The sequence below is a fragment of the Eptesicus fuscus genome, chromosome 15, assembly GCF_027574615.1.
Source record: "Eptesicus fuscus isolate TK198812 chromosome 15, DD_ASM_mEF_20220401, whole genome shotgun sequence".
Lineage (NCBI taxonomy): Eukaryota > Metazoa > Chordata > Mammalia > Chiroptera > Vespertilionidae > Eptesicus > Eptesicus fuscus.
The window spans coordinates 7,337,260-7,457,351 of NC_072487.1; the positions used below are offsets into that span (position 1 = coordinate 7,337,260).

The window sequence follows — 120,092 nt, forward strand, 5'->3', positions numbered from 1 at the left end:
CACCTCTACTTAAAATATCTGGTAAAATGTAAATGCTGTGTATATAGTTGTTATACTGTATTGTTTAGGGAATAGTAACAAGGAAAAAAAGCATATACATGTTCAGTACAAACCCAACCATCCTAGGCCTATCTACCTAGTACAGGTCAGCAACAATGTAACGAACACAGAGGTTGGTTGAATTCCAGGATGTGGAACTACCAAGTACAGAGAGCCAACTGTATTAAAGAAACTATCCATTTTATAACCTTTTCTTTTTTAGGCAGCAGTTGGGTTTATGTGTTAATTAATTCATCTCTACACACATTACATACACTGAGTGGCCAGATTATTATGATCTCTGAACGCATATCCTATATATCCTATATAATAAAAGGCTAATATGCACATTGTGCCCTCAACCAGGAGTTCGACCAGCAGGCAGGCCAGCCAACTGCCCATGTCCCCTCACCCTGGCCAGGCTGGCCGGACCCCACCCATGCACGAATTCATGCACCGGGCCTCTAATATGTGTGTGTGTGTGTGTGTGTGTGTGTGTGTGTGTGTGTATGTGTGTATGTATATATATATATATATATATATATATATATATATATATATATACACACACTGAGTGGCCAGATTATTATGCGTTCAGAGATCATAATAATCTGGCCACTCAGTGTATTATAAATACTATTAAAGTTTTAGAAGCTTTAAAAAGGCAATTATAGTTAAAGAACAGTAACTACATGTACCCTATTTGCCAGTTGCAAACATATCATATGAGCTCAGGCTTCCCTGGCCTGGAATAATAGCCGTAATCATACTAATAAAAGCAGCTTCCCTGTTGTACTACTCGGGGCCAGATACTGTGCAGCCTACATCACGTGGATTCTGTCAATCATTTAACAATTCCATAGAATTTTTTTAAGAACTCAAAAAGTGAAGTGATCATTGAAAGTCCTTCAGAACTGGATTCAGATCGAATCTGTTCATTTCCAAAGACTTTTGCTTCTCAAATACAAAAGTATCAAATTGGCAGCTATCACTTTCTCCAAGTGGTGGGTGTGCACCCAGCGTGGCTCCTTGCAGGAGGCTTCACACCCTGGTACTGTCGGTGCTTGTGCGCACATCATGGCACCATTAAAGGGTTACAAAGAGTGCACCCACTCCAGCGACGAGCTCCCAGATTCCCAACTGGGCGTCAGTGAGAGTACCCACTCTTCTCCCAAGACCTGGACAGCATGGGACAAGGCGGTATCAAGATCAGACATAGAAGGAAGTGCCTCCCTCAGAGGAGGGCCTGCAATCCTCCCACGCGCCCATCTAGACCATTCCTCCTGCAGTGAGCCGTTCTCCTATCTGCCTTGCCCCCTCCCCTGAACCTGGTCCTTGCCACTGGCACTGACAAAGCAACACTGTGCTTTGAATTAGATCCTCCTAGTCAAGGAAGGGCTGATCCTCAGGCCTAGGTACTCCGGCGAGGCCCCGCTATCCATCTTCGGAGGAGTCTGGCGGCATTCATGCTCACGTGTTTTTCCAGGTCCCTCAGGGCGTAGTGGAAAGTCATCCGGCCCCCTTCACAGGCCCTCGCATGGGAGAATCATATGCAAGCAATTATTCTAAGGCTTAGCTCTCCCCTGATGCTGAATATCCAGAGTAGGACACAGGCCTGTAGGTCCCAAGGAGACTCGGGTGGCTTGTGTCTGCAGTGCTTTCCTCAGCGGCCTGGACACTGCCACCGACCGTCCCAATGCTGGCTCTGCTACGGGAACCTCGCCTTGAAGTCTCTCAAGAAGCTTCTCCCTCTGCTGTAGCCCATGGCCAACCCACAGAGGTGCCACTGACGTTCGGCCATCTCACTCCTTGTTGTGCAGACTGTCCTGTGCGTTGCAGAATATCTAGCAACGTCCCTGGGTTCTACCCACTACTTGCCAGTAACACCCTTGTCCCCAGTTGTGACAACCAATAGTTGTCTCTAGACATTGCTGAGTGTCTTCTGGGAAGTACAGTCCCCTGTGTGAGAGCCACTGGTCAAGGTGGGTGACGCTCATCCAGTGCCAGTGGCCTCACACTGCTTTCCCTGGGGCAGCAGGCACCCCCCACCCACAGGGTCTCGTGTGCTGGGAAAGACCTGTAACGCAGCTATCCCTGAGCATTCTCACTACTGGAGCTTGCTCTTCCCCACTGACGTTAAAAGTGCTTTAGTCAGAGTGCTCTTCCCAAGGAATGGCAAGAAATCCCTTTTTTGTGTGTTCCTGCAGGTGGCAGCTCTTCCACGCTCTCCCTCTCCACATCATCACTCAGTCCAACACAGGGTCAGAGAGAAGCCATGCGGGAGAAGATGGTTATGCTTAACAATCTTAACTAGCAATCTTGAGCAAGTACAGATAAGAGGGGGAAGAGGCATTAGATATTAATCCCCAGCCCTGAGCACCAGGGACTGTGCCTGGCACAGGAGCATCTGCCCCTGGTGTGTCCTCCACCCCTCGTTTGGCACATTGTAAACTGGGTGTTGGTCCTCCTCCTGGTCACTCAGTACCTGCCCCTTCTCAGCATCACACCAACTACCACAATCAAAATCAGCGCAGCCCTAAAACACACCTTCTGGTTTTAATTACTTAAATTCTGTGGGGCTAGGAAGCCAAGAAATGTCCAGTTAATGCCGGATGTTGGGCAACATTTAACACCGGTGGGTCTTGATCCGGCATCTAGAAGGGTTCTGGAATATGGAGAAGGCTGTGTGTAGATTAAGTAAGAGTCCAAAGACGAAAGATAATTTTGAAAGGCATTGGGGGTCACAGGAGCTTTAGCTAAAGGAGCTAAGTTCTCCTTGTCTCAGGACCCCTTGCTTTTTATTAACACAAATTGTCCTAAGGCAAGGTGGAGATACACTTCAAAGGGTAGGGTTTCCATACTGAAGCATTGTCAGAATGGGGAATAGCCTACAGCTGTTCAGGTATTTGGCCAACAGGAGGCAATAACATGTAGATTAAGATGCCCTGAGCTGTCTGGCAGCAAACAATCATCCTTTTCAGGTTTGGGGAAATGCCTTTAGCCATTCCAACAAGTGATAACATATGTGACTGAGCCCTTGTTGAGTCCCCAAGTTCCATCAACCTTTTGATGACACTCTTGAAATTATGACATGCTGGAATTGGCTTCCAGCATCCACTGTTGACCTTCGTCGAAAAGACCCATCCTAGTAGTAGTGGGGGCACCAATGATAAGAGTAGCACCTACTCATTACATTCCAGAAACTTCCTTACTCGGCCATTTTCAAAGAACCAAGTAGGAGCCAGAAAATCGCAAGTGGTGGTTTTCAAACTTCTCTCAGCGCACTAACTCTTTCTTCACATGTGTCAAGCTGAGGGTTCAGGTGGAGCCATGATGCTGATGCAGGCTGCGCCTGGAGACACTGGACACACATTGAAGTATGATCATAATAGCAATGACCTCAAAGCGTAGTACCCAGAAATCTCGTCTTAAAGGCTAAAGACAGTGAGGTGTTGAGGCCATGTCCCCACCTGCGTAGCACAAGTCAGACTTTGTGGCACAGAGAAGTGTCTGGCAGTAGAAGATGAGTGATGAGGTATTAGGGAGCAAGGGAAGAACATGAAGGGGAGCCATTAGGGAGCAGAGGAGGAGCATCATGGGAGGCATTAGGGAGCACGGGGGGGAGCATCAGGGGAGGCATTAGGGAGCACGGGGAGGAGCATCAGGGGAGGCATTAGGGAGCAGGAGGAGGAGCATCAGGGGAGGCATTAGGGAGCACGGGGGGGAGCATCAGGGGAGGCATTAGGGAGCACGGGGAGGAGCATCAGGGAGGCATTGGGGAGCACGGGGAGGAGCATCAGGGGAGGCATTAGGGAGCACGGGGAGGAGCATCAGGGAGGCATTGGGGAGCACGGGGAGGAGCATCAGGGGAGGCATTAGGGAGCACGGGGGGAGCATCAGGGGAGGCATTAGGGAACAGGAGGAGGAGCATCAGGGGAGGCATTAGGGAGCACGGGGAGGAGCATCAGGGGAGGCATTAGGGAGCACGAGGAGGAGCATCAGGAGAGGCATTAGGGAGCACGAGGAGAAGCATTAGGGGAGGCATTGGGGAGCACGGGGAGGAGCATCAGGGAGGCATTAGGGAGCACGAGGAGAAGCATCAGGGGAGGCATTAGGGAGCAGGAGGAGGAGCATCAGGGGAGGCATTAGGGAGCACGGGGAGGAGCATCAGGGGAGGCATTAGGGAAAACGGGGAGGAGCATCAGGGGAGGCATTGGGGAGCACGGGGAGGAGCATCAGGGGAGGCATTAGGGAGCACGGGGAGGAGCATCAGGGGAGGCATTGGGGAGCACAGGGAGGAGCATCAGGGGAGGCATGAGGGAAAACGGGGAGGAGCATCAGGGGAGGCATTGGGGAGCACGGGGAGGAGCATCAGGGGAGGCATTAGGGAGCACGGGGAGGAGCATCAGGGGAGGCATTGGGGAGCACAGGGAGGAGCATCAGGGGAGGCATTAGGGAGCACGGGGAGGAGCATCAGGGAGGCATTAGGGAGCACGGGGAGGAGCATCAGGGAGGCATTAGGGAGCACGGGGAGGAGCATCAGGGGAGGCATTGGGGAGCACGGGGAGGAGCATCAGGGGAGGCATTAGGGAGCACGGGGAGGAGCATCAGGGGAGGCATTAGGGAGCACGAGGAGAAGCATTAGGGGAGGCATTGGGGAGCACAGGGAGGAGCATCAGGGGAGGCATTGGGGAGCACAGGGAGGAGCATCAGGGGAGGCATGAGGGAAAACGGGGAGGAGCATCAGGGGAGGCATTAGGGAGCACGAGGAGAAGCATTAGGGGAGGCATTGGGGAGCACAGGGAGGAGCATCAGGGGAGGCATTGGGGAGCACGGGGAGGAGCATCAGGGGAGGCATTAGGGAGCACGGGGAGGAGCATCAGGGAGGCATTAGGGAGAACGGGGAGGAGCATCAGGGGAGGCATTAGGGAGCACGGGGGGAGCATCAGGGGAGGCATTGGGGAGCACGGGGAGGAGCATCAGGGGAGGCATGAGGGAAAATGGGGAGGAGCATCAGGGGAGGCATTAGGGAGCACGGGGAGGAGCATCAGGGAGGCATTAGGGAGCACGGGGAGGAGCATCAGGGGAGGCATTGGGGAGCACGGGGAGGAGCATCAGGGGAGGCATTAGGGAGCACGGGGAGGAGCATCAGGGAGGCATTAGGGAGCACAGGGAGGAGCATCAGGGGAGGCATTAGGGAGCACGGGGGGGAGCATCAGGGGAGGCATTAGGGAGCATGGGGAGGAGCATCAGGGGAGGCATTAGGGAGCACGGGGAGGAGCATCAGGGAGGCATTAGGGAGCAGGAGGAGGAGCATCAGGGGAGGCATTGGGGAGCACAGGGAGGAGCATCAGGGGAGGCATGAGGGAAAACGGGGAGGAGCATCAGGGAGGCATTAGGGAGCACGGGGAGGAGCATCAGGGGAGGCATTGGGGAGCACAGGGAGGAGCATCAGGGGAGGCATTGGGGAGCACGGGGAGGAGCATCAGGGGAGGCATTGGGGAGCACAGGGAGGAGCATCAGGGGAGGCATGAGGGAAAACGGGGAGGAGCATCAGGGGAGGCATTAGGGAGCACGGGGAGGAGCATCAGGGAGGCATTGGGGAGCACGGGGAGGAGCATCAGGGGAGGCATTAGGGAGCACGGGGGGGAGCATCAGGGGAGGCATTAGGGAACACGAGGAGAAGCATCAGGGGAGGCATTAGGGAGCACGAGGAGAAGCATCAGGGGAGGCATTAGGGAGCACGGGGGGGAGCATCAAGGGAGGCATTGGGGAGCACAGGGAGGAGCATCAGGGGAGACATTAGGGAGCATGAGGAGGAGCATCAGGGGAGGCATTAGGGAGCACGGGGAGGAGCATCAAGGGAGGCATTAGGGAGCACGAGGAGGAACATCAGGGGAGGCATTAGGGAGCACGGGGAGGAGCATCAGGGGAGGCATTAGGGAGCACGAGGAGGAGCATCAGGGGAGGCATTAGGGAGCACGGGGAGGAGCATCAGGGGAGGCATTAGGGAGCACGAGGAGGAACATCAGGGGAGGCATTAGGGAGCACGAGGAGGAGCATCAGGGGAGGCATTAGGGAGCACGAGGAGGAACATCAGGGGAGGCATTAGGGAGCACGAGGAGGAGCATCAGGGGAGGCATTAGGGAGCACGGGGAGGAGCATCAGGGGAGGCATTAGGGAGCACGAGGAGGAACATCAGGGGATGCATTAGGGAGCACGAGGAGGAACATCAGGGGAGGCATTAGGGAGCACGGGGAGGAGCATCAGGGGAGGCATTAGGGAGCACGGGGAGGAGCATCAGGGGAGGCATTAGGGAGCACGGGGAGGAGCATCAGGGGAGGCATTAGGGAGCATGAGGAGGAGCATCAGGAGAGGCATTAGGGAGCACGGGGAGGAGCATCAGGGGAGGCATTAGGGAGCACGAGGAGGAACATCAGGGGAGGCATTAGGGAGCACGAGGAGGAACATCAGGGGAGGCATTAGGGAGCACGGGGAGGAGCATCAGGGGAGGCATTAGGGAGCATGAGGAGGAGCATCAGGGGAGGCATTAGGGAGCACGGGGAGGAGCATCAGGGGAGGCATTAGGGAGCACGAGGAGGAACATCAGGGGATGCATTAGGGAGCACGAGGAGGAACATCAGGGGAGGCATTAGGGAGCACAGGGGGGAGCATCAGGGGAGGATTAGGGAGCACGGGGAGGAGCATCAGGGGAGGCATTAGGGAGCACGAGGAGGAGCATCAGGGGAGGCATTGGGGAGCACGGGGAGGAGCATCAGGGGAGGCATTAGGGAGCACGAGGAGGAACATCAGGGGAGGCATTAGGGAGCACGGGGAGGAGCATCAGGGGAGGCATTAGGGAGCATGAGGAGGAGCATCAGGGGAGGCATTAGGGAGCATGAGGAGGAGCATCAGGAGAGGCATTAGGGAGCACGGGGAGGAGCATCAGGGGAGGCATTAGGGAGCATGAGGAGGAACATCAGGGGAGGCATTAGGGAGCATGAGGAGGAACATCAGGGGAGGCATTAGGGAGCATGAGGAGGAACATCAGGGGAGGCATTAGGGAGCATGAGGAGGAACATCAGGGGAGGCATTAGGGAGCACGAGGAGGAACATCAGGGGAGGCATTAGGGAGCACGAGGAGGAACATCAGGGGAGGCATTAGGGAGCACGGGGAGGAGCATCAGGGGAGGCATTAGGGAGCATGAGGAGGAGCATCAGGAGAGGCATTAGGGAGCACGGGGAGGAGCATCAGGGGAGGCATTAGGGAGCATGAGGAGGAACATCAGGGGAGGCATTAGGGAGCACGAGGAGGAACATCAGGGGAGGCATTAGGGAGCACAGGGGGGAGCATCAAGGGAGGATTAAGGAGCACGGGGAGGAGCATCAGGGGAGGCATTAGGGAGCACGGGGAGGAGCATCAGGGGAGGCATTAGGGAGCATGGGGAGGAGCATCAGGGGAGGCATTAGGGAGCACGAGGAGGAACATCAGGGGAGGCATTAGGGAGCACGGGGGGGAGCATCAGGGGAGGCATTAGGGAGCACGGGGAGGAGCATCAGGGGAGGCATTAGGGAGCACGGGGAGGAGCATCAGGGGAGGCATTAGGGAGCACGGGGAGGAGCATCAGGGGAGGCATTAGGGAGCACGGGGAGGAGCATCAGGGGAGGCATTAGGGAGCACGAGGAGGAGCATCAGGGGAGGCATTAGGGAGCACGGGGGGGAGCATCAGGGGAGGCATTAGGGAGCACGGGGAGGAGCATCAGGGGAGGCATTAGGGAGCACGGGGAGGAGCATCAGGGGAGGCATTAGGGAGCACGGGGAGGAGCATCAGGGGAGGCATTAGGGAGCACGGGGAGGAGCATCAGGGGAGGCATTAGGGAGCACGGGGAGGAGCATCAGGGGAGGCATTAGGGAGCACGGGGAGGAGCATCAGGGGAGGCATTAGGGAGCACGGGGAGGAGCATCAGGGGAGGCATTAGGGAGCACGAGGAGGAGCATCAGGGGAGGCATTAGGGAGCACGGGGGGGAGCATCAGGGGAGGCATTAGGGAGCACGGGGGGGAGCATCAGGGGAGGCATGAGGGAGCACGGGGAGGAGCATCAGGGGAGGCATTAGGGAGCACGGGGAGGAGCATCAGGGGAGGCATTAGGGAGCACGGGGGGGAGCATCAGGGGAGGCATTAGGGAGCACGGGGAGGAGCATCAGGGGAGGCATTAGGGAGCACGGGGAGGAGCATCAGGGGAGGCATTAGGGAGCACGGGGAGGAGCATCAGGGGAGGCATTAGGGAGCACGGGGGGGAGCATCAGGGGAGGCATTAGGGAGCACGGGGAGGAGCATCAGGGGAGGCATTAGGGAGCACGGGGAGGAGCATCAGGGGAGGCATTAGGGAGCACGGGGAGGAGCATCAGGGGAGGCATTAGGGAGCACGGGGAGGAGCATCAGGGGAGGCATTAGGGAGCACGGGGAGGAGCATCAGGGGAGGCATTGGGGAGCAGGGGGAGGAGCATCAGGGGAGGCATTAGGGAGCACGAGGAGAAGCATTAGGGGAGGCATTGGGGAGCACGGGGAGGAGCATCAGGGGAGGCATTAGGGAGCACGGGGGGGAGCATCAGGGGAGGCATTAGGGAGCACGGGGAGGAGCATCAGGGGAGGCATTGGGGAGCATGGGGAGGAGCATCAGGGGAGGCATTAGGGAGCACGTGGAGAAGCATTAGGGGAGGCATTAGGGAGCACGGGGAGGAGCATCAGGGGAGGCATTAGGGAGCACGGGGGGGAGCATCAGGGAGGCATTAGGGAGCACGGGGAGGAGCATCAGGGGAGGCATTAGGGAGCACGAGGAGGAACATCAGGGGAGGCATTAGGGAGCACGGGGAGGAGCATCAGGGGAGGCATTAGGGAGCACGGGGAGGAGCATCAGGGGAGGCATTGGGGAGCACGAGGAGAAGCATTAGGGGAGGCATTAGGGAGCACGGGGAGGAGCATCAGGGGAGGCATTGGGGAGCATGGGGAGGAGCATCAGGGGAGGCATTAGGGAGCACGAGGAGGAACATCAGGGGAGGCATTAGGGAGCACGGGGAGGAGCATCAGGGGAGGCATTGGGGAGCACGGGGAGGAGCATCAGGGGAGGCATTGGGGAGCATGGGGAGGAGCATCAGGGGAGGCATTAGGGAGCACGAGGAGAAGCATTAGGGGAGGCATTAGGGAGCACGGGGAGGAGCATCAGGGGAGGCATTAGGGAGCACGGGGGGGAGCATCAGGGAGGCATTAGGGAGCACGGGGAGGAGCATCAGGGGAGGCATTAGGGAGCACAGGGAGGAGCATCAGGGGAGGCATTAGGGAGCACGGGGGGGAGCATCAGGGAGGCATTAGGGAGCACGGGGGGGAGCATCAGGGAGGCATTAGGGAGCACGAGGAGAAGCATTAGGGGAGGCAATAGGGAGCACGGAGAAGGCATCATGTTGGGCCGTCACAGCTCCTCTACTTTACCAGGCAGGACCTGTTAGGAGGCAGCTGCAAGGAGCAACCAAATCGTTTCCCTAGGCCGGGTCAGGCCTTCCTCCACCGCAGTTTGGGGAATACTTTGGGCAGGAGGTTAGCAGGGTCCTTGGCTTCCACCCACTTGATGCCAGTAGCACCTTCCCCCACGGTGCACAGGTTGTGACAACCAAAAATGTCTCCAGTCATAGCCATGTGTTCCCTCGGGGTAAAAGTGTGCCCCCACCCCACGTCCCCCTGGGTCCTCTGGTGTGTAGGAGCCGCTGGGCTAAGAACCAGGGAAGATAAAGAGTGTGTGAGCCCTTGTTCCTCGTCCTCCCAAAACAGGGAGCAGTGTGGAAGGTGTCCGAGGCTGTCTCCAGAGCCTCCTCTCTTCCCACAGCCCTCCTCTCCCGCCACCCTGCCCGGTCTGTGTTCAATCCCGCAGCGAGGCAAGTGGTCAGCAGGCCCAGTGGCCAACCCAGGGCTTGGCCCGGAGGCGAGGAAAAACCAACCCAAACCATCAGCTGCCCTCCCAAGGGCATCTCTTGTTATCTGGGAGAGGCGTGCGGGGCGCCTGCTGGGAGCTGCCTGTCTGCGGCTGGGGGTGCAGCTGAGGGCACAGAACCCAGGAGCCCTGCTCCCAGGAGCACCACCCAGCTCCTGGCCTCCAGTCACCTGCGAAGCTGCAGAAACCTCCAGTTTCTGGTGCCTCAGGTCGGGCGGGGCCCGAGTTGCGTGTGACAAGTGCCCTAGAAGCTGCACTGGGCCCCCCGGGTGTCCCAGCCTCGGGCCTGCTGGGCCCGGAGACAACGGGGGGGGGGGGGGGGCATCCTCAAACACGCGGGGAGCCGCCCAGCTCCCGCTGCCGCAGGCCCGGGCAGGGCTCCTCTCCTGCGCCCGCCGGGATGGGGTGCCCAGGAGGACGCGGCCAGCCTCCCGTCGCGGTGGGTGGCGCGGCCTCTGGGTTTGGGCCGGGGCGGGCCGGCCGCCAGCCTGCGCCTCCAGACCCGGTTATTGACTTAAACAACAAACATCCCGCCTTCCGCGGCGCAGTTCCTGAAAGGGACAGACGCTTCTCGCAGCGGCCCACCCACGGCGCGGCCTCCGGGACAGGCCGCCCAGGAATGTGGGTGCCGCCGGGGCCAGCCCCTCCCGGCCCGCCTTTCTCTCCCCGGCTTAAGTCTCCCTTTATTTGCCCGCAGTTTGATTCTTCTCGATGGTGATAAAGAAAAAGCAGCTAAAAAATGTTCAAAAGGAAGAAAATGGCAAGCTTTCCCCCTCAGAAGGGAAAAAGTGTTGAGTAAACAGAATGTCAACGAAAAGGCAAACAAGGCTGCGCCTGCCGGACCAGATGGGCTTCCCAAAACCCTTCTGGGCGCGGGGAGGGCGCGCGGGCTGTGCGGGCTGCCGGCCAGGGACTGAGATCCGGGTTCCAAGCCCTTGGTCAACCCGTGAAAATGTAGGCGATGTGGGAAACCTCAAACCTCCCTGGAACCAAGTGAAGTTTAGGAGCCCTGCATTAGCGCCTGTTCTTTCTAGCTGCCCTGCTCGCGGCTGCAGACGGTCACCAGGGTCTTGAATAGGAACTGCTGACCAGGTTGTTTTGTTTCTGCCTAGCTGAGCGGGGGCTGGGAGTTTGTTTTTGTTTTTCATTTTTCCGAGCTTTCTCAGACTTGGCTCCATGGCCATGTGCATAGTTGCATGTGTCAGCCTGGCCTTTCTGTGCAGCCACTCGCTGTGTCCCTCAGCCACTAAATCAACTGCTTTAAAATGATCTCTGACTGGCATCCAAATTCCTCTCCTCATTTCCCAGCTGCAGGTTGGTGAGTATTACACAGACTGGAAGGGAAAGCATTTGCCTTCAAATTCATTTTCCCATTCTCTAAGGATAAAGTCTATTTTTTTTTTAAGAAAGGCTTTTATTTTTAGAGCAGTTCAGATTCACAGGAAAATGGAGCCAAAGGGACAGAAACTTTGCTTATACTTCTTGTCCCCACACGGCACAGCTTCCTCTACTGTCAGCATCCCCCCAGAGTGGGACACCTGCTCCAGCGGATGCACCTACATTGACACGTCATCATCCAGAGTTGGCCCTAGGGTTTGCTCTTGGGGTAGCACATTCTGTGGGTTTGGACCAATGTGTAATGACATGTACCCATCATTATAGAATCAGAGCAGTTTCACTGCCCTGAAATTCTCTGTGCGCCACCGAGATGAATCCTATTTCTCAAAGAGAATCAAATTCAGTGTCTGAAGTAGCTCCTGATTGGATATTAAGTCCCACTTACCTGCTGGGAGAGACGTTTCTTCCTTGTCAAAGCTTTCACTTTGAAAGTTTGGAAAAAGGGCACTAGCTACCCCATTTGCTAGAATAAGTGCTGTTGTAATTTCCCAAAAGAGAAGCCTGAAACTCAGGCCACCAACATCACTTGGGTTGGGAATCACAGTCTGGCGGAAGCGCAGGCACTAAGGTCCAGCTGGTCTCCCACATCGACCCAATTCCAAGAAGGACGGCCTGGGGCCCCTGGGGCCCTGCCTGATGGTTGACATTTGAAATTCTACCATCAGAACTTTCTCCCATGCCCTGGATGTACCACAACTTCAGGGCCTTCTCTGGCAGCATATCTGAGATGGAACAGGAGACAACACCTGAGAGGGTAAAGGGATGGAGGGGCCAGTGACTAACGCAGCTGACAACTGAGCAGGCTGCAGGCCCAGTTCTCCTTTGGCACAGGTGAAAATAGGCCACAAAAGGTGAGACTGGCAACTCACCACGTGTTTCCCAGTGGGCAGGCACGGGGAGGCAGAAACTCTGGCAATATTTTGAATATGATTCCACTGCCATTTACCTTCACAGGAGACTAGTCAGAAGGCATTGTTTGTGGGGGATTTAGAAAACCAATATTTAGAAAGTTTCCTTCATCATGGTAGTATGTGTTTTCTTTTAATGAATGTTTATAAAGCAACCTTATTCCTTTATTGTTTCTTTTCTATAAAAGAAACCAGGTGTGTGAGCTAAATTTAGTTGAGTGCCTGAGGTTAGAGACATCTCATCAGATTAAACCTTCTTTATATAAAATAGAAAGGAAGAGAGGGGAGAGGGGAGGGAGGAAGGGAGGAGGGAGAGAGAAGAAGGGAGGGAGAAGGAGAATGAAAGAGGGAAGGAAGGAAACAAAACCCAAAACCTGCCATGCTTTGTTGACAGCACTGATAGAAGAGTTTTCAGCTATACCCTCAGTTCCTAGGTGGAGACAGTGCCACGGAGCATTATTTTCTAGTATCGAAACTCCATTGCAGGTTATAGTTAGAAGCTAAGGGGAAAATCTTCTTCAGGCTCTTAAACTTGTTCACAGCAAAATTACAAGATTACATCATGGCTAAACAATTCCAGCATTTCCTAATATGTGGCCTAGCTTCAGAGAACATGGTGACATTTCATCAAAACATGAATTCATCATTTCCTCAGTGTGGCCTCCTTTTCATGGGTTGGCAAACTTAAAGATTTTTTTCTAAGAAACAGTTTGTCAGGCACATTTTATGATCCTTACCACACAAGAACAAAGACACTGAAACCATGCCCAAGAGAGTTGTTCGCTTGTCCATGTCCCGTGCCTAAAACAGTCATTCTCCATCATAGGGTTTCTCTCGAGTCACCTGGAGGGCTTGCTAGGACACAGACCCTGGCCCCACTCCCAGGCCCAGGGTTTATCAAGTGGTGGGTTGACTTGAGAGTTAGTGTTTCTCACAAGTTTCTGGGTGATGCTGAAGCTTCCCACTTGATGACCACATTTGCCTTCCACTGGCCCGGGGTAAGACCTGCTCAATAAATGCGTGCTGGTTACTGGAAAAGTCCGAGTCTTGGACTATGCTTTTGTCAGTGAAGGGTGGAGAAGGCTGAGTACTTTGGGTCACATTGCAGGGTTTCTAGGACTCAGGAAGAATCTTAAAGTCATTGGTTCAACCACAGCCAAGGTCAAGTTTTCCTTAGGGCCAGGTATTATTAACAAAATCTACTACTCATGCCCTGTCCAGGTGGCTCAGTTGGTTGGAGCATCATCCCATACACCAAAAGGTTGAGGGTTTGATTCCCGGTCAGAGTGCCTATGGGAGGCAACCAATCAATGTTTCTCTCTCTCTTCTCCTTTCCTCTCTCTCTAAAAAGCAATAAAAACATTTCCTGGGATTAGGATTAAAAAACAACAAAAACTGCTCAATGTGTAAAAGAAGAACAATAATCCTATATAATAAAAGCCTAGATGGTGTCGCGCAACATCATCACAAGATGTCCACCACAAGATGGCCGACAGGGGAGGGTAACTGGCGGCGAACAGGCCAGCAGGGGAGGGCAGTTGGGGTGATCAGGCTGGCAGGGGAAGGCAGTTGGGGGCCATCAGGCTGGCAGGGGAGTGCAGTTGGGGGTGATTGAGCAGGCACGGGAGTGCAGTTGGGGGTGATTGGGCAGGCATGGGAGCAGTTAGGTGTCAATCAGGCCAGCAGGGAAGTGTTTAGGGGGGCAATCAGGCAGGCAGGCAGGCAGGCGAGTGGTTAGGAGCCAGCAGTCCCAGATTGTGAGAGGGATGTCCGACTGCCTGTGGGATCGGGCCTAAACCAGCAGTCAGACATCCCCCGAGGGGTCCCAGATTGGAGAGGGTGCAGGCCAGGTTGAGGGACACGCCCCCCCATGCACGAATTTTGTGCACCGGGCCTCTAGTCTATATATATAAAAGGCTAATATGCAAAGTGTCTCCTTAGGAGTTCAATGGGGAGACCAGGAGTTCAATCACTTGCTATGATGTGTGCTTACCACAAGGGGGTGGTACGAAACAAAGGAAGGCCCCAGCCGGCAGCCAGAAGGCCCTGATTGGTCCTAATAGCCAGCCAGGCCTAGGGACCCTACCTGTGCACGAATTTCATGCACCGGGCCTCTAGTATCCAATAACTTTCCAATTCATCCTGCTTTCACCTTCCCCTTCCCCAGAGCTAGTTGACACTAAGTATTTTTCCAGAATTGTTGTCTTATTGTTCAATTTCTACAGCCAAGAACTAGTTCCATCACAAGGCTTATGGGTCTTCATGGCCAACCTTGCATTTATTTCTGATTTTATGCACATTTCTTTGGCTCATCTATCCTAAGGATGGAGGGACTGAGGCAGTCAATTGGGATTTTGAAACTCATCATAGGAACTGGTCCTTCAAAAACCTGTGGTGGGATTATCTGCCTCTCCATGATCAATAGACCCCTATCAGTTGGCCTGCTATATAACACACAAATTTGGTTACCTGAGGAGCACAACTAAGCAGCTTCCTTTTCTGATGAAACACAGGGCACCTCCATTAAGGTCCATAGATGGTAGAGATCCAACCATGACATTCCTCTGGGTGATAAGATAGAAGGACAATGTCTCAACCTACCCAGGATAAAAGAGAGCTCATCTTTCAAGATAGATAATATTAAACCTATTGACCCCAATCACTGGGCCGGACCACTTCTGGTGAGGAAATAATGCTGAGCTATTGACTTTTCCAATCCCTGGAAGCAGCAAGGGGCACCAGGAAAAGGCTCAATAAAGGAGTGCTTTTTGGTTGATAGCTGTGTTTGAGTGTCCTCTGAGCTTAGATTGAATCTGATTGTGTCTTCTGAGGAGCTAATCTTTGACACTCCAAAAAGGCTAACAGCCTTTCATGATAAGGAAAGGAGAAGAAACACCAGTCAAAGAAATGATTGTGCCACCAGGCCAAGAAAAAATACTTGCAAGGTCTTTGGAGAATAAAAGGGGAGGAAGAAGGAGGGAAGTGAAGATCATATTAGATTAAGCCATATAAAATTACCATTTCTGTAGGTCAAAAGTGGTGCAATATTGACAATTTCATGTGGTTCAATCTAATAGATGAAGGACGCCCTCGCTTATTACTCATCTGGCATATAATACTTCCCTTTCCCCGGGGTCTGGCAGTTCTACCTCAACCACTTCCTCATAGCCCTGTGACCACCATTAACTCAGTGGAACAGAAACAGGAGGTGTAAAGGCCTGAGATCAACTAACTCACTTAGAGCGTAAGTAAGAAGCAGCATGGCTAACTCCCAGAGCCTTTTGCTTTCCCTTTTCCTTTGGCCTCTGAAAAATCAACTGCTGTAAACAGCATCCCCCTTTTGTTCACAGCAAAAGGAAAAAATTGGGGGGCATTGTCTGTGGAGATACACCAACTCAGGACCAATAATCAACTGAGCAGAAAAAAAAGTGTCCTTCGCTGGATTGTAGGAATCCCTTTTACATCCTGCGTGGTTCGGGGTTCCAGTTCAGAGTTCGAGTTCTGGAGAAGGCTGCACACAAATGAAATGAGACTTGAAGAAATTCAATTTGGCGATATGGGGGGCCAGGCGGTAGTCCAACTCTACTGGGAGAACTAACGACTGCTCTGGCTCTGCCATCCCTTTTATTGAGGCTTTGGGGGAAAACATCTTAGGCAAGATAAACAGAAATATACATGTAGCCCTTAGGCAGGAAATAACAGAAACTTACATGGGACAAACAAAGGTGGAGGCTGCTTCAGCTAACAATGTAAACAACTAAAGGGTGAGTGGTTAGAGCAATTAAGGTTGTTGACCAGCCTTCCTGGCTTCCTGTCAACATCTCTCTTTTAGTGAAACTGATTTGTTTCCGGCACTGGATTAAAACTTAAAGCTTTCATATCCTGTAAATGAACACATCACATCAGTGACGTTAATATTCTACACCTATAACAAAATATAATAGGGCAACAAGATAAAGAGCCATAAAACATGGGGTTGGAGTGTGGAGAGCATCATTCTCTATGGACAGCAAGAGAAGGGTCTTGCTCCGAAACCAACTCTGTGCCCTTGGGAATGCAATTCGCCTCTCTGAGCCTCAGTCAGAGGACAGTACTGGATTCAGATCATCCAAGGCTGTTCCTCCCCCTGGACTATGGCTTTCTGGGGTTATATACCACTAGAGGCCTGATGCACGAAGATTCGTGCAAGAATGGGCCTTCCTTCCCCTGGCTGCCGGCACCGCCTTCTCTCTGGCCAGAACCGCCTTTCCAACGGCCTGGAGCCGCCTTTCTGCCTTAGCTCTGGCCCAGAGCCGCCTTTTTGCCTTCCCACACTGCCCAGAGGCCCTGAGCGGCTGGGGTGGTGCCGCTCGGAGCCTATGTATGCAAATTAACCCGCCATCTTTGTTGGGTTAATTTGCATACTCACTCCTGATTTGGCTGGTGGGCGTCACAAAGGTACAGTCAATTTGCATCTTTCTCTTTATTAGTGTAGATAACTGTCCTGAAGGACAATGTTAAATAATGAGAGGGTGCATGAGGGGGTGGACAATAATGACATAAATGACCACAAGACTCTCTGTGTAACTTACACTGTTTCAAAATAATTTCAGCCTCAAAGAAGGACACCTCCTATCCTTCCAGCTCAAGGTGCAGGCTTATCTAAGAGGAGCAAAGGCCAAAGGCAATCATCCCCATGAGGCGACAAGTTTGCTCCACCACACACACCCAGCTGTCCGAATTAAGAAGGTCAGCCGACCTCAGTGAAGCAGAGGATACTGAGTGAAGAGCAGAGATCGGGCACTTCAGCTGGTGGAGTGAATGTATTTAAACATGAGAAGTTTTCTTTCAAACCTAGTAACTTAGGTCTTGGATCTCATGGAAATCACCTCTTACTGGCAATTGAAAGTAATCGCAGTACACCTCAAAGCTGTTGATCAGTTGACGTTAGAATGTGATCGTAACAACGTCAAAGACGCAGGCTCACTCCTGGCCTGGCCGCACACTGTTGACTGAACGGGGCAGGGCCTCGGCCTGTCTGTTTTGTTTCCCGCTGCACTGAGCAGGCCCTCAACAGAGAAGTGTTGAATGAATGCATTACCTGCTTTACAATCGTACACAATGCACAGGGACCTGCAAGGTTTTAGAAGTAAGATAACTGGAGTGGCTAGCAGAGTTGAGATCTTTCTGAACTATGAGGAAAATAATTCAACTTACATTTAAATGACACTTACAGATGGTTTCTAGTCCATTTCAGACAAATTTTTGTCATTTAAAAAACTGTGCAAAGTTTAAAATACACTTATAAGTCTGTTTGAAAAGAATGAGCAGCCACACTTTTCATTTTTTACCATCTCGTTCCAAAGTATGCATATAACTGAAGTCAGTGGTTAATGTGAGAAGATAATCTTTGGATCTGTATTTAATATCACTTTACCATTTAGTTTAAATCTATTTTTAACAGAAAGTACTGATAAGTTGGGGTTTTTCTAATTCTAAGCTCTTTAGCAGAAAACAGAAACCAGCTGAGAGCAGAAGGCTCTAATTGTCCTGCTTAGAAAAAAATTCCATTAAACACACACACACACACACACACACACACACAAAAAAAAAAAAAAAAAAAAAAAACAGAGGGTAGGTGTGTAACCAACTCAGTGACAGAAAAGGGACGCTTGTAATTCCTGGAATTTAGAGATAACTAGTCAATTTTTTTCTGAAATTAGCAGGAAGCCGTCAGGGAAAGATTATCCACGGACATTTGAAGATTTCAAGGGAACTTGAAGAGATGAAGAGCTACAAGCTCTATGGATCTATAGTATTGAAAGTGTGAAAAAGAACTAAAGAGTCTTTATTTAAAACAGCCTAGAAAAAATGAGGAGGAAAGGTAATCACTGTCAAATTTTAATTTGGGATTTGTGCCAAAGTGCTTGTATCTTGCTCTACAAGACATACTTTAAAATTAAAAGCACTTTAACATTCTTATAAATGCCAGTATTAGAAAACATCATGATTTGGGTTTCAATAAGTGTTCTTTTTATTTGGAGTAAAAAAGTGTAACTAAATAGGAAAATGCTCTATGTTTTATCACCTAGTCAATCCCGACTATGGGATGCCCCTCTTTGGACCACAGTACTTCTCACAGAAACCCCCCACTCACATGCATCAACACACACACACACACACACACACACACACACACACACAAGAAAATCAAGACTCCCCTTAGCATGTCTCGTAAGAGGAGGAATGATGAGAAATGTCCCCAGAGCTGTCAGCATGGCTTTGACATTTCCCATCTAACCTCTTAGTCTTCCTGGCCAAGTAGACGAGTCACAGTTCTCAAGGGAAGAATAAAATGTGGTTCACGTAAACATCTCCGAGTTCCCAGCCTTAAATTTTACCGAATATTTGTTGGGTGTTTACTATATACAGGGGCATGCTGACCATTTCCAGGGAAGCCAAGATGGCCAAGACAGAGATCTCGATCTTGAGGGAAGACACAGCTACCAGAGGAGAAAAGAAGCGTGTGCACAACTATGCACACAGAAGCGCTTTCTTTAAGGGGAGCCATATACTCAGAACCGTCTTCTTCGTCTTCAGAAGATGGCTGCTGGGATGAAACGTGCAGAAGCTGTCATGGCAGCCGCATCTTGACAGGTCGGATGGCATCTAGGGAAGGGAACACAGAGACAGAGCAGTGTTTATTGGTTAAAACTGGAAATCGCAAACTGGCAGCCCATGGCCAAAGCCAGCCAACAGATGTGTTTTGTTTGGCCAGAGTAATGTTTAAAAATTTTTTTGCACTAGTTGCCAGCATTTTAAAATTGAGATTTCACATAAAATTCTGGATTTTGCGGCTGCTCTTGAAGAACTTAGAAGATGTTAACACTGGGTCCGCATCCCACATAATAACAAGAGTCAGCTGGAGCTCGGAGCGGCCGCTCCCTCAGGCAGGCACCCAGGACGGAGCGCTCAGCGTGGCCTCTGTCCCCTGGGGGAGGCTGCCTGGGAACCCCTGGTTTAAAGGATGAGGGTAGGTCAGCGCAGTGGTATGCTGGTCAATGTTTAACAGTAGACTCTCTGAACAAAAGGAAAAAAGCCCTAGTTGTAGTATTTGCCAATTTCTGGGTACACATGCTCTCACCATGGCCAGTTTGAAGCTACCAAAGTTATGCCTCTGGAACTGGCATGGGAAAGGGATGTGCACAGCGGGCTGTCACTCACTCCGCTCTTACGCTGCTGGGTCAGGAGGCCTGTGTTCAAAGGCAGGGGCTCCTGAGGAAGCTTCTACGTCCCCAGCACCCATGTCTTCCTGGGTTACCTGCCCGTCCCACAGTTCTATCATGTGGTTTAATTGATTTCCCCAGAATCACCCCATGGGTATTACACACGGCTCCCTAGCCCTTGCTGAGAGCCACTGGTAGGCCTACAGTTCTGCATGTCTTGTGGGTCGTCGGGGCTGTGTGGTTTGCTGTAGTTGGGGGGCAGGGCTGGAAATGACACAGGTACAGATACTGGTAGCTGAAGGCTGGCGAGAATGCACTAAATGTTTCCAGGGAAATGGGTATACGGGGAGAGTACTTAGTACACAGGATACTAGCAAATTCAGACAGGGGCGTCCAGCCTGCAGAAATGACTGTTGAATGCTTCTTGATGGCAGGGACTGCACATTTTTCACCTTTGACCTTCCAAGCGAGCCTGGGGTTGCCAAATGGTCCAGACAGGCATACTTTTCACCCTTGCTGGAGGCCATGAGTCACCCCAGGGAAGAAGGAAGGGAGAGAGGGAAGGGAGAGGGGGAGGGAGTGAAGGGAAGGGAGAGAGGGAGCGAAGCCACCAGAAACTGCCTACAAACAGAGACCTACTCCTTTCAAGTTCTAATTACTGAAAACTTCTATTTCATTTCAGGAATTCGTGACGATGTTCTAAAAATAAATAAACGAAACAAAAGAAAGCCAACCCATTTTACTAGATTGCAAATCACTTGTACAATTACATTTCTGATGCCGATTTCAGACAATATTCTCAAGTCAAGTGTCAGACTTTAGAAAAAGCTCCAATCACAGGCCTAACAAACATTTCGCTCCAAATAAAGGTCTTGACTAAAAATTTTAAAAATCACTTTTCTCCCAGCCTTTCTAATGGACAGAGAAAGGGGAGGACAGGAGGAGGAAACGGTGCTGCAACCAAATGGAAAGAAAGAGGAAGAGGACAGAGGGCACCCACTCCCTCCCCTCCCTGAAGGGCCCTGAAGGCGACGGAATGCCCCTTGGTACAGCTCTTGTTCAGTAACTTTATGACTTCACTAGCATTCCCATTGCAGGAAAAATCCTGCAATAGGGTTTCCTGCTGCACTCTACCCCGCCCCGCCTCCGCTCCTCCCTTGTCTCCCCCCTCTCCTTCCTTCTCCCCCGGCCCCGCCTCCGCTCCTCCCTTGTCCCCCCCCCTCCTTCCTTCTCCCCCAGCCCCGCCTCCGCTCCTCCCTTCTCCTCCCCCTGGCTTGCTTGCTTCTCCAAAGCTTTGCTCCCTTCAGCATCTCTTGGCTTCTTAATACGCTGTCTTGATATGCAAATTAGCCACCATCTTTGTTGGTGTAATTTGCATACTCGTCCTGATTGGTTGGTGGGCGTGGCTTGGTTGGTGGGCGTGGCTTGGGCATAGCGAAGGTGCGGTCAATTTGCATATTTGTCTATTAAAGGTAGGATGGCGTTTTAATAAGAATTCTAACAAGGAAAGTTTCCGCAAGGGCCCTAATGAAGTGGGCGAGTGTTCACTGCTTCTCCCCCAGGGTCAGCTCTGTTCTAAGAAGCTGTGTCATCATCTTCCATGTTCAGAAGGAAGAGGAGCAGGGGGAGAAGCAGGGCGGGGGGTGTTGTTAGTTGAGTTAGTTTACTCAAGGAGATTTTAAAGAGCGGGGAAGGGAGAGATTGGAATTGCATTTGAAGCTCTGAATCTTCTGTAGCCTTGGTCTTCCCAAGGCTCACAGGCAATTCCAAGCACCTCACAGTATGTGGCAGACTTGTTAGCTTTTCCATATCTCTTGTTGAGCTAATTTTTTTTCCCTCATCTAAGTTCTTGTCGGGAAATGATTTGAAAAACAAGTGGTGTTGTCCTCAGAATTTAAGGAATCCAGTCCTTTATATCCGGAAAGTGAAGTCACTTCAATGGCACCAAACAAAAAATTGGGCTCAAGGCAGCCTTGCGCACTCAGGTGACCACCTTAGAAACGGCCCGCCCCTCCGCCTTGCTGCTTCCCTGAAATTCTGGATGGGGGAGTCTAGCCGCACTCACCTCCCTTGAAAATCTGCAAGAAACAAATGGCCCGTCCCGAAGATTTCCCAGGGCCCAGAGCCTCGAAGGAAGGGGGATTTCAGTCCAATGCAAGAGAGGTCTTTAGGGTCAGAAACTCCATTCATCACCCGTAAGTCACACTGCGGAAGGCACGAGCCCAGAGCTGGGAATCACAGGTACAATGGGAATCACAGATGTAATTTTAAATTTTCCGATAGCCACGTTAAAAAAAGAGAAACAGGTGAAATTCATTTTAATAATATATTTTATTAAACCAAACATCTCCAAAATATTATTCCAACCTGTGATTGATGCAAAAGAACTATTAATAATGTGCTGTCCATTTCTTTCCCCATGCTAAACCTTTGGAAGCCAGCACGTGCTTGCATTAACCGCTCATGCCAATTGCACAGCCACGTCTCTCGGGCTGAGGAGCCACCTGTGGCCAGTGGCCCCGGGCTTTGGACCACAGTGGCCTCCGGAATGACTGTGGGTAAGTCAGCCCCCACCCTGACCAACTGCGTAGTTTGAAGCCAAAAATGCTTGTTTCCCCTTTACCCTCTGCATTCATCTGCCCTGGTGTTCTTCACAGCACCCCCCGGTCAGCGAGCACCCCCCGGTCAGCGAGCACCCCGGGCACGAAGGGCGCAGTGACGCCTGCTAACGTGCCGACGGGCCAGGCCCGGCTGAGGAAGGAGGCGCGGGAAGTGAAGGCCTTGCCAGCGGTTCCCTAGCTGAGAAGGGGGGCGGCTGCATGAAGCACTAAGAAATGGTCGCAAAGGAAGGACAGGGAAGAAGGCCGGTGCGGTAAGTGGGTTGAGACACCTGCCAGGAGATCGTGAATGTCACACAGACGCGTGGTCCCTCGGCTGGAAGAGAGGGAAGGGGAAGTGTAGCCTCACACAGCCTGTCGTCCCAACCACCCATCTGTTCTCTTCTCCCAACAAAGTCCCACAGCTCGGACCCGTCCCCCGCCCTGTGAGGCCCTGTGCTCAGCAGCCCACTCACCTATTCAGACAACCCGGAAGGTGTGTTCTGCGCCCAGCACAGAGGAATGCCTGTGAGGCGCCAGCCTGCCCCCCGAGGCTCCGCATCTAGCCGGGTGGGTAATGAAGACGCATCATCTGCCTCAGCCCTTCCTGTCAGTAAACAGACAGAAGTCAGCGAGATCAGGAAGGGCTCCTGGAGGAGAGGGCTGAGGCTGGGAGGAGAGGGCTGAGGCTGAGCGGAGAGCAGGCAGGGGTCAGCCCCGGAGGCCGCTCCCGCTGAGGCTTGTGGGTGGGGAAGGAGGAAGCAGGCGGCACCCAGGTTCCCACGGGCGCTGGGGGTGCAGGCCTGCATGCAGGGCTGTGACCAGCACGAGGCCTCCCCTCCCAGTAGAAAAATGGCCAGAGCTGCTCCTGACCTCTGACCTCACTCCCTCAGGAGGAGCGCCCGCTGTCCCAGCAGTCCCAGAAAATACCCAGACGGCCCTTTTGCTTCAGTCAGCGTGTTCCGCCCCAGGAGGTGGGGTGACAGCAGCTCACCTGGGATGTCCTGGCGACCCAGACGCAGTTGTCACACAGGGGGCGGAGAGGGTGGGTACACCGAGCGGGAAGGCAGCGCCAGGTGTCCACCACACCGAGCCCAGGGAGCACCCCGCGCCCAAGTTTAAGGAGAAGGTCTGTGGGCTTTTGGTTGGTTTCCAAACACTGTGCGCAGAAGGATATGGCCTGGCAGGTCATTGGGTAACAATTTATGGGCACTGCTTCACTTTCACCCTCCAGTTCCTTCTTTTTCTAATTATTCACAGCATAATAAACCACATTAAACTTAAATGTCGCAAAATAAAAGCACTATTGACATTTTTCGCCAGCTAACTCTTGGTCATGGGGGTTGTCCCGCGAAGTGTTTAGTAACATCCCTGGTCCGATGCAAGTTGTGGCAATCAAAAATGTCTCCAGACATCCCCCCATTTTGTCTCCTGGGGGACAAAATCCCTTCCTGGTAGGACCCCCTGCTCTGCAGGGCGCCTCTCCCGGCCAGGCCAGCAGCATTAAGTTCAAGGACCTAAATACCGCCTGGGACGGGGGCGGGTGGAGGTGGAAGAGGTCCGTCATAGAGGGGATAAATGGTAATGGAAAAAATCATTAATTAATTTTAAAAACACTGCATGGGTGTCAAGGGCATGAGCTGGGGGAGTTAGCAGCTGTGTGACCTGGGACAGGTCGGTCTACCCCCGCTCATCTGTGCCTCACCCTCTGGCTGTAAAGATCACGCAAGATCATGTACATGCAGCCCTCACCCCAAGGCAGATATCAACACTAAGTTCCTGGCCCCGGAAAAACAGCATTTTTCAGACTGTATGTTTCAGGGGAATGTGCTCTGCGGGGTGGGGGTGGGGGAGTATTTGCTTGTTTGTTTTTCTTTTTTTTTTTTAACCGGAGCCCTGCTTTGAAGGAGCGACAAAGAAAACCTCTCTGCAGGCTGTTTTGAGGGGAGACCTCCGTGAGCTTTCCCCCTTCACAGGCAGCCTCCCTGCCCCTTAGGAAGGCGTGGCCAGTGGGGACAGAAGTCAGACCGGAGCTGGTTGGCTGCAGGCTGGGGAGGCTGCTGGGCTGCGGACCAGGGTGGCCGCCTGGGGGCAGCTGCCCAGGCCTGGCTCTCGCTGGGTGGTCCCGGCTGCGGCTGCCTGGGGCCCCGGGCCTATAGTCCTCATGCAAGAGAAGGGCTGTCAAGATGGCAAATTCGCCGTAAATAACTAACCTTTCTTCCATATAAGGCAGATGTTTGCCTCAAAATGTCAACCTTGGCTTTTCTCCCCCTTTTTAAAATTAGACTCTGTCAGCCTCCACAGCCCTCAGCGGGGACGGGTGAACATACCCAGGGGCACCCGTCAGGGGCTTCGGGGAGCCAACGTGACATGGAAACCGGGAAACCGGATGTGGCGACCGCACTCTAATTTTATGGCCCCGGCTTTATTGCCAGCACAGAAGCAATAAAAAGAAATAATAAACGAAACAGCATGTGGAGCTCAGGAGGCAGCAGCCCGGCCTGCACGGGGGCCGAGGCTTCTGCGCAGCAGCCCCTCTGTCCAGGGCGGGGACGGGTGACCGGCCCGCTGGCACGCTCCCAGGTGACTTCACGGAAAGATCCCTCAATGTCCTGTCCCTGGCGACACTGGGCACACAAGTCAGCGGCATCCGGGTGGAGCCTGAGCAGTGGGAGGGCACGGGGAGGCAGGATGGGTTCTCACATCATGACCCAGTGAACCAAAATGTCAAAGCAGATGAAACTGAAAGCCAATCGCTTGGGCATGTGTTAGTGCACACGACAACTGTTCTCAGCAAATCGATTGTCCGAAACTTGGTGGCTGTTGTATTTTAATGGAAGAATTTGTTTCACAAATTCTTTACAGCGAAGAGAAAAGATCCATTAATGTCCTTATACAAAATCCTTTGAGGAGAGCATTTTGTAAATTAGATTCCCATCTCTGCATTTCCATAGAATTATATAGATCACAAAAAGATTAATCACAATTTAAGGTCTTGGCACCTAAGAATAATTAACAATCGGCAGATATTTCTGTGTTTTTTTCAGGGTCCAGAATTATGCCTTTATTATTACTAAGATGTTCTGCCTACATTAAAACCATGTGCATCCACATGTTGCTTATATCAATGTCTAATGCCATAGGGCGTGTCAGGTATGGACACAAGAAATGGGAAACCCTTGGTATGGCTTCCAGTTTTTCTAATTCCATAAAATCCTCATAGCACGACACTTGCTAGCTATTAAAGAAATAAATATGCCAACTGGGAACCAGTGAACAACAGAACATTGAGATAAAACTAATAGAAATGCATGCACATGTGTATATATATGAATATTCTTGAGAAGCTAATTTATGGACATAACTGAAATATGTTCCCCAAGTCTTTAACAGCAAGTAAGAGAAGATAAGAGAGCTTAAAGTTACAAAGACCAAAGTGGAGTCAATGAATGCTGGGGAGCGGAAACCTCCATTCCGGCTATGAGTCTCTACCTCATTGCAGTCAGAGATGCGATGGAGTGACCTGCAGGGACTATCCAGTGGCCAGGGGCCCTCCGGTCACCTCTGACTTTTCATTGGCCCTCCTGCCTTTGTGCTGAGCCTCCCACCTTGGGAAATGAGGCCAACTTAAGGACCAGTGATAAAGCATAAATGAAATACAGGAAACCCAACTCTTACTGCCACTAGGAACAGTCACGTGGAATCCTCATAAGAAATCTGTCCTGGAGCAAGACAGCTGCATGCCCACGATCATTTTGCCAAAGAGGTGTTCTCTTGCTTGGGGATTTTCTTAGGCACTCACTCATAAACTCACTCGGTGACCTTCAGAAAAGAGGCCAGTCGGGGCTCACCCTGCCAACCCAGGAGCCTGAGACCAACATGGCTTCTTCTTTTCACAAACTAGTGAAAGCAGGAGAACTGTGAGTTTTGATTTCTCTTATTTGGAAGCACCGCCCATATTTTTGTCTCAGAATGGACTCACCTCTCAAACCAGGATGACAGGAAGCCAGAACCAGTCCTGGTCTTGCAGCCGTTCGAGCTCGTGGCCCCCTGTGTCTGATTTGTGGCCTAGGGCATCAGCCTCCAGAGGCAGCTGAGGGTCCTTTGCACGCTGAGTTGTGTTTTCATGGAAAGTCCCTGAGAAGTGATCCTAAGAAACGTGTGCACGAGGGCCCGCCTGACCAGCCGCAGCCACGGGCACGCCACTGCTCTCCTGTGGGGCGCTGGTCACAGCCCTCATGTCAGCCACAGTTAAAGAACCCCACCTTCTTCAGACAGAGTGCCTGGTACCCCAAACTCTGAGTACCAGAGTCTATAGTAAGAAGCCCTAGGGACCCTGTGCAACCGCCCTTTCTATTCCTCACAGCATCCTCGTCTGCCGCGACCTGTGAGGAAACACAGATCACTGAAGTCTCATCTCGTCTCAACTTGCTGTTCCTTCCCTACACCTCAGTGTTCCTTTAGGACAGTGTGGGTCCAAAGTTGGTCCTACCTGGGCCTACCTAAAAGTCAGCCCTCACTCCGTCTTGAATTTACCTGTAAGTTGAGAGCTTCAGAGATCTGTTCTGAAGGAGAGCAGGGTGCAAGTACCTGGTGGCACGACCATTTTAGGTCTCATTGAAGCCAATCCTGCCTCCAGCACAGGGTGCTAGCAGGTAGCCAGTGGGGGAGTCCATTCCTTGGGGTGGCCTCTAACAGGATTCCATTCTCCAGGCTTCCTCGGGATGGGGTGGAGAAGAGAGGTAGGGTTCGGAGCAAGAGGACCTTGTTCCAGTTACTATTTCTCCTTCACATACTACCCCCTAAGTTTAAACTTAGTGGCTTAAAACAACCATTTTTGGTATCTCATCAATTTTATGGGTCAGGCTTCATTGCCAGGAGTTTGGGCAGTGCTCGGCAGAGCGATTCCTCAGTGTGGTGAGGCAGACCCGGAGGCCACTCCCTGGTGTTCAGTGGGAAGGCAGCTTCACTGTCAGGTCCCCACCTTGGCAAGGATGGCTGGAGGCGGAGCCCACCTGGGACCGTGGCCGTGTGGCCTCTGGGGCTGCCTGACTCCGGAGGGCTGGACTCCCCGCACGGCAGCTCAGGCCTCCAAGGGCACCTGTTCTGCCGCCTGGCTTTTTCTGACCCAGCCTCAGAGCCTCATAGCATCGCCCCACCACACTCTCGTGGCCAAAACAGTCACCAACATGCCCATTTGCAAGGGACGGGGACATGGATCCCACCTGCCACGTGAAGTATGTCACAAAAAACTGCAGGGAGCCTCCTCTGTATTCCCAAGAACTGCTCCCTAAGAATCTTGGCTTCTCTGGTCTTCTCAGTGATTGAAGAGTTCAGGGCCACCTACCCTCTATCCCACCTTAAAGGGCCCCTCATGGAAATGCACCCACCCCTCACCCAGCCACTACCTGTAACGGCGGGTACTAGTATGTGCCACCAGTTATTTGTACCACGTTCTTCTTCAGAAGGGAATTTGGCAAAACGTATTTCAATTCTTCTGGACACACGTTCATGAAACGAGTCTTCTCTATTCCCCAGGTTGAAACCTCAGTGCCTCCCCATCACACACAGACTACAATCCAAAGTCCTCACTGCAAACTCTAAGAGGCCCAGCTGGCCTCACCTGCTACCTCTCGGAGCCTTCACTTCCTGTTACTCTTCTCCACCTGTCCTCTCCAGACACGCCGGCCTTTCTTTTCTCCATCTCACCAGGCTCCTTCTCCCTTCAGAGCCTCATCACTTCCTTTGCTCACAAGAATGTCTGCCCCCTTCTTCACATGACCAGCTCCTCTGAGTCTTTCAGGTCCATTCCATGTGCCATGAGCTCCCACCACCTATTTTACTCCTTATCACATCACTCTATTCTGTTGGCTTCACACAGACATCTAGAATGGTCTCAATAATTAATGTCAATCTACATGACAGCGATTGGCCTGTATTCTTTGCATCCAGTCAGTTCCTGACACATGGGCAGCACTCAACTAATACATGTTGTGTGAATGAATAAAATAAATGAACGCTGTTTCCTCGACTGACTTCTCAACCCCAAGTTCCTCTGGGCTCAGTGTGAGATTCCACAGAACTGGATCAGAGCCCTCCATCCCCAAAACCACTTGGAGGAAGTTATAGTCAACTCATCTCACCCTTCTCAGTGTGCCTGGACTCAGATATCCGGGGCACTTGGCAATGACTTTCCAGCCAAACACCACAGAAAAAGTGGAGACCCCCAAACCCTGCTGCCAGCAAAGGTTCCATCCTCATCAAACTAACAAGGCACCCAGCCCTCTCACCAGGGTGGGTCAGAGAAGGCCAAGTGGGGAGCCAGGACTTTCAACACATTGCAAACACAAGGCTCTCCCAGCCCTCCACACCCCCTACAGTGTCAGTGGAGACCCCGTGGGGAGCCTGGACTTCCCCCCTGACGTGCAGTAACAAGACAGCTCCCGTCCTCACTGGGGTAGTGTCAGGAGGCGGTGGAGAGTCCAGGCTCTCACCACCACTCAGCAGTAACAAGGCCACGTCCTCCCAGGATCAGTGGAGGTTATGTGGGGAGCAGGTAACAAGGCAACCCTTCCTTTCCCAGCTCGGATGGTATCAGTGAAAGCCTAGTGGGTAGCGCACATTTTGAAAATTGAATATTGTTTCTTCTGCAAGAGACCCCACAGCGCCTGCTTTTGAGCACAGGCACTAGCATGGGAGACTGCAGGTGATACCCTTACAGGACTATTTTCTCACAATGAGCCTGCTCCAGTGTCTCACAAGACCTCATTCATGTGACTGGGAAAATAATTCTAATTGTAACCTTGATTTTAGGACCTGTGCACTTTGGTGAGGTGACTGTAGGATCTCAGTTTTCTTTCTCCAGCTGAGTCCTCTGTTTCACCAAATCCAACATTTACCAAACCTGAAATCAATGCCTATGGATGCCCAGAGCATATGATGAAAACCACTGGGGAGTTCTAGATGGGGATTGTCAAATTTGATTTATGGTTTTTAAACTTCTCTCCTTTAGAGCACTGTGGATAATGGATTTGGGGAAAGAGAGAGATAAGAGCGAGCAGTAATCGGGTAATGGAGAGGTTGGTTTAAACAAGGGTGACAGAATCAGTGGGAAGGGATCAGATCTGAGCACATTTTTGTAGTAGAGGCAGAAGGATTTACCGTTGGATTGGATTTAGGCTGTGAGAGAAAGTGAGGAACCAATGTGGTGGGGTGGGTGTGCAAACCACTAACTGAGCTTGGAAAGGAGTGGGACTGGAGGTGAGGAAGGAGCTGTGTTGTAGACACATGAAGGCTGAGATGCTTACTAAACATGTATACGTCACAGAGAACATAAACACCGTCAATCGGAAGCTCCCTCGTCTTCCCACCATCTAAGCGAGAATCCAGAAGCATCTGTCACACCTTCTCGTGGCCACTTCCTATTGCCATGGAGAAAGTTCCAGGGGTCAGACAATCCCTCCATTTCCATTCTTCCCCTTATCTCCTTGCACCTACTCAAGGACTTGCCTTCTGAAAACATTCTACTCTTTCACTCTTTGGAGTAGCCTCTCAAGACTGTGCTCTAACCCCCATGTCCTTCTTAGTCCATTTTGTGGCTTCCTCTTCTGGGTCTCTAAACCTTGGAGGGCTTGAGGGCTAGTCCTCAGATCTCTTCTCTTCTCCATTCACACCCCAGCCTGGTGATATAATCCAGCTTCATACATTTAAATGCCATTTATATCCTGGTGACTCTCAAATTTTTATCTCTATCCCCAACCTTTCCCCTGAACTCCAGACTCATATCATAGATCCAGCTTCCTGTTTGACATCTGTCTCTTGGATGACTTGGGAAAGAAGGGCGTGAAGGAGATTTGAGGCGGGAGTAAATGTATGGACTAGCAGGACGGTTGGGCTTCGTGTCCATTTGATGTTTAACATGGAGTCAGTCACCGCTACTTTGCGATTTTCTCTAACTGCTCAGGGATGGGAACCCAGATTGTGTTCAACCAGGCTTGAGTTTTCAAGTCGAATATTATTGTTATATCACTGCATAAAAAATATTCCAAAGCCTAGCGGCTGAGAAAAACAATTTTATTTTGTTTCACGGGTTGGGAATTCAGGCGGGCTTCAGCTAGATGATTCTTCTGCTCCTCATGGCATGACAGAGGGCACTCAGGGGCACTCAGCTGGCAATCAGGCTGGTCTGGAGCATCAAGGCTGCTTCGCTTGCTCGTCTGGCACCTGATGGAGGAGGTGGAAGGCTGGGTTCACTGAGACTGCTGATCCAAGAGCTCACCCATGGTCTTTCCTCCATCACCACAAGGAGAAGCATGGGCTTAGCAGGGCAATGCACGCCTTACTTGGTTGGCTGGCTTTCCCAGAGTGAGGAACCCAAAAGAATGAGGTGGGGGGGAGCTGCATGGCCATTTCCAGGCCAGCTTTGCAACTCATTCAGTGCTACTTCCACTGCATCCTTTTACTTACAATCAAGACAAGAGCCAGTTCAGATTCAAGGATAGGAAGTTAGATCGCAGCTCTCAATGGGCAGTGACAAAATCACATTGCAGATGAGCATGGGGAAGGGCCACATAGATTGAAAATGCCATCTCTCTCACAGAGCATTCCTGGGGGAGAGCAAGGGGATGGTCATTCCTATGCCAGGAAATCTAAGTGGGTAATGAGGTGGGGCCTGCGAGCAGACTTACTGATAGAAAGTATAGGCGTGATGGAGTGACGCCTTAGTGGATGGAGGTGTTGCAACAGCTAGAAGACCAGAACAGTAGGGAGGACTTGCCAGGGAATGGGATATTTGCAAATGAGATTCGGATAAAACAAGTTCTGCGAATGACAAAATTCAGTTTAAGACCTTGGGAGTAGCTGGTCAAAATGGAGGGAAAGAAAGGGTCATTAGTGGTGAACCGTCAAAGACAAGGAAGCAAGGCATCGGATGTGTCATCCACATGGATATTGAAGTCCCTCAGGACGGGCCTTCTGTGGGGCAGAGGGGGCAATTACAAGCCCAAGTCCATACCCAGGAGGAACCAAGAGGCCAGGACTGGGAATCCCACCGTCACTGTAAGAACCAGAAAGGGGCATAGCTGCCGGCTGGGTCTTCAGAGGAGCGGGGATCTCAGCAGGAAGAGGGATAGAGACGTGGAGAAGCAGAAACAGGGAATGAGGAAGCCACGGAGCCCCACCCCCTGCCCTGAGGGTCCCGAGTGTAAGAAAAACCTGCCTTCAGAACAGCAAGTGGGCCTCTGCACTGATGAAGGCTGGACAGCACACGATGCCCAGAGGAGACTCAGGGGTGGGGGATCAGCCCCCAGAGCATTAGGGGGAAAGGGAGGGGGAGGGGGAGAGGGAAAGGGGAAGCGGGAAGACAAGGCCGGAAGCCAAGGAAGGTGAGGGTGACTGCAAGCAGGACCACGTGGCTCATCATGAGTCTGGGAGGGAGGTGAGAAAATCAAACCTGGGCCCTGGTGAGCTTTCCGCTGAGGAACCCTGCCTTTTCCCAGGCCACATGGAAGTGGTGCGGAGGGTGCATAGGGAAGGCCAGGCCGTGGGGGTCCTTGGTGGTGGGGGTGGGAATGGGCTCTGGGAGGGGGCGGCAAGCACGGGGTGGGGTGGGAGGGGGAGGTTGGTGAGCAGCTTCCATTCAGCTCCGGCAGATTTGCTCTGAAAATATCCAAAAGCAAACATGTCCTATGTCAGCAAGGATCGATTTTTTTCCTAAGTTGCCCCTTTCTTTCCTGCATGAGAGATTCATGTTCCTTCAATGCATGTACGGGCGGCCATATTGCTTATGGGATAATAAGCCTGACATCATTTTGCTCAGGAAACACCAACCCCTTCCTGTCCTGGTTAGATCCAAAGTATCTTCATATTAGCTGTCTGTTCATTCACTCACTCACTCACTCACTCACCCACTCACCCACTCACTCACTCACTCACTCACCCACTCACCCACTCACTCACCCATTCACCCACTCACTCACTCACTCACTCACTCACTCACTCACCCACTCACCCACTCACTCACCCACTCACTCACTCACTCACCCACTCACCCACTCACTCACTCACCCACTCACTCACTCACCCACTCACCCACTCACTCACCCACTCACCCACTCACTCACTCACTCACCCACTCACTCACTCACTCACCCACTCACCCACCCACTCACTCACCCACTCACTCACTCACCCACTCACCCACTCACTCACTCACCCACTCACCCACTCACTCACCCACTCACCCACTCACTCACCCACTCACCCACTCACTCACTCACTCACTCACCCACTCACTCACTCACTCACCCACTTACTCACCCACTCACCCACTCACTCACCCACTCACCCACCCACTCACTCACTCACTCACCCACTCACTCACTCACCCACTCACCCACTCACTCATTCACTCACCCACCCACTCACCCACCCACTCACCCACTCACTCACTCACCCACTCACCCACTCACTCACTCACCCACTCACTCACTCACTCACTCACTCACTCACTCACTCACTCACTCACTCACCCACTCACCCACTCACTCACCCACCCACTCACCCACTCACTCACTCACTCACCCATTCACCCACTCACCTACTCACTCACTCACCCACTCACCCACTCACCCACTCACTCACTCATTCATTCATTCATTCAACAAATGCTTCCAGGCCCTGGCCCGTGCACTGGGGATAGTGCAGTGAACAAGAAAGGAAGAAATTTAAAAAAACACAGACTAGAATCTCTGCCCTGGTGGCATTTACATTCTGATGGAGGAAGGTAGAAAGCACTACAAAGTAAAATAATGAAATAAGATAGCAAGGAAACTAGCACATTAGCAGGTGACCAGTGCTAAGGAGAAAAGCAATGCTGTGGGGTGAGAAATATTGGTGTGGGGCAGGATGGTTGGGGAGCCTTCAGGGAGGAGGGCCGTGGCGCACAGCCGGAGGGCATGTCCATCTGGGAGCCCTCGGGTTCACTCCTGCTGCCACCGAGAGGCGGCGGGCCTGCCCGTGCCCCGGGCCAGGGCCTCTGAGCCAGGGCCTGGCTGCAGCACAAGCGCAGTGCCGTCTTCTGTGTGACAGGTTCAGCACCCCAGACTTCTCTCCCTGCCCAGGGCCCTGCTCTCCCACCTGCCCGCTTGCTGCCGCCTGGCGCCTTCCCACCGGCCCACATTGCTTGTGACCCCTGGGCTCGCGAAGGCCGCGCTGGTGCCTGATGTCTGAGCACAGCGTCCTCCTCGGCTTCAAGGTGCAGCGATCCAGCCACTGCCTCTGGCTGTTGGCCCTTCCCAGGGACAGACGCTGCTTCTGTAACTGACCTCCATCTTCTCAGGTTTATTCCCTGTCTCTCACCGCCCCTCCCTTCTGCTCCCATGACTGCCTGCTTCTCCCTTCTCCCTGCTCTCTGTCTGTCAGACAACTGCTCTGTGTCGGACTAAAGGGGACAAGACGGTGACAAATAGCATTTCGTCTAATGGCTGGCTCCCTTTCAGACACGCTGGCGAGTTCACGCCCACCTTCTCTCACCGCAGTGGGAAGCTGGAAGGATGAGCAACGCTTCCCTACGGACCAGAAATAGCACAGCTCCGAGCAGAACCCTCCATACCATTATATTTTACCAAAAAGATAGCCCTTCCATTGCCAAAAAGAGCATCTTGCGTCAATCACTGACAAGGAGGGGCCGCCTCACGGAAAGCCTGGCTCATTCTTCAGGGAGAAGAAACGTTGCCAGAGAGAAATGAGAACATGGCCGAGGGAGCAGGACCAGCTCTTAGGGGGCCAAGCTAAAGTGGAGGGTGTGTGCGAGAGAGGGGAGGGGAGGGGAGAAGCTATGGGAAGACGAGAGGCACTGAATAAACATGAGAAAATGGCGGTTCATATCTAAGGAAGCTGAAAGAAAGTTGGGGAATGAATGCATCATGGTTCTTTTTCTTTAGCAACTGCAATAGGAACCACACTGAGCAAATACGAATCAGACCGGCCGCTACTAAGAGTGTAGCTCACAGGAGTGTCCTGGCTGGGCTCAGTACGCAGCAGGGAATTTCCGTCCCAAAGGGAAATGTGTGAGTACGCAAAGGAAGGTGCAGAGCAGTGGCTGTAGCATGCTACCAGTTACCTTCTTTAGCGTGTATACAGACACACAGTCACGCACACGCACACGGTGTGGGGGTCATCTCCGGTACAAGAGAAAAGCAACTGATGGTGAGCAATGTATACCACTGTTCATTGTATAACCTTTAAATATTGTATATGCTTTTTAAATATTGTACATTTTGCCTATTAAAATAGAGATAGAGGGGGAAATAGATAAAATTTTAAGCCCCTTTAAAAATTCATGTATATTTCTTTTATATATATATATGTGTGTGTGTGTGTGTGTGTGTGTGTGTGTGTGTATTTTTTTCTTTTCTTAATTGAGTTCAGAGAGGAAGGGAGAGGGAGAGAGAGATAGAAACATCAATGATGAGAGAGAATCATTGATTGGCTGCCTCCTGCACCCCCCCTACTGGGGATCGAGCCCGCAACCCAGGCATGTGCCCTGGACCGGAATCGAACCTGGGATCCTTCAATCCGCAGACCGACACTCTATCCACTGAGCCAAACCAGCTAAGGCCATGTATATTTTCTACGCTTCATACAAGGATAAACTTTTGGGGGGTCTACAAAGTAAGTCTCATTCAAACTCCCGTGTCCCCGTATTACCTCCAAATCTCAGCAGAATGAGCCAGAAGATGAGGAATATGATACCACAAATGGATCGCTCCCAGCTTCCTTCCCTTTGATCTACTTGGGGGCACATCGTGGCTTGTAGATGTATTACCAAAAGTAAGACGGACTGCTCAAATGGGAATTTACTCAGGGTTTGAGCATGTCCTATGGGATAGTAAATCAGTCACTGTCTACACAAAGTATATGCAGAACAGACACTGTGCTTGTTTTTTGTTTTAAATATCTAATGATGGTTTCCCGTCTCAAGCATCACGAACGCTCCGACTCCCCACACCCTGCGCTGGGAACCTTGTTTAAGTGGATTGGACCCAGTGGCAGCCAGTGACTCGTGTTTCTCCCAATCCGTCCGTGCATCTCTAGTCTTGCTAGAGGCCTCAGGGCTATTTCTCAAAATGAGCATTTTCTGTTCGTTTCCCACTAAGCATGGCTGTGCATGTCCACAGTGAGTGAAGAATTGTAAAGTGGGGAAACCTCCCAAGTGGATGGATTCGAGCTGAGGGGGGCAGGGGATGAAATAAGGCCTTTGCCTCTGCACTGGCCTGAAGGAGCTCGCGACTCGTCCAGATGGCGGACAGGCCAGGGACACCCAGGACAGGCGCTGCGCTGAGTTGAGAAGACGAGCCACTGAAGGAGGAAACCCATGAAGCAAAGTGCAGTGTCGATGAGCAACGTGAAAACAGACGTCAAGTACGCAGCGGGCCGCCCCAGCACACACCGTGCTCTCTGGGTGAGCCGTGATTCACCTGGCTTTCCGGGAGGCTCTTACCTGGCTGGGGTGTTGGATAGAACTTGGCGCTTTCTGCCCTTGACTTCTTTTCTTCAAGCACATGTGTAAGACCCCAGAGTGACTACCCTGAGCATTGGTGATTTACCCCAAATCCAGGCAAGGAAGGCTGTCAGCCACCCCGAAACGTCTAACCCGGAAGTGCCAGCCCCGGCGGGAAAGTCAGCGAAGGGGGTGGAGAAAGAAAAGCAACGGGTAGCGTTCTCCCCGCCTCAGGTTCGGGCTCTCAGATGGCAGCGTCAGCAATCACCAGTGGACCCCCTCGCACACCTACGTGCTCCTGGCCCCCGTGTTACTCTGCTGAGGTTGGGCCACCTCCCCAGTTCTAAACTCTAACCGGGCGTATTGCATCGCCTTTCTGTCTGGCCCACTGACTGGGGCATGTCTGCATCCTAATGTGCCCCGCTAAGGCCTTCTAGGCAGCGTCAGCCGGCCCACCCCAGCGTTCAGCCTGTACATCCTGCAAAGCCTTGCCTGGCACTGAGCCTCCCATCGCTCCTCCCAGAGTCAGCTCTACCTCTCTCTCAGGCTACGAGCTTCGGAGCTGAGACCTAAAGGACCAAAAAGTGGATGACAGTCGGGTGGAGAGGCAACAACTGCAATTCGGACAGTGGGGACCGTGTGCCAAGTCCCTGAGGCGAAACAGACTTGGAGCAACATCAAAGGCCCACAGGGAGCTGTGGGATGGGAGTAGAGAAAGGGCGCAGCAGCTCAACGGGGGGCGGGGGTGAGGCCAGGCCCCCTCGAGCAAGCCGCAGAAAGCAGGGTGCTCTTTAGTCACTGAAGGCTCCTAGCCTAGAGCTCAAGTGGCCTAGTTCCTGTTGAAAGATCCCAGTGGCTGCTGCATGGAGAACAAATGAGGGCAACTTGGAGATGGGACAAGAGCGGACGTGATGATGCTATTGCAACGGGTGAAGCGGTGCAGGCCTGCAGAGGACTGGTCACCGTGAGGGCAAAGGGAAGCCAACAGACCAGACTCAAAATGTAGGCGTGAGACAGATCGGGAAGTGTTTGCTGGTGGAGCAGATGTGTGAAGGGCAGGGTGGGTGGAGGAGAGAGATGGGAGAAACCAAGTTGGATGTCCAGCTTTCTGCCTGGAGCGAAGCGGGGAGGTGTCAGCCTTTACTGAAATTGTGGGAACTGGAAGAGAAACAAGCTTCAGATCACAAATCACGAGTTTGGTTTCGGACATGGAACATTTGAGATGCTGGCGAGACATCCCAATGGAGACATGCAGAAGGCAGTGGCTGCCCAGAGCTGGAGCTTTGGGGAAAGGTGTCTGACGTTTTTGGTGTGTGGATGATCTTTGAGGCCATGACCATGAGCCGAGGCTTGGGGTGGCTCGGACGCTCAGACCTTCACTAGGTGCGCAGCCCGCAACTGAGCAGACTGCCTGACGGCCCTTGTGCCCACGTCTCCAGGTGCCACCCAGGCGCACAGAGACCCCCTCCCTCATCACGGAGACGTTGTACAGCTGTCTTCGCCAGCATGCTCTAGCTCTGTGAGGGGATGTGAGAGAAGATGGAGTTTGAAATCCCAAGTACAAGGAAAGCCTGGATATAATGGGAAGGGTCTGAGCTTACAAACCCAAAATGGTTCCCAGTTGCTGGCGCTATGTCTGGGCCCCTCTGCCCACACAGGGGGAGCCACTCCGGTGGCCAATCAGCCGAGGGCCGCCCAGCTCCAGCCTGCGGGAAATCCGATTACCTGCCTAACAGCCTCTGATAGCAACACCCGGACTCCTGCCCCTCCTCCCCCAAATCTCCCCACGCCCCCCAGTCCTCAGAAGAGACCCCGCACTACAAACGAGAGCTGAAGCTAGAGAGGGCCCCTGGCTAAAAGGATGTGCTGAAAGCCCGCAGAGAGAGATTGATGTGCAGAGCTGGGCTGCCCCGGGCATGTGCGCGCCATCTGTCAGGCGGAGGGAGCCCTGCCAGCCCTACATGGCTATTCAGTGTTAGAGAATATTCCTGAGTTTGACTGACACCCTGGGCAGCCTCGGCCAAGACGGTTGGGCTCTGGGGTCCAGATGGGCTGGAGGAAGATGCCTCCGGAGGGCTGGGCCACCCAGGGTACGCAGGCGGGCCTCCCAGGCCGGGGAGGAGACTGTGGCGCGGCCAGGCTGGGCAGGCCGAGGCCTGAGCTGGGGCTTTTATGTGCAGCTCATCTTCAAAGACAGGGTGGGACTGGAAGGAAATACTCCTCACTCTGTGCTCCTCGGGGGAGCAGCAGTGCCAGGCTTGCGGGGCGCCTCTCACCACGGAACAATTATCTTCAGGCCTCTCCTGGGAACTGGCACAGAGCTGAGTGTTGTCCGTTAACTTCAGGCCAGAGACCAAGCATGGACAGAGGCCCCTTTTCAGTGTTAGCCCTGCTGGCTCCGTGGAATGCCTCCCCACAGTGCCCCTCCTCGGGGAGGACTTGGTATTCCCTCCCCAGGGAGTGTGGGAGTGGCCCGGTGATCCCCGCTCGTCAGGGAAATGCAGGCAGAGCATCCAGAGGCAGCACATGGGTGGCCATATCGCTTCCCCTCCGTCACCCCAGCCAGGCCGGGCAGAGGGGCTCCTGCCTCCCGGGCCCGGGGTGCAGCTGGCCTGAGCAGAGCCGTGCCGGCCGTAACGATGCTCTGACGTGAGGGAGGAATGAGCCCTGGGATCTGGGGTTCGATTGTTTCTGCAGCAAATCCTGGCATATTCTGGTGGATGCGCCTTCTAACTCACTGCACCATTGTGCCCCTCACACAAGGTGTCAGAAGTTTCCAGAAGTTGGAAACGTGTCTTTGCAGGGGAAACGGGAGGAGGCGCTTTAATGAAAGCCCATCACGACGGAGAACAGCCTGGAACCACAGAAGCCTTGCTTAAGAGGCACCGTGTTGGTGACAGCATCAGTACAAGCTGGAGGCCCAGACCGAAAGGGCCCCACCCCACCCCACTGGGGCCCTGGGTAAGGGTCTCAGAGCCGGCAATACGGGCAAGGGCAGGGGGTCGGGCAGAACGCGCTTTGGTTAAAGGCAGGTCCCTCTGCTGTCCACACGGCGGGCTCTGGTCAGCGGCCACGTCTCTAACACTTGATCGTGGTGCCTGGTCTAATCTCTCCGGAGGTGAACTGGCACAAATCAGACTCTGACAGGAGTGCCTAGTTTGGTTAGAGACAAAAGTTCTGTCCTTTGAATCAGTTCCAAGCTCATCAGTGAGTCCTTCAGGGGCGAGAATTCCCTGCACCCTCGGAGCCTGGCGAGGACAGGAGGCGGTTCCGTGCGGCCCCGGCGGCTTCCTCTGAGCCTCCCGAGACACGAGGCGGCTTTCGGAACAAACGTCATGTTCCCGGCCAGCGGTCAGTGACCAAGAGTGCGCTCACCCCATCAAAAGAGGCTCCAAACCCTGCGAACGATTTCGTGTTCAGCTAACAACTCAGGACTCCTCGCAGGCGGAAGTCAGGTGAATGGGGGGGGGGAGGGGGGGACACGTGCCCTTTACCCGAACACACATGGGAGCACGCCGGCGTCAGGACAGGGCCTCCCCGTGTGGGGCACACGCCAGCCCGGGCAGCAGGGCCAGAGACAGGCGGCCACGGGAGCAGCCAGTGGCTCTGGGATGAGGAGAGGTTTGCCGGCCACAAAAGAGCCGTCTGGCAGCACCGTGTTCCTATGTTTCCCGCCTCCTCTTCGTCCTCCCATTTCAGCATCGGAGGCCACTTCGTGCTCCGGCCCCATCGCTGCCTTAGGCCCACACCCCACGCGCCCACACACCCTCCCGCCTCCTCCACGTGGAGCCGCCCATCTTGTTATCATTCCCATGAATAAGCTTCAATTTCATAGCAAAAAAAAAAAGGCAGTGGTGTCAGAATCAGATGCTGTCTTTGAAACGCGTCAATAGCGATCTGAAAGGGAGGCTGTTGCAAGAAGTGAGCACTGGGCCACCCTTTGAAGTACCTTAAGCTGAAGCACAAGTAAAGGAAGGATGGAATAGCCAGGCACTTCTGCACACTCGGGCAGGCGGGGAGCAGCGGCAGGCAGGTGCGGGCGGCTGCCGCCTCCACAGGGCTGCGTGTCTGCATCAGAGGCCGCAGCTGGGCCGCCTTTGCTCTCACTGAAGGGGTGGGCGCTCAGCCCCTCCCTCCCTCCCTCCCTCCCTCCCTCCCTCCGCACCGAGGGCAGTGAGGGCCCTGAGGCTTCCGGGCTCCAGTCATTTCCTCCTCCATCCCCGCCCTCCCTCGGGGACTTCCGATGCTTTGCTCAGGGGCAGAGCCATGAGTGGGGCCAGCAGAAGGTGCCCCTGTGATGGAACCTGGTTTGGGGAGTCGCTTGGATTAAGTACACCCTGTGGCTGTGTCTTGAGGCAACGCTGGGGCACCTTCCCTTAAAGCAGTGGTTCTCATCCTTCCTAATGCCGCGGCCCTTTCATACAGTTCCTCATGTTGTGGTGACCCCCACCCATAAAATTATTTTCGTTGCTACTTCATAACTGTAATTTTGCTACTGTTAATGAATCGTAATGTAAATATCTGTGTTTTCCGATGGTCTTAGGCGACCCTGCTAGAGGTCGAGACCCACAAGTTGAGAACTGCTGCTATTAAAGGGTCGCGGCATTAGGAAGGATGAGAACCACTGCCTAAAGCCATCTAGGCCTGCGAGTCTTGACATTCAATCAGGGGGAAGGGTCGTTCCCTCGGGGCTTCTGGTTTAGATTACGCACTTAGTCCCTGGCATAGGAAAACTGGCAATGGGTCAAAGGTCAAATCAAAGACCACTTCCCCTTCCAAGCACACCGCCAAGGCCCATGTGATGTGTTTGTCTTCTGATGCTCTGAGAGCAAAGAAGTTTAAAAAGAAAGCTGGGACTCCCCCACTCCACAGGAAGCCTGCACTGTCAGCTCCTTGTCCGACCCCTCTTTTCTCGGCTGGGCCTGCCTTCCTCTGGCCCAGAGCCAATCTGGCTCCAGGTCCCACAGAGGGGCCTCCGGCCTCCTTAGGGGGAGGATGGTAGAAGCTGGGGTCCGTGGGCAGCTTCCTGCAAACCCATAATCAACCGCTGGCTTTTGGGTCCGCCGTCCAGGGGACCTGGGACCTTTGAGAGCTGACAGGGTCTGAGCGATAAGCAAGCTCTCTCTCACCTGCCTCCCCTCTGGATAGATAAACCGCGCCTGCTCTGCCCATGGCACTCTCCTGCGGCCTCTGTCTGTCCTGGGCGTCCCCAAACCTCTCTCCCACTGAAATGCTGGCACTGTGGGCTGTACCCTGCCATTTCCCTCATTGTCATCTGGGTGAGTTTCTTTGGAGGGACAGGAGATGAACACTGTGACACGCCCACCGTGTCTAATAAGAAGTCTTTGTCTTTGAGTCACACTCAGGTTCTCTATCCAGCTTGTAGCCATCAGCTGGCCCCACTTAGGTGCCCACTCGTCTCCCACGACTTTATTCATACAGGCCGTTAACTGAGCAAATGCCACACCCATTCCTGACTTCATTCTTTTGTTCAGATTGCTTTCTTCCCTTCGTATCACCTCCATATTTATTTTGAATTCATTCGAGCTCACATATCACTGCATCCATGAAGCATCCAGTGACTGGTTGGCCCGTAATAGCCTTTGGTTCTCACGTTCTGTTAACATCTACAGCTTGTTCCAGGTACTCCCACCCTGTGTACTTAACTATTCGCGCATTCGTTCCTTCTCTCATCCTTTGGGCCTTTCGGGTGGTTTATCAGGGAGCACAGAGCACAACGCACTAACTGACACGTTACAAGAGCGTGGGAGAGACGGGGACCAGCCAGTGCGGAGACGGAATGGACAAAGCATGTCCGCACTCTCGAGGGCGTCTCCATAAAGTGGGCTTTTCGGAGTCCGTGTGAGCAGGGGAACTTGATTGCTTATTCAAATCTGAGCCCGGGACGTGGCCGACTTCACCGCACAGCGCTCTCCACTGTGTCACCCCAGCGACCCGAAGGGGGCTCCCGGCCACCGAGAAAGGGCCAGCGGCTGCCACAGCTCCAGGCAGGGGAGACCGTGTCTCCACACAGAACCTGGCACCTGTCCCCAGCAGGCCCCTGGGAGGCGGGCGAGCCGGGACAGCAAACAACTCCGAGACATGTGGATTCCTGCAATAGAGAGGAATTGACAGGAGTGCTCCAGCCATGAAGTCAGAAGAGAAACAGTCCAGAGATGGAAGACGCTGACGATGCCTTGCCATACTAGCAGTCAGCAGATATGCGTCACTGCAGATTGCCCAGGACCAAACCAGAGAGGGTCAGACCTGCAATACCACCATTTGTCCACCATCCAGAACTGAAATATCATTGCTGTTATGAACACATTAACAACTGTTGGACATAGAAACCGGGACTCAAAAGAACTGTTGGCCCAGAAAGAAACTCACTACAGACTGATTCATTTACCTCTCAGCATAACCATTATTGCTTGTCTCATTTTCAGTTCCTATAAGTGTATTCCTAGTATCACATGAGCTCACTCATCTAGGGGAAAAGATGAACAACATAGACTGAAGAACAAGAACAGCATCCATCAGACTGTCAGACCTCAGAGGGAAAGTAGGGGAGGGTGGGGACAAGGGAGATAGATCAACCAAAGGACTTGTGTGCTTGCATATGAGCCTAACCAATGATCACGGACAACAGGGGGAGGGGGGCTTGTGTGTGTGGGGGATTGGGAAGGGAACGGGGGGAGGGGGTTGAGGACAAATATGTGATACCTTAATCAATAAAGTAATTAAAAAAAAAAAAACAAATACTATGGAAATGTAAAGGAGCGATGTATTATCTTCTCCCCGTCTATGAATTTTCCTGACGCCTAGACCCGCTGTGAGAGGCCGCGTGTTAAGCCTCACGTGGCCGGAAGGTGCCACACGCACCCACACCACAAGCCTCACGGTGAGTTGGTTCCCTGTGTCCAGAGCTCCCAGCCCTCTCCCGCTCTCCCACTCGCTCTAGACACCCCTCCTCACCCCCACCCCCCGTTTAGAACCGAGAACCCGCACAGCAGCTGCTGGGCCAGCAGAAACGCAGCCCTGGAGCTGGTGCAGGGACACTGCCTCCTCGCCTTCCCCACGCTCCGTCCGCCCTGCCGATTTCAACTGACGGAGCATGTCCAAGTCCCAAATTCTGTTCCGCCTCCAACAGTCTGAGAGTCTGTCTAACCAGGGGCTGCGGGGAGAAGCCGGTGGGCTGGAATCCTGAGTCCGCCACCGTCTGGAGCAGACACACACACCCCTCCACACACACCTGTGTGCATGCACACACACACACACAGACAGACACACACACCCCTCCACACATACCCCTCCACACACCCCTCCACACACACCCCTCCACACACCCCTCCACACACACCCCTCCACACACCCCTCCACACATACCTGTGTGCATGCACACACACACACACAGACAGACACACACACCCCTCCACACATACCCCTCCACACACCCCTCCACACACACCCCTCCACACACCCCTCCACACACACCCCTCCACACACCCCTCCACACATACCTGTGTGCATGCACACACACACACACAGACAGACACACACACCCCTCCACACATACCCCTCCACACACCCCCCTCCACACACCCCTCCACACACACCCCTCCACACACACCCCTCCACACACCCCTCCACACACACCCCTCCACACACACCCCTCCACACACCCCTCCACACACACCCCTCCACACACCCCTCCACACACCCCTCCACACACACCCCTCCACACACACCCCTCCACACAACCCTCCACACACACCCCTCCACACACACCCCTCCACACAACCCTCCACACACACCCCTCCACACACACCCCTCCACACACACCCCTCCACACACACCCCTCCACACACACACCCCTCCACACACACCCCTCCACACACACCCCTCCACACACCCCTCCACACACACCCCTCCACACACACCCCTCCACACACACACCCCTCCACACACACCCCTCCACACACCCCTCCACACACACCCCTCCACACATACCCCTCCACACACACACCCCTCCACACACCCCTCCACACACACTCCTTCACACACACCCCTCCACACAACCCTCCACACACACACCCCTCCACACACACCCCTCCACACACCCACCCCTCCACACACACCCCTCCACACACCCCTCCACACACACCCCTCCACACACACACCCTCCACACACACACCCCTCCACACACCCCTCCACACACACTCCTTCACACACACCCCTCCACACAACCCTCCACACACCCCTCCACACACACCCCTCCACACACACCCCTCCACACAACCCTCCACACACACACCCCTCCACACACACCCCTCCACACAACCCTCCACACACACACCCCTCCACACACACCCCTCCACACACCCGTCCACACACATGTCCACACACCCCTCCACACACACACCCCTCCACACACACCCCTCCACACACACCCCTCCACACACCCCTCCACACACACCCCTCCACACACACCCCTCCACACACACCCCACCACACACCCCTCCACACACACCCCTCCACACACACCCCTCCACACACCCCTCCACACACACACCCCTCCACACACACCCCTCCACACACACCCCTCCACACAACCTTCCACACACCCCTCCACACACCCCTCCACACACACCCCTCCACACACACCCCTCCACACAACCCTCCACACACACCCCTCCACACACACCCCTCCACACACACCCCTCCACACAACCCTCCACACACACCCCTCCACACAACCCTCCACACACCCCTCCACACACACCCCTCCACACACACCCCTCCACACACCCCACCACACACACACCCCTCCACACACACCCCTCCACACAACCCTCCACACACACACCCCTCCACACACACCCCTCCACACACCCGTCCACACACATGTCCACACACCCCTCCACACACACACCCCTCCACACACACCCCTCCACACACACCCCTCCACACACCCCTCCACACACACCCCTCCACACACACCCCTCCACACACACCCCTCCACACACCCCTCCACACACCCCTCCACACACACCCCTCCACACACACCCCTCCACACACCCCTCCACACACACCCCTCCACACACACCCTTTCACACACACCCCTCCACACACACCCCTCCACACACCCCTCCACACACACCCCTCCACACACACCCCTCCACACATACCCCTCCACACACACCCCTCCACACACACCCCTCCACACACACCAGTGTGCATGCACACACACACACACACACACACCCCTCCACACACACCACTCCACACACACCCCTCCACACACACCCCTCCACACACCCCTCCACACACCCCTCCACACACACCCCTCCACACACACCCCTCCACACACACCTGTGTGCATGCACACACACACACACACACACCCCTCCACACACACCCCTCCACACACCCCTCCACAAACACCCCTCCACACACACTCCTTCACACACACCCCTCCACACACACACCCTCCACACACCCCTCCACACACACCCCTCCACACACACCCCTCCACACACCCCTCCACACACACCCCTCCACACACACTCCTTCACACACACCCTCCACACACACCCCTCCACACACACCCCTCCACACACACCTGTGTGCACACACACACCCTCCACACACACCCCTCCACACACACCCCTCCACACACACTCCTTCACACACACCCCTCCACACACACCCCCTCCACACACCCCTCCACACACACCCCCTCCACACACACCCCTGCACACACACCCCTCCACACACACTCCTTCACACACACCCCTCCACACACACCCCCTCCACACACCCCTCCACACACACCCCTCCACACACACTCCTTCATACACACCCGTCCACACACACCCCTCCACACACCCCTCCACACACACCCCTCCACACATACCCCTCCATACACACCTGTGTGCATGCACACACACACACACACACACACACACCCTCCACACACACCCCTCCACACACACCCCTCCACACACACCTGTGCGCACACACACACACACACCCTCCACACACACCCCTCCACACACACCCCTCCACACACACTCCTTCACACACACCCCTCCACACACATCCCTCCACACACACCTGTGTGCACACACACACACACCCTCCACACACACCCCTCCACACACACCCCTCCACACACACTCCTTCACACACACCACTCCACACACACCCCCTACACACACCCCTCCACACACACCCCTCCACACACACACCCCTCCACACACACCCCTCCACACACACCCCTCCACACACACACCCTCCACACACACCCCTCCACACACACACCCCTCCACACACACCCCTCCACACACCCCTCCACACACACCCCTCCACACACACACCCTCCACACACACACCCCTCCACACACCCCTCCACACACACTCCTTCACACACACCCCTCCACACAACCCTCCACACACCCCTCCACACACACCCCTCCACACACACCCCTCCACACAACCCTCCACACACACACCCCTCCACACACACCCCTCCACACAACCCTCCACACACACACCCCTCCACACACACCCCTCCACACACCCGTCCACACACATGTCCACACACCCCTCCACACACACACCCCTCCACACACACCCCTCCACACACACCCCTCCACACACCCCTCCACACACACCCCTCCACACACACCCCTCCACACACACCCTTCCACACACACCCCTCCACACACCCCTCCACACACACCCCTCCACACACACCCCTCCACACACACCCCTCCACACACCCCTCCACACACACACCCCTCCACACACACCCCTCCACACACACCCCTCCACACAACCTTCCACACACCCCTCCACACACCCCTCCACACACACCCCTCCACACACACCCCTCCACACAACCCTCCACACACACCCCTCCACACACACCCCTCCACACACACCCCTCCACACAACCCTCCACACACACCCCTCCACACAACCCTCCACACACCCCTCCACACACACCCCTCCACACACACCCCTCCACACACCCCTCCACACACACACCCCTCCACACACACCCCTCCACACAACCCTCCACACACACACCCCTCCACACACACCCCTCCACACACCCGTCCACACACATGTCCACACACCCCTCCACACACACACCCCTCCACACACACCCCTCCACACACACCCCTCCACACACCCCTCCACACACACCCCTCCACACACACCCCTCCACACACACCCCTCCACACACCCCTCCACACACCCCTCCACACACACCCCTCCACACACACCCCTCCACACACCCTCCACACACACCCCTCCACACACACTCCTTCACACACACTCCTCCACACACACCCCCTCCACACACCCCTCCACACACACCCCTCCACACACACCCCTCCACACACACCCCTCCACACACACCCCACCACACACACCCCCTCCACACACACCTGTGTGCATGCACACACACACACACACACACCCCTCCACACACACCACTCCACACACACCCCTCCACACACACCCCTCCACACACCCCTCCACACACCCCTCCACACACACCCCTCCACACACACCCCTCCACACACACCTGTGTGCATGCACACACACACACACACACACCCCTCCACACACACCCCTCCACACACCCCTCCACAAACACCCCTCCACACACACTCCTTCACACACACCCCTCCACACACACACCCTCCACACACCCCTCCACACACACCCCTCCACACACACCCCTCCACACACCCCTCCACACACACCCCTCCACACACACTCCTTCACACACACCCTCCACACACACCCCTCCACACACACCCCTCCACACACACCTGTGTGCACACACACACCCTCCACACACACCCCTCCACACACACCCCTCCACACACACTCCTTCACACACACCCCTCCACACACACCCCCTCCACACACCCCTCCACACACACCCCCTCCACACACACCCCTGCACACACACCCCTCCACACACACTCCTTCACACACACCCCTCCACACACACCCCCTCCACACACCCCTCCACACACACCCCTCCACACACACTCCTTCATACACACCCGTCCACACACACCCCTCCACACACCCCTCCACACACACCCCTCCACACATACCCCTCCATACACACCTGTGTGCATGCACACACACACACACACACACACACACCCTCCACACACACCCCTCCACACACACCCCTCCAGACACACCTGTGTGCACACACACACACACCCTCCACACACACCCCTCCACACACACCCCTCCACACACACACCCTCCACACACACCCCTCCACACACACCCCTCCAGACACACCTGTGTGCACACACACACACACCCACCACACACACCCCTCCACACACACCCCTCCACACACACTCCTTCACACACACCACTCCACACACACCCCCTACACACACCCCTCCACACACACCCCTCCACACACACACCCCTCCACACACACCCCTCCACACACACCCCTCCACACACACACCCTCCACACACACCCCTCCACACACACCCCTCCACACACACTCCTTCACACACACCCCTCCACACACACTCCTTCATACACACCCCTCCACACACACCCCTCCACACATACCCCTCCACACACCCCTCCACACACACCCCTCCACACACACCCCCTCCACACACACACACACACACACACACACACACACACACACACAAACGATAAAGGCCCCGTGTGGTGTCCGGTGGCTCTAGGCATGGCCGTGAGGGGCACAAAGCAGTAATAATGAACTGAAACCCTCCTTCCTGGGGAGGGGGTGGGCACGTTCTTTAACCTGGTTTACAGCTGGAGGGAGGAAATGCCCACCTTTGTTAAAAACCTTGGAGTTAATGTCCCTTGTCGGAAAGAATGTTGTCTCTCTGAGCTTGGTCTCACATCCCCAGAGGAGAAGCCCTCTGCTCCCAAGCAAGCCCCCGGAAGCACCGTAGGATGCAGGCTGAGGAGAAGAAAGCCAGTTTCCCCACAGCCAGCCCCACACCAGCCGCCCAGAGCTGAGTCCTCAGCCCCCCCCCCCCCCCCCCCCCCCCCCCCCCCCCCCCCGCCTCTCCCCAGCCACCCGGAAGGTGTGACCCTCCGAGCCGCCCGCAGGGCTGAGGGGCAGGCCCAGAGGGAAAGGGGCGGAGCCGCTAAGACTTCTGTGCTTGGCTGGCTCGCATTCACCCCACTTCACCGACAGCCAAAACCCTGATCACTTTTTCTCTTCTTTTTTTAACACCTTTTAAACGCATCAAAGAATTGATCGTTATCACACCAAATCTAAATGAAACCACAAACCGAAGAGATGGCTGCGAAGCTGTGATCTGAAGCTCTTTCCCTGGGGTTTTGCTGAACTTGGCACCTTTGAGCTCCGATGTTTGAAGCCTGTGGAGCTGGGGGAGGGGGGGGACAGATGGCACCCAGGACCACCCACGGTGGGACGTCAAACATAAAAGTGTGACCTGGAGGCTGCCCCACCCGCCCCGGAGCTGACAGAAACCTGTCTGGGTGCTGAGCAGCAGGAGGGAGAAGCTTCCTGTAAAATGCACCGACAAGCTCACGTGCACGGGTGTTGGCCGTCAAAGGTACAAAACCTCAAGCTGTGAATGTATTCAGAGGGGCCCAGGCGGACAGTGGCCTGGGTGCGGAGGGGAGGAAGGTGCTCTGAGAATCCCTGCGAACATGCAGCAAGTGACGGGAGCACCGAGCTGGCGCACCGGGGGCGGGGGCGGGGGGGGGGGGAGCAGGAGGCGCAGGAGCCAGCGCAGGTGCCGCCTCGTTCAAGCTCGCGGCCTGTACAGAAGGGCCCAGGTCCCCTCTGACCACACCAGGCCCTAGGACAGGGACTGGCCCCCAACACGCAGCCGCACACTGGCCGGCCAGCAGCCTAATCCCCTGACGCTGGAGGTGGCTGGGAAATTCAAGATGTGCTTGGGGGGGGGGGGGGAAAGGGGGGCCCTCGCCGGTCCCTTTCCTGGATCTCTGGGCGTTTTCCTCCCTCGGGGGCGTTTTCACCTGAACCTGGAGAGAGCTCCTGCGCCCCTATCTGTGCAGCTGTCAGGGCGCCCTCTGCTGCCCCTGAATAATCCCCACTTCCCTCATCAAGGAGCCCACCGGGACCTGCTCTGAGTGCCCCAAGTCCTGGGGCCTCCCCAATTCATGATTCCCTCAAAATTAATCGGGCCCGAGTTCATTCCATGGAAACCAATGGCTTTCCTGCCCCCTGACCAGCGTGTCTCACGGTGGTCCCAAGTCCGTTTATCGGCACCAAGGTCTCCACTCTTTCCCGAACATTTTCCTCTTGAGCGACAGCGCCCAGCACCCCATGAGGTCCTGCTCAGAGTCCCTCTATTTGCCCGGCGGCTACCCATTTCACTGGCATCGCGTCAACCACCCACAGCACCACTCCCGGGCCTGCAGAACCACGCGGCGGTCTCTCTCCTCCAGCCTGCCCGACAGCCCGGCGCCCGCCCACCTCCTGCCCTGGGCTCACTGTGCGCTCCGCAGGCCCCAGCTTCAGGGACCCTGTCCCCACTGACTCCACCCAGCCTGGCTTCCTGGCCTGACCCTGTAACACGGCCCCACCGGATGATCTGAGCTCTGACCTCTGACCTCTGACCTGAATGCCAAGCAGCAGCAGGTGTGCATAATCGGAGCAGGAGCATTCCGGGCAGAAGGGGCAGCAGGTACACAGGTCCCGAGGTGGGGCCAGCTGAGCAGGGCCCAGGGACCCAAAGGAGCCCGTGCCCTGGGTGGGCGGGCCTGAGGGAATGTGGCAGGAGGAGGGGATGCAATGCTAAATGAACATCCGTGTGTGACAACACAGCTCAGATGCCAGCACTGGCAGCTGTTCAGGAAAGCCATTCCCCTTCCTTCTCTGGCCAGGAAGGTCCGAACGCTCCCAAAGCCCTGGCACTGAAAGCGGTCACGCGGGGCCAGTGACAAGGGCCGAGCGCGGCGCCGCCCGATCCGTGGATAGCTGTGAGGGTTTCAAGCAAGGGAATGGCTGGTCTGCATCATATTTTTTAAAAAAACATTTTGGCTACTCTGCGGCGAATTCATTGTCAGAGAGTGAGAAGCACAGGAGGCTACTGCCTTAGGAAGGTGCGAGGACGGGGGCCGGGGCCCGGGCAGCAGAACTCAAATGAGTGGACAGAGGCGTACGCTGGACGTAGAGCTCCCTGGACTTGCTGATGAACAGTGTACATCTGTGCCCCCCACACCCTCCCCCTCCACCCCGCCCCCGCCTCTCAGACGTTACTCTGCCAAGTTACGCTCCCTGCAGCAGGCGGGAAGCCTGGGGAGCCCCCACCCCCCAGCCACCCTCACCAATAGCCCCAAGCCAGTGACATTCAAGCCTGATGTGTCAGCCCCCAGCTGCCCTGCACACGGGCGGGCTGATCTGAGACGTGAGTGTCCCTCCATTTGCCTGGGCTGTGCTCCATCTCCCACCGCACTAGCTCCCCTGTTACTGGCCGCCTTGCCCTCTGGCCTCTCCGGTCCCTCCAGGAGGACGGGCAGGAAGTCCCAAGCTCCCTGGTGCACTCGTGGACACAAGGCTGGCCAAGGCATTCTGTGGTCCTCAAGTGATGAGGGCCCTGGTTTCCTGAGCGGCTGCCTCACTCTCCTCTCCTCCACCTGGAGGGAGGCCCCTGGGTGCTGAGTCTCAGGAGCTAAAAGGCTCACCTACTTAAAGCATCTCCCTTCTCCCTGTGCCAGACCTAAGATTCAGGCAGTGCCCACAATGCCACCAGAGGAATGGGAGGAGGGTAAGAGGGGCCAGTGAGCACATCAGCGCTGGACACACCATTCCTGGCACGAGGGATCAGCGGCAAGAGAACAGAGCCTCCGGTGAAAGCAAGAAGAGCAAATACTGGCTGTGAAAATAGTGTGTGGGGGAGGGGGGCTATGAGTGGTCTTTTTCCTTCTCCTTGACTCTACTTGTGAAATTATCTGAAACTATAGGCCTGGTGCACGAATTCGTGCACCAGTGGGGTCCCTCAGCCTGGCCCGTGGGATCAGGCCAAAACCAGCTCTCCGACATCTGAGGGGTCCCAGATTGCGAGAGGGTGCAGGCCAGGCCAAGGGACCCCACCGGTGCACAATTGGGGCCAGGGAGGGATGCAGGAGGGCTCCAGGGCGTGTCCAGCGCATCTCATTCAGTCTCTATCAGCTGGACCCCAGCAGTAAGCTAACCTACGGGTTGGAGCATCTGCCCCCTGGTGGCCAGTGTACGTCATAGCTACTGGTTGACCGGTCAACTGTCTGCCCCCTGGTGGTCAGTGCATGTCATAGTGAGCAGTTGAGCAGCCTTAGCATATCATTAGCATATTATGCTTTGATTGGTTGAAAGGCCAACCAGACGACTGGACACTTAGCATATTAGGCTTTTATTATATAAGATGGACAAGGTGTATGAGAAATAGGATATTCACAAGATACTTATTGATCATGAAGGGGAAACTGTAACTTGGCCTTGGAGAGCCCTGGCAGACACCACTTAATCCAGCAGAAAAAGTAACTTCAGTAACATAAGGACATTAAGTGTCTCCTGACGGGCCGTCCCGTACGATTCTGCCCAGACTGATCGAGAGAGAAGACCAGACAAGCCGAAATTCAGGGAATTCCTGCAAAATAACTGGTCTAGAAGCTTTAAAAATGTCCAGATAATAAAAGACAAGGCCAGCGGGGGAGCTATTTCGGATTAGAGCCTGGAGACCCAACAAGAACGCCAGTGCGATCCAGAAAAGGCCATCAGTGGGCACGATGGAGACAGGAATGCAGGCTGTGGGCGAAGGTGTCCGCGTTCACTTCCTGGCCGGGTCCTCCGCCTGTGCTCCTGGCTTTAGAAAATGCAGGCTGATGCGCTGAGAGCTAAAGGGGCGTCGTGTCTGCAGCTCACCCTCAAATGCAGTTCTTCGGGGCCTCTGGGGAAAGGTAGGTGGGAACTCTTTGTATAACTTTCCCACATTTTTATAAGCCAAATATTATTACAAAAGAGTACATTAAAAAAATTAAATGTGTATTAACTTAATTAAAAAAATGCTTTTCAGGAAGAAAATGTGTCCATATTCATAGCCCGTGCTACAAACTCAGGGGATAGATTTTTGCTGTCAGCAAAGTTCCCAGCAGCCGGGAGGAACAAGGAACAAAGCCCTGCCCTGCCCTCCAGCTGTCAGAGAGCCAGACGCACACAGAGCCGGGCCTCAGAGGGGCTTTGCTGAAAGATAAGTGCTGATAAGGCCTGCAGGTCGCCCTCGGCAGCAGGCCCCCCAGCTAGCGGAGAGGAAGCCAGAGCTCTGTCCGACATAAGCCAGAGCGGAGCCCTGGCTTTTAACTTGAAAGCAGCAGCTGGCGCTCCCCCCAGGGTCTGAGCAGCCCTGGGAGGGGTGCCTGCCAGAGTGGGCGCACTGCTGGGCCCCGCCTCGGGGAGGCCAGAAAGGTCAGGCCAACGTCTCCTGCAGATTTACAGGGATGGCATTCTGTTTGGATCTGTTCAGGAAACCAGAACTGGTGTGTGTGTGTGTGTGTGTGTGTGTGTGTGTGTGTGTGTGGGGGGGAGGCGTACTAGACTTATCAGGGGGATCGCCTCAAACGTTACATAAATGTCTAACCACTGTACACCTAAAACTAATATAATATTGACTGTCAATTGCAATTAAAACTTTTTTAAATTAAATAAAGACAACATCACTCATTAAAAAGATAAGCTACAAAGCCAACCAGTGACCTAAACCGGTGTCTCTCTCATCAAGCCCCGTGCAGAGCAGACCCTGGGAAGAGATGCCCTTTGCAATGTCCGCCTGGGTGGAGGCCGCAGCCTGCTGAGTGGCCTCTGACCTCTCACACTGTTCTCGGAGGGCAAAAGACCAATTTCCTGGGCACCAAACTCTCCCTGGCCACCAGGAAAGCTTTTCCCGGCCCCTAACCACACCGGCCCAAGGACGTATTACTCTGAAGCACTGTCCAGTCGAGGTCTGTGCCTGGTCCCCAATTAAGTGGCTGGAGCTGGGGGTCTGGGAGGGACCCTGGACAGACTGGCCCCCGCTGAACCAGCCAGCGCAGAGGCCGTGCTTACAAAAGCTGCAGACGCTGCTCTCCCCCACGGTAATTAGGGGCCCTCTTTGTCCAGCCCCCTGTTTGGTTGTTTTCACTTCTGGAAGACTTACGGATGAATCAAACCCATTCTAATGCCTCACAATCCACACTGAGAAGGGGCAACTGGGGGAACCCCAGGCCGAGGCTGGAGCCCTAACGCGGAGGCACACTGCCCTCCTGCGGCGGCTCGGGGCGCGACAGGCGGCCGGGCTCCCGCGGGCGGCCCGCACTCACCACCTGGGCTGCCTGGCGTGGAAGTTAAACTGCAAGGCGGCTCCTCCGCTTTACAACTCACGAGTGGGCGTGGGCATGCGGCCCATCGGAGGCTGGGAAGGACACCATCCAAAGGCGGGATGGAACCGCAGACTTCAGGCCTGGCTCTGGAACTCCGGCAGGGGGCTGGGAATCTGCGTCCTCTGCCGAGGGAGGGAGGAATTGAAAGCTGTGCTGTTCCTCACAGGGTGTTATGAGGATTACACGAAGTAATGTGCGTGATACAGGCCTGGCCACTCCCTGCACACATGCGCACCCGGCAGGATAGTAACCGCACGGTTTCCACGGGGGTCAGACGGAACACCGCCCCTTCTGCGCCCTCCACGCAGCCCAGTGCGGCTCGCCCGGGTCCTTGGCTGCAAGGAACGGAACGGGACCTCATCCACCTCCACGAGGCTCAGACCTGGGCCCGCCGTGTGTGCGCTGGGCCTCCGAAATGCGGCCTGGCGAAGGCCCAGGACAGCCATCTCCAGCGGCGCCGCGGGCCTGGCCTGCGCGGGGGTCGGGCCACGGGTCCCGCGCCACGTGGTGGCTCCTGGGAGCGGCCTGCCTCCGCCTCGCTGCGCTCCTGCCTTCTGCCTGGAGAGGCCGTGCGCCCCCCCTCCCCACGCCCCCCAGAGGATCCAGTCCGTTCACACTCACCCGTTCACCGACACTGCCAGCCCCGCCCCTGCAGGAGAATCATGAGCTCAGGGCATCTTTCAGAGCCGGCCTCGGGGGCACCGAATGGACCCTCCCAGGTCCCAGGACACAGTGTGATTTTGCATTGAAATGCTTGTGCCTTTCACCGGGCCATGAGCCACACAGTGGGGTGACTCGGGCTAAAGACCAAGGTGGGAGGTGGGGAGAGTGAAGGCCGCACCCCATTCCTAGATGCTGAAGATGTACGTTTTTATTTTCCTTGAGTTCCAGGAGCTATAAAGGCGCCCTGACGCAGAGAGCAGAGCTTCGTGCCTGAAAGGTGGGGCTCAGAGCCTCGGGGGACAGACGGCTGGACAGCGTAGCCTAGACCTGGCGGGCGGGCCGTCTGCAGCGCCCCCTGGCGGAGCAGCGCCTCTGAGCACCTGGGCGGGGTGCTCGCACCCTGCAGGCAGGTGAGGACAGCCGGCGCTTCTCAGCCTCCCTGAACCGGACCGGAACCCTCGGCCTCTTGCACTTCGCATGTCCTCACCCAAAGAAGATTCCGATCCTCCAAGAACTGCTTTTCCTAAATCCCATTCTCTCCATTACTTTTTTGCTCACAGCAAAATCTGAGCAAGGTCTTCTGTGCCCGAACAGGGGCCGACCTGGGGTTCCAGCTCCATGGAAAAGAAACGCAGAGCTGAGCCCAAAGCCGTGAACTTGAGAGTGAGTTCTCCTTAAATCTGGCGCCTCACCTGACGCGCCTTGGTCCCAGCCCTGTGTCCAGCCTCCTCCGGGGGCAGGAATGTCCAGTGGACTTGCTGGCACGGGCCCCTCTTCTCTGCCGGCCTCTCACAGCTGTGACTCTGCACCTTGTTTCCATAGTGACCTGTCTGTCTGTCTCCCCGGCTGGACCATCCGCTGCAGGCCAGCTTCACCGGATCTCCGGCGCCTTGCCACGGCCAGGTATGCATGAGACACACAGTAAGTACTTGTCCGTTCATTTGAGGGGGGTGGGGGGCAGCAAGATGACAAAACCTCTGGAGTAGACCCAGGGTCACCAGGTGGGGGTCCCAGGAGGGCAGAGGATTCTCAAGCTCCCAACAAGAAGTTACCCAGTGTCCCAGCCCAGAGAGAGACCTGGCAGTCCCTCGGACGCAGTCCTCCACCCAGCACGTCGCTGTCCCGCGTGCATGCAGGTACACGAGTCCTGTGCAGGTAACGCTAGTCAAGTTGAGGGGCGTGGTGCCCCCCCTTAAGGAAAGAAGCCAGTGCCTAAGTGTGGAACTGCAGAGCAGGGGCCGGGGGGAGGGCCTCTCCGAGCCCGTCCGAGCCGCCACCTGCCGGTACTTCACACGAGCCCCGAGCGCCCTGCTCTTACCTCACTCTGCAGACAGGAAACTGCGTGTAAGCGCTTAAATAACACTTTAAGCTTACACGTACCTAACTCTAAACCCTATACTCTTTTTCCCAGCATCAGGTAAAAGCGGTGCCACGGAGAAGTACATTCTGAGAGACAAGAGAGAGAGAGGATTTGAGGTAGGCCTTGATGTTAGGATCTCAACGGGCAGAGATGCTACGGCTGTAGGAGGAGACAACGGCAGGATCTCGGAGCAGCGCACAGCTCAGCTGTCTGTGATGTTCCATCAGGCCTCAGCCAGGTGCACTGCATTCCACACACCCCCACCCCACCTGCCCCTGCCCAGCTGCCCGGTCTGGGGTGGCCCCAGAACAGCCTCAGGCTGGTACAGGGCCAGCTGCCCCTCAGTCACCGGGGAGTCCATTAGCAGCCCAGATCCCACAGTGTAGGCCTCTCACACTCTGGGTGGGACTATAGAATGGTATAACTGCTTTGGAAAACAGTTTGTCAGTTCCTTAAAAATATATAAACATATACCTATCACATGACCCAGCCACTCTACTGCGAGGTATTTACCCAAGAGAAATGAAAATGTCTGTCCATACAGAGATGTGGACATGGATGTTCTTAACAGCCTCATTTGTCATAGCCCCGAACTGAAACACCCAAACATCCATCACCAGGTGGCTGGATAAATAAATGGCTGTACAACCAATTCACAGAATACGGCTCGGCAGGGAAAAGGAATGATCTACACACAACAACATGGATACGTTTCAGAATAATTAGGCTGAGTGGAAGCCGTCAGACCAAACAGGAGTACATCCTACTGAACGATCCCACTTGGCTGCCTGAGTGAAATGTATATAAATTTCTCAAAAATGAAAATTAATCTATAATGACCGAAGTCAGACCAGTGGTTTCCTGGGGTTGGGATGGGGCACAAGGAAGTTTGGGGGCCTCATTTGCTAGAGCCCCCTTAGAATACTCCAGACTGGGTTGCCTAAACAGTAGTTTGACAGGTAGCAATCAACGTTGTGGTGATCGTGATCGTGATCGTGATTGATTGTGGTGATAGTTTCAAAACTTGTCAGATTATGCACTTATACTATGAACAAGTTTATTGTATGTGAATGTCACCTCAAAAAAAGCTGCTTAAAGCAACAGTAACAACAAACATCAGATCCCCGGGCTGCACCCCTCCGAGATAGGCTAATTCAGGCCGTCAGCAATAGAGCCTGCAAATCTCTCCTTCCAACCTGTCCGACCGACTCTAGTGCACAGTCAGGTTTGGAAACCAGTGGTTTAGGCCAGTGGTCGGCAAACTCATCAGTCAACAGAGCCAAGTATCAACAGGACAACGATTGAAATTTCTTTTGAGAGCCAAATTTTTTAAACTTAAACTTCTTCCAATGCCACTTCTTCAAAATAGACTCGCCCAGGCCGTGGTATTTTGTGGAAGAGCCACACTCAAGGGGCCAAAGAGCCGCATGTGGCTCGCGAGCCGCGGTTTGCCGACCACGGGTTTAGGAGGACAAAGAGGAGGGAGCAGCAGCCGAAGCCACACCCAGCGCCGTCCTCCACAGCCAGGCATTCTTGGAAACGTTTGTGGACAGTCAACGGCCTGGCGCCCGGACAAGCCGGGGAGACACCACTGCAGAGCAGTTTGGGAAAGCGAACCTTTCAGAAACACCATCTCCCCACATCCTGAGCCGCCCCGGAACGTGCCATCTGAGTAAAATGGTGCATCTGGCCCCCACTTCCATCCAGATGGCCGTCCCTAGCCCTCTCTTAAACAGAAGTTCTCAGCCTAAAGCTCTTTCTCCCCCGTAGGAATCAGGTCATGCCTGGGCCAGTGACTGACACTCCTGCCTCTACCCACTGCACAGTGATTCATGACCGCAAGTCTTGGGGGGGGGGGGGGAGAAACATCCTCATCTTCTTCAAGTTGCCACCCCACCCCATCGGCTTAGTCTTGCTGAGCATGCACCCATTGGCCACCAGGGGGAGGAGTAGCTGGATCTTAACTTCCTAATATGCACTGTGTTATTTTTCTGGGGGTGGTGGGTAAAGCAGTGTCATATTCAACACCGCGTTGTAGTGGTTCTGGTCTTGGTTCTAACACTTAGGATAGAACATAGGCAGTCTGCTTACCGCCCCCGAGCTTCCGTTTTCTTCTCTGTAAATTTAATATAATGAGATCTTTGGGCCTGGCTGCCCTAAAGTGCTGATGCTGTTGGTGTAGCAGCTCCCTCTCCCTCAGCTACTCCTCAGTTACCTTTACACTGTTGACATCTTCTAATGGCATCCCTTGATATGCATTAGTTTTGTTTTGTTTTGTTACTGTGGGACTAGGCCAGAGTTTAGGTTCAGGTCATGCAAATCAGGCCCATTCTAAACACCTCCTACTTGCCAGCCACTGGGCTTAGAATAAATTCCACACGTCCCATATCGTGGGCTAAGGAACAGGCTTTACTAGGTGACGTAACCTGCTCAGCTGCTGTAACAAAACACCACAGATGGGCGGCTCAAACAACAGAAATACATTTCTCATAGTTGAAGAGGCCACAAGTCCAAGGTCAAGGTGTCAGCGGGTTTTGTTTCTTCTGAGGCCTCTCTCCCTGGCTCGCCGACGGCCTCCTTCTCCTCTGTGGTCTCTCCTCTGTGTGAGCACCCTGCTGTCTGCGTGCCCAGGTTTCCTCTTCTTAGAAGCACAGCAGTCAGATCGGATTAGGGTTTACCCTAATGGCCTCATTTTAACTTACTCACCTCTTTAAAGGTCTTATCTCCAAACACAGTCACATTCTGATGTCCTGGGCGTTCGGACTTCCACATATGAAATGTGGGGGAACGGAAATTATCCCATAGCCCTGGCAAAACTGAGTGGGAAAAATCAGCATTATTCTCAACGATGGCTCCAAGGCCAGGGCTCTGCTGGAGACGTGCCATGCATTTGCATCGCCGAGGAAGGTCTCCGAGCCCCACTGTCCCCTGCTATAAGGCAAGCCCCAGAGGAGCCAGGTCAGCAAAGAACTGTGCAACCCTCTTGGACAGGGGTCTGGGTTTGGGTGCCAGCAGTTTAGGAGTTATCGGAGAGCCAACTGCCCAACCTAGGGACCTGGGAGCCACCGTGCTTCCCACCCGTGGAGGGCAAGAGGCCAGAGAACCCATGGGAGACGGAGCCATGCAGTGCCTCATGCCGGGAGCGGTGAGGTCCCTGAGAGCTCACTGTCCAAGCAAAGCAGAGCGGAGTCCCAGGGTCATTTCGAACAATTCTGCAACTGGTGCCAGGCGGGAGAGGAGGACCCTGGAGATCTTACACTTCCTTTTATTCCCGGAATCCTACAGTCTGTGTGGGAAGGATTCACTGCTTAGCATTGCAAACACCCTCATTCTTCTTATAGAACAACATCCTCTAGACCTGACTGAATTAAATGAATCAGAATGAAAAGAATAGTGTCCATTAAATGTTTAGGTCACCATCCAACAGCAAGGAGGAATCAGGCAAATGAAAGAGAAAAATATCGATGGGTTCATAGGTATGTATTAAGCTGACTATATCAGATAAGAATCATCTCAAAAAATTATATACATACATATATATATATATATGCTGGTCCAGGTAGTTTTAGAGACAAGTTCTCTAAGACCTTCGAGGAATTAGAAAATGTCTTTGTTCTGTAACTGTTCTGTGGGATGTGGACAAACGGAAAAGGTCCTGAGGCCACTGCTGTGGGGAGGATGAAGGAGCAGACGTGTTGTGCAGGCGCCCGTGGGGTGGAGGGAAACTGGGGTGAGGTGTTGTGAAGTCACATGAAAAAGGTGTTCCAGGAAGAGTCCATAGGTGACCATCAGGTTAAGGACCAAAAAGTGGCCACTGGGTTGGCAACATAAGGGCCCTTGCTGACCGTGGCACCCAGTCTCAGTGGACATGTGGGAACAGGTGGAAGGGAGCGTGGAATGGGTTGCAAAGAGCGTGGGGAGTGAGGAGGTGGAGACAGTGACAAAAGAAAACTCTTTTAAGAAGCGGCAGGAAAGGGAACAGAGAGGACACAGAAGTTGGAGGATGACTAAGAGACAAGGAAGGAATGTTTCTTCAACGGCACATGGAGAGCGTGTTTGTGTGCTGATGAGAATGACCGAGGCGTGAGAGAGAAACAGGTGGTGAGGAGAGGAGAGGAGAGGGGAGAGGAGGGGAGGGGGAGGGAGGGGAGAGGAGAGGCCCACATAAGAAGATGTCTATGCGGGGAGGACGTCCAAGCCGCACGGAGAGGCTTCCGTTGGCGGCCCCGCTGAGGTCCCGGCCGGGAGATCACAGCCGTGGCCAGAGGTGAACTAGAGAGACCGCCAGATGATGCCGGTCCTCAGCCATTGTCACCTCCATCCATCAAGCCTTCCCAGCTGAGGCTGCCTGCGTCTTTAAGCAGACAGAAGTCTTTCCCAACATACCCTGTTCAAATTCATCAGATAGCTGCGTTAAGCTGCTAAATGTGGGAGTACTCATCACCCAGAAATAGTAACCAGAGCAAACTGGCGTTCTTTGTTCTCTCCGCAAAACAACCTGCGTGGGAGCCCGTCAGTGCTTCCCGAATGTCGAATGTCGACTAAAGTCTAGTCCTCCTCCCTGCTGCCGCCTTTCCCTCTCCCACCCGCCGAGCTCTGTGCTCACGAGGCACTGTGTTCTTCCCAAATCTGTCAGTTGCGTTTGTTATTATACTTACACAATTGAACTAAAAATCATATAAACCAATGAAGTCTTGGTATGAAAAGAAAATTATTATTATTATTATTATTATTATTATAAAAACTAAGGTGAATGCTTTGGAAAGAGTCAATACGGGCAATCTGATAAAAATGGTGATAGTAGAATTAGGTGTGGACAAGGTAACTGTAAGAAATTGTTGGGGGGATTTTGAACACCCCCCAAAAAATCTGCGTTCAGATTGCTTTTTAATGTCTTTAAGTTCTCATTCCTTTTTAAAGAAATAAAAACTATTTATTGTCACCGATGGTGTGATTTATGTCCAAAAGACAAGCTGCAGCTCCGATCAGTGGAGCCATACTTAAAAGAAAGCACTTGGCCCCACATCAAAAGACTGGCAAAGAGCTATACTTTTATATGTTTTAAGTTAAAATAAAATGTTTAATACACCTACCCTTTGACCCGGTAAATTCACTCCTGGGTATAAACCTAAGAGAAATGAAAACACATGTCCACAGAAATCCTTAGCAAAGATGTTCAAGCAGCATTTGTCATGCTAGCCCAAACTGGAAAACCAAACATCTGTCAAGAGGAGAATGAACAAACAAATTGTGATATATCCCTACATGAAATAATACTCAACAGCAAAAAGTAATGAATGCAACAACCTGGGCGAATCTCGCAGACACGATCCTGCGTGAGAGAAGCCAGACATGAAAGAATCCACACTGTGTGATTTCATTTATATAAAATTCTATCACAGGCAAAACTAGTCTCTAGTGACAGAACTCAGGAAATGTTCAATATCTCCACACACTGTCTCCACTGGTCAAAATTGTACAGTTAAGATTAGTGTATTTTAATTCATGTAAGTTTTACCTAAAGAAAATAGAATTTAAAAACTTGAGTGAGGGATGGGGAAAAGATGAAGTTAGAGATAAAGCGAGAATGGCCGATGTTGATCATTGTTGAATAGTATGGAAAGGGTACCTTATACTATTCTGATTGCTTGTGTATGTTTGGAATTTTCTATAGTAATTCTTAAGTTAAAATGTTTAAGGTATGTGTTTTCCTCTATTACTCCCAGATTTAACCAACCTTTTGTTGTTGTTGAACCAAACCAACCTTTTGATCAGCTGCCCAACTCCCTGCCCTCCTCAGGGGCCTCTGCCCCCCAGGCTCCCGCGCGCTCTCCCCAAAGGAGGGCTGAGTCCTAGCTCTAGCAGGAGGTCTCACAGGGGAGCTTTGAACACCACAGCCAAGACATGGGGCGGGGGGAGGAGGGGGGGCGGTGGGGGGGCCTACTGCTCCCTGCCGCAGTCTCGCGCTTTAAAAAGTGCAAGCCTTGATTCATGCCTTGCAACCTCATTAGAATTTGAAGTGAAAGGTGATGCGATATAACTAAACCAAAAGAAGGTGAATTTTTGTTATCAGGCAGAGCTCACTTATGACAGCTTAGTGTCCCTGAACTCCCATGTCTTTATCTGTGAACGGAGGAGGGGAGCGTGCACAGGCTGCGGTTGTCTCCCCGTGTCTGTGGCCCTGTCCCCCGCAGTCACAGAGGTCCTGACACTGTCCCGGCATGCCAGCCCGCCTTGCAGCTCCTGGGGCTGAGCCACTGAGTTCTGCCTGTGAGACTTAAAGAATGTGCCACGTGACAGCCCCCCGGGAATCTTCCTTAAAATGAACCGGGCACGCACAGTCTGCTCCTTTGGAGACCCTAGGAAGAGAGGCCAAGTGGGCAGGAACCCGGGCGCGTTAAAACGTCATTCACAGAGCTGCCCTTCCTGCCCTGGACCGCCCACCTACAGACTTTTATGCACAAGAGAATGAATGCCTTCCTTTTTAAAGCCACTGTGGAAGTCTCTGTTACACAATTGTGAGCTCCCACTTAAAGCTATCAGTACAATACGCCCTTCATGTGTGCTGTGCTGAGGGAAAATGCACATCTACAGCACACAGTAGGTCTCAAAAGCAGTAGTAACTATGTTATCATTACATCCTTAGTAATAGTAAGTGTCCTGTTGGTGTTCCGTAACCCACCCCAGGTCTAGCAATAAGGAGCACATAGTAGGCCTCAACAAGCACTAGCGAGAATGAATTGACTGTATCGCACTTTTGTTTCCATTAATGGCAGACATGCTGATCCCAAGGGGGATAATTAAAAAGTATAGTGGCTAATCATCTGAACAGGCGGGATTTAACATAATTCTAAAACCAAGAATTGATGGGTGAAAACAGTGGTACATTGAGACAAACACCCTCATGAAACAAAGATCAAAGATTCGCGGCATCAGCACTAGTGACATTGGGGGCCGGGTGAGTCCATCGAGGGTGGAGAAAGGGGCTGTGCCGTGCAGTGTGGGGTGGTCAGAGCATCCCTGGCTTCCACCTACAAGAGACGCCAGCTGCACCCTTCTTTCCCGGGGTGCAGTAACCACACATGTCCTCAGGCATTACACCAGGTCCCCCCCAAGAGACAAAACCATGCCCTCAGGTGAGAACAACTGCTGAAGATGGACGTACACATTTATACGACTTTTCCAGAAACAACTTGGTAATAAGTATTAAGAACTCTAAAACATGTTTAGATATTTTCATCCAGAAATCCTACTTCAAGCAAAAATCAGAAATGGAAAGATGCACACACGTCAATAAAAAAAATGACGACCTCCCTTAAAAATGGGCCCACAATCTGAGTACTCGTTTCTCCAAAGAAGACAGAAATGGCCAATAAGCACCTGCAAAGATGCTCCACATCACGTGCCACCAGGGAAATGGAAGGCGAAACCACAATGAGATGTCACTTCACACCCACTGGGATGGCTGTGGTCAAAAAGACAGCAAGCGCTGGCGAGAACGTGGAGAGACTGGAGCCTCAGACACTGCCGCCATAGCCACTGTGGAGAACAGCTGGGCAGTCCCTCCAAAGTTTAGACATGCAGTTACCATACAACCAAACAATTCCACTCCTGGTATATATACCCAAGAGAAGTGAAAACGCATATGCACACAAAACTTATACATGAATGTTCATAGCAGCATTATTCATAATAGCCCCAAAAGTGGAAACAACCTACATGTCCATCAACTAATGAACTGATAATATGGCCTAGCCATACAATAGAATATTATTCAGCAATAAAAAAGAAGGAAGTACTTATACATGCTACAAAATGGATGGACCTTGAAAACATTATGCTAAGTGAAAGAAGCCAATAATAAAAATCCACATGTTATACAATTCCAGTTATATTGAAAGTCCAGAATAGTCAAATCCATAGAGACATAAAGTACATAGTGGTTGCCTGGCACTCACGAGGGGGAATATAGAAGGGGGATGAACTGCAAGATATGAGGTTTCTATGTGGGGGGTTGAAATATTCTAAAATTGGTTGTGTCAATGTTTGCACAACTCTGTGAATATAATAAAAATAATCAAAGTGTACAGTTTAAGTGGGTGTATTGTATACTAAATGAATTAATAAAACCATTATAAAAATACTCAAAACAACAACAAAATGATGCACATGCAAGACTGTAAATTGTTATATCCTACCTAATAAAAGAGTAATATGCAAATTGACCCTAAATCCGCTACACCCACAAGCCACGCCACCAGCCATGCCCACCAGCCAATCAAGAGCAAATATGCAAATAAACCCAACCAAGATGGCTACAGCCACAGAGAGCAGGAGGTAGGCTTGGGTTTCCCTGGTAACAAAGGAAGCCAAGCTTTCCACCTGCCGTTGCTGGCCTAAGCCTCCACTCAAGGCTACAAAGTTTCAATTATAGAAGGTAAACAAATCCAAACAGAAATGGCGGCAGCCACTGAGCTGGAAAGAGCAGGAGGCTTGGGTTTCCCTCAGCAATGGAGGAAGCAAAGCTTCTGCAGCCCTGGCTGGCCTAGGCCTCAGCTCCAGGCTACAAAGTTTCAATTATAGATATACACAAACCCCAAAAGAAATGGCTGCCGGCCACTGAGCGAGCAGGAGGCTTGGCTCTGCTCCAGGCTACAAAGTTTCAATTGTAGAAGGTAAATAAATTCCAGATACCAGGGCCTCTGCTTGGGTTGCCAGGGGGCGTGGCCAGCCTGCAAACCACCACAGGCCCTTCACCCAGGCCGCCCCACACCCCAAGGGAACCCCCACCCTGATCCAGGATACCCTTCAGGGCAAACCAGCTGGCCCCCACCCATGCACCAGGCCTCTATCCTATCTAATAAAAGAGTAATATGCAGATTGACCATCACTCCAACACACAATATGGCTGCCCCCATGTGGTCAAAGATCCTGCCCCCATGTGTATACAAGATGGCCACCACAAGATGGCCAGCAGGGGAGGGCAGTGTGGGCGATCAGGCCAGCAGGGGAGGGCAGTTGGGAGGGACCAGGCCTGCAAGGGAGGGCAGTTGGGGGCAATCAAGCCTGCAGGGGAGGGCAGTTAGGGGTGACCAGGCCAGCAGAGGAAAGAAGTTGGGGGTGACCGGGCCTGCAGGGGAGAGCAGTTGGGGGGGACCAGGCCTACAGGGGAGGGTAGTTAGGGGTGACCAGGCCTAAAGGGGAGGGCAGTTAGGGGCAAAAACACTGGCAGGGGAGCAGTTAGGCATCAATCAGGCTGGCAGGGGAGTGTTAGGGGGTGATCAGGCTGGCAGGCAGAAGCAGTTAGGGGCAATCAGGAAGGCAGGCAGGCGAGCAATTGGGAGCCAGCAGTCCTGGATTGTAAGAGGGATGTCCGACTGCCTGTTTAGGCCCGATCCCATCAGGCAGTCGGACATCCCTCGAGGGGTCCCAGATTGGAGAGGGTGCAGGCTGGCCTGAGGGATACCCCCCACCCCTCCCCCCGCCCCCCGTGCACGAATTTCATGCACCGGGCCTCTAGTCTTATATAATAAAAGCCTAATATGCTAAGTGTTCGGTCGACCAGTCGGCCATTCAACCAATCAAAGCATAACATGCTAATGATATGCTAAGGCTACTCAAATGCTCACTGTGGCAGGCACTGACCACCAGGGGGCAGACAGTCAACCAGTCAACCAGTTGCTATGATGTGCACTGACCACCAGGGGGCAGTCAACCAGTCGCTATGACATGAACTGACCACCAGGGGGCAGATGCTCCGACCAGTAGGTTAGCTTGCTTCTGGGGTCTGGCCCGATTGGGACTGAGCAAGATGGACCAGACACACCCTGGAGCCCTCCCACAGTCCCTCCCTGGTTGGCCAACCTCCCGCGTCTCTCCCTGGCCCTGATCATGCACCACTGGGGTCCCTTGGCCTGGCCTGCACCCTCTCACAATCCGGGACCTCTCAGGGGATGTCAGAGAGCCCGATCCCGCAGGCCAGGTCGAGGGACCCCACTGGTGCACAAATTCGTGCACTGGGCCTCTAGTGTTATTTATAAAATTTTTTAAATCTGAAAGTACCTAAGTGCCAGGCAAAAGGGATGGTAAAATAAATTATGTTCCATCATATGAATAAGTATTAAGTAACTACTATAATAATCTTTTGAATACTTATTAACACAAGGTTATCTCCTGCTGTAATAATAAGGGAAAAGACAAAATGTAAAATCTGCATTTAGACACACATACACATTCATTTACACATAGAAAAATTTACAAAAGAATATCTACAATCAATGAAGAATGGTTAATATTGGGTGATGGGATAAATGGTGACTTGTATTTTCTTCTCTTTTTTCTATAGTTATTGTATTTCCTACTGCATATCCTATATAATAAAAGGCTAATATGCAAATTGTCCCCACGGGCGGGAGTTCGACTGACAGGGAGTTAGATGTGCACTGACCACCAGAGGGCAGCATAGAACATGGCTGGCATCGGCACAGTGCTGGCAGGGGGTGGCAGTTGATGTGCTGCCGGCCCCAATGGGCCCCCATGAGAGCCGGACTGCAGCGGGATGGTGGAGCAGGAGAGCAGGTGGCACCAGACCAATGCAGGTGCGAGCAAGGGCCCCAATTGCCCTGCTGGTCACCTCACAGATTGGCCCTGATGACCGGCCAGGCCTAGGGACCCTACCCATGTACAAATTTCATGCACTGGGCCTCTAGTATGTTTATAACCAATAAAAATATTTCTTAAATATTGAGAAAGAAAGTTTATTTCCAAAACTTACTTGAAATGTATAGTCTAAAAGAGCTGAATAGAAAATTATAGACTATGTAGTCAAAGTTTTTAATTTTACTGAAGTAACTAGAGTCCAAAATGGCTAAGTGCGCTGGCCCCTGTCAGCCATCTGTGAAACTCTCCTCCTTGTCTTTCTTTTTTGATGACCCATCTACACACACTCAAAGGTAGCTCAAAAAAAAAAAAGATTGAGGTATGCTAAGACAGAAAAAGACAATACCATATGATCTCACCTATATGTGGAATCTAAAAACAACAATACAGAGCAGATTGGTTGTTATCAGAAGTTTGGGGGTGAGGGGTGCTGAGAGAAATGGGTGAATGGGGTCAAAAGGTACAAACATCCAGTATAAAATAAGTCCTGGGGATATAATGTACAGCATGATGACTATAGTTACCAATACTTTATTGTATATTTGAAAGTTGCTGAGAGTAGATTTTAAAAGTTTTCATCACAAGAACAAAAAATTATAACCATGTGTGGTGATGGATGTTATCTAGACTTGTGGTGATTATCTTGCAATATACACTTACATCAAATAATTATGTTATACACCTGAAAGTAATATAATGTTATATGTCAGTTATATCTCAATTTTTTAAAAAAGAACTACTTTTTTTGGGGGGGTGGGGGGCACGAAGGGGGATTTCTTTCCACAAGTTGGATTCTGTTCTAAAATTCCTGCAAGATTAGATAGAAAGATTTAACAGTCTCTCGCCCAGACCATTAGAGGGCACTAGCAAGTCAAGACAGGCTGAGCACTACCCACAGTGGATAAACTACAGTGAGAGTAACCATCTTTTTTTGGCATCAGAAGCAGACAAAGATGATTAAAATCATGCTGACCCTTGGATGACTGTCTTCAGCTTTTCCTGGCAAGCGATGGCTAAAGGAGTCTTTTTGAAGTGGGGCATTCTGGTTCCCATCCCACAAGAACAAGGAATGAATGACACGCCAGGAAACAGCCCCAGCAACAGCTCCCAGCTGTTTCCAGGCAGCAGCCCATAATCACCTTATTTCCCTGCTCCAAGTGTGGCAGAGGGATCCTCTGGCCTCTAGCAGGCGGGGAGGCAGCACAGATGGAAGGCTGGGAGGACACAGAGGGAATGCTTCTATCACAACCACCAGCTGCCAATGTTGTTCCTTGGGGTCCCACACCCTCCAGACAAAAAAGGAGAGAATCAAGCCAGAGCCCAGTGCTCCTCAGCGGAAACAAAAGTGCAGTGAAAGTTGGCAATCCTCCCTGTTCTGAAATGATTCCCAGACAATTGTAAATTGGGAAAGTGGTCAGTGTTGAGTGGAGACACGTGGGCCTGGCTGCAAAGCCCAATTCCTCAGCTCTCTTCACAATATGTGAACGTAAAAAACACAGGGTTAGGGGGAATAGGGTTCACCCATTTCCATTAAGTGCAATTAAAGAACCTTACCCGGAAAGGCAGGGCGCTACTGTAGCGCTTTAGTCTACATATGCTGGGAGGGGACCCATGTTCAAATCCCAGCTCTGCCACTCACTGATTAGCTGAACCTGTGCAAGTTACTCAGTTTTTTTCTGTGCCTCAGTTTCCTCATCTGTAAAGTGAAGACAACAGTAATAATAGTTCCTCCTTCCTACATTGCAATGAGAATTACATGGTCCCTGACACATTATTAGTGCTCAACAAATGTTAGCTATTAGCTAGTGCTAGTGGTGATGGGTATAAAAGTCTTAAAATACAGAGCTTTTCTACCATTGTTTCATAAGCCAGCCCAACATCTTGGGGCCTTTATTTTGAGGAAATTCTCTCTTAATATAAAGACCCTCAAAAAGCTTGTAGACAATCTATCATTCAAAACCCAGGAAAACCCCTATATCACACAACTAAAAGTTATTTCTAAAATCTGCCCCAGGCTGTATACACTAAAATATGTTTCTTTTCTCACTTAAGTTGCTGGTTGTGGAAGTTCTTCCCCAAGGGCAAATTCACCAGGGTTTGATGTGAAGGTTTATAAGTACAATGTCTACACTTTAAGTTGTTCTACCAATAGTTGAAATGCCAACTCCCCATAATTGATATGTGCTGGGATAAACACCTATATTAAGATTAATTAGTGTGGCTCATTGTATTTTCCAAAGATGGTCACAGAAGGCAAAGGAGGGTCAGAGTACTCTTGCTATTTAAGTAATTTTAATTCAAAATCATAAATATGCCAACGTGACATATTTGGGGGCGGCCTTCCCTGAGTCCCATCTTTAGTCTTACAAAATAAGCTAAACTAAGTTTTGCTTGTATGAATAAACTGGCTTTATCTGCTCAGGGAATTTTCAAGGCCTGTTACCATTTGTCCTTGATTTTAACATGAGCTAATTGGCACACAAATTGTATTCTAGGTACTGTATCTGTGGCATGGACCTCCAGCTTCAGGGGATGATGGGTGATGGTCTGTTCCTTGACCCTCTGCAGTCAATGCAGAACCTGGTGAAGAAAATGATGCTGGATGGCCCATCAGGCCCCCCAGACTATCTGATGTTGGCGTTCCTCTTGAGGTAGTTGGTGTAATGAGTCAGGAGTAGCTTCTTGACCAAGCTGCTGTAGATGGCCCATGATGGGATCAGGCTCAGAAAGCTCGCCTTAAATAGACAAAAACATGAGTGTCTGGGTGAAAAGAAGAGCAAGGAAGTTACAACTAAAACATCTCAGTTTATATTTATCATTTCAAAAAAATATTTCTTCTGACTACTGAAGTTAAGTCCCAAAATCTCCTAGTACAGTCATGTGTCACTTAACAAGAAGGATTCATTCTAAGAAGTGCATCATTCGATGATTTCGTCATTGTGCAAACATCATAAAGCATACTTACACAAACCTAGATGGTACCTCCTCCTACACTGTAGCCTAGGCTGTGTGGTATAGACTACTGCTCGTAGGCAACAACCTGTACAGCACATTACTGTACTGAATGCTGTAGGTAGTTATAACACAATGATAAGTATTTGTGTATCTAAACATAGAAAAAGTATATTTAAAAATTTTAAATATGGTTACAATATGGTAGAAAAGATAAAAAATGTACATCTGTATATAGGACACTTACCATGAGTGGCACTCACAAAACTAGAGTTGCTCTGGGTGAGTCAGTGAGTGAGTAGTGAGTGAATTAGAAGGCCCAGTACATTACTGTTTGCTATGGAAACTTTTAATCACTATATAGTTAAGATACACTACATTTATTTTTAAGAATTTAATTCTTCAATAAGGAATTAAGCTTAGCTTGCTATAACTTTTCTTTTTTTTAAATAAATCTTTATTGTTCAGATTATTACAGTTGTTTCTTCTTTTTTCCCCCCATAGCTCCTTTCCACCTGGTTCCCACCCCTCCCTCTGCCCTTACCTCCCCCCCCTCTGTCCTCATCCATAGGTGTATGATTTTTGTCCAGTCTCTTCCAGTACCCCCCACACAGACACCCCTTTCCCCCTGAGAATTATCATCCCCTCCCATTCTATGCCCCTGATTCTACTATATTCACCAGTTTATTCTGCTCCTCAGATTTTTAATTCACTTGAGTTTTAGATTCATTTATTGATAGATATGTATTTGTTGTTCATAATTTTTATCTTTACTTTTTTCTTCTTTTTCCTCTTTTTAGAGAATACCTTTCAGCATTTCATATAATACTGGTTTGGTGGTGATGAACTCCTTTAGCTTTTTCTTATCTTTGAAGCTCTTTATCTGCCCTTCAATTCTGAATGATAACTTTGCTGGGTAGAGTAATCTTGGTTGTAGGTTCTTGCTATTCATCACTTTGAATATTTCTTTTTTTTTTTTTTTCAGCCATTTCATACAGAAGGAGGACACAAACAAATCCTCCCCCTTCAGATCATGGCAATGCTAATCTATCCCATAAGCATAGCCACTAGAATCTATTAGGAGAAAACGTGGCAGTCAAATGGGAAATGAATATTTCTTGCCACTCCCGTCTGGCCTGCATAGTTTCTGTTGAAAAATCAGCTGACAGTCATATGGGTGCTCCCTTGTAGGTAACAAACTGTTTTTCTCTTGCTGCTCGTAAGATTCTCTCTTTGTCTTTTGCCCTTGGCATTTTAATTATGATGTGTCTTGGTGTGGTCCTCTTTGGATTCCTTTTGTTTGGGGTTCTGTGCGCTTCCTGGACTTGTAAGTCTATTTCTTTCACCAGGTGGGGGAAGTTTTCTGTCATTGTTTCTTCAAACAGGTTTTCAGTGTCTTGCTCTCTCTCTTCTTCTGGCACCCCCATAATTCTGATGTTGGCACGCTTGAAGTTGTCCCAGAGGCTTCTTACACTATCTTCAACTTTCTGGATTCTCTTCTCTTCTTGCTTCTCCAGAGGAGTGTCCTTTGCCTCTTTGTATTCCAAATCTTTGACTTGATTCTTGCATTCCTCTAGTCTGCTGTTGGGTCTCTGTATAATATTTTTTATTTCAGTCAGTATATGTTTAATTTCTAGTTGGTCCTTTTTCATATCCTCGAGGGTCTCGCTCATATCCTCGAAGGTCTCGTTAAATTTATCAGCCTTTTCTAGGTAATTCTTGAAAAACCTTATAACCGTGGTTTTGAACTCTATGTCCATTTGTTTGTTCTCCTCCATTTCTTTCATTTGTGATCTGTTTCCTTGTCTCCTCATTTTTGCTGCTTCCCTGAGTTGGTAGGGTAGCTTTGTGTGCTAGGTGTCCTATATGTTTCAATGGGTCAGCCTCCCAGTTACCTGAGATGGATACTCTTGGTGCACCCCTTTGTGGACTGTGTGTACAGCCCTGTTGTAGTTAAGTCTTGATTGTTGTTGGTGTCACTGGGAGGAATTGACCTCCAGGCCAATCGGCCGTGAGGACCCGCCGTGTCTATAACAGAAGAATTGCTGTGCTGGAGACACGTTTAAGGGGCAGGACTTGTTCCAGTAGGGCTTTGGTGCTCACTGAGTCTGCCTCTTGAATGTGTCCCTTATGAGAGTAGTTGAAATCTGGTGTCGTCTCACACAGACCACTAGATACACTAGTTTCTGGATCTCCAATGGGGTGCAGGTCAGCTACTGTCTGAGGCCACCCAGCAGGAGCTACAGTAAGAACTACAGTTTTCTCCTCTTTGCTTGGGATTTGGCGGTTTTGGAGCAGTCTGACTGGAGCTGCAGTTTATTTGGTTAAGCTGCCACAGTGCAGGCCATTTATATGCAAAAGCCTCTGTGTGGAGCCTGGGTGGGTTTGTAGAATGTGCAGGGCGGGGTCTCAGGGCATCACTAGGCTAGGGCGTGGCAAACAGCGATGGCTGCCAGCCAGCCTTCTCTGCCTTTCCGCGTTTCCAAGTCCCCGCGTCCCGCGCTCCAGAGCAGTAAACACTGATTGCTGGGTGCACCTCTGCAAAAATGTCACCCTCACTTTCCGACCCGATGGCCTACAGTCCAGCTTCTCCCCGTAGGCGTCTGGGTCCCCCGTGTGTCCCCAGAAACTGGATTTCAGAGTGATAGGGAGCTTGTTTCCCTTCGGGTTGAAAAAAAGCCGTGCGCCCAGTCGCCCGCCACCAGCCCGATTCGCATGCCTCCGTACCTCAGCTTTTCAGCATTTGTGCTCCTTTCTCTTTCCTTCTAGTTGTAAAACTTCCACTCAGCCAGCTTTCCCATGGTTCTGGGTGATAGACGTTTTGTCTTTTAGTTGTAGTTTTGAAATTGTTGTGCGAGGCGGCAGTTCAGTTGTTTACCTTTGCCGCCATCTTGGTTTCTCCCCTAACTTTTCTACTTTATAAACTTTTTAGTATTTTTAACTTTCATTTCTTTTGTAATAACACTTAGCTTCAAACACAAACACGTTTTATAACTGTACAAAATTATTTTTTCTTTATATCCTTATTCTATAAATTTTTTCTTACTTTTAAATTTTAATTTTTTTTTACTTTTTAAACTTTTTTGTTAAAAACTAAGATAACATGGAATACTACGCTCCTGTAAAAAAGGAAGAACTCTTACTATTCATAACAGCATGGATGGACCTGGAGAGCATTATGCTAAGCAAAATTAGCCAGTTGGAGAAAGATAAATATCACGAGATCTCACTCATTTGTGAAATATAATGAACAACATAAACTGATGAACAAAACTAGATCCAGAGACAGAGAAGCATCGATCAGACCGTCAAACCTCAGAGAGAAGGGGGTGGGGGAAGAGAGGGGGGAAGAGATCAACCAAAGGACTTGTATGCATGCATATAAGCATAATCAATGGACACAGATAGGAGGATGAGGGCATGTGCTGTGGGTGGGAGCAGCCAGGCAGAGGTCAATGGGGGGAAAAGGAGGCATATGTAATACTTTCAACAATAAACAATGTAAATAAATAAAAAAAAAACAAACAGAAAAACTAAGATACAAACACACACTAGCCTGGGCGCACACAGGGTCAGGACCGTCACTCTCCCTGTCTTCCACCCCCACATCCTGCCCCACTAGCAGGTCTTCAGGGGCAATGACATGCTCTCTTGAGGAGGGTCACTCTTTTTGGAAATATGTCCATGGCAGCTTTTTAACATTTTTTTTTTTCATCATAGATTTGCTTGTGAGCAGATAATGCAACATGAACATTCTTCTCTGTAAGTGAAAACGTTTTGGTGTTTTTAAATTAATGAACAACTTTTAAAGGAGCTTGTTGAGCTCTGCAAACCTTCGGCTAGACCCTTCACCGTGAATTTTCTTAGAGGTTCTTTTTCTTCTCCTGCGTTTTCCTTTCCCCCGGCTTCTTCTTCAGCCCCGCATTCCTGTTCCCACTCCAACAACTCCTCCTAGTCACTCCCTCAGAACGCCCCCTCGGAGCGGAGCTCATGGCTGTCACCCTCCTTCACGCCCAGGTGAAGGCTGTTTGCCATCTCAACCACAGCCTGTGGATTCCTGCACCCTCCTCACCCTTGGCAAATCCTTTGAATCGTGGACAAACTGCTTGAGTGTCTCCCTGCAGGTGCCGTTCATACCCTCCTTGGTGGCATCACCCAAGCCCAAGAAAGGCTCTAGAAGCAGCTGAAGGTATAATTTTTCCAAAATTGCATCAGTGCCTTCGGCAGCTGCAGCCATGGCCTGGGCAAAGCTCGTCCTCAGGTAGTAAGCTTTAAAAGCTGCTGTAACTCCCTGATCCACTGGCATGTTTGGAGGGAGAAACATGCTTCGATTTTGGGATGAAGATCGCCAATACAAGGAAGATTGTAAATAATAAGCTACGTCTTGAAAGGCACTATTCTCCAAACGGTGCTGCTCGATTTGCTGGCGTCGCCACTGAGGAGGGCGTCCTGGAAGAGGAGCGTGAGCACTGAGGACTTCGCGTTGCTCCTGCACCGTGGCCGCGAGTGCTGATGGACAGGGTAGGGGGCCCTGCGCTTCTCCCTGTGCCAGATCACACAGCGTTTCCACTGGACGCCTGAAACATCGCCCCAAGCAAGAGTGCGATTCTGTCCTTAAACGCCTTAAAACCTGGCCTTGACTTGGCCCCCTTATGGATGAAAGTCCTTTCAGGTGTCCATTCCAACAGGGACGTCCCCTCCACACTGAACATTTTCTCTGGCAAGTAATTTTCCTCCACAACCAGCTTCTCGGGAGTTTCCAAAACTTCTTCAGCTGCCTTCACATCAGCACTTGCAGACTCGCCACTCACTTTCCCCTTACGCGATGGATAACTATTCTTGAATTGCTTAGAGTGCCCGGAGCTCGCAATAATTTCAACATCACAGTCAGGCACAGCCTTTTCTCTCAGCATCACAGACTTTTTGCTTTGGACGTGATCCCCTTGGTTCTGAGAGGACACGCTTCTGTGGCTGGTCTTCAATGCGGGGCATTGGTATAGTCCCTTCGCAGCTCCCCTCACGTTCTTCCTGTTATTGATGGCCGTAGCTATGGTGGAATGGGACATGCCTGACTGGTGAGCAATAACCATCACTGGTTTTCCAAATCCGTAGTCCTCAGTCCCTGTTCATTTCATCTCCAGGTCAATCACTCAACGTGGCCTCTTCCTGGCAACATTAACAGTGGGTCTGTGTGCGCAGGGGCACAGTGAACAAACGACACAGGGCTAAATCCAGCACAAGGGAAAACGATGCACTCAGGGACATGGCCAACACGAGAAGTGTGAGGCTGCTGCCATGGTAACATGGCATACTGTTTTACAGCAGACTTTTCATAAGTAGAAAGAGTACACATTTTTAAAAATTATAAAAAGTATAGTAAATATATAAACCGGTAACATAGTCACTTATTTTCATATCAAGTAATACACACTATAGATAATTGTATGTGCTATACCTTTTATTATTATTATTACTTTAAAATTTTTAATATTGACATTATTGCAGGTGTCCCCCTCCTCCCGCCATTGCCCACCTCCACCCACCCCACTCCGCCTCCTTAGGCCTTCACCAAACTATTGCCGTGCCCATGGGGTATGCATACAGGTTCTTCAGCTCATCCCTTCACCTTCTTTATCCAGTCACCCCGCCCCTCAGGCGCAGGCCATGTGTCCATGCTTCCGGTTCCATTTTGTTTGTCGGTTTATTTTGTTCATTAGATTCCACATATTAGTGAGATTATATGATATTTGTCTTTCTCTGACTGGCTTATTTCCCTTAGCATAATACTCTCCAGGTCCTTCCATGCTGTCTCAAAGGGTAAAAGTTCCTTCTTTTTTACAGCCACATAGTATTCCAAGTGTAAATGTCCCACAGCTTTTTTATCCACTCATCTGCTGATGGGCACTTGGGTTGTTTCCAGATCTTGGCTATTGTAAATAACGCTGCTATGAACATAGGGGTGCATACATTCTGAATGGTGTTTCGGGACTCCTAGGATATATTCTCAGAAGTGGGATCACTGCAAATATAAAACTGGCAGCATAGGTTTGTTTACACCAGCATCACCGCAGACGCGTAAGAAACACGTTGCTGCAACGCTATGATGACTACGCATCAGTAGGCAATAGGAATTTTGATCTTTGCTCCATTGTAACCTATGGGACCACCATCAGACATGTGGTCTATCGCTGACAAGAGCATAGTTGTATGGTGCATGACTGAAGTTGCCAAAATTTAAAGCTTTTGTGACACTTTCTCTGCAAACAAGGTTTTCTCAGAAACCAAAACAGTCACTTACAGGACCAGCCCTGAGGAAATTCCAAATAAAGAGAACGGAGTCCACGGTAAAGCAGCACCCGCCCTTCTTCCTCTCGGCGAGCACTTTCTCTTCCTGCGGCTCCCTCTCCCCGCGTCTTCGTGTTCTTCCCACCCAGGTTCTCTCACAACGAGATGCAGGAGACATCCGATGTGGCTAAAACTCCTGGTGATGCTGGAACAGCACTACACTGACACTGTGCTGTGTTTTCACTGTTAGCACGCAACATTCCCATCGACCTTTGTTTCATGTTTGTATTTGTTTCTTTTTTAAAAACATGTTTTTATTGATATTTTTAGAGAGAGAGGAAGTGAAAGTGAAAGAGAGAGAGAGAGACATCGATGTAAGAGAGAACATCAATCGGTTGCCTCCTGCATGCCCCCTACCAAGGATCAAGCCCACAACCCGGGCATGTGTCCTGACCGGGAATGGAACCAGCAACCTCTGTGCATGGGACAACGCTCAACCAACTGAGCCACACGGGCCAGGCCTGTATTTATTCCTAAAAGTGGCCGGGGAACGGCAAGAACTCGTGGTGCCACGCGCTCGTGAGCCTTATTTGCATGTGACGGGGTCCATGCGTGCCGGGACCAGCTTCACCGCTCACAGAGCCGGCTGTGCACACGCCCCGCTCACGTGCAGTGACAGCACACTGGAGGATTTAAATCACGGAAATCAGCAAATGCTACAAACCAGGTGCTTGTTTCACTTTCCTCCTGGAGAGCCAGAGTTAAACATTTACTAACACAGGGTCAGAGGCCACAGCAGCCCCACCCAGACCTCTCTGGGTCTCGGCCGGCTCTTCCAGGAGCTCTGGAGCCTCCTTCCTTCCTGAGGGAGAAGTGAGGCAGCCAGGGGTGAGGCTGCCCGGCTTGGGGGGTGCGGGGGCTGAGCACGGGCCTCCAATGCTGAAGAAGAGCTGGCTCAGCCCACAAGGGCCTCCTGCACCCCTGTGCTCACTCGCTTCGAGAAGGAGAAGTTATCAATTACCAGGATTTCATGGGAGAGGCAGCCGCAGGTTTCATCTCCAAATGTGACGTAATTGAGTGACTCTTTAACAAACTCATCGGCAGTCTTGGTTATCAGGCTGGTGTTGAGATTCTTTGTCATTGGGGTTGAAACAGCATAGGGGGTCAGCACCTACAATGGGAAAGAAAGCTGTAACACAGCAGCGATCTGCCCATCCCTGAGAAGCGAACCCCATCTCCCCATCCCTTCCTTTCCCAACTCCGGCCGTCCTGTCAGAAGTTCCAGGGTCCGAAACAGGAAGGGGGTGCTGCACAGGCACAGAAGCGGCACAGAGCTGGCGATCAGCCCCTGGTTTCCCTTTGCACTAACGCCAGGGGAGGCTCAGCCACACACCACAGTGCCCAAGTGCACACGGCTGAGGCATGAGCCAGCTCTCCGAGCATGGTTCCCAGGCTTTGAAATAAAAGTGCAGGACACTCAGTTCAACCAAATCCAGGAAAACAGCAGCAACAACAAAATTCAGTAGAACTGGGGGAGACAAAATGGCGGCTGAATAAGCGGATGTGTCCTACACCTTCTCATGGAGCAGATAGAAGAAACTAAATCGAATAACATCCACCCGGAAGTGGTGAATTGAGCACAGCTGGTGAGACAATCCGTGGCTGGAAAGGACAGAGGACACCTGGAGAACGTTTTTCTCTCTCCTTTCTTTTTACTCCTTATTAAAAATTGATCTTCTTTATCTGCTTTATTGACATGTTACTATTATACTAGTCTCTGCTGGCTTACTCATATATCTAATTTCCTCTCCCCAAGTTCATGCACCCTTCTCTTTTCTCTTTCTTCACTAGCCAATTTTTTTATGCTTTTGTTTTTTCCTTGCTTGCTCTCTTCTTCTCCTAATTGCTTAATTAGTTTCATTCATCAAACTCAAGCTATTTGCTCTATTCTCCTTTTCCAAAAATAGATGAATATATAGATAGATTAAAGAAAAGGAAGAATTTTTTTTTATTATTTTGTTTTTTACTTTTCTTCTTATCCACTCATTCTCTTTCTACCTCCTCCATATTGAACTGCGGCCATTCCCCCATTCATTCAATTCCTTTACCTTACCTTCTGGATATAAGCTCTGCCTCTTCAGATTCAGTTCCCCTGTTTTTTTCTGGGTGTTTGTGGTTTGCATTTTTTGGTTTATTTGTTTGTTTTGTGGAGTTTTCTCCCCATATTTGTATATTTTTCCCCTTCTTTTTTCTTCTTTTTATTTTCTCTCTTACCTTTTTTCCTCTTCTCAGTATCATTTTTGCACTCTTTTCTCTCCCCTAATTCTCTTTTCTCTGGTGGTCACCCTTACTGAGGTTATCGGTGTAGTGAATACATTCGTGTTTTGTTCCCTCTGTGTCGTGTCTTGTTGAGTTGTATTTTGTGCCTTTCAGTCAACATGGTAGAGAGTGACCCACATAACCAGACAACCTGAGAGGAGCAAAAATGGGGAGACAAAGAAACAGACCCCATACAAAGAAAAGGAAGACTCACCAGAAAAGGAAGTAAACGAAATGGAGGCAAGCAATTTGCCAGAGAAAGAATTCAGAGCAATGGTCATAAGGACGCTGAAAAAGATGGAAGACAAATTCAACAACATGTGTAAGAACCAAGAGGAAATGAAGAAAAACCAAGAAGAAATGAATAATGACATAGCTGTGATAAAGAACACAATAGAAAGCATCAACAGTAGACTAGAAGAAACTGAGGACTGCATCAGCAAGCTAGAAGACAAGGTAGGAAAAATCACCCAAGAAGAGCAGCAACTGGAAAAAAAAAAAAAACTTAAAAAGCAGGAGGAGAGCCTAAGAGAGCTTTGGGACAACATGAAACAAAACAACATATGCATAACAGGGGTACCAGAAGAAGATGAAGAGAAGCAAGGAATAGAAAACCTGTTTGAAGAAATAATGACAGAAAACTTCCCAAACTCACACAAGTCCAAGAAGCACACAGAGTCCCAAACAAGAGGAACCCAAAAAGACGGACACCAAGACACATCATAATTAAATTGGCAAACACCAACGACAAAGTAAGAATGTTAAAGGCTGCCAGAGAGAGACAGAAAGTTACCTATAAGGGATCTCCCATTAGACTATCAACTGATTTCTCAACAGAAACACATCAGGTCAGAAGGGAATGGAATAAAATATACAAAGTGATGCAAAGCAAGGGACTGAATCCAAGAATACTTTACCAAGCAAGGCTATCATTCAAAATTGTAGGTGAAATAGGAGCTTCACAGACAAAAACTGGCTGTAAAAAAAGAAGAAATAGAAAGGGAAGAAGGAACACAGGTATAAAGAATAAAAATGGCGACAAACAAGTACCTATCAATAATAACCTTAAACATAAATAGATTAAATGCTCCAAACTAAAGACATAGTGTAGCTGAGTGGATAAGAAAACATGACCCATATGTCTACTGTTTACAAGGGACCCACCTCAGAACAAAGGACTAACATAGACTGAGTAAAGAGATGGAAAAAAAAATTTTAGGCGAATGGAAATGAAAAAACAGCTGGGGTAGCAATACTTATATCTGACAAAATAGACCTCAAAGAGGAGGCCATAACAAGAGATAAGGAAGGCCACTTCATAATACTAAAGGGAGCAATTCAACAAGAGGATATAACTCCGGTAAACAAATAGCACCTAATACAGGAGCACCCAAATACATAAAAAAACTTCTGGAAGATATCAAGGGAGAGATCAACAGCAGTACAGTCATAATAGGGGACTTTAATATCCCATTGATGCCACTGGATAAATCCTCCAAATAAAAAATCAGCAAAGAAACATTAATCCTAAATGACTCACTAGATCAGATGGAATTAATTGACATCTTCAGAACATTTCACCCCAAAGCTACAGAATATACATTCTTCTCAAGTACACATGGGTCATTTTCAAAGATAGACCACATATTGGGACACAGGCAAAGTCTCTTCAAATTCAAGAAGACAGAAATCATATCAAGCATCTGTCAGATCACAATGGCATAAAATTAGAAATAAACTACAATTAAAAAATGAAAAAAAGCGAATACTTGGAGGCTAAATAGCATGCTATTAACCAATGATTGGGTTACCAAAGATACCAAATAAGAAATAAAAAGCATCCTTGTAACAAACGACAATGATAATACAACAACCTACAATCTATGGGACAGAGTGAAAGCAGTCCTGAGAGGGAAGTTCATAGCTCTACAGGCCTACCTCAAAAAACGAGAAAAAATGGTAATAAATTATCTGACCTTACAACTTAAAGAATTAGAAAGAGAGCAACAAGAAAAGTCCAGAGTAAGCAGAAGGAAGGAAATAATAAAAATCAGAGCGGAAATAAACGACATAGAGACACACAAAAAAATACAAAAGATCAATAAAACCAAGAGCTGGTTCTTTGAAAGGATAAACAAGATTGATGAACTTCTAGCCAGGCTCACCAAGAAACAAAGAGAGAGGACCCAAATAAACAAAATCAGAAATGAAAGAGGTGAAGTAACAACAGGCCCCACAGAAATACAAAGGATTGTAAAAAAATACTACAAACAACTCTACTCCAACAAACTGGACAATCTAGACAAAATGGACACATTCTTAGAAAAGTACTAGCTTCCAAAACTCAATCAGGAAGAATCAAAAAACCTGAATAGGCTGATAACTATCGATGAAATTGAAACAGTAATCAAAAATCTTCCAGCAAATAAAACCCTGGTCCGAATGGCTTCAGAAGGGAGTTCTAGCAAACATTCAGAGAAGAACTAAAACCTATCCTCCTCAGACTATTCCAAAAAATTCAAGAGGAAGGCACACTTCCAAGCTCTTTCTATGAAACCAGCATTACCCTAATTTCAAAACCAGATAAAGACACCACAAAGAAAGAGAACTACAGGCCAATATCCCTCATGAACATAGATGCTAAAATCCTCAACAAAATTCTAGCAAATCAGGTCCAGCATTACATTAGAAAGGTCATACACCATGACCAAGTGGGATTTATTCTGGGGATACCAGGAGGGTACAATATCTGCAAATCAATAAATGTGATACATCACATAAACAAATTGAGAGACAAAAATCACAATCATATCAATCAATGCAAAAAAAGCATTTGACAAAATTCAACACCTTTACTTGATTAAAAAAAAAAAACTCTCAGCAAAGTGGGAATAGAGAGATCATACCTCAACATAATAAAAGCCTTATATGACAAACCTACAGCCAACATCATACTCAATGGGCAAAAACTGAAACCATTTCCCCTAAGAACATGAACAACACATGGTTGCCCACTTTCACCACTCCTGTTCAATATAGTACTGGAACTGCTAGCCATAGCAATCAGACAAAAAGAGAAAAGAAAAGGCATCCAAATTGGAAAAGAAGATGTAAAACTGTCATTATTCGCAGATGACGTGATATTGTACATAGAAAACCCAAAGACTCCATCAAAAAACTATTAGACTTAATAAATGAATTCGGCAATGTAGCAAGCTACAATATTAACACCCAGAAATCTATGGCTTTTTTATACACCAATGATGAACTCACAGAAAGAGAAACTAAAAAAACAAACAAAAAAAAAAAAAAACAATCCCATTTACCATTGCAACAAAAAAATTAAGATACCTAGGAATAAATTTAAATAAGGAGGTAAAAGACCTGTACTCGGAAAACTACAGGACATTGAAAAAAGAGATAGAGGAAGACATAAACAAATAGAAGAACATACTGTGTTCATGGATTGATAGACTCAACATCATTAAAATGTCCATACTACCCAAAGCAATTTATAGATTCAATGCACTCCCCATTAAAATACCATCGGCATATTTCACAGACCTAGAACAAACTTTCCAAAAATTCATCTGGAATAAAAAAAGACCTCGAATAGCCACAGCAATTCTGAGAAAGAAGAACAAATTTGGAGGGATCACAATACCAGATATCAAACTATATTACAAAGCCACTGTTCTCAAAACTGCCTGGTACTGACACAAGAACAGACATATAGATCAGTGGAACAGAACAGAGAAACCAGAAATTGACCCAAGCCACTATGCTCAATTAATATTTGACAAAGAAGGCAAGAGCATACAATGGAGTCAAGACAGTCTCTTCAATAAATGGTGTTGGGAAATTTGGTCATAAATGGTGTTGGGAAATTTGGTCAGATACATGCAAAAAAATGAAACTAGATCACCAACTTACACCACTCACAAAAATAAACTGAAAATTGTTAAAGGACTTAAGTGTAAAATGGGAAACCATAAAAATCTTAGAAGCCTCCATAGTCAGCAAAATATCAGACATATGTCGTAGCTATATCTTTATCGATACAGATCCTAGTTTCCATTTTCAAGGGAAACTAAGGAGAAAATAAACAAAAGGGACTACATCAAAATAAAAAGCTTCTGCACAACAAAAGAAACCATCAACAAAACAACAAGAAAGACCACTGCATGGGAGAACATATTTGCCAATGTTATCTCAGATAAGGGTTTAATCTCCAACATTTACAGGGAATTCATACAACTTAACAAAAGGAAGATAAACAATCCAATCAAAAAATGGGCAAAGGACCTAAATAGACACTTTTTGAAAGAGGACATACAGAAGGCCGAGAGACATATGAAAACATGTTCAAAGTCACTAATCATCTGAGAGATGCAAATCAAAACAACAGTGCGGTACCATCTCACACCTGTCAGAATGGCTATCATCAATAAATCAACAAACCACAAGTGCTGAAGAGGATGCAGAGAAAAAGGAACCCTCGTACACTGCTGGTGGGAATGCAGACTGGTACAGTCACTGTGAAAAACAGTATGAAGTTTCCTCAAAAAACTAAAAATGGAACTCCCATTCGACCCAGTAATCCCACTTCTAGGAATATATCCCAAGAAACCAGAAACACCAATCAGAAAGGACATATGCACCCCTATGTTCATAGCAGCACAATTTACAATAGCTAAGATTTGGAAACAGCCTAAGTGCCCATCAGCAGATGAGTGGATTAAAAAATGGTGGTGCATCTACACAATGGAATACTATGCCGCTATAAAAAAGAAGGAAATTTTACCATTTGCAACAGCATAGATGGACCTGGAGGGCATTATGCTAAGCAAAATTAGCCAGTCAGAGAAAGATAAGTATCACATGATCTCACTCATATGTGGGATATAATGAACAACATAAACTGATGAACAAAAATAGATCCAGAGACTAAAACACTGATCAGACAGTCCAACCTCAGAAAGAAGGCAGGGGAGGGGGGGTGGTTAGAGATCAACCAGAGAACTTGTTTGCGTGCATATTAGCATAACCAATGAACACGGACACTGGAGCGGTGGGGGGTTTTCCTAGGGAGCAGGAGTGGCGGTGGGGGGGGGGGTCAATCAGGGGGGAAAAGGAGACATATGTAATACTTTAAAAATTCAGTATAACTATGTCCCAAGTACTCCTGGGATTTACTTACATTTAAATTTTTATTTATTTACCTGAAATTCAGATTTTATTGGGTGCTCTGTATTTTATCTGGCAACCCTCTCTCAGACGTGTGTTTCTAACGCACAGCCAACGATGGGGCAACTAAAGCCTCTGGGCTGCACGCTCACGACCCCCTCTTTCCACCACGGCCCCCACACCTGGCAGGAGGCTTACTAGTACTTTCTCCCAGACACAGAGATCTTGGCATCTTTAGAGAAAAAAGGTCTGTGCTTGTTTTCTTGGTTTACTTTTCTTCACATCGCGTTTGCCGTTTCCATCATGTCACCTCTTCTTCACTTCGCCCTTGACCTGACACTGTTCATAAGTGAATCGAGTTGTGAATCAGTCAACACAATTGAACGGGCCCTCATGGAAATGAACACTATCGTAGTTAATTGGCAAAACACTTTCTTCCAACGTGTTACTCTTGGAGAGATGCAGGAGCATGCATTCCCAACCCATTTCCAGATGGGGAAATAGTAAGTGTTTTCATTCCTACCGTGGGATTTGGTTCACAAAACACCTCATTGTGGAGCACAGGGGCTTCATAAACAGTGGTGGGATTTGCATACTTGTTCGTCCCTTAGATCTCTAAAAGAACCTAGAGAAGTGAGCAGGCATGGCAAACCCCTTTTTACAGATGGGGAAACTGAGGCTCTTGGAGTTTCAGCAGGTTTTCCAGGATCACTCACATGGCAGGTGGCAGAGCTGGGATTTGAAAATCAAACTCAAGTCTATACTGCCTGCTTTGTTGCCCAATGAACAAATCTTTACTGAGCGCCAATTACATAAGTGTTTGGAGAGGCCAGTGGTTTTGAAAGGTCACAGAGCCTTTTCACCTTCTCTCACTGGCTAGGAGAGCAGCTCCGAGGCTCCTGTATCCAGGAAGGGGCTCCCTCCCCTCCCCCACCTCCTCCTACCCTGCTGCCCCATGGAACCCACTCACTTGGCAGCCCCAGCCTCTCTCACCACAATTCTCAAGATCATGATGATGCTAAGACTGTCATATGACTAGTAAGCAAGTAGCTCTGGGAAGCATTAGTGTGGTTCACCAAATAGTTTTAGTTCTTTTCTCCTCCCGACACAAGATAGAATTACACATGGTTGGGTGGGACCATGTGACCAGATCTGGCCAATGAGTATGAGCAAAAGTGACAGGCGTCTTTTATGAGCCAGAGCCCTTCATTATCAAAGCAAGACCGTCTAGAACTGCTACCACGTTTCCCTGTTGTGTCAGCTCACAATACCCAAGGAGCAGCTGCTCCACCCGCCGGTCCCTGCGTCACTACCCTGAGCCGATCCCCTGGCAGCTCCCAGGCAATGCGCATCGTGAATGAGAAATGAATCCTGTGGTTGGAAGTCAGTGAGATGTTAAGGGTTATTTTCTACTGCAGCGAATAGCCTAGATGGGGTCGCGCTTTTGCCAAAGGAATCTGTCTTCAGCTGGGAGCTGGAAGATGGACAGGAAGGAAAAATCCCTGCTAGGCGAGACTTCAGTTCAGCAGAGCGAAGAGCTCGTGGTCTAGAGGCATGGTGTGCTGTTCCTGTCCCTCAGTGGCGGGAAGCCGATGTTAATTGCAAAGTTCTCACAATTAATTCACATCTGCCTTTTGAATAAGCTTTATCTATAGCTGGTTAATTTATAACGCAGCCACCTGAGATAGTCTCACACCCATGAGCATTTTAATTGAGAATCCACATGCACACCAATAATTTTAAAGATGTCACGGTGACTCCTAGCTGGTTTGGCTCAGTGGATAGAGCGTTGGCCTGTGGACTCAAGGGTCCCAGGTTCAATTCCTTTCAAGGGCACATGCCCGGGTTGTGGGCTCGATCCCCAGTAGGGGGCGTGCAGGAGGCAGCCGATCAATGATTCTCTCTCATCATTGATGTTTCTATCTCTCTCCCCCCTCTCCCTTCCTCTCTGAGATCAATAAAAACATATTTTTTAAAAATGTTTAAAGATGTCCCGGGGAGTGAGCCTTTTCATTTCTAATAGTATGCCGTACAACTTCCGCCCAGACAACCACAAAACCTCTGCAAATACACCCTTTATTCCAGGTCCTAGAAATCACTTAACTCCGTGTTGCCGAGCCACCCACATGCACACCGCTGACGTAGATGTCATATCGCTCGGCCGGCAGACAGCAGCGACAACCCCGTCCGCGTGCGGCTGTGGGTGAAAGGGGAGGCAGAGTCCCTCTTCCCCGCTGCTCAGCGCCAGGTGTGAGGATCTGGGGCCCAGCACCGATGAGCAGCCCGCAAGGAGGCACCCCACCCCTTCCAACATGGACCAGTGCCCAGTGCTCTCCTGCCCTCTCCGCCAGCCGCCCACAGGAGCCCGCCTCCCGTGCCTGCTGCAGAGGACAGGGGGGCCGTGCGTGACGCAGCCTCAGGCAGCAAGCGGGGCGGCAGCGCTCCTGGGCACTCACTCACCTGCCCGTTTCCTGCTCCAGCCCAGGCCATGGCACAGGGTGGCAGCAGGCGCAACCACAGTGGCACAGCGGCCACCGGCCACCGCAAGGGTCGCAGGAACCCCATAGAGTCACCCGAGACCACTTCCTCCCGGGGCACGTCACCACCAATCCTGCAGGAGGCAGTGGCCGGCTCCACGGGGACCCGGAGCGCCCCTTCACAGGGACTCAGAACGGCCGGCCTCACCTGGATAATTATTCCTTTCGCCTTATATTCCGCTTGCAGGGCCTTGGAAAAGGTGCACACAAAAGCCTGGGGCGAGAAGGAGAAACACATCAGAACCAACTTCCGCAGATTCCAGAGGGCGCCGCCGGAGCCCGCCACGTTGTCTTAAAACGTGGCAGCTTCTCTGATGCCAGTTAGGACTTCATTTCTTGGCCTGAGAAGAGATCCCTCAATGAATGGGAACATACACGTGGGGGATAAATACATACCTCGGGCCACTGCACATAAATGACCCAACCTGGGATGGGGGGGCTGTCCCTTGTGTAGAGCACCTCCCATCCCGGGAGTTTGTTTTTAAGAGGAGGGCACGGGGATGCCTGGCTGGGCCTCCAGGGCAGGGAGGAGACCACAGTGGACAGCAGGACTCCCAGGCAAGGAGGTGAGTGAGGGCTGGGGCCAGGGCTGCACCTTCCCCCCCCCCACCCCCCACCCCACCCTGCTGCTTCAGGCCTTCATCAGCCGGGGCGGTGCCTTCTTCTAATTTGCACCCCAACCCCTGCTGACTAGCTCGGCCCTGGACACAGGAGAGCGCCTCCCTTCGATCTGTCCATGGACTGGCCAGTTGGTCCAAAGGAAAACGGCAACCGGGATGGCAAGGGGAGGGAGGAGGAGCCTGGGACGCCATGCTATCTACCGCTCACCTTGGAAGCCGAATACATGGAGTAGAGAGGCCAGGGAAAGAGGGCCACCCCGGAAGAAATGTTCAGGACGAGCCCTTTCCTCCTAAAAGGCAAAGAAGCAAAGTTTTCAGGGGCTTTGCTGCCTGGCGGCTCCGTGAGAAGGAAGAAAACCAAGGGGCTCGTGTGAGGGCCGGGAAACTCCTCTCTGCTTCCCTCAGGGCCACGGCCCCACAATGGGGTCCCTGGGCAGTCAGTGGGCATCAGGGCTTGTGACCAGGAACGGGTTCTGCTGTACCCAGGGGCCCCACCGAAACACAGGAGCCCACTGAGCTCAGACAGGAGCGCCAGCTCAGGCGCTCAGGGCCCTTCTGCCCATGAAGCTGACCCACAACAAGGCAGAGGCCGTCAGTCTTGGGTGGAACTGGATGGCCGACCATCTGCTCACACAGGCACCCTCCCAAGTCTCGGGGCTCCCTAATTACCCTTTGGAAATGTAATCTCTTTAATCCACCCCAACGAGACGGGTTCAATTCAGAAAAACCACGAAACTGCACATTAGAATGCCAGGGCAAGCCCCGCTTCCTCGGGGAAGGACAAAGCCATCGGCCACTTGCTGTTCATGAACACGGCCTGGGTGTGCAACCGGGTGATAAAGACGTGGGATGAAAGGAGGCACTGACGGGGTGGTGATTTTTACCCCTGGATTGGAGTATTCATTGTGACAAGAGTTGAAATTCATAACGACAAAGAGATGGTCTTGGTCTCAGGCCAACTTCTGAAGTTTCTTTTATGCTCAACGGAAGTTCATTTTTTAATACAATGTGTGCTGAATCCGCTGTTCTCTTCCTCCCTCCAGTATATGTTGCACTTGACCTTCAAATTTGCTTGTGTGTTTGCCAAGCTGGCCGGGGCAGAATGTTACTTCCCCTGTAACGTCCATGTCCTTTCATCATAGTGTTATCACTTGTTAGAGCAGCAGCCAGCGGCGCCCTAGCCCCAGCCTCACACCCGCCGACTGCCGGGCCAGGGAGCCCATGCGCTCCACACTGTTTCAAAGGAAGGCCTTACCTTGCCTCCATGTGTTTCAGAATTAGCTGGGTCATCTACAAGAGAAGGTCAAAGTTAAGCCTTGACAAAGAAACTAAATAGCAATGGGCAGTGCAGCTTGGGGGAGTGGGTGTGGGAGGAAGCTGAGGAACTGCCTAATCTTCTCAGATGGCCACACTCATTGGAGGTCATTCTGAAAACTCTAGAGTCTGGCCGGAAACCACAGGACACAACCCAGACAAATGGCCCAACTGCTCAGAGGCCTCTGCTTTCTCCTCCTAAAGCTCAAGCCTTTCTGCAAAATGAGGGCAGTGAAAAATGATGGAAATTGCCCTGGAGCGGGGTCAGCACTGAGGTTCCCGGATACTCTCTCCCCAGGAGACAGGCAAGCGGAGGCTGCTCGTCACAAGCCTCAGGCATGAGTTAGGATTGGGGGCCATCCGGACATCACAGGTGTCCATGAGCATCACAAGTATCAGGGATGAGATGGAGGACACCTGTCAATCCAACAGCGGCCGCATAAGCAACCTGCAAGTGGTCTGTGATAGCTCCCCAGACAGACATGTCTGTCTGTCTGTCTGTCTGTCTGTCAGAATTACAACTGTATTGGGAAGTCCCTTCCCCTCCCAACCTTCTGTCTCAAAAGAGGTCTTTTCTGCAACTTCTGGAGCTTAAACAACTCATTAAAGAGCTTTTCACATAGTAATTGTAAGGCACACGTTTTTAAGAATTAAGGAGGAGGCAACTGTGTGGACTAAAGTGTTCTCAAAAGTACATCAGAGTGGACTGGGGCCCTGATGGGGAGCAGGTTTGAGACAGAGAGGAACCAAACGGGTGGGGTGAAGCAGAGAAATCTAAAGGCCTGAGGCCAGAAGCCTAGCTCTGCCAGCCTCTGTCCCTGCCACGCCTCCATCTGCGGGACCACCAGAGCGTGGGGGGTGGTCCCCAGAGCCCACGGGACTGCCTCCTGAAACCCTGGACGTGAAGGGAGGCGAGAAAAGCATGCGGGCTAGATTGTCATCATCCTTCCTTGGCTTTTGCCACTTCACTGAGGAGCACGCCAGCAGGTCCTCAAAGTCTCCCAGATGAATTCTCTAGCCTCACTGGGGGAGGAATCCCAGTTAGAGAGCGGACATCGGGTTTGTGGGTCTCTGTCACAAAGCTCCCAATATTTAGTCTCTGATCTCGCCTTCCTTTTGCCAGAAAACTCATCTCCCATCCCCGCCCTTGGCAGGGGTCTCTACTATTTCCAGATGGCTCCTGTGGAATAATTAAGGGATACTTGTCATGCCTCCCACCAGCATGGACAACCGAGGTGGCATGTTCACAAGCTAAGCTTCCGTGTGTTTTCTCTGTTATTTAGGGAAGTTAGTGTCTAAGAATATATAAAATAATTTTTTAGCAAATCAAAGCATTCCTCGGCTACAGGAGTCGGGGTTATCAAATATATCTGGGAAGCTCTGTGATCACATGGACCAAGAGTGAGAGATCCACGTGTCAGATAACGTGAAAGATTTCAGTGGTGAGGCTACCGACAACGGTTGGGAATATAAAACTTACAATTACATCAGCTGGGAGTTTGAAAAGCTATTGATTGCTCAGCCTAAAAGAATGTGTGTGCCAATAAACACTGGGCAGGCTATGTAAAATACCACTATGCCTACGGAAAAACAACCAATGGTAAAAACAATTGTTGTCAGCCCAACTTATCCACCTGAAAAAAAAATTTGGGGTCGGGGGGCTCTACTCAGCACCCGTCCCCTCTCCTTAGGTCGAGAGCAGCTGATTCTCCTTTGGGAAAGCCGTCCTGCACGGCCAGTCCACGTTTTCAAGATGCGACCGAGCCTCCTGCTGCTCCCCAACCAGCGTCCGGACCCATGAAGCCAGGGGTCACACCTGGCTCACGGCTGCAGTTCCACAGGGCCTGAGGAATGGCCACAGGGTGCCAGGTGCAGTTGTGAATTCTGTGGCCTGAGCCAGGTGCCTGGCTGTGGGGTAAGTGGGGGCTCAGAGCCCAGGGTTCACTCACAAGCCATTTAGAGGGTTCTTGTCATTCAGAGGGAAGAAAACAGTGGTCACACAAAAGTGCCATCCGCTCAGCAGGCAGCGGCCGGTCTGCTCCTAAGCAGCACCTTTCCCCTAACTGCCGGCCCAGAGGGGCGCCTGCTCCCTGCTCTCTCTCTCCAGGGCACAGCCAGGATAGCTCTGTGGCAGTCGTGCCTGCAGATGCTTGTGCTGAACAGCACCTGCCACGTCGCAGTGCCACACTTTTCTAGCAGATGAGGAATCTGAGATTCCAGGGAGTTAATCAGCATGCCCCACGCTGCCCAACCAACTAGTGGCTGAGCTGGAGTCAGAAACACATGAACTCCAATTCGGCAACTACTTACGGAAGAAGAGTCCATAAAAACCATGCCCTGCCCTCTGTCTTTTTTTTTTTTTTTTCAAACAGAGCGGCTTTTCCTCTATTTACTAGAATAAAATCAGAGGAAAGTATTGAATTTTTTAAAAAGTCACCTTGGAATCCAGAATCAGCTTCTAATCTGTTCTGACATGTGACAAAACTGAAGGCAGAAACAGGCCTCAAGCACGAGGGAGAAGGAATCCCTCACTGCACTTGATGAAAACAGAACAAGACAACTGAGAGGCCACTCCACGGCCTCGCAGTCAAGTGCAGTTCAACTTCAGAGATTCTCCTTCCACAGGGAAGGGGCCAAGGGTCCCGAGTTGCCACACGCCGGCAGCTGCTCCACGTTAATGCCCTCAGCACACACACTGATCACATACCTTCACTACCGAGGTGATGTTGCAATGGACGAGGCTCTGTAATAAAGAACCATAACCACAAATCAGTTGGGACATCCTCTGGACATGCAGTCGGTGCTAAAGAAACATAAAGTGGGCGAAGGCACGTGTCTGAGCTGTTCCCTCACTCGCTCCGCCGGCAAATTCGGCTCCTAACGGATGTGCAGCAAGCATGCGCTAGGACTGGGAAACATCTGACGTCCGCACTGGGGTTCCGTACAGTGTGATCTTGAATAGAAGTTAAAGAGTTTCCTCGAAAAATTTAAAGAGGAATGTGGACACAGCTTTTCCAAGGGAGATGGTTAATTTCCAGCTGGAGGAAGAGGGTAGCGTGCGTGGGCCTAGAGGGCAGCAGCAGAGAGAACAGAAAGGCCAGCGGCTGTATAGTAAGGCGGAGGTTCCGGGCTACAGAGGCCAGATAAAGGACCTAGTAGAGTCTCCCGAGACAGACAGAGAGGGAAAGGGGGGTAGACACAGAAATGGGCACAAGCACAGATATGAATAGAGAAAGAAGCAAGAATGGCATCTGCTTAATGGAGAGGCAGGGGCGTGGCAAGGATGTGCAGCTACATCCAAGCAATGGGCACTCTGCCCCAGGCAGCAGACTGGGGCTCACATGGGACCGTGGGAACACCTGCACAGCGGGGACTGGGCGCGTGACAGCCTGTTCAGAACCCCGTGACCTCAAAGGTCAGAGCCTGGGAAGACGTAACAAGGAGTACCTTCCAGGGCGGCTAAATGCACAACAAATTCACGCAGGGCCAGCAATGGCGGCCATGGGCCTGAGCCAAGCTTGCTGAACTTACAATAAATACCTCAACCGCAGAGTTTGTATCACTCACTTCCCTCACGCTGAACGCTGAACAAATTTTATTACCGGGAAGACAAAGAAAACCAAAGAGCTTCTCCCACTTGCATACACAGCCATACATTTTTCAGGCAGGGGTACCCCTTATACAGCACAGCACAGAGCCCCCCAAAGGCTAGAGCAGCAGCAGGCAGGTGTGATGTGCGGAGGAGGGGAGAGGTGATTTTATCTTAGAAATGGCCATGAACAGTGATGCCTTGCTGTGGACCAAGTACTAAGATGAGAAAAAAGAAAACCTCCAGACACCCCCCTGGAATACAGAATTCTGTCCAGACACCCTCCCTGGGCCCTGCTGAGAGGACGTCACCGCAGAAAGCACAGATATACCTGGATTTCGTCTGGTGTGTTAAGGAAATGGCTCGGGAGAAGGCTGGGGATCATTCCAACATTGTTGACTGCCGGGGGAGGCAAAACAAAAAGATGTCAGAAGAGCCAGTGGCAAATGTTTATTGAAAACCTTAAAAACAATTATATTCAACCCAGAAAGTCTTCTCTTGGAAGGTGTTTTTAAGAAAATACCTTCATGCCTGACCTGTGTAACTCAGTGATTAAGCACCGACCTATGAACCTGGAGATCATGGTTCGATTCCGGACAGGGCACTTGCCCAGGTTGCGGGCTCCATCCCCAGTAGGGGGAGTGCAGGAGGCAGCCGATCAATGATTCTCTCTCATTATGGATGTTCCTATCTCTCTCTCTCCCTCTCCTTTCCTCTTTGAAATAAAAAAAAATTTTTTTTAAAGGAAACACCTTCAACAAGATTGACACATGAGGTCGTTCATTGCAACATGACTTGATAACACTGGAAACGTCTGCGGGAAGAGACCGTGGTCCAGGGATAGGAAGCACACGCTGTGAACGAGGCGCAGCCGGGCTGGAGCGCAGTGCAGGCCTCACAAGCACGGCGGCTCAGCCCTAAGGCAGGGGAAGCGGGTGTGATGAACGGCTTTTAAACATGCACAGAACAGACGGGATAGGTGGTGATGGAAAGAACAAAATTTAGAGTAAATAAATATGTAAATAAATATGTGTAAACATGTAAGATCCAGGTAGACATATGAAAATATGTATCTGGAAGGATATGCACCAAAATGCTCTCTCGGCCGTCAGGATTTTAAGAAATTCGTAATTCTTTTACATGCTTCTCTACTCTTTCCAGTTTTTCTGCATCGATATGTTTTTCATTTTTATTAGTAAAAAAACATTAGTAATTATTTTTTTAATTCAACAGGAAGTTTAGAAATCAAACCTTCCTTCTATGAACAATACAGACATTGTACTGTGTACCTAGTGATGAAATAGAGCAGTGATGGGCAACCTTTTGAGCTTGGTGTGTCAAACTTCGCCAAAAAACTGAGCATAACTCGGGTAGTGTGTCACTGAGGAAAAAACATTATTTCACAATATTTATAGTTTAAATAACATAATTGTTATATATAATTGTATTTAATAAACCTCAGCGGCCGCGTGTCATCAGAAATGGCTACGCATGTCAGTGCTGACACGCATGTCATAGGTTCGCCATCACTGAAATAGAGTGTTTATAATCATCACAGAAAAGACATCATCTTGTGTCCTGAATAAGGTAGTCAATGCGCTGCCAGTTCATGGGTCAACCACAGCCAAGTTTGTGGGGTAAATGTGTTCCTTTAGGTGAGTGTCTCTGAGATTTCCTCCTCCTGCCGAGTGTCAGCATCAGTCAGTGAGAGAAAACTCATCCTGTCTAACATTAGGAAAGGCGGTCGGGAAGGTCTGACACTTTCTAAAGCTATGTATAAATCTGTTAATCAGGTAACGCCTCTTGAAGAACTGAACTTAGATATTCCTTAATGCTACAGCTTAAAACACAGTTATGGGTTAAGCTTAAGCCACCGTGGAATGATCAAGGGTCACTAAGGTAATCATTGCACTGATGTATTACAACAAGCTGTGAGCATTGCAATTTACTTACCTAAAATTCCAATTTCTAAGCCTTTGAGTTCTTCTTTAATATCCTCATAGATGTCGTCCTTGGTAAAATCTGCTTGTATAATCTTCACACTCCGCCCTGTAGTGCGCTCTGCATTCGAGACAATGTCACTCTCTAATGATCAGGAGTCCAAAGCCCCTCTTGCCCGCGGAGTTCCACAGCGCTCCCACACAGCCTGAGCGGCATTTGTGAGCACACGCCCATCACCCCATTACAGACGAGAAGTAGCCCGGATAAAGCTGGCATGTGCTAGATGTGTGAGTCTGAGAGTTACCACGGTAACAATGCACGCATCAGATTTAACACAGTGATTCTCAAAGTGGGGTCCCTAGAACACGGCATCAGCATCACTGGCAAATGGTTAGAAACGGAAAACCCCAGGCTCCCCCTGAGACCTGGAGAACCAGGCACCCCTGGGAGGCGTCGTGTTCTTCTGCACGCCGCCCAGCTGACAGTTTCACGCTCTGGTGAGAGGCCTGGCCTAAGGGCTGCAGAGCAAAGTGTGATGCTGCCTGTGCCTCAGGTCCCTCCGCAGAGACACAGCCGCCCTCTGCATTTGCCCAACACGGTAGCATTCATAAAGCATTCACCTGCGCGATATCCCACTTTAATCCTCTCTCCAACGGTGCCAAGTAGGCATTGTCCGCATTTTCCAGAGGAGAAACCAGCTGAGACGCTAATGCCTTGCCCGAGGCACCCACACTGCTCCCGGCCGGGCCCCTCCACTCTCCCCTTGAACTAGCCTCGTGCTGTGAACTTGCCCGCGCAGGAGCTCAGCCAGATGTGGAAGCAGCACAGATGTCACCGGCTGCCCCTGCTCCGCGCTGGAGTCACACCCAATATTTCTGGGGCAAGTGAGGGTGAGGCATAGTTTGGGGGGGAGGGTGCTTTCAGACTGAAGACACCGCTTGCTTTTTAAGAGGCCGATGAAAAGCGCACTTGAACCCTGGGAGAGGAGCCCTGAAGAATGCCCGAGTCCTGGTCAGAGTTACTGCTGATGTCCAGATGACTATAAACACAGACTGCATCGGCCAAGGGCACTGAGCCTCCGGTCCGCCTCCAAACCCTGGCGCCCCAGGACACACACTGTCCCCCAGGCGGCCTGCCCTGGTTTCCCCGAGTCTTCGTCATTAACGGCCCATTCCTTTGAGTTAAGGAGTTAATTAATTACTAAATTAATAACTGATCATTAAAATGCAAATCTCAAAGGGGACATTGTGATCGTTATTAATTAAGGACATTTCGGAGGGGTCATGGTAATGAAGCGCTGTCGTGTGAGTGCGGCCGCCCAGGGTTGTGGGGTGCAGTCTGCGCAGCCGTGCACAGCAGCCCTGCGCCAAGTCTTCATTCAAACTCTGACTGGCACCAAGAAGCGTCGCCCTCCCCTTCCTGCAGGAGCAGGGCACAGACACCTGGAAGGGAAGCCCCGCGGGGAGGGGCAGAAGCAACCAGGAAGCTGGGCCTCTGGAGGGGGAGGTCTGATTCTAGAGATGAGGACACAGGACCAGACAAGAGAGAAGACCTACTTGTGCTGCGTCTGATCCTGCCTCGCCCGCCAGAGACTCAGCGGTGAACGAAAGCGCCCCCTTAACAGCCTGCACACAGCTGCCCCTTAACAGCCTGCACACAGCTGCCCCCTTAACAGCCTGCACACAGCTGCCCCTTAACAGCCTGCACACAGCTGCCCCTTAACAGCCTGCACACAGCTGCCCCCTTAACAGCCTGCACACAGCTGCCCCCTTAACAGCCTGCACACAGCTGCCCCCTTAACAGCCTGCACACAGCTGCCCCTTAACAGCCTGCACACAGCTGCCCCCTTCACAGCCTGCACACACCTGCCCCCTTAACAGCCTGCACACAGCTGCCCCCTTAACAGCCTGCACACAGCTGCCCCTTAACAGCCTGCACACAGCTGCCCCCTTCACAGCCTGCACACAGCTTCCCCCTTAACAGCCTGCACACAGCTGCCCCTTAACAGCCTGCACACAGCTTCCCCCTTAACAGCCTGCACACAGCTGCCCCTTAACAGCCTGCACACAGCTGCCCCTTTAACAGCCTGCACACAGCTGCCCCCTTCACAGCCTGCACACAGCTGCCCCCTTAACAGCCTGCACACAGCTGCCCCCTTCACAGCCTGCACACAGCTACCCCCTTAACAGCCTGCACACAGCTGCCCCCTTAACAGCCTGCACACAGCTGCCCCCTTAACAGCCTGCACACAGCTGCCCCCTTAACAGCCTGCACACAGCTGTCCCCTTAACAGCCTGCACACAGCTTTGTAAACTGAGCTCCCGCAGAAGGGCCCGCCCCCGGCTCCAGGGAGCAGGTACAGGGATGCTGGTGGTGCCTCTGCAGGCAGCACCGGAGCAGACCTGGCCACTGGGCTCCACAGACACTTCCCTCCCTCCTTGGGCCACTCACCAATCTCCACGGCAACAGCCTGTAGTTTTCCCAGCGTCCGGCTGATCAGCACAACATTGAGGCCTTGCCTTGCCAGCTGGGATGGGAAAACCAAAAGAGACGAAGACAATCAGCAGACAGGAAGGCTTGATTTAAAGGTGAATTGGGGCATCACCCACTTGGTCACAAGGTGAGGAGCTTGCTTTTCCTGGGTTTAAATATGCAGACATTTCTGGGTTATGAGCAAAACAGCCGCCCTGGGCTAGGCTAACCGTGACATAATCCTGTGTGTGTTTATGACGTGCGAGGAACTAGTCCACGTTCCCTTTTGTACAGACCCACAGCCTGACGCCCTCTCATCAGGACCGCTTGGGCGCGGACGGGTGCTGGATATCGAGGTTTGGAAGACGCTGTACTATAAGTCACATTCCAGGCCCCGGGCAGCACCGCTCCATAAAGACCCGGTTCCTGCAGCACCTTCTGAGCTGCTTCCTACTCACAAGGACCTCCTCGTGGTTCCCTTTACACAGACATGCCCATGCCCTGAGCCCTTTCGCCTGCTCTCTGGCTCCCAACTGGAGGGTGAGTGCATGCTTCCCTGAGGTCCACAAGGAATTCTCTTCGGAAGAGATACTGCCCCGACCCCTGGGGGCCGAGGGTCACAGGACGGGAGTGGCATGCATTAACATGGGCCTCGCACCAAACCATGCTACACTCGAGGAAAATTAGAGCTTTGCCTGAGGACAGAAGGAAAACCAATAATCGTGCAGACTGATGACATTTGAGTTAGCGACAAAGGACCCAGTTCATTAAAATCTTTCTCTATGGTTTTAATTAAGTGATTTATACTGTTACTTTTTAAATTGTGGTAAATTATACCAAAAGGAATTCTAAGGACACAATAGGCAGGTTTAGGGAATACAGAAGGTCCATGGGGGAGGAATGCATATGTGAAGGATGAGCAATTAAAGCAATTTAAGGTAGACCAAAAGCAGCCCTGACCTGAGCAGCTTGGAGGTGCCAAAATGCTTATCTTTCTTATACAAAGGACAGAAAAATGCCACAGGATAAGGAGGGAGGAAGACATGTATTCACTGAGGATATAGAAAAGTCATAGGATAATGGAAAGAAGGAAACATATTTTCACAGAGAATAGAGGAATGTTACAAGGTAAGGGGAGAGGAAGGGGGGCTACCACTGGGCTTTGGCCTTTAAAACTGATACTGTGTAATAAAATCACCAATGAGGAAAGCATGGGGGCCCTAAATTAATGAAAGGTCCAATTATAAAGGGTCAGGTTCAAACAAAGAACCGCAACATATATAAACCAAAGACAAAGGGACACGAGGAGGGATTTTTTTTTTTTTTTTCATTAGAGAGAGAGAGCAGACTTGCCCATTTGGGGGTCCCTCCCCAGGGGTTCCCCTTTGGGACACCTCTGCCCAGATAGAGTTTGTATATGCTTCCAATAAACTTCTACATTTTTATTAAAGAAATCCATTAGTCCATGAATTTTTTCTTCATCTTCGTCAGACAAGAACCCATAAGAAGAAGTCTGTACCCCAAACCCCACGTTTCAATACACAACAGAAAATGTTCCACGTTGACAAATGTATGGAATGTTTCATGAATTTACATGTCACCCTTGCACAGGCCCAGGCTCATCTTCTCAATATCATCCCGGTTTTAGTATGTATGTGGTCAAAGCGAGCCCTATGCCAGCATTTCAATGAGGAATCACATGTTATAGGAAACATAAGAAGCTGAATTAAAGACTATAACATAGGGTCTACAATAACCAACAATTCGATCTTCAAGCCAATGGTCTCAGAATCACCCAGGAAGATGTCAAAAAACACCAATTCCTACCAAAGTCATCCAAATAAAAATCTCTGTGGTGGAAGCCTCAGCATTTACATATTTTTCTGATTCGATTTATTAAATTATACTGTTGAATACAGTATACTATTGAATACACCAGCGCATTCTCGTTGTAGAAGGCGTCCCTCAGGCCACCACAGTCCCATTTCCTCGCCCACCACAGGCTCTCCCTGCTGGAGTTTGGCGTTGATCCTTCCTAACTTTATCTCAGCATCTACACACACATATAAGTACATACAGAAGTAAATGTGTGTGTTGTGGGTTTTCTTTCTTTGCACACTTTACAAATGGCAATGTAAGTGCTATCTTTTTAATGTAATGTTGTGTCATCCCTGAGCATGGGGCCTATTTCCACATCCGTCCATGCTGAGTCACTTGACCCTTTTTATTGCTTCCCAGTGCTTATAGTTCATATGGGTGAGCATTTAAGTTGTTGTCAAGTTTTCTTATTACCAATACTGCTTCAAAGAAAACCTTTCTATATAGCTCCTTGCATATACAAGTGAATTAATTCCTAGAGTAGATAGACAAGAAGTGGAATTGTTGTGTCTAAGGGTATATGCTTTTTAAATTTTAGCAGTATTGCCCAAATGTCCTCCCTTCAAACTGTACCATCAAAAATACAATTACAGATATTTCTCTACTCTCTGGCCAATAGTTTATATTAACAAACTTTTCAAAATTGTTTAATCTAATGGTCAAAAAATACCCTTTTATTGTTTTAATTCTAATTTTTCCAATTAACAGTGGGGCTGAGTATCTTTATGTATGTTTATGTGTGAAATACCAATATATACCTTTTGACCATCCTTCTACTGGGTTTTTGTCATTTTTTTATAACTTTGTAGGAGGTTTTTTATTTTCCTACTGTATATGTAGCAAGTGTTTCTCCTTTGATTATGGTGTCTTGGCATACATGATATGTTAATTTTAATGTTATCAAGTTTGTGACTATTTCCTTAGGTTTTTTAATTTTTTTGTCTTTATGATATTTTCTAACTCCAAGGATATAAGTAGATTTTCCTACAACTCTTCATAGTTTGCTTGGTTGTTGTCATTTATTTTATTTTATTTTTTTTTTTTTTACACAAATCAACCTACATGGCTGCTTTTTCTGTCATTTATTTTTGAAAACAGTGTGAGGTTGCAATCATCTAGCATTATTTTTTCAAAATGGGTGGCTAATTGTCTCAACCACATTTTTCTATTTGTCCATTCTTTCTGATTTGAATGCTAACTTAGTCATATGCAAAATTTTCATAAGTACGTGGGTCTGTTTCTGGTCCATCTGTTCTGATTCATTGACCTGTTTGTTATGTAAACAACACGGCCACTTCTGATTTAATCTTAATCTTACAATCAGCTTTGGTATCTGATGTCTGATAGAGGAAGTCCCTACCATTTATTATTCTCTTTCAAACTGTTATTTTTTAATCTTCTTAGTGTGATTTTCCAGATAAAGTATATTTTTAAAAAGTATTATGTTTAAATTAGAGACATTTAGGTGGAAGTTACATCTTGCCAGTAATCAGTTATCTCATCCATAAATATGGTATCCATTTATTCAGATTTCATACAATCTTCTAAACCAGTGGTTCTCAACCTTCCTAATGCTGCGATGGTCTTAGGCGACCCACAGGTTGAGAACCGCTGCTGTAGAGCCTAAGACCATCAGAAAACACAGATATTTACATTACAATTCATTAACAGTAGCAAAATTACAGTTATGAAGTAGCAACGAAAATAATTTTATGGGTGGGGTTCACCACAACATGAGGAACTGTATTAAAGGGTCGCAGCATCAGGAAGGTTGAGAACCACTGTTCTAAACACTTTTAAAGTTTCTTCATGTGGATCTTGGACATTTCTTGTTAATTTGCATTAGTTAGGATAACGTTAGCTACTGTAACAAATAACTCCAAATTTCAGTGGCTTACCACAATGAAGTTTGTGTAGTTATTTTGTCTTATATAATGGATTCATTTCCAAACAGTCATTCAGGGCCAACAGCTGAGAAAGTCTTTACCACCTGCAGCACTGGGTTTCTAAGTCTGCCCTGGGCATTGACAGCCAGCCAGTGCAAAAGTTACAAGAGGGTGGAGAAGATGCCCCGCCCTAACCACCTGGACCAAGAAGTGACACACGTCATTTCTGCTTGATTCCATTGCCAAAGTTAATCACATGGCCCCACCCAGATGTAAGGGAGTCTGGGAAATTCCCTGGCTAAGCAGCCACTTATCAGCTGCAACTCCATGCCAATGAAAGAAAGAGTAGAGATCTGGGGACATGTAGTTGTTCTTGCCACCAGTATCTTAAGTTTATTTGTTGCCATAGTGAATTAAATCATTATGGAAAGAAGAAGAAACTCTAGAATTACAGACCGAGGTTCAATCCCTCTTTGGACCACTTATACCTGTGTGCACAAGTTACTCAACTTGGTCCTTTGGATTCCTCATTGGCCAAACAAGGATATCTATAGACCTACGTTATAGACTTGTTCTGAGATTAAATTAGAAATTACATTAAAAAGAACATGGCACATGCCCGGCCGGAATGACTCAGTGGTTGAGCATCGACCTATGAACCAGGAGGTCATGGTTCGATTCCCAGTCAGGGCACATGTCCAGGTGGCAGGCTCTATCCCCCATCATGCAGTAATCAGCCAATCAATAATTCTCTCTCATTCATCATTGATACTTCTATCTCTCTCTCTCTCCCTCACCTTTCTGAAATTAATAAAGGTGTATTTACCAGAAAGAAAGAAAGAAAGAAGAAAGAAAGAAAGAAAGAAAGAAAGAAAGAAAGAAGGAAAGGAAGGAAGGAAGGAAGGAAGGAAGGAAGGAAGGAAGGAAGGACATGGCACAGAACCTGTCGTATTTAAAGCCTCAAAATAGTATGTGTTATTTTTTATAAATATTTTAATGTGTTGTTAGCTGTTATTAGGAACTCTACCCAGCCACCTAGGTAAAAACTCTTTTATGCATTCTAATTGTTTGTTCATCAGTGTTTGGCTTTTCATCATGGACAATAATATTCTCTACAAAGTACTGTTTATCTCTTCCTTTCCAATATTTGCAGACTTTGGGCTCATTATCTTGACTAACACCTCATACACAATGCTAAGCAAACAAACTGTCTGTTCCCTACTATACTGAGAACACTTAATGTTTCTCAATACAAAGCAAGATGTTTCCAGTATTTCTGGAAGGTATCATTTATCAATTTATTGAAAATTATTATTCAATGTAGATGAGGATGTGGATATCACTTTCTACGATTATTTTTAATTTTACTACATAGTGTTCAGTGAATGTAATTGTATGTTTTGGTTTTTTGTTTGTTTTTTTTTGTTTTTTGCTATTTGTAATTTTCACAATCTTTTGTAGCCTAATAAGCAGACAAATTTACTGAGTGCTCCATATAAGGAATGTGTATTGGATCTTTGTTGGCTACCTAGTTTTATATACTGTTGTCTCTTAAACTAAACTTGAGGTTTACCTCAATACATTTACCTCAATATAATGACTTAACCAAATATTAAACCGGTATGAGAGGATATGCAAATTTCTTATGCCCTTCGTTGTTTTGATTTATGTAATAAGATGATCAATTTCCACAGAAATGCTAAGACTCAAAGATAATCAGATCACACGTGATTTCAAAGAGAAAACCAAGAAAAAATGTTACAAGTAATATCTAAAAACTGATCATGTGATTCTGGAGCCCTTCCCTGATGGACCCTTCACTCATATAAAATAGGTAAATTAGACTTATCCTATAAAGTAGATACATAGATGGCAAATAAGAAGGATTATCAAGAGGATTGCTTTGGTTCCTCCTGCTCCCCAACTGTGACTCCCATCCCCACTGGCACCTCCCACCTCAAGTCAATGGAGGAGAAGCATCTCATCTTGTTTCACGTTTCATGCACATTCATACACATTCACACACATTCACACACATTCACGCACATTCACGCACATTCACGCACATTCACGCACATCCACGCACATTCACGCACATTCACACACATTCACGCACATTCACACACATTCACACACATTCATGCACATTGTACTCTCTTCTTTTTTGCCTGAATTAGTTAACATAGCATAGGCCATGCTATTGTAACAACATCCCGCTAATATCTCAGCAGTTTAACATAACAAAGGCTTATTTCCTATTCATTATGCTTGAACTGTAGACCTGCCTTTGAGGAAGGCCCCCCAAAATCTAATGAGCAGAGAGCGTGGCCTGACTTTAGAACATCTGCTGCCATCATGCACATGACTACATTAGATTCTATTCACAACTGTCTCAGGGGCAGAGAGACCTCCCCGGAAGCACAGCGGGAGGAAGCAGGGGGCGGGGGCGGGGGGGGGGGGGGGGGGAACAGGGTGAGGAAGAGGGCTTGTTCCCCAGGCCAAGCAGAGAGACACTCACTGTGCTGGAGAACTCGGAAAATGACTCCATCAGTGTAGTGTCCCTGTAAACAGCCGCAGGTCCAGAGAGCTGACCTCCCTTCTCTGAGGGTGGGAAGCACAGAAGACCCTTAGGATCCCCTTCCTTCTCCTCTTCGCCCACCTCTCCAGTCCCTGCTCCTCAAACCCTGGCAGGTGCAGACCCCTCAGTGAGCAACCAGGAGACGGAGACATGCCAGGCCAGGAAGAGAGAACAGACCACAGCACAGAGCTGTCTCTGGAGCAGGTCCCAGCCTGAAGGAGGCGAGGAGATTTAACTGCAGGGACTGGGCACTGGTAACCATGGAATTAAACCCACACCTGCATCTGGAAGTGACCAGAGGACTTTTACCTGACGGGTGTCAGGAAGTGAGGCACCAGCGGCCACGAAAGAACCAGCACATGGAGCAGGTTCAAACAGGTGCAGGCAAACAGTGGTGGCGAGTGTGCCTGGTGACTCCCATCAGGCCTGCGTAGTTCAAAGCTAGTCACACTGTACATGTCCATTTCTGAAAGAGGCATGGTGTGCATTTCTCCATCACTTCTATTTCTATTGGTTTCCACTGTCAACATTTTGAAGCTATATTGTCAGAAGTAGAATAGGCACAATATTAATCACCTGAATTTTATCCATATGAATATTTTCCTTTTATTAGCTTGAATTAAGTTTTGTGTGACACTAATATTGCTCCTGGTCCTCCCCTTTCTTTTGCTAGTGTATATTTTTCCATTTCTTTGTTTTTAACTTTCTTGTAGTCAACATTGGGGGGAGGAGGGTTAGCCCCATCTGAGGATTTATTTATCAGTAAATGTGACTGTTACATTTATTGAGCTTGCAGACTTGTTAAGCCAACGCAGCCCCATCTGAGGATTTATTTATCAGTAAATGTGACTGTTACATTTATTGAGCTTGCAGACTTGTTAAGCCAACGCCTGCTATCTTACTTTAGTTTTTTATTTACCGTGTTTTGTTTTTCTCTCTGTAGTGAGCAGATTAGGATAGGCAATGCTGCATAACAACTTGCAGTGGCTGGATACAAGAACCGTTGGTTCTTCCCCGTGCAATGTCTTCTGCAGGTAACCCAGCACTGCAGGCCCGCCCCTCCAGGCAGTGACTCAGGATCTAGTTTTCTCCCCCAGGGCTGGAACTAGGATGAGGCAAGTGAAGAATCTAAGGTGCAAAATTTAAAAAGGTTCTCCCTCTCTGATTGGAGGTCACCCTAGGTTTTCATCTAGTGGCTCAGCCTCTCAGCACAAGGCCCCCCTTCTTTGCCTCACTTCAGGAACAGAGCACTAAATGTAATTCTAGTGCAGCAAAGACAACTTCGTGTCTTTTTAGAAACCTAAGTTACCAGAGCAAGAATAGCCATTGTTCTCTCAAACCAGATACAGAAAGACCAGCTCTGTGCCTGGATTAGTGAGATGTTCACATACATGAACAATGCTTACAAAACAATGAGCATTTTATAAGAATGCAGATAAACTAAAGGGCGCACATCACACATATTGGAAAGGTTGCACGTGGGAGGAGGGAATAGAAATTAGAGCGGGGCCTGGAGTGGGTCAGTGATAATAACTCAGCCCTCTGTGTCTTAGGTGAACAAATGAGAGGGAGAAGAATAGGAAGGGAAAGGGGGTGAGGGATGGGGAAAGGAGGAAATAGAAAAGGAGAGCCCCCCGGGGCAGACCTCCATCTTTGTGGAGTGAGTGTGGTAGATGTGTCATCACCCCACCATTTGCTCCTTATTAAGCTAAATTAGGGCAATTCTAAGTTTTACAATACCCACGCCACAGCTTAATTTTCTTGTCTATAAATGGTTATTTTCCAGCTGCCTTTAGCCTTTATAATTTGCTTTATAGGTAAAGTTATCTCTAACCTTATCTCATTAATAAGGCCATAATGCACACATTGTGATAAAAAAAAATTTAATTTTGATGTTAAATCGTTAAAGAAAACATCATCCCAAACTTTGATACAGGCAAAATAATACTGCTTGGATTGTTTATTAACACCAGCCTCGAATGTTTTCCAAAAGCCTGCCTGAGCTGGTGTGACGCTGGGGCAGGTAAGCACTGCCATGGAACAAGGCCATGAACAGAGGCGTCTGCGGGCTCGGAGCCTGGCAGAGAGGCTAACCCAGAGGTGGCGTGATCATTACCCCGGGGAAGGTAGCCTGGCTGGTGCCTGTCTTGGCCATATTATTTCACATTCCTTTCCCGACTGACAACATACACCCCGCTTATCAAATGCTCTCCAATGGGCCCCTTTGTCTTCCCGCTGTATGCTTCCTAGCTAAGTTAAATAAAAGTCCGACAAGTTTCAACATGCAGGCTTGTGCTTTTAAAATATTAGCGATCCTTTGAGTTATTTGGCTAAATGAACACTAAGATTATACTATAATCATAATATCTGCAAGATTTCAGAAGTTACTGTACCGCTATGCTCTATTAAAGATAAGAACAACCAAGAGGAGTAAATTAAAACCGGGCTGCATGCTATCTTCAAGAAACACACCCAAAACATAAGGTCATAGAAATGTTGAAACTGAAATGAGAAAAAACATTGCATAGACACTGAGTGGCCAGATTTTTATGATCTCTGAACGCATAATCTGGCCACTCAGTATAATATATATATATATATATATATATATATATATATATATATATACACACACACACACACACACACACACACACACACATACTAGTGACCTGGTGCACAAAATTCGTGCGCATTAAAAGGGGATTAATTAGAGGAAATAATTTAATATTGCTATTTGCCCTTTCTCTATAATAGAAGTGGCAGAGATGAAAGAAAATTAGTAAAATGTATATGAAAACCTGTCAGAGTCTGGGGCACACCATGGGACCCAGAGTCAAGTCCCCACCTACCCACATGCACCTCAAAATCGTGTGAGACCCAGACCCAGCCGGCCCCCCCTCATTGGGCTAGATCCAGACCCAGCCAGTGCCACCCTTGTCAAGCCCTGCCGGGCAGGGGGCATAGCCTCAGGTCCCCTGGACCGGCGCCAGGATGGGGGGCATGACCTGAGGTTCCTCAGACCGGGGCAGGGGGTGTGCCTTGAGGTCCTCCATCAAGCTCCACCAGGTGGGGGACATGGACTGAGGTCCCCCATCAAGCCCCGCCTGATGGGGGGGTACAGCCTCAGGTCCCCCGTCAAGCCCCACTGGGCGGGGGCGCAGCCTGAGTTCCTCCGACCCAGCACTGGGGGTGTACCTTGAGGTCCCCTGTCAAGCCCAGCCAGGCAGGGGGGCTCAGCCTCAGGTCCCCTGGCCTGGTGCTAGGGTGGGGGAGGGAGGTCCTAAGGGCCCCTGTCAAGCCCTGCTGGGCGTGGAGTGCGGTCTAAGGTCCCCCAGCCTGGTGCTGGAGTAGGGGGCATGGCCTGAAGTCCCCTGTAAAGCCCTACCTGGTGGGGGCCATGGCCTGAGGTCCCCGGGCCTGGCACTGGGTTGAGGGGAGCAGCCTGAGGCCTCCTAGCCCAGCACCAGGACAGGAAGCGCACCTTGAGGTCCCCTGTCAAGCCCTGCCGGGTGGGGGGCATGGCCTCAGGTCCCCTGGCCTGGCACTAGGGCAGAAGATGCAGCCTGAGGTCCTCTGTGAAGCCCTATGGGGGCAGGCGAGAGCATAGCCTCAGGTCCCTGCTGATAGCTCGTTAAGGCTCCTTATGGGAACTTGGCCTCAGTTGTGGGTGCAGCCATCTTTGTGACGGAGTGATGGTCAATTAGCATATTCCCTCTTAATTAGATAGGAGATGTGTGTGCATGTGTGTGTGTGTGTGTGTGTGTGTGTGTGTGTGTATTAGAGGCCCGGTGCATGAATTCGTGCATGGGTGTGGTCCGGCCAGCCTGGCCAGTGGGAGGGGACATGGGCGGTTGGGCGGTTGGCCAGCCTGCCTGCTGCTCGAACTCCTGGTCGAGGGGGCAATTTGCATATTAGCCTTTTATTATATAGAATATACACTGAGTGGCAAGATTATTATGCGTTCAGAGATCATAATAATCTGGCCACTCAGTGTATCTATGGAACACCAATCAAAAGAAAAAAGGCACAGCTTTATAATATCAATTACAACAGGCATTAAAGCAAATTAATATTACTAGAAATACAGATTAGTCAGTTCCTCAGGAAGATACAGCAGTTCTAAGTCTGAATTACCTATAAAAAAGGGTTATACAGACCTCCATGGAGAGTTGAGAAACACACCATCAGAACTGGTGAACAATTTTTAACTTCTTTTTAAAGTTTTCATTTTAATTGTATTAGAAATGTGAAATTTAAAAATAAATAAAACAAAAAATGAAAAATTTAGTAGAAAAGCTGAAGAATAAAATTAATGAAATCCTTTTGTAGACAAGAAAGCAAAGAGTCAAAGAAACGGAAATTATGAGGAGAAAAAAGGTTAATAGGGGATGAATAATAGGAGTTCCAGAAAGAATATTACCCCACATCTCAGTAATTGAAGTTCCAGAAAGAAGAGAGAAAATGGAGAGGAGGAATGTGAACACCCTGGACCAACTTCCTGGGGGGGTTGGGGGGGGTGGCAACTCCCCTGTGTCCCCCATCACCCAGGCTCTCGGTATTTCTGCTCATTTTCAGAACATAGCTGCTGCCCCTTCCCAGTGGTATTGTGAACTAGATGGTAACCATTGATAAATGTGTTTCGTGCTAAAGTTTTTAAACATAGTAAGAGAATGTTTTCAAAAAAAGTATATGCCAATACATTTGAAAACTTAGGTGAAATAGATATATTTCTAGAAAAATATAAGTCCAAGACTTATTCAAGAAAAATTAGAAACCCAATAGTCATATAGTTACTAAAAATAACAGCAATAATCAACATGATATATTCATATAAATAAGAAGTGATGCTGATAATGATATAAGTAAATAGTCTAAATTGTCCCACAAAGAAAACTCCAGCCACAGGTGGTTTTACAAGTAAACTCTATCAAACATTCACAAACACCCCATAATTCCAAAAGAATAAAAGAGGTAACATTTCCCTGTTCGGTTTCCGAGGCTGCTATCATCTCAACACCGAAACTTTGGAAACTGGCTGGAAACAACATCACTGAGTAACGTTGCCTCCGCCTAAATTCTGAGCCCGCAGTTCTGCTCCCGGGCACGTTCTCCTCAGTCCTTTGGAGGCCAGACAATGCATTCCTGGCAGCAAATTAGAGACGGCAGAAATGTTCCCCAACAGAGGAAAGGGTGGCTAAACCGGGACATATTTATATAATGGAATACTACATAATTATGGAAATGAATGAACCGTGTTCTACACACATCAGCCTGGATAGATTTCAAAGGCATGCTATTGATCAATCAGAAGCAGCTTGCAGAAGACATCGGAATCAGTTTACATGGAAATCAAAACAAGTGATGCAACCAACACATTGTTTAGGGACACGTGCATATGTAATAGAACTCTTTTGAAGTTGGGAAATTTTTAACACAATGATCATGATCTGTGGTTACATCAGTGGGGGTGAGGGAGGACAGCACAAAGGCATGTCATGACTATGGAATGCCTCAAGGATGCGAGTGATGCTCTATTTCTTTTTTTTTTTTTAATATAGTTTTATTGGTTCCAGAGAGGAAGGGAGAGGAAGAGAGAGATGGAAACATCAATGATGAGAGAGAATCATTGATTGGCTACCACCTGCATGCCCCCCACTGGGGATCGAGCCCACAACCTGGGTATGTGCCCTTGACCGGAATTGAACCTGGGACCCTTCAGTCCACAGGCCCATGCTCTATCCATTGAGCCAAACCGGCTAGGGCTGGTGTTCTACTTCTTAAGCTGAGTGATAAGGGACACAGTACTCATTTTATTTTCTTTTGTAATCACGCCTATGCATTACACACACACACACACACACACACACACACACACACACACATCATGGCATAGTACAATGAACCTAGGATAATCAAAACGTGAATCAGAAATCATAGGGTTGAAGGCAAGCCACCCAGGAACAAAGCAATGAATCCAGGGGAACATAAAAATAATTAAAAGCTACTGTTTTCATTTAAGGCAAGATGAAAGAGGAGAAGCTGAGAGTGCAGCTGGAATAATTTAGACTCGAGTAATTTAAACATTAGGAAGAAGAATTTCCTTGCTGAGAGTGCGTAAGGCACCATCATACATTGCCAAGTAAGTGTGTGCTGACAGTCAAGAGTAGGGAAGGCACTTATTTTTCTTGGGCTGGTCTGAAGCAGACCTGGAAAGTGAATTTACTCCAAGGCCCTGCTCTGGGCCATTCCCTTAGCTTCCAGGAGAGCTGTCTTGAGAAGAAGTCTGACTGCCCTTGCCTGCCACCTTGGAGCTGGGAGCAGTGCCCGCATCTATGCCATTCCAGATCTTGGGTGGCACTAGAGCTGCCCAGATGTGGAGGCATAAAACCAGACAGTCTTAGTCATGCATTTTGCTTCTACCATTCTCTGGGCATTAACAGCCAAGAGTACAGGTTTACTTATATACACCAGAGTGACAAGAAGTAAAATGTACAATATTTTAAGTTATATTAAATGCATACTTTACATAAATATTAAAATGTATAGTAATGCGGAATGGATGAAAATTGGTTCTGCCATGTAGAAAACAATTTGGCAATGGTAGCCAATATTTCAGTGCACGTATCCAGGAGCCAGCTATCTTACCGATAGGGATGTATATGTGAGTGTGTATGTGTTCAAGGGTGTATCTTAAACATTGTTTGTAAAAACGAAAATGAAAAACCTCAGTGCCCATCCTTAAGGAGCTGATAAAAGAGACAAGGCACACCCTGGATGGAAGAGGCCCAAGGTCATTAACAAGGACGCAGGCGTCTGAATGACTTTGCTGAGGCAAGAGCTCCACCCTGGATTAGTAAAGGAATAAAGCAACGTCGAGAGCAGGCTGTGTAAAGCAGGACTCCATTAGCGCTGCCATGGGCAGGAACTAAACGTACAGGTGCGCACGCTGGACACTGCTAGGGGGCCTCTAACACCTGGCCTATGTCTTCATGGGCAGGTGGTGAAGTGACGCCTGGCCTTCCGTGCCCGGCGTGGCCACAGGACTGAGTTCTGTCTGCGGCTCTCAGGACACAGGCATGCTCATGACCCCGCTCCAGCTTTGAAGACCAGAGCAAAGGCCCACAAGGCGAGACAGAAGGAACCTGAGCACAGCCACCTGCTCATCAGGAAAATCAGGATTGCCACTGGTCTCTGTCACCACAGCCAGTCCCCACCATCTGCCAGCACCCCTTCCCACAGAGAAGTATGGGTGGAACTGTGGCATCTACCTTTCCTGGCAGAAACGCAAGACATTTGGAACTCTGGTGACAGAGAAGGGCAGGATGCGGGCAGGAGTGACGAGAGGCCTTTATTTCTCTTTTCATGCCTTTCTAGGGTACTTACTTTTCTAACTTTATGCCTGCATTACTTATCTTTAACAGGAATGACCTGGGGAAGAGATGATGGCTTTTTTGCTGTTTTCCTTTAGAATTAAAAATTCCTTTTTGAATTAAAAATATATACATAGCCCTGACTTGTTTGGCTCAGTGACTAGAGCATCATCCTGTGGACTGAAGGATCCCAGGTTCGATTCCGGTCAAGGGCATGTACCTTGGTTGTGGGCACATCCCCAGTAGGGGGTGTACAGGAGGCAGCTGATCTATGTTTCTCTCTCATGGATATTTCTAATTCCTCTCTGTAAAAAAAATCAATAAAAATATATTTTTAAAAATCTGCCTAATAAAAGAGAAACATGCAAACTGACCGCACCTCCGTTACTCTCACCAGTCAATCAGGAGCAAGTATGCAAATTATCCCAACAAAGATGGTGACAGCCACGGAGCTGGAGTGAGCAGGAGGCTTGAGTTGACCCCGGCGATGGAGGAAGCCAAGCTTCCCACCCGCCCTGGCCGGCCCTGGCCTCCGCTCAAGGCTACAAAGTTTCAATTATAGAAGGTAAATAAATCCCAGATACCTGCTTGCAGCCGGCCCTGGCCTCCGCTCAAGGAGGCACTGAATAAAAAAGAAAAAAAGGAGGGGCTGGGAGCCTGGGTCTCCAGGGGGCATGGCCAGCCTGAAAACAGCCCTCAGCCCCTCACCCAGGCTGGCCACATCCCCATGGGGTGAGGGTCCCCACTGGGGGGCTTGGCCAGCCTGCAAACAGCCATCAGTTCCTCACCAGGCTGGCCAGGCACCCCAACGGGGACCCCCACCCTGAAGGGGGTGTGGCCAGCTTGAAAACAGCCCTCAGCCCCTCAACCAGGCTGGCCACGCCTCCCCAGCGGGGACCCTCACCCCATGAGGGCATGGCCGTCCTGCAAACCACCACAGACCTCTCGCCCAGGCCTCCCTATGCACCAGGGGAACCCCCACTCTGATCCAGGACACCCTTCAGGGCAAACCAGCCGGCCCCCACCCATGCACCAGGCCTCTATCTATACTAATAAAAGGGTAATATGCTAATTAGACTGGGAGACCTTCCAGATGTTCTTCTGGACAAAGCCATGGTGGCGGGGCCAAGGTAGAGGCAGTTAGAGGCCAAGAAGGGAGGGCAGTTGTGGGTGATCAGGCCAGAATGGGACAGCAGTTGTGAATGATCAGGCTGGTGGGGGGCGGGGCCGTTGGGGTAAGCGGACCAGCAGGGGGGCCAGTTGGGGGTGAGCAGGATGTCAGTGGGGGTCAGTTGGAGGTGATCAGGACAGCGGTGGGGGGGAGGACAGTTTGGAGTGAGCAGGCCAGCAGGGGGCAGTTGGGGGTAAGCACACTGACACGGGGGATAGTTGGGGGTAATCAGGCTGGCGGGGGGTAGTTGGGGGCAAGCAGGCCAGCAGGAAGAGTGGTAAGGGGCAATCAGGCAGGCAGGCAGGTGAGCAGTTAGGAGCCATCAGTCACAGATTGTGAGAGGGATGTCCGACTGCCGGTTTAGGCCTGATCCCTGTAAACAGGGATCATTGTGGGCACATCCGATCCCTGTAAACCAAGGGGTCTCAGATTGGAGAGGGTGCAGGCTGGGCTGAGAGAAACTTCCCCCCCCACCCCGTGCACGAATTTCATGCACTGGACCACTAGTATGAATCTAATCGCTTGCAGTGAGATGAGAAGTGCTTTCCCCCATTGCTACCATTCAGTGCGACTAGAATGCAGCCTGACAGAACCCATAAAAGAAACTTAAGAAGATTCCAAAAGGTGAGCAGCAGATCAGCGAGAGGCCTCAGCTATCCCCAACCCACTGCTGGAATATGCTGTCCATTCGGAAACACCCACGGGGGTGAGAGAAATATCCAGCAGAAGCCCGCTCTCTCTAACCACAAGACAGAAAACTTTACACAAAAACTGCTTTACTCCAGGTAAACAACTAAAAACAACAACCATGGTCCCTCCTGGTCCCACCCCACCTCCCTGCAAAGGCTGAGTGCTGAGCCGAGACTTCCGTCCTGTGAGGCTGCTGTACAGTGGCCACCCCCCAGCCAGGCCAGCATCAGAGGCACCAAGGACAGAGCAGGGACTTTCATCCCAGCCACCCCACCCCCACCCCAACGTTAGCAGAACCTGAACTTCTACTACCACCTGCAGTGCCAAGGCTCCCTCTCCCTCCCTCCCTTCTCCTGGGAGATAACAGGGAAGGCAGAGAGGACAGGACTTGCACCATCACCCCCACACACCCCCACCCCATGCTAAGGAGGCCCCTTCCCCAAGTGCCACTGGAGCTTCCTGGGAGCAGTGAGGGGGCCCTCTTGTCCCTCCCATCCAGACTGACCTAATGGAGTCACCCGGACCCCAGCCAACAGGAAGGAGGCAGCAGCATGTGCTAATGAAGACCAAGTGGGAGACTGGCCTCCCTCTCACCTGTGGGCACAAGTCGGCCCACCCCTGCTGAAGCAATGCTGGCATAGACCCGAAACTTAAGATTGAATACCATCCAGAGCCTCTAACATAAAATCAGAAATGTCCAAAATTCTATCAAAAGTCCCTCGTCGCATCAAGAACCAGGAAGATCTCGATCTGAGTGAAATAAAAATCATCAACAGATGCCAACATTGAAGTGGCACAGATGTTGGAAATATATGACTAGATTTTAAAGCAGTCATCAGAAAAATGCTTTAATGGGCAAGGATGAACACAATGAAAGCCCATGGAAAATACCAAGTTTGAGCAAATAAATAGAAGATATGAGAAAAGAACAAAATGGACATTTTAGAACTGAAAAATGCAATAACCAAAATTAAAAATTCGATGAATGGGCTCAATAGCAGAATGGAGAGGACCAATGAAGAATTTGTGAACTTAAAGGTAAAACAATAGAAATTACCCATCAAAACAACAGAGAAGAATCACTAAGAAGAAAAAATAAACAGCATCTCAGACACTTATAATAAAGATCTAACATCCATGTCATGGTAATCAGAAGAAGAGGGGAGGGCAGAAAAACTATTTGAAGATATACTGAATGAAAATTTTCCAAATTTGTGAAAAGATATAAACTTACATATTCAAGAGACTATGTGAACCTCAAACAAGATAAACCCAAAGAAATTCACACCGAGCAACATCATAACTAAACTTCTGAAGACAAAGAAAACAATCTTCAAAACAGTGAGAGAGAGAAACAATGCCTTCCTTAAAGGAGGAAAAAAAATTTGAATGACATCAGACTCATCAGAGACTATGAGGCCAGAAGTGAGTGGCACCACATTTTTCAAGTGCTGAAAGAAAGAACTGTCAACCATAAATTATCCGGCAAAAGTGCCCTTCAGGAACAAAGGGGAAGTCAAGGCATTCTCTCATGAAGAGAGAGTTTGTCACCAGCAGATTTTTTTTTAGCTAAAGACGTTCTCTTAATAGAAAGGAAATAACAAAAGAAAGATTCTTGGGCCTGGCCTGCATGGCTCAGTGGTTGAGCGTCAACCTATGAACCAAGAGGTCATGGCTCAACCCCTAGTGAGGGGCACATACCTGGGTTGTGGGCTTGATCCTCAGTGTGGTGTGTGCAGAAGGCAGCCAATCAATGATTCTCTCTCATCATTGGTGTTCCTATCTCTTTCTTCTTCTTCCCACCTCTCTGAAATATATATATACTAGAGGCCAGATGCATAAAAATTTGTGCAAGAGTAGGCCTTCCTTCCCCAGGCACTGCACTGGCTTCCCTCCGGCACCCAGGACCTGGGCTTCCCTCCTCTGACCACCGACTGGCACCCAGGACCTGGGCTGCTTCCCTCCTCTGGCTGCCCACAGGCACCCGGGACCCGGGCTGGCTTCCCTCTGGCCTCGGCTTCATCAGGAAGGTTGTCCAGAATGACATTGGAAAGACGCTCAGTCTAATTAGCATAATTACCCTTTTGTTTTATATATATATATATGTGGAGCATCAGGGAGGAAGAACAATGGAAAGAGTAAGAATATGGTAAGTACAGTCCATTTCCTCCTCCTCCTTAAAAAAAAAGGAATATGTGGTAAAGAAAACAGTTTAAACACCCAATAATAGCAGTGGCTAACCTTGAAGAGCTTACTCTGTGCAAAGCATGTCCTCCTCCTCATCATCCATTTTCCCATTTAACCTTTAAAAAGCCCAGTGGGATTGCCATCACCTCCAGCTTATTGCTGTGGAGATCCTGCAGGGAGCATGGAAGGCAGGGTTTGACACAAAGATGTCTAACCGATTCCCAGTTTGGGGCTCCTAGCCACCAGTCCACAGCACCCCAGTCTCCACACTGCTCTCCTTGGAGTAGCACTTACCAGGGAGCAAGAGCAGGCTCTCTGGAAGGAGAAAAGCCTGCATGAAGGGAAGGTAGGAAGTCCAGAAAACTGTCTAACAGCCTTAGAAAAGAACAAAAGAGAACAAAGGAAAGGGTTATACAAGGAGAAGAGCAAAGCAAGAATTAGTCTAGGATAGAAACAGAATTTACAACTTGCAGGCTCTTAGGAGGTGTCTCTTGTGCTGGTAAAGACTAGAAACCAGAAATGGGTAACTTGTCCAAAGTCTCCAGACAGTGAGTGCCAGAGTGAGGGCTGGACCCACAGCTCCCGACCCCAGGCCACTGCTTTTGGAAACAGTAAAAAAACGAATGCTAAGGAGAGCATCCATACGTGTCTCCTCTACAGAAAGACAAGTATCTGAGTCTCAAGCCATCAAGGGACCACAAGCAGGCCAAGTCAGCATGAATTTGAGGAAAGAATCTGGAAAATCATAAAGGACCTACATTTCTTGGCAATGCAGAGAATGAGAGGGGTGGCCGTGGATTTTTTGGATGAGGGATCAGGCCCTTTCCAGAAACCTGGTGTAAGGTGGAAATGGTTATATAAAAGGTGATACGGCTTTAATGCAAACAGCTGGAAAAATTTTCCTTCTGATTAGGGGAATGGAAGACACAAGACTTTGGAAAGTGGTTGCTGAACAGTCTCCCCAACCTCAACACTCAAATAGGACCACTCACCTGCTGAGCATTGAGCACCACTGGTCATCAGAAAGTTGTTATTACGAGTTAGGATAGGAGCAAAGAGCTGAAGCAGAACATCTGTGCCCAAGAACTTATCGCCAGAGGATAAAGGGTGGGGCGGGGCAGTCCCAAAAGACCAGCACCAGGAGCTTTTCTAACTGGAAGAGTTTAAGTTTGTTAAAGTCCCAAAAGTGTCTACCAAGTGCCGCCCATACACCTTGCACTGGCCTCTCACACAGGTGTTTAGTATTTGTCATGATGAAGGCTTCGGGGACAAGAAAACACTTGGGTACCGCACTGCTGTAGGATGTAGTTTTCACAACGCAAGTGCATTTGATTCTATTTTTAAGGTGTCACTGACCTTTTAACAGTCATCCTCATAATTCCTAAGATTCTATTTTTTCTTTTGTATTTTACATTGTTCAGTGTAATGACACTAGTAAGAAACAAAATACATAGGAATTCCCAGAAATAATACTTTATAAATAGAATTTGTAACAATCCTATCTAATAATAGACAAATATGCAAATTGACCATACCTCCGACACACCCACAAGCCACACCCACCATCCAATCAGAGCGAGTATGCAAATTAATCCAAACCAAGATGGCTACAGCCACAGAGAGCAAGGTTTCCTAGGTAACAGAGGAAGCCAAGCTTTCTGCCTGCCCTTGCCAGGCCTAAGCCTCCACTCAAGCTACAAAGTTTCAATTATAGAAGGTAAACAAATTCAAACAAATGGCAGCAGAATGGAGCTTGAGAGAGCAGGCCAGGGTTGCCGCCAGCAACAGGGGAAGCAAAGCTTTCCGCACACCCTCGCCGGGCCCACCCGCTTAAGGCAACAAAGTTTCAATTATAACCCCAACACAAATGGCTGCTGGCCTCGGAGGGAGCCCCAGGCTTGGCTCCGCTCCAGGCTACAAAGTTTCAATTGTAGAAGGAAAATAAATTCCAGATACCAAGGCCTCCCCTTGGGTTGCCAGGGGACGTGGCCAGCCTGCAAACCACCACAGGCCCCTCGTTCAGGCTGCCCCACACCCCTAGGGAACCCCCACCAGATCTGGGATGCCCTTCAGGGCAAACCAGCTGGCCCCCACCCCTGTACCAGGCCTCTATCCTATCTAATAAAAGAGTAAGATGCAGATTGATCATCACTGCAACACACAATATAGTTGCCCCCATGTGGTCAAAGATCCTGTCCCCATGGACACAAGATGGCCACCACAAGATGGTCAGCAGGAGAGGGCAGTTGGGAGGCACCCGGCCTGCAAGGGAGGGCAGTTGAGAGGAACCAGGCCTGCAAGGGAGGGCAGTTGGAGGTGATCAACCGTGCAGGAGAGGGCAGTTAGGGGTGACCAGGCCGGCAGAGGAGGGAAGTTGGGGGCAAACAGGCTGGCAGCAGAGTGGTTAGGGGGTGATCAGGTTGGCAGGCAGAAGCGGTTAGGGGCAATCAGGAAGGCAGGCAGGCAAGCAGTTGGGAGCCAGCAGTCCTGGATTGTGAGAGGGATGTCTGACTGCCCGGTGGGATCAGGCCTAAACGGGCCGTTGGACATCCCTCAAGGGGTCCCATATTGGAGAGGGTACAGGCTGGGCTGAGGGACAACCCCCCTCCGTGCACGAATTTCGTGCACCGGGCCTCTAGTACAGTAATAATAGCATGTAAGATTGCATATGCTGTAAAAGTATTTTGAAAAGTACCCATCTATTCCCTAGGTATCTGTCTATGGATCAATCAATCTATCTATGGATCTATCTGCAGAGCAACAAGAAGACTGGAGAGAAATACTGAAAGACGCTAATATTCCAGTGACTCAGCCTGATCAGATCCTCTCTTTATATCATAGTTTTAATGCCCATTTATCTTCTTGGAATTAAAGTCATAGATAATATGTTCTGCCTACACAAATAATGTTTAAACCAATATATGCCCTAACCATAATGTAAAGGATATATAAAAGAAAAGTATTTTATACTTTTTTGAAATTGTGCTGAAGTATATGATGCTTGTGGTACAATTACACTAGACAATAGCAATGTCCCTATATTTGTAAAACAACTCCAAAGGGGAGATACTGCCACCTTTGAATATCATTACATTTTTTAAAGGTATCCAGGGAGTGAGATTAAGATTTCAAATTTCCTTTTTTAGAGAAAATATTTCCCTTCATAATGAATGTCTGTTGCTTTATAATGTGCTCAATACAAGAGGCAGAGAAGGTCAAGAACACGACTCACCTCAAACGAATAAGCTTTCCCAATCCCGTCTCCTGCTCCAGTGATCACTGCAAAAAGCAGAAATGGTTTCAAGGGAAAGAATTGACCTTCCAAGTCCTCTCTCTAGCTGGCCATGTGTTCCTGCAGGCCACCTCTCTAGGACACTTACTATTCCAAAGCAGCCCTAGCCGGTTTGGCTCAGTGGATAGAGTGTAGGCCTGCGGACTGAAGGGTCCCAGGTTTGATTCCAGTCAAGGGCACATGTCCTGGTTGTGGGCTGCAAGAGGCAGCCAATCAATGATTCTCTCTCATCATTGATGTTTCTACCTCTCTCTCTCTCCCTCTCCGAAATCAATAAAAACATTTTTTTTTAAATATATCAAAGCAGCACTCAGCTGGGAAGTTTCCAGCCATCAACTTCCCTCACTAAACGTTCACAATGAAACTTTTCTTTTTTCTTTTTGAGGGATTGGTGAGGCCATGAAAACACACTCCACAATGAAACAAAGCCCCCCAGCCAGGGAGCATTCCTTCAGACCCCATAAGGGTTAGGCATTTCCAAGCCTTAACTCATCAAGGGCAAGCAGTGCACCCTGCTATCTCTCTACCCACAGCCAGCTGTCACTGTACGGACATTTCAAGGTTCCTCCTAAAAGTCTGTTCTCCCCCCTTCCCCTTTCCTCCCCCACAGATCAGCGGCAATCAACGCCCATGGAAGGCAGGGAACTTAAAGAGGAAAATACAGAAATGCAAAAAGGGGCTGAAATAAAATGAAGGGGCGTGAAGAGTCAGTGCTCAGTGGCCTTATTGATTCCTATATAACCAGCAGTTGGGCCTTCTGATCCTCACTGGTAGGTGAGAGCAGACCCAGCCGTGCACGCTCCCAGCAGCACCCTGGCAGAGGCACCCGGAGCTCAGTCACTGCTAATGGTATCATCTGTTGCATCAGGTACTTCTGAGCGAATCCAGGCACGTTACCTGTCCCTCTTACTAGAAGTACCAGGGCTATCTTCACCACTTCCCCTCTCTCACGGGGATATTAGAAATCACCCAGGACCAGACCTGTACTATAGTTAAGATAATGGCATCAGTAAATGGCTGGCATCTACCGAGTGCTTCCTTTCGGCCAGGCACTGTTTCAAGTGTTTTAGATTCCTCATCTCAATATTCAAAACAAGCCCTAAAGTAGGGACCATCATTATTCTTATAGATCAGAAGCCAAGAGAGAGGACATTCTTAACTTGGTCAAGGTCATACTGCCCAAAGTGATGATGATGGATTTAAACACAGGCTGGCTGACTTTGGGGCCACAAGTCTATTAAGATTTACCACTGACATAATTAGCCAATCAACCACAGGGCCCCGAGGACTTGACATTTCAGTCTCTAGTAACTAGATCTTTTCTTGCCCGCCCCCCACCCCCCATTTGAGATATCATCTCCCAGATAGCTGCCTATGCCCAAGAACATTTTACTCCTGCTAATTATAACACTATTCAAAACTGATTCAAAAGACAGGTTAAGATTATGTTTTTTGAGTCAACAAATGCTAAGTCTCTGGCCTCATGTGAGCTTTTTTGGAATGAGTGTTCTCAGAGGGGCTTTGCCCAGCACTGATGGGCAGCACTTGAACAGAGTTCGAAGCCCCCTCAGGCATGGGCATTTGCATCTGTGGGTCCAGAGCATGTGGGTCCAGACCCTCAAGGTCGAGCACCTAGCAAGTTCATGGACCCAGCGTGCAGCCCAGGAGCAAGGGAGCATTCACACATACTGCAAATGGAACATGCCACAGTTCAAAGCCCATTTCCACTCCTAATAATTTTCATATCGTAAATTTTTCTTTTTCCATTGCTAAAGTTGTAAGATTGCCACTTTAGCAAATAAGGAGGCGAGATGCCCAGTTAAATTTGATTTTCAGGTAAACAACAAATATTTTCTTTAGTATAAATATGTCTCACACAGCATTTGGGATGTCACACACTAAAAATTTACTTGTTTATCTGAAATTCAGATGTAACTGAGAATCCTGTATTTCATCAGGCAGCCCTGTGAAGTTGCTTACGATTTCTCCTATTTAGCTTGGCATGGTATTTCTAAAGCTCCTTACATTTTTTTCCTGGGCCATTGGATTTCTTGGTGCCCAAGTTGGAAATGTAACGTGAAACCACAACCTCGCACTCTTTACCTTACACCCAGACGTGGGCTGGAATCCCAGCAGTCCCAGGAACAAGTCCACTTAGGAGGCAGCAATTAGCCTACTTGGGACACACACCAGACCCAGATCCTATCTTCCAAAGGTGTCTCCACAGAGATCTTTGTTGCCTGGATTTTGTAATACACTCACTTCCCAAAAGGGCTCGGAGAAAATTTTTTAATAAAGTGCATTAAAACTATTTGGATTTCAGACTATTAAAACACCCTATAACAAAACGGAGGCACTCTGGGCTTCTGGCAATCTGGAGAGGAGGATGCGGAGCGTCTGCAGCATTTATATTTGTATCATCAGAAACTCCCCAAGGAAGAAAGTGCAGCTAGTGGGGACCGCGGACAAGCACGTGGGCGGTGGACACAGTCTCCCCCCGCCCCAACTAATCTCCGCAGACCCCATCTTGTTGGCTCAACAATTCTAATTTTACTCATGCTTTCTAGATACCCCCCTCCTCCGCCCAACTTAAAATCACCCAAAGGAATTCCATCTTTGCTCAAAGGAAGAAAGATGCAGAATGCCTTTTGAGACACAAATAATAATAAGCAGGAACAACAAAACCCAAGAGGCGGAGCGCTTTCTTTACCTGCCCACTGTCCCATTGACTTCAAGAAAGACCTTGGCAGAACTTTCCAGAAGTGCAGGAAAATACATCTGCAGAATCTCGCCCACTTTACCAGGTAGACCAGGCACACCAGCAGCCCTACGGGAATGAAGACGTGCTCCAGGGCCTCCCCCATGATCGCACCGCAGCTCGGGCCTCCCCGGCCTCGCAGACCCGCCGGGCCTCCTAGGGCGCAGCTGCTGAGGAGGCGGGTCAGGCACCTTCTGGTGTCCCTGGGTGAGTTCCACCGTGTTCCACTTTAGATTAGAGTGACTTCTTTGCACAATCCTCCGATTCACAGGCTTGGGAATAAAGTATTCTTTCTAATATCTTTAGAGCGCTGTTCGG

The 120,092-nt window shown here is 50.1% G+C and overlaps 1 protein-coding gene and 2 non-coding genes across 3 annotated transcripts; all 3 read right to left on the reverse strand.

Annotated features, from left to right (window-relative positions):
• Nucleotides 1-69,031: 69,031 nt before the first annotated feature.
• On the reverse strand, nucleotides 69,032-119,886 carry HSD17B3 (hydroxysteroid 17-beta dehydrogenase 3). The gene is made up of 11 exons (XM_008154622.3): nucleotides 119,727-119,886; nucleotides 116,957-117,003; nucleotides 95,941-96,016; nucleotides 93,502-93,609; nucleotides 91,880-91,947; nucleotides 90,667-90,702; nucleotides 87,901-87,935; nucleotides 86,854-86,935; nucleotides 86,174-86,239; nucleotides 77,004-77,153; nucleotides 69,032-69,480 (listed from the first exon to the last, which is right to left on the reverse strand). The coding sequence occupies exons 1-11, from the start codon at nucleotides 119,878-119,880 to the stop codon at nucleotides 69,370-69,372; spliced, it is 933 nt and encodes a 310-aa protein (XP_008152844.2). The 5' UTR covers nucleotides 119,881-119,886; the 3' UTR covers nucleotides 69,032-69,369.
• On the reverse strand, nucleotides 70,669-70,805 carry LOC114227433 (small nucleolar RNA SNORA29). Its single transcript, XR_003613476.2, has one exon. It is a non-coding gene; the product is annotated as a small nucleolar RNA SNORA29 (small nucleolar RNA).
• LOC114227432 (U6 spliceosomal RNA) lies at nucleotides 97,528-97,636 on the reverse strand. Its single transcript, XR_003613475.2, has one exon. It is a non-coding gene; the product is annotated as a U6 spliceosomal RNA (small nuclear RNA).
• Nucleotides 119,887-120,092: the final 206 nt, after the last annotated feature.

What these genes read in the sequence shown, in the direction of transcription:
- HSD17B3 (XM_008154622.3), bottom strand. Translation starts at nt 119,880, where the DNA reads ATGGGGGAGGCCCTGGAGCACGTCTTCATTCCCGTAGGGCTGCTGGTG. An exon ending in GTCAATGGGACAGTGGGCAG is followed by an intron (nt 117,004 to 119,726) that starts GTAAAGAAAGCG and finishes TGCTTTTTGCAG; the next exon opens with TGATCACTGGAGCAGGAGAC. An exon ending in GCCTCTCCCATGAAATCCTG is followed by an intron (nt 69,481 to 77,003) that starts GTAATTGATAAC and finishes TGTCTATTTAAG; the next exon opens with GCGAGCTTTCTGAGCCTGAT.